Source organism: Kogia breviceps, chromosome 14, assembly GCF_026419965.1.
Source record: "Kogia breviceps isolate mKogBre1 chromosome 14, mKogBre1 haplotype 1, whole genome shotgun sequence".
Taxonomy (NCBI): domain Eukaryota; kingdom Metazoa; phylum Chordata; class Mammalia; order Artiodactyla; family Physeteridae; genus Kogia; species Kogia breviceps.
This window is the reverse complement of record NC_081323.1, coordinates 35,693,717-35,832,176: the sequence shown is the minus strand read 5'-3', so window position 1 is coordinate 35,832,176 and position 138,460 is coordinate 35,693,717. Positions and strand designations below refer to the sequence as shown.

Genomic DNA, 138,460 nt, shown 5'->3' with positions numbered 1-138,460 from the left:
AAAAGCAAAAATAAACAAATGGGACCTAATCAAACTTTAAAGCTTTTGCACAGCAAAGGAAACCATTGACAAAACAAAAAGATAAGATTCAAAGATTGAATGGGAAAAAATATTTGCAAATGATGCTACTAACAAGGAGTTAATATCCAAAACATACAAACAGCTCATATATCTCAACACAGAGAAAACAAACAACCCAATCAAAAAATGGTCAGAAGACCTAAATAAACATTTCTCCAAGGAAGACATACAGATGGCCAATAGGCCCATGAAAAGATGGTCAACACTGCTAATTATTAGAAAATACAAATCAAAATGACAATGAGGTATCACATCACGCTGGTCAGAATGGCCCTCATCAAAAAGTCTACAAATAGGGCTTCCCTGGTGGTGCAATGGTTGAGAGTCTGCCTGCTGATGTAGGGGACATGGGTTTGTGCCCCGGTCCAGGAAGATCCCACATGCCGTGGAGCAGCTAGGCCCGTGAGCCATGGCTGCTGAGCCTGCGCGTCCAGAGCCTGTGCTCCGTAACGGGAGAGGCCACAACAGTGAGAGGCCCGTGTACCGCAAAAAAAAAAAAAAGTCTACAAATAATAAATGCTGGAGAGGGTATGGAGAAAAAATAACCCTTGTACACTGTTAGTGGGAATGTAAATTGGTTCAGCCACTATGGAAAACAGTATGAAGTTTCCTTTAAAAACTAAAAACAGAGTTACCATATGATCCATCAATCCCACTCCTGGGTATATACCCAGAAAAAACGAAAACTCTAATTTGAAAAGATACATGCACCCTAGTGTTCATAACAGCACTATTTACAATTGCCAAGACCAGGAAACAACCCATGTCCATCAACAGATGATTGGCTTAAGAAGATGTGGTATATACATACAATGGAATATTAGCCATAAAAAAGAATGAACTGTTGCCATTTGCAGCAACATGGGTAGACCTAGAGAATAATATAGTGAAGTAAGTCAGACAGAGGAAGACAAATGCTGTATGATATCTCATATGTGGAATCCTAAAAATAATACAAATGAATCTATACACAAAACAGAAACTCACAGACATAGGAAACAAACTTATAGTTACCAAACGGGGATTGAGGAGGAGGTACAAATTAAGCATATAGGATTAACCAATACAAATTACTATCCATAAAATAGATAAACAACAGGATTTACTGTATAGCACAGGGAATTATATTCAATGTCTTGTAATAACCTATAATGGAATATAATAATAAAAAAATAACTGAATCACTATGCTCTACACAGGAAACTAACATAATGTTGTAAATCAACTATACCTCAATTAAAAAAAATTTTTAACACCTCTGCTTGTATGATATCCGTTAACATTCCATTGGCCAAAGCAAGTCTCATGGCCAAGCAAAAAGACGATGGATGCGTGGTATACTTTGTCTATTCAGCTGGGAGGCACTGGAAAGTCACCTGGCAAAGGCATCAATATATAAATCTTATTATAAGCCATGAAGAATTAAGAACAATGGTATAATCAACCCCAGGTCCTCCAGGAGGTTGGTAACTGGGGTTTTGACTTAAGCAGGTGGTGGGGCCATGTTGGAAACCAGCATTGGCCCTCAAGGGAAATGTTACAAATGATAATGTTTTTAGATTACAGGTTACACCAAACCTTGGATGGGACCTGAAGTTGGAGTTGGAGGGTCCAAAAAGCCTCAGTGGAAGGAAACTTTTAAGGCTTACTGGTTGTCACCTTTTTTCCCCCTATTCCCAACATCTTATTCCCTAGAATCATGCAAAATGAAAGTCTACAGATGATGGCAAAGAAGACCGAGGTCATGGATCCTAAAAGTAAAGAGACAAGAGAAGAAGAGAAAGGAAGAAGGTAGGAGAATACAGGGAGTAGAAGAGGAAATTTAAGGGAATTTTCTATCAGAAGGTAGAAAAAAGGTGAAAGCAGAGATGATCCAATCTAACATAGGATGGCCCAACATTGAGGTAGAAATTCAAGTAGAGGCATCACACAGAGAGCTTCAGTCTCTCTCCCATAAATGTCCTGAGTATCATTCCCTCCATTCCAGTCAATGCCTCATTCTAGGATAGGAAGGCCTCCAAACAAGTTTCTGAATTAAGGCTTTTGATTGAGCTCACTTCCCAGAATTTGGTCCTGGCCTCCTTTTCCAGTGTGGAGTATGAATCAGAACCATAGTTAATGATTCCAAAAACTAAAACTTAAGATGTTTCTTTTACTTGGAGAAAGAAATAAATACACTGTGCAGTTTGATTTTTCTGATGCATTTCAGAGTAATCTTCATGTTAACTCAGTGGGAAAGTAATTAGATTTCCTCTGAAAGAGAGGAGAACATTATCTTCCACACTGAAGAAAAAACAAACAAACAAACAAACAACAAACAAAAAAAAAACCCAAGATAGTAGATTTCAGGGCCAGGAGCTACTACAAATGTTCCCATTTTTTAAAAGAATTTGTTCTGACCTCACTTCTAAGGGACTCAGCATATGTGTCTTGGGCTGATTTTCCATTTGCTAATTAAAAGTTCCTTGTCAGTAGTATTTATCGTTATTATTATTGGTGCGTGAATCATCCTCTTTTTCTACCAAATCTATTTTCCATGCTCACCCATTCTAAATGTTGGCTTACAGCTCCCTCGTGGGTGCCAGAACAACCCGCTCAGATGAGCCTTCTCTGCATTTCTTTGTCAAATCCTTTTGCTGTCCAAGCTGAGACTTAAAGTCTTACTTGAACAACTGCCCGCTTTTATAATTTTCTGGATTGACATCTTTCTTACTCTCAAACCAAAACATTTTTTGCATTCTTCCAAGACCAGGTCGAGACCCTTAATTAGGCATCATAAAAGAAATAGATCTGCCTTCAGTTTGGCATCTTCCAGGGTAGAATTGTGAATTCCAAGTCTTGCAAATGCATGGATTTCCAGGGCTGTTTTGTAGACCCATACACTCTCTGTATTCATGAAATATCATGACAGTGGAAATTCTAATCAGTGCATTAATAAAGGGCCACTCCAAACCTTTTATTTATTTTTTTAATTAAAACAATTTTAAACTTTTCTTTTTGAAACAATTTCCAACTTTCAAAAGCATTGCAAGAATAGTACAAAGATGCTTGTATATCCTTCATCCAGCTTCCCCAAATGTTGAAAACTTATGTGACCATAGATCAATGATCAAAATCAGAAAATTAACATTGATTCGATACTACTAAATAATCTACATATCTTATTCAAATTTTGCTAATTGTCCCACTAATCTTTTTCTGGTCCAGGATCCAGTCCAGGATCATATCTGCATTCAGTTGCCATGTCTCCTTAGTCTGCTTCAGTTTAGAACAGTTAATCTTTCTTTCTTTCTTTTTTTATTTTCAAATAATTCATAGATTTTATTTTATTTTGGCCCAAAATATATGCACTCTGTCTCACTATGGCTTCTCCTTTGTCTTTGGATGTGGGTATCTTTTTTGGTGAGTTCCAATGTCTTCCTGTTGATGATTGTTCAGCAGTTAGTTGTGATTCCAGTGCTCTCACAAGAGGGACTGAGCACACCTCCTTCTACTCCACCATCTTGAACCATTCTCTTCAATGTTTCTTTATCTTTCAGGACTTTGACAATTTTGAAGAGCCAGTTATTTGGGCCGGTTATTTTGTAGAATGCCCCTCAAATTGGGAAATCTATTCTTAAAGTATGGCCTCTCCCCTTCATACTTCTCCAACCCAAATTCTGGAAGGATATTAGGGTTCTGCTTTTGTGAGCAAACATGTGCTAAGGGAAAAATGGTGAAACCATGCCAAAAAAATATTAATTTGTTCTACAGTTTAGGGATATCCTGAAATACAAGGCCTCATGCAATTCATCTCATAAAGCTTATATGGTTGAGTCTGAAATTCAGTCATCCTTTTCAAAGAAGCAATCAAGTAGAATTTAATTAGTTGCAAAAAACTGAAGCAGCAAACTCATACTGGTTCAAGCCATAGAGAAGATGTATTGGGTCATGTAACTGAGCAATCTGGAGGTAAGTTGAACTTCAGGCAAGGGCTGGCTGACCCAGGCCTTCTAGGGTCTTTCTACCTTAATTGTACCTCCCTCAGTGTTGGTTTCACCCCAAGGCTGTTTCTCTCTGTGGTCACAGGGTGGCTACCGATAACAACTGGGGTGACATACTCTCTTACCCACATCCAGAAGATTACTGACAGTGGTCTCTAATCCAGTCACTAAGGCTAGAGTATGGAATGCACTGATTGCCTTAAACCAATCATAGCTCACCTCTGGAGCTGAGAGTAGAATCGCTGTCACCACTTCACACATGGGTTGCTGTTAGGAGCGGAGATGGAGAAATGGAGACCATGTGTGCAGTTAACTCTGTCCACCACAAGCTGGAATCCTTACAGGCCGAAGGGCAGACTAGCATGTATATGGGGAAGGGAGATTCTGTAGGGGTGTGTTCCATTTAGATGCTCAATCAATGTTAAGATGGGCTCAGCGAGAATGTCAGAATGAAGAGTCTGGAAGAAATCAGGCATGATAACTGAGCGATGGTGGTTTTTTATCACTGCTTAGATATAACACTGTCTTTAGTAGCTATTTAGACCTATGCACCCTCAGGTGTGTTCTGCACATTGGCATATGGGTCAATGGCAGTCATCATTTGAAAAATGGGATCCTCAGGCAGACAGGTTTGAGAAACGTTATCTATATCAAACATACCTCATGCCTCCTCTCAATCTACTTGGCCCACTGTTTTAATCCAGCCATTGCTACGGCAGCCCTGCTGTGGGCAGGTTGCCGTAGCAATGGCTCAGCCACACCATGTTTTTCTTGCTTCATAGTCCTTTTCACCATGTGACATAACACAGATTATTTATGGTTTTGTTCACACCCTCTTCTCCCAGTAGATGGTAAGTCCTAGGAATATTCCCTTGTATGTAAGAATGTAAATTCCATGAAAATTTATTTGAACATAGCTGTGTGTTAGTCACTGTTCTAAATACTGAAATACCAAAGAAGGCACTAGAATTGTGAGGTCTCAGATGAAATTTGATAGGAAATAAGATACTTTATTTTTTCAAAATTGTCTGTTTTTTGCATAGATTCATTTGAATTTCTGAGCTTATCACGGTTCCTCAACTTGTAGACATATATACACTCATATTATTTTATTATTATTTATTTATTTACTAGTATTTAATTATTTTAAATTAACTTAAAATTTGTCCACAGGTAATTTACTTTCTCAGTTGAGTTACAGTGTTTATAAGGTGTCTTGTCAACCACTTCTGTGGTTTAATTTCTGGAAATAAATATTTACTATATTTAATGAATAAATATACACAGAAGAGAATGGCCAGGCTATGGTACTAATGTCGTGATTTGAATTTCTGGATCCAGCTGAACCTGAAGACTTAACCCTGAGCTTTTTAGTTACATGCATCAATATACTGTCTATTTTGCTTGTGCCAGTTTGAGATGGGTTTTCAATGAAAAAACTTGTAGTTAGGGGCTTCCCTGGTGGTGCAGTGGTTAAGAATCCACCTGCCAAAATTCAGGGGACAGGGGTTTGAGTCCTGGTCTGGGAAGATCCCACATGCCTCCGAGCAACTAAGCCCTTGTGCCACAACTACTGAGCCTGCACTCTAGAGCTCGCGAGCCACAACTAGTGAATCCCGTGCTCCTAGAGCCCGTGCTCCGTAACGAGAAGCCACCACAATGAGAAGCCCCTGCACCGCAACAAAGACTAACCCCCGCTCGCCACAACTAGAGAAAGCCCGCATGCAGCAATGAAGACCCAACGCAGCCAAAAATAAATAAATAAATTTTTTTTTTTTTTAAAAAGAACTTGTAGTTAGAGGAACACTGGTATACCACGAGACCTTGGGAAAGTCACTAAATGTTTCTAAACTTGTTTTCCAAGTAGCAAGATGGTAAAACTATAAACGCTGCCTACCTCATAGTAGCAGGTACTATTATATTCCCTCCAGCATTTCTATCCTAATATAGGTCCATCTGAATTCCAACTACCAGTATTTCAATCTCTTTGCCAGAAGTCTGCTTAGCTAGGCCAGGCTCTGCCCCATTCTATTTGCCCCCTACACCCCCATCTGCATCTCTTGAGATCTCATCCCAGATAGACTGCTGGCACTCAGATTCCTGTCTCAGAGACTGCTTCTAGGAGAGCTGAAGTGGAGAAAGTAACACCTTTCCAATGCTGGTAAACTCAAATCTCTCTGGGTGATCTACCTGTGACCAGGACATTACTGAATTTTGATTGGCTGAAGTGGTTTACACTCAAGTAAACAAGTTGTTAAGCTCTCCATTTTATTCTGTACACAATTTTGTGTACTTTTTTTTTTTTTTTTTTTTTTTTGGTGGTACGCGGGCCTCTCACTGCTGTGGCCTCTCCCGTTGCGGAGCACAGGCTCCGGACGCACAGGCCCAGCGGCCATGGCTCACGGGCCCAGCCGCTCCGCGGCATGTGGGATCTTCCCGGACCAGGGCACGAACCCGTGTCCCCTGCATCGGCAGGCAGACTCTCAACCACTGCGCCACCAGGGAAGCCCAATTTTGTGTACTTTAAAGATAACTCTCCGAAAATGTCCTCCTCAGTGGATTCTGCAGATAAAAGGATAAAGAATTTCTACACACGCCATCTTGCTTTAAAAACAGCTGAAAGTATGTGTGCATTTATAGAATCAATTACATAAACTGCATTAATGTGACTGAAGCTGGAATATATTCCCACATGACAACTGAGAGTCCTACAGAACTGTGTTGGGTGGAAAAGTATTTACTGTGGCTTAGAGAGGCTCTTGCACATGGGAGGATGAGAGATGAGACGCCTCTTAATGAGCCATTCCACAAGTCTAAAAACTGACTGCACCTAACACGACACTGTGAGTGGCAACCACAGCCCCCAAACAAAGAGGAATCGCCAGATGTTCCCAGTATGGGAAGACCGCTGGGCCCCGCTGGTCTTATCAGTGACACTTGCTCCCCCAGCTGGAGAGCATTCCTGGTGGTGTCATCTTCAAAAGCAGAGGACAGTGAACACAGTCCAAAGAAGAACCCGAAATGTGGGCAGGTGGGGTTGATGGCTTGATTAGCAGGTTCCTCTACTTAAGGAGCTGGCCCGGTGCCATCACGTCCTCTGTTTCAGGTGCTGGTGGTCCCCAGCACTCATCCTGGCAGTGACCCATCACTTGCAAAGTTGTTTCAGATGGCCACGAACTTCCCCTCAACCTTCTCACCCCTCCCCAATTCCACTACTCTTACCCAAAACCACAGCATCTAGGGTCCACCTAACCAGAGGCCATTGTCTCTGGGTTATAATTCATGGATGATTTCAGGCCTATTTGCACCTCTACCCCAATTTTCACCATTATACATAGAATCATAGAATATCAGAGTTGCAGGCCTCCTTAAAAATAAAATAATACTGTGAATGTATATATAAGTACATATATAAATACACACACACATACATACATACACACATACATACCAGATAGGTAGATAGATGATGATGATAGATAGATAGATAGATAGGCAGAAAATAAGCAAATGTGGTAAAAACTTTTAAATTTTTTACTTTACTTTTTTCCAGTGTTACTGAGATGTGACTGACATATAACTTGTATAAGTTAAGGTGTACAATGACTTGATTTGATACCCTTATTTGCTGCAAACTGATTACCACCAAAGCTTTAGCCAACACCTCCATCACATCACATAATTCCCTTTTTTGCGTATGGTGGTGGTGAAGACATTTAAGATCTACTCTCTTAGCAACTTTCAAGTATATAATACAGAAATACTAACTTTAATCACCATGCTGCACATTAGATCCCCGTAATTTATTCACCTCATAACTGGAAGTTTGTATCCTTTGACCAACATTATCCATTTCCCCAGACCCTGGTAATTACCACTCTACTCTCTGTGTCTGAGTTCACAAATGCAGTAACATTTGAACAACTGGGGAATATGGGTGAAGGGTATATGGAAGTTCTTTACACTATTCTTGCAAACTTATTCTAAAATTATGTCAAAGCTAAAAATTTTTTAAAAGAGGTAAACTAACATAAGAGCTCTACTATAAGTATGGTCCCAGTAGATAGTATTTTTTAATTATTAAAAACCTAATTTTTAAGGGCAGGTCACCCAAAATCTGTTTTAAAAGCTTTCTTTCCCTTTACTTTTCATTTTTATTGGCATGTAATTCATTCAACATAAAAATAACCATTGTAAAGTGAATAATTCAGTGGCATTTTGTACTTTGACAATGTTGTACAAGCACCACCTCTATCTAGCTCAGAACACTTTATCACCCCAAGAGGAAATCCAGTGACTATTAAGTAGTTACTCTCCATCTCTTCCTTCCCCCAGCCTCTGGCCATCTTGTGTTCTGCCTCTATAAATTTGCCTATTCTGGATATTTCATATATTTCATAAACGAAATCATTCAATGTGTGTCCTTTTATGTCTGGCTTATTTCATTTATTTATTTATTAATAAATTTATTTATTTATTTACTTTTGACTGCATTGGGTCTTCATTGCTGTGCACAGGCTTTCTCTAGCTGTGGCAAGCTGGGGCTACTCTTCGTTGTGGTGCATGGGCTTCTCATTGCCGTGACTCCTCTTGTTGTGGAGCACAGGCTCTAGGTGCACGGGCTTAGTAGTTGCGGCACGTGGGCTCAGTAGTTGTGGCTCGCGGGCTCTAGAGTGCAGGCTCAGTAGTTGTGGCACACGGGCTTAGTTGCTCCGCGGCATGTGGGATCTTCCCGGACCAGGGCTCAAACCCGTGTCCCCTGCATTGACTGGCAGATTCTTAACCACTGCGCCACCAGGGAAGTTCTGGCTTATTTCATTTAGCATGATGGTTTTGAGTTTCATCCATGCTGTGGCATGTATCAGTACTTCATTTTTTATGGCTAAATAATATTCCATTGTATAGATATATGACAATTTTTTTATCCATTCATCTGTTGAGAAATCTTTGGGCTCTTTCCACCTTTTGGCAATTGAATAGTGCTGTTATGAACATGGGTGTATATGTATTAGAACACCTAAATTCTTGATGTTTGTTAATGTTTATTGATAGACATTAAAATATAATTGCATGCCTGAAGCATACCTAAACTTAGACTTCTCGGATACATGAGTAGATTCTCTTTTGTGCTTGAGCTGGATTGGGTTGGGTTTCTGTCGACTTAAAAGAATCCTGACTGCTACAAACTTTAAAATATCTTTCAAAATGTGGTCTTTTGGATCTATGGGGGGAAAACATCTGTTCATTAAGAATACCTTTTTGAAACAAAGCCAAGTGAAATTTTCTGAAGCTCAAAGCTCTCCTGTCCCCAAGAAACTTGAAATAAATAAGAATCTGAAATATTTCTGAACTAGAAGAATGAACTCAGCTAAGCAGAGAACTGTGTCTGCCACCGCAACTGGATAATCATAACACAGAGGCTTGAATCAGAAGCTTTTTGCATGTGTCAGAATTAAAGAAATTCATGGCGCTTTGTTTGTGAAAGACTTAAAACTTTTAAAACTAAATCTTTCCTAAATCAGTGGGTAATCATTTTTAGCAGTTCATCTGAACAGAAGTCCCCAAACACAAATGCTGCTCTTTATCTCTTCTCTCAGCATTTGCTTCCTGCCATCCATCTTTCAGCTCTTGTGGCCATAGGAATTTCAGATTTTCTTTTCAAAAGGCTTCTAGGAATTGCTTTTGGTTTACCTGATGAAATCTTTACCGCATACACTTCTTCAAAAGAACATTGTTTCATCTGATTTCTGTTGAAAAACCAAGTAATTGGAGAATTTATCTTCTGACAGCCTATCTTCCACTTAAAAAGAGATTTCATCATCTTCAATTCATTTTAATCTTGGGGTTCTTGACTCACCTGGTTTTTTAGTATACACATTTGGTGTGAGCTCTGTCCAGGTTCCCTCCGTGTAACTGACATGGCGGATCAAACGGAGTTTGTTATCTCCTTCTGCCTCTTAAATCTATTTACTCTCTTGTTCTTCCCTCGGGGCTGCTATGGATTGAGCCACTCAAATACCTGACTCCCACCTCGGCAGAAGATATTCTAATTCCATCTGGCTTGTTTACTTGAACTGAGGTGAATTTAGGAACCATCAGTCATTTGGGGGAACGATGTTTGGCTATATGGTTGGTGAACATGGTCTAAAGAATAAAAGGAGAGGAGAGGACAAAAAAGAGGGGGAGAAGCAGGGCAAGAGGAGGTGAGGGAGAGGGAGTTAAAGAGAGAAAGAGAAAGAAAGGGAGGGGAGAGAGAGAGATTTTCTTGGTTTATATGACTGAATAGACAGAGACATATTTCAGGTAAGGCTTGATAAAGTGGATCAGTGGTATCCCCAAGGACCTGGCTTTTTTGCATCTCTTCTCTATGGCAAGATCAAGACTGTCACCACAAGCCCTCAGAACTATATGCTTTCTTTCATCCAAAAGGAAAGAGATCCAGAATTCCCACTAAATTCCCCTGAGTCTTGCTGACTGGACAGACATAGGTCACATGCCCATCTCTGCATCAGTCACTGTGGCAAGTGGGATGGGGAAGAGGATGGACTATGTTGATTGGATGAGTCTACGTCATGGTCATGTGTCCCACCCCTAGAGATTGAGCTGAGGTCAGTGTCCCCAGACTCACACAGATCCCTAAGTAGAAACCTGGCACTATAGGCAATTTGGCAAGAGGGAAGTGTGAAAGGAACCAATTAATGTTCATCATGTTCGTCTTCCGGTTTGACCAGACACCTCTACATCTTTATAATTCCTCCTTTTTAATATATAACCGTTGGCTTCTGCTACTTATAGCCAAAAAACGTTAACTAAGGCATTCTCTTGGAATGAGGAATGAGAGGAAAACAGTGGCCTAAGTTTCAGGGAGAGGTTGAACACAGAGGGGTTGTATCACATGGACACTTAGCTTATACAAGAGGACAGTAACAGAGTTTGTATGGCTCTGCCCACCAATCCACTCTCTACTGGAGATGCCAGAGTGAAAACTCTTCCCTCAGCCTCCCGAGGTGTGAACCTCTCACCAAACATAATATGATTCTAGTATGCATTTCATTAAGATGGTCCTACGCCAGCCACTGCTGTAACCCGTACTCAACAAAAGGAACAGAATGGCTAGAGAAAGAACTGACAGAGCAGCACTTATTGGGTATGTCAGTCTCCAATGTGGAATGTTTCTGGAGGATTTTCAAAGGTAACTTTCCTTAAGGACTTTCAAGGAACATTTTTCTAAAAACGCTTTCAAGAGAAATTTTGCCGTTTTATTAAATAGAACTCTAACATACCCAGACAGATAACTATCACCCATGAGAAGCTAATGAAGCTGACCTGTGGGAGGGATAGGATATCACTGTGTCTATGAACATGACAGTTTGATGATGGTTTGGCTCACCTTGAGCAGTTATTAAAATGGGTCTCAGTACCTTGCCCATGGTTAGACCTTAATGAATATTGTGAAATAATATGGCTGATTTAGGCAAAACGGTCGTGCCTAGTGATGTAGCTTGGTGAGATAATCTGGACCCAGCATGCCTGAATGCTGTTTTGGGGCATTTCACAGTGGTTTGGTACAAAGAGAGAGGTGTCCTAACTTCTAATCCCACTTCTGCCACGAACAATTTGTGTGATCTGGGGAAACTTACATAAGTTCTCTGAGTCTCAGGTTTCCCCCATGGTGAAATGGGAAGAAAAATGCTTACTCCACTTGTTTTTCAGAGTTATTAAAAAATCAGTGGCCTGTGCTCTCTTGGGCGGCTGCTTGATGTCTTTTAGGGAAGAATGAATACTATACAGAAGGAAAAATATTCAGACAGAAAAAATGTCAGTGCCTCCAGAGATGTTCAGTGAACAGCTTATCCTGCCCAATGCACCCTTGGATGTTGAAATACAACCCAACGGTAAGCACAGAGTCTCCGGAACCCCACAGCAACCCTAATGAAGATGATATTTCTAGTTCTGTGTTGCCAACTCCCAGCTTATGATCTTTGACCCAAAAAGCTCAGGAAAAGTATAAATTATGAAAAATAGTTTCTGCTCTCCAGAGCAAAGTCTAATGCTAAAGCAAACAATGAAAGAGACTTTGAGAGCCAAACATCCAGCTCTAAATTTTCCAAGCCAAAAAAGTAAATATAATGGGACCTACTGATGGTGAATTTGGATGTTATTATGTACAGTGAAATGAAGTGAGGCTTAGGTTGTTCCAGGCTGAGCTCAGTTCTGAGATTCCTGAATCTCTTCTCCTGGTGAAGTTTCACAATTTAAAAATTAAAAAGTTGTATCTTTTCTGCATCAGCCTAAATCCTATCCTCAGGTAGCTTCTCTCAAGAGTCCGGCAAGGCTTGTGAAGCTAACCACCTGTCCTCTGTCCATTATTGGGGCTGCTTTCATCACTTTCCATTGCTCTGAGGGATGTAACTAAAAACATGTATCTCTAGGGACCCAGCATATCCCCTACCAAGCAGAAACCATTGTGCATGTCCACCATAGAGACACCAAGAGTGTTTATAGCAGTACTATTTGTAATAGCCCTAAAGTGGAAACAGGTAGGTATTTAAATTAATTTTTCAGCTTTATTCACTGTTATTTTCACATCTGAAAAACTATAGGAAATTAGATTCATTGTACAGAATCCAAGGAAAGTGACTGAGAATTCTGTTAAAGGCAAAGTTTTATCTGTTCCTAGAATGACTTACACAATTTTTTTGTGTGTGTGTGAAAATGGGGTGTTTTCAATAAACCCACATGTCATGGGTAAAATTATCAACAAAGTTGTTAAGAACTGACACCACTTGACTGTCTCAGAAAACGAGTAGGAAGGAAGAGAAATCTCCCCAAGCTAACTCAAGTAAAGATGGAGTTATGGGGACTTAACTGGTGGCGCAATGGTTAAGACTCTGTGCTCCCAATGCAGGGGGTCTGGGTTCGATCTCTGGTCAGGGAACTAGATCTCACATGCCTGCCACAACTAAGAGTTTGTATGCCACAACTAAGGAGCCAGAGAGCCGCAACTAAGGAGCCGCCTGCTGCAACTAAGACCCAGTGCAACCAAATAAATAAATATATATATATATTTAAAAAGAGATGGAGCTATGTAAGGATGCCAGGGAACCTTGAGGGTCTCAACCACAGGAAAGACAACTTGGCAGCCACTTTGTCCACAGAGTTTCGTGGTGGCTCATGGCTGTAGCTTTCTGCCTATTCTGTTCCATCTCATTTCTCTTTGATGCCCGACTCTCCAATTGCAGGATGTTGCCAATCAACCCAAACAGTGGCTTTGGGCTGAGTGTATGATGACCCTCCACCCTGGCTGATTGACTTTATTCCTCTCTCCCCAGAGATGCTTTTTTAGACATAATAAATATTAACTTACTTGGTAGACACTCAATAAAAGTAAATTCTCATGAATCACTTGGTAGACATTTCATAAATACTAATTTTCTTTTCCCCTTCAGGGAATGAACACCATTTGAGTAGAAAAGAATGTTTGTTTGATAGTGAAGCAATAGTCTTTTCCCTGCCCTCCACGTATATAAGGTAGAGAAAATACTTCCAGTTGGGTAAGGCACTCTTCTGGAAAGACCTCAGAAATTATCAGACCGATTTGGCAAATCCACAAGATTGAACCAGGTCACTACTGTTTCTTAAATCAACACACTCTGTGGCTGTAAAAATGTGTTTATTTTCATATCCCCAAAGTTGCAATTTATGATTTTATTATATAGTAAAAGAAAGAATAATAAAAACCATACAACCCTGCACCTGGGTGAGGGCTTTGGATGCCTTTTGTGTTAACTCTGCTATGAATAGAAGTCTAACTCTTGTTTGGGAATGAGTTGAAGTGACACATAACCTAAATGCTCAACTCTCTTGTGATGAGAGATGGGTTACTATGGAAGCATGAAATAGGATCAGGTCAATGACCTTTAGCACACATTCCAGAGGTGACATATATGACAGTTTCCACTGGTCCTCAGACTAGCTCTACAGGATAAATAGCTGTAGGATATTCTGTGTTCATCCACACCACCTCATCCCCACTCCATCCATTCTTCACCCTTCCCTGCCCTATTCTGTGCCTGGCGATCTGGCCTTTGCTGACTGGAGCTCTTTGTAGCTGCTTCTGGTTGGGTTTTGCCAATGGAAGCCAGTGGTAGTACTGCCCTTAAGACCCCGAGAATAGTGGCGAATCTCAGACCTAGGGGCCTGATACTTTATAGAGCAACACAGGTCATAGACACAAGCCAAAAACAAACAAACAAAAAAATTAAAAGACACATGGGAACCTCTGTTTCTTGGGAGAGAGCACTACCATCAGTGCAGACAATGCTTGAAGTGCAGGAGAATTTGATGGCAGAGCCCTTAGATTAAAGAAAAAAAAAAACACATTAATTAACTTGCTAAACTCTTCTCCTCCTAGAAATGCAATAGGTTTTTGAATAATGAAGTATTGTTTTCTGGTAGTGCTCAGTATGTATTTTCTTGCTTCTCTTTGGGTGTTCCAATTCTTGCTCTGTATATGTAGGATGGTATTTACAACATTTTCACCTGGTGGCCAAGTAATATTTCATGTTGTGTATATACAGCCTAGATGTCACCTGAGTGAGGAATGATACTGATTCTTTACATTTGGCAACTGGATGAACGTCAAATGTTAAAACTGTGACTAGCCTTGTGTTATAAAAATATTTTTAAAGGTTCTATTAAACTTAAATATGTTAAATATGAATTTGACCTTTATACGATTTTTCTTTAATTTTGAAATTAATAATTCATTCAGTTTTTGAAATGTAACACATTTTGAAGGTTCTAGAACAAAACGTTTTTGAAGCAAAATATGAAAAAATAATTTAAAATTTTTACTTTTTACATTTATTTTGCAAGTTTTATGAAAATTTTTTGAAATGTTAAGTACAATTGTATCTTAGCTTTAATCCTTTAATCTTTACTATCAACAAAATATAAATTATGTGAAATCTAGATAATAAAACATAGTGAGTTTGCTGAAATTAAGATAGAAATTAATTTTTTGGAATATATATAGGGAATACTTTATAAATTGATTATATCTTTGTTTTATTACTCATCCAAACCTTGCTGACCATAACACAAGACCAATCATATGAAATCATAATTAAATTGTCTTTAATACTTTGTTGACTTTCAGTTATATGAAAATAACAGTTTTACACGTGTTTTTCATTTTGTGGTTATAAAGGTATATTTGCTGTTTGGGGGCAATCTGTAAACTATTTTGTCAAGAGCCAGATAGTGAATGTTTTAGGCATTGTCGGCCAGACAGTTCCTGTTGCAGCTCTTACTGAGTGCAGTGTAAAAGCAGCCATAGATAACACATGAATGAGCAGACAGAGCTGTATTCCAAGAACGCTTACAAAAGAAGGCAGTGGGCTGGATTTGGCCTGCAGGCTGTAACGTGCTGACCCCTGAGTTAGAGGAAGCAGGCTGTGTTAGACTCTGAAATGGAAATTTGCGTGCAGGAAGTTTACTGGGGGGAACTCGGGGGACAGCTGCAGGGGAGATAGGATTGGGCAGAAAGAGAAGTTGAACTGGATGCGGTCACAAATGACACCTCAGCTGGCCCGACAGGGAGCTCAGTATCAGGGCTGGCCCTTTAGTCTTGTCCCAACTCGAGGCAAAGGGGCCTGGTGTTTATACCTTGACATGCCCTGGGTGGGGAGGGTGTGGTGTGATTTTGGACAGGGCAGCCCCTTTCAGCAGAGGGCAGTGCCGGGAGAGGGGCTCAGTTGTGAGCTGCCAGAACCTCATCTTCCCAGAACGAGTGCCTCCATCTTAAGTAGCCATGTGATGGTTAATTTTCTGTGTCCACTTGGCTGGGTCACGGTTTCCAGATACTTGGTCAACCACTGTTCTGGATGTTTCTGTGAAGGTGTTTTCTTTGAGTAAAGCACATGACCCCCCATAATGTAGGGCCTCATCCAAGCAGTGGAAGGTCTGAATAGAACAAAAGGCTGACTCCCCTGAGCACGTGGGTAATTCTGCCAGCAGACGGCCTTCAGGCTTGAATCACAACCTCGCCTCTTCCCTGAGCTCCAGCCTGATGACCTGCCCTGCAGACTGTGGGCTTGCAAACCTCCAGAGTCATATGAACTAATTCCCTAAAATATATTTCTCTATTATATATGCACATCTTATTGGATCTGGAGAACCCTAGCTAATACACGAAATATCAATGGTGCACTAGGATCAATTTAATATGGATCTTTACTATGGATATTTACTATGACTATCAAAGTCGGAGGGCAGAACACACATAGTGTGTAATCTGGCTTTGTAACTTTTAAATATTCAGATGTATGGCATGTGGGCCCCATGGCACTCTCCCCAGCCCAGTGGTGTGCTGGAGCAGCTCACATGGATCTGTAACCAACTGTAGGCATCTCTTTCCAATTCCATGTTCTCTGACATCAGGTTGGTAGCTTGAAATCATCATAGTGGATGTATTTACAGCAGGTAAATCAGCGAACACTACAAATCAGGGCTTTTTTTCCTGGATAGCTGATTGTTGAACATTAACCTGTCTGTAACGGCCTGGGTTCCACAAATGTTAGGAGCAGGCTTGTCTCCACACCAGCAGTTCACCAGGGACAAGTCCCTGCTGTGTGGCTTCCTCTGTCCTGAGCTCCTGTAACTCCGTTTCCTCCCCACAACCCTCCAGAAAATGGAAGGTCACAGCTCCCCACTGTTGCTTTGCCCTGAGTGCTTTCCTGCCCCTTGATTGTTCCCTGGTGAGGCCTCCTCATCTGAACCATCTGAGATGAATAGTTTCCTGCTGGGCCTTGGTGACACAAAAGATGCCTGGCAAATCTGCCTCTGACTCTATGCTCACCTATGGAGAACAGTATGGAGGTTCCTTAAAAAACTAAAAATAGAACTACCATACGACCCAGCAATCCCACTACTGGGCATATATCCTGAGAAAACCATAATTCAAAAAGAGTCATGTACCAAAATGTTCATTGCAGCTCTATTTACAATAGCCAGGACATGGAAGCAAACTAACTGTCCATCAACAGATGAATGGATAAAGAAGATGTGGCACATATATACAATGGAATATTACTCAGCCTTAAAAAGAAACAAAATTGAGTTATTTGTAGTGAGGTGGATGGACCTAGAGTCTGTCATACAGAGTGAAGTAAGTAAGAAAGAGAAAAACAAATAACGTATGCTAACACATATATATGGAATCTAAGAAAAAAAATGTCATGAAGAGCCTAGGGGTAGGACGGGAATAAAACACACACCTACTAGAGCATGGACTTGAGGATACGGGGAGGGGGAAGGGTAAGCTGTGATGAAGAGAGAGAGTGGCATGGACATATATACACTACCAAACGTAGGGTGTATAGCTAGTGGGAAGCAGCCGCATGGCACAGGGAGATCAGCCAGGTGGTTTGTGACCACCTAGAGGGGTGGGATAGGGAGGGTGGGAGGGAGGGAGATGCAAGAGGGAAGAGATATGGGAACATATGTATATGTTAACTGATTCACTTTGTTGTAAAGCAGAAACTAACACATCATTGTAAAGCAATTATACTCCAATAAAGATGTTAAAAAAATTAAAAAATAAAAAATAATTTGTCATCCACAATTTATAATCTTCTCTTGGCCAGATATTAAAGCTGACAGCTCTCAATCTCTATAGAAATTGAAGACAGAGAAACAATGGACACAGCTTTTGTCCAGTAGCATCCATCTCTTTACTGGTCTTTAATGACACTAATAAAAACTTGCAAAATTGAATGATCTGCAAAAAAAAAAAAAGAAAGAAAGAAAGGATGAAAGAAAGAAAGAGGGAGGAAAGAAGGAAGAAAGAAAGGAAGGGACTCTTAGGTTGGTTTGCTCAGCCTCTCTGCCTTCTCTTGCTAGAAATAGATCCAACCTTCACCCACCTGTCCTTGGCCCCAGTGAGTGAGAGGTAGGGTCCAAGAGAGTGGGATAGATGGATTCACCTGACCCAAGCTGGACCAATCACATTTTCTGTTCCAGAAAATTGCTCCTTGAGTAGGGTTGCCAAGATGTAAGACAGTTGTTTCTTTTCTTTTTTTTGTGGTACACGGGCCTCTCACTGTTGTGGCCTCTCCCTTTGCGGAGCGCAGGCTCCGGATGCACAGGCTCAGTGGCCATGGCTCACGGGCCCAGCCACTCCGCGGTATGTGGGATCTTCTCAGACTGGGGCACGAACCCGTGTCTCCTGCATCGGCAGGCGGATTCTCAACCACTGTGCCACCAGGGAAGCCCAGGACAGTTGTTTCTGAGACAACTAGCAGCAGCATCCTTGGCAGAATTTTCTCAAGCCACTGCTGACTGAGATTCCTAGAGGCACCTGGGTCCTATCATTTGGAAAGTTTAGCTCTTCCTTTGAATCCACAAGCTATGCATTATTCTGCCAATAAATCTCTTTGCTTGCTTGTAACCCAGGAACCCTAACTGAACCAGAAATGACCTCTGGCTTTGCCCAAAGATGAAATGGAGGGAATCAGCATCATCTGAAGTTAGAAGGCCAGGAGAGTTTCTTTCCAGGCAGTCAAAGAGGAAAGGCAAGATCTCAGAACAGACAATCGCAATAAGTGAAAAGACCTTTCCAGCCCTGGCAATCTGTCTTTCTAGTTCACAAATCTCACCAGCCAAATTATCGATACCAAGAAACTAGGGAGAGCTACTTCTGATACACTTCCAAAATATTTATTTCTACAGTGGTAGAGCCCTTGGCCATTATTTAGTCCATATTACTAGCTTCTAGATCTAAAATGTAAGTTGCTTCTTCTTCTTCTTTTTTTTTTTAAATTTGGCCGAGCTACACGTCTTCCAGGATCTTAGGTCCCCGACCCTGGCAGTGAGAGCGCCAAGTCCTAACCACTGGACCGCCAGGGAATTCCCATAAAGTTCTTTTTTTCTTATCTTGTACCATCCAACAATTACTAAGTTAAGATCTTAAATGAGTTTGACCAGCAGTTTCACATTTGGATTCATATAAAATTACCTCCAGAGGCACCGGTTTTGACCAATGGCAAAATCATGCTCCCAATCAAGGGCAACTCCAAGAAAAGATTTACCCATTGTATGTCAAAATGGAATGAGCTGGGGTGGGGGAGGGGGGAGGAGGGTTTATTTTCTGGAATGTGACAGTAATAATAAGATGAATAACAGCTAAGACTTCCTGAACAATCACTGTGTGTCAGGCAATATTCAAGTGGCTTTTTGAACATTATTTCATTTAATCCTTAAAAGCAAGGTACTGTGAGTAACACTATATTGAAGGTGAAAAATAAGGCCCAAAGAGGTTAAATTGCTGGCCTTAAATCACTTGTTAGTAGTAAGTGGCAGAGCTGGCATTCGAAACCAGATTTCCTGACTCTAAATTCTACACCCTTAACCACCACACTGGTTCCTACACACTCATCTCAGTGGGCACCCCCCTTATCTGTCATGGATCCTAAAGCTAACTGCTGGTCTGGTCAGAGTCCTATTTTTCCAAACCTTTGGATATTGTACTGCAATGATGCAGCACTGAGAGCACATCCCAACATCCGCCCACCACAGTGTAACGTAGCCCCTCATTCCAAGTCATAAGCAAGGTTGTCCCAACAGGAAGGATATAATCTGATGTGACAGCAGTAGATAACAAGTAGGCCAGTAAAAGAAAAATGAATTAATATAAACAATAATAAATAAATAACTTTTAACATTAATCAAGTTCTCAGGGCAGGGAAGGATAAACTGGGAGATTGGGATTGACACACACTACTATATATAAAATAGATAACTAATAATGATCTTGTATACATAGGGAACTCTACTCAATATTCTGTAATGGCCTATATGGGAAAAGAATCAAAAAAAGAGTTGCTATATGTATATGGATAACAGATTCACTTAGCTGTATACCTGAAACCAACACAACATTGTAAATCAACTATTTTCCAATAAAAATTAAAAATAAATTAAATAGGTGATGCCCCCCCCAAAACAAAAAACATTAATCAAGTTCTCATGGGAGGGAGAGGCCTTCCTTGTAGATACATATAAAAGACCTGGAGGAGGAAGGGTACTGAGTCCCAAAGGGTCGAGGTTGGGGCAATGAGGCATCTCCATCCAACAGGATGGGTGAGGTCATGCTGCAAAACAAATAACTCCCAGCTGAGCGGTTTAAAATAAGGTTTCTTTTTTACATGAACCACATGGGTTGGCTGTTGATCTCGTTCTTAGAATGACCCTGGGAAGGGTGAAGATAAGGTAGTGGATTCTATATTGGTTCTCTCTTCTGCTTACGTTTCACTAACCAAAACAAGTCTTATGGCCACATATAACTTCAAAAGGCACAGGAAATTTCATTGCCATGTGCCCCAAAGATGGAGGGCCAGAAATAGGGTGACCAGGACCACTATTTTAGTGGCCTGTGGACGATAAAGACTTGGTTTTGAGGATGGTACAAAAGTACCCACTACTTTTACTTCATTTCCCATCCCTCTGAAAGTGAAGAGAATATATATAAATGCTAGAAACTGCCTGAAAATTTTCTGCAGTTAAGTCACAGGAAGGAAGCACTTCAGAAGGTATTTAGATCTTTCCACCTTGTAAAGACATTTTTTGTGTGTGTAGTTTTTAATGGCCATACCTGATTATATCAGATAATTTTAAATGTATTTTAGTAGTGATGAAACATGGCAAGTGAAGATTTTGATTTCCTGAAAAGTTTCCTTTAAAAGCCAAGAGCAGGAAAATCCCTGCTGTGCAGGGGTGTCTGGCCCTCCTAGGGAGGTGAAAAGGAAGCCCTTAAAGAAAACTTAAGTGGGGATGTGGTAGCAGAGGAAAGTGCAACCCATGGTCACCTAAGTGCTATGAATTAATGAAGAAACATTGGTGACTTTCTCATTTTTGTAATACTCAAAAACAATCCAAGGCTTCCCTGGTGGCGCAGTGGTTGAGAATCCGCCTACCGATGCAGGGGACATGGGTTTGTGCCCCGGTTTCTGGGAGGATCCCACATGCCGCGGAGCGGCTGGGCCCGTGAGCCATGGCCGCTGGGCCTGTGTGTCCAGACCCTGTGCTCCACAACGGGAGAGGTCACAACAGTGAGAGGCCCACGTACCACAAAAACAAACAAACAAACAAACAAATCCAAATAAATAAAAAATAAATTTAAAAATATATATATATTGGACACAAAAAATAAAATAAAATAAAACTATCTACTGTCAAGGCTAGTTCTTGTCCAGGGCAGAGAATCTGATAAAACATCATGGTATCCAATGTTCATAGCACTATTTACAGTAGCCAAGACATGGAAGCAAACTAAATGTCCACTGATAGAGGAATGGATAAAGAAGCTGTGGTACATATACATAATGGAATATTACTCAGCCATAAAAAAGAATGAAATAATGCCATTTTCAGCAACATGGATGGACCTAGAGATTACCATACTAAGTGAAGAAGCCAGACAGAGAAAGACAAATTCATATCATATGATATCACTTATAAGTGGAATCTAAAAAAATGATACAAATGAACTTATTTACAAAATAGAAGTAGCTCACAGACATAGAAAACAAACTTATGGTTACCAAAGAGTTGGGGGAGAGGGATAAATTAGGAATTTGGGATTAAAAGATACACGTTACTGTATACAAAATAGATAGCCAACATGGACCTACTGTGTAGCACAGGAAACTATACGCAATATCCTGTAGTAACCTATAATGGAAGAGAAGGTAAAAATAAGAATATATATATATATATATTCATATATATGATTCAGTTATATATATATATATATATCACTTTGCTGTATACCTGAAACTAACACAACATTGCAAATCAACTATATTTCAGTAAAAATAAACAAACAAAAAGTTATGGTGAAACACTGCAGTCATTGGAATGGGATTCTCACCAGGAGAGCAGCAGTTGTTACACTGCGTCTACAGCCTGGAGTTCCACATTGGATACTTCAAGCTAGTCTTGGATTCTTGTTGTATTTCACATATCCAGTCCTCACCCCTCCCCACTTCCCTGAAGAGAAAAGGGACAGAGAACTAACAGTGTTCATTAACAGTGTTAATTAAGAAATACTGATGGGTTACCAAAAAATCCAACAGTACAAAACTAGTGACCCAGGTATCGCTGGTGCAGCAGACATCCACTGGAGCAATTCCCCAATTTCTGTTTTAGAAACTGGATCTTGTTGACCATAGCTGATAGGTGAGCGGGGAACACAAGCTGGGAACACAATCACATTGTCTCTCTGGAAATTTAGAACTTAGAGTTTTGTTTTTTTTTTTTTTAGAACTCAGACTTTTAAAAAAATAATTTAAAAATTTCATTACTGAAACGATCTCAAACTTACAGAAAATTTGCAAGACAATACAAAGATATTTGTTGGTCCCTCAATCATGTGAGAGCAAGCTCCCAACATGATGCCTCATCACCAAGACATTCTCTTAAATAACCAAAATTCAGCCATCAAAAGTAGGAAATTAACATTGATACATCACTACCAATTAATCCTTAGGCCATTTAAGTTCTGCCATTGTCCCAATAATGTCCTTTATAGTAAAAGGGTCCAGTTTAGAATTATTATGACATTTCTCTTTATTAGAGATGGGACTATTTAAAGAAATTTTAAAGTGATGTATAGTAAAACAAAGCCATATACAAAGGTATCCAGGTAAAGTAAGTCTCCCCTTTCCCCCAGAGGCAATCCCTGTTACCAGCATTTTGTGAAACTTCTTAAAGTCTAAGTTCCTTTTTTAACTCCTGGAAAAATAAGATCAGACGTAGAAGTTCCTCCTTTAAAAATGCTGAATATCTGTTTAGAACTTTATTGCTTTCCATCAAGAAAAGGTTAAAGAAAAAAAGATTCCACGTGAATACATTTTCCCAGATTTTTAACACAAAATCACTGTTCACTTACAGAGGATAAAACTTCTTCTATTGCCAATAGATTTAATCTTTTCCTCTCTATTTATAGACATTAAGGATCCTTTGTAGTTTAGCTATTTCAAATGCTTGGAACATCTTTTACATTATCATGTAACTCATAATAGTATAAAACATTTTTTTAAATTGTTTTGGTTGGTATATAATATTCACAAGTAAATTTACTAAGCTATTCTTAATACTGCACTCTATATAATCATGTAGACACTTAATTTATCTTTATTTTAATAGTATCACAATAAAAAATTCCAAATTCATTCCTGAATCTTGAACACAAGGCAAAACTTTCTTCTTTTAATAACATAAAAAATGGACCTGTAACTTAAAATGTGGAAACTTTGGTGGAGGTGACCTTGGAGAGAGCAGTGGGCAATGGCGTGAAGCGAGATCTTAGTTCCCTGCTCAGGAATTGACCCTGGGTAGCCTGGATGAAAACCAGGAATCCTAGCAGCCAGTCCACCAGGAGCTAGAGGCTAGAAGCAAAATTCCCCTGGGCCTTGCCCCCATTGAAAAATATATTTCTCAAGGAGGTCAAAACTGTAAAAACAGGCACAAAGTTTATTATTACAGACACAGCACAAGTGGGTGAGCACACAGAGAAACTGTTAAGACAGAAACAAGGCAGAGATGCACACCAGAGAGAAAGATGTGGGCGTCCTCCCTAATGAGGAGCACAGCAAAGAGACGGTTAAGTCATTTATACAGAGCGGTTCTTCCGGGTTTACTTTTAACCAATTATCTGGTTTCTTTTTCCACACCTGACCTGCCCTAGGACCCTCCCCACCATGCGTGCACAACTTTTTTCCAAGACGGATTCCAGCCCAGAGGCCTATGGGGGGCCGTGGCATCGCCTATTCTGGGGTGGTGCCCCTCCTTTTTGACCACAAGGGGCCTTTCTGCGCATGTGCAGTGTCTCCCTTGCCCCAGGGGTGGGAAATCTATGACCTCCTGATCTTTACTCCAATGGGGTTTAGGCCCTCTCTGTCCCTGCCAGGACTGTTATCTTAAAGTGTCCTCAGGAGACAACAGGAGGCTGATTGTAAATGCCTAACCTGCAGCCCACCTAGCTCCTGTCTCAGGAAATGCAAACGGGAGGCTAGTTTTAAGTGTCCGGCCTGAAGCCCACCTTTTTCCTGCCCCCAAGAAATGTAAACAGGAAGCCAGTTGTAAATGCTTCACCTGGAGCCCATCTATCTCCTGCCTCAGGGTCATCTTATCCCAGTTGCCCAGTGGGCTAAGGAGAGAGGCCTGTTGGTACCATTGTGAGTAAAACAAGGTGAACAGAAGAAAACAGAGGCACGAAGGAGAGTTTCTGATGACATTCTCTAGTTCCTGCTCTCAGTCTCTTCCTGAGAACTGATTGCTTTCCACCTTTGGATTCAGTGCTATGAGATCCCACAGGGCCCTTGGAATGAAAAATCCGCCTTCACATTAAAAAAAATTTTTGCTTACATTAGTTTGAATTGTTTTATGTTTCTTGCAACAATCCTAAGGCAATGGATGGGAGAATTTAGGTTCAGTTGAATCCAAAGAAATCTGAAGAAACACAACAATTCCTAGGTGGTTTCTGATACCGCTGGAGCTCTCCAGAAGAACCCTAAAATTGTCCTAGAACAAATATTTATAATAGATCCAAATGGAAGAACATACGTAAATCAAATCATTGTTTTCAGAGCTTCTCTTTTGACAAATAATGAGCTGCTGTCAGATTAAACTTTTTCTATCTTTTAGAGTTGTTCCATTTCTAACTTAAAAGGTCTTTCTTTCCTAACTAATTCTTGGTTTAGTTTAATGATTTTTCCAAAAAGATTTTTAAAATTTAGTGTAATTTTTTGGCTATTTCTTACCTTATTCATCAGATGAACTTTTTGAAATATGATGGATTATATTATTTCTTACTGGTCTAAAAGAAAAGACACTTCTCCTTAATTTCAGATATTAGTAAAAAGGGTTAAAAACTCGACTGGCTATTCAATACAAGAGCATGTGTAGTATGAAAGATAATGACTCAATTTTTAAAAATTCATGGAAACAGCTCATAACCCCAAAGCTGGCATTTCTCACAACTTTCCTCAACATAATATAATCTGTTAGTCTATTTGCTTTGGCACTGTCTACAGCATGGAGTTCTCATCTCCACATTTTGGCAATTTTGGGGTAATGCAGAATCCATACTTCAGGCTGAGCACAGACTTTCATTCACACTTTTTCATTTTTCCATGTGTCTGATTCTGGTTACTCTTGGCAACTCCTTTTTCATAAACTTTTCAAGGAAGTGATAATGTGAACCCAGAGATGCTGAATATAGAGTTTGTAACTCTAATGTCAATGGGGCTTGTGGAACAAAGAGTCCCAGTTGCCTTCTAAGGGGTTTGTCTCACTTCTCTTGACTCATGTCCATATCCAGAAATCTGGGAAACTTATATGATGAAGCACCCTATTCTGGCACTTTCAAGCTGCAAGCACCCTGACTATAATGTAAATATCAAGAGTTTCGTTAAGAATATGGAGAAATGATCTGCAAAGTAGGGCAAAATAGTCCATAAAGACTATAACCCAACACCATTGTATTCGTCTTTGTGTTAGGATATAGGTAGAACAGCAAGTAACAGAGACCTGAGAAAATAGTGGCTTAAACAAGGTAGTATTTTATTTTTCTTTCACATAGATGTCTCAAAAAAAAGTCTATGGATTATATGGTGGCTGTACTCTACAAAGTCTTCAGGGATTCTGGCTCCTTCCAGCTTACCATCCTTTATGTACTCGTATACATAATGGATTTATTATTACTACATAATTTTTATTATTATGACTACATTATTTCTACATAATGAACTTAACATTATTTCTACATAATGGACTTTTGTCCTCCGGGTCCAAGATGGCTGCTGGAACTTAAGCCATTACATCTGCATTCCAGGCAGTCGGGTGAAAGAAGGGAAGAAGGTAAGAGGCAAAATTTGCTAGTCTGATGACTTCAAAGGAAGGTCCCTAGAAGCTGTAATTTGCTTCCACACCAGGCTGCAAGGGAGGATGGGTAAAATTGTCTTATTCTGGAAAGCCCTATGTTCAAGTAAAGGATTCTATTACTATGGAAGATGGAAAGAACAGATATTGGGAAACAACCACTGGTTTCATCCATAGTCATTTAAAGTCGCTCGAGGAGCATGTATAACCTTTCTCCTGGTGTGACCTTCTTAATGATCCTGTCTACTATGGTCCAGCTGCTGGTGGAGAGTTTTCTCTGATTTGGGCTGTTACTTATACTCTTATGATTGCAAAGACTACAGACTCATTTAGGAGATCTCAATGAATGGAGCACTTACTGTAATTGTAATATATATATATATTTTAATGTGTGGGGGAGATTTTCATTAAGTGGCCTGTGCAGCAGGTCTCATCTTCCAAAGATGGCTGCAACAATATTTCTGGACATGCAGACTTTTCCAGGACTTTGCCATTCTCCATTGAGGTGGAGTTTATATCCCCTCACCTGGGAAAACCTTTTTGACTGCCTTAACTAATTTAGTATGGATGCGAGGAGTGACACTATGTGACATCTGAGTCTAGATTATAGAACGTGATAGAATCTCCATCTCACTCACCTTGGAACTCAGCTTCCCAGTCAACAGCTGGCACTGACTTGCAGGTCACATGAAGGAGGCATTTTGGAAGCAAATCCTCCAGTTCTCAGCTAATGCCATGTATGAGCCTTCCCCACTGAGCCCTATGCAAAGTGAATAGTTTTGAAAAACTAAATGATTGTGGTTGTTGCAAGCTGCAAAGTTTGGGGGTGGTTTGTTATAAAGTAATAGGTAACCAGAATGGTCAGGACTCAAGGGAACCTGCATGATCTGGAAGAGTGAGACAGCTGGGCCTCATGAGCATGGGAATATAGATTTAGGAATAGGAGGATTGGGAATTCCCTGGGGGTCCAGTGGTTAGGAGGACTCCGTGCTTTTGCTTTTCACTACTAGGCGAGGGTTCAATCCCTGGTCGGGGAACTAAGGTCCCACAAGGCACGTGGTGCGGCCAAAAAAAAAAAAAAAAAAGGAGTAGAAAGATCATTCAGGACCCAATATGGTTCAGGTGAGTAGATTCCCTTTGCACAATATCTTTGGGTGTCAGCATCCAATCAGGAGACAGAAACAATTTCAACAGGGTCTTCTCTGGTGGCCCTGTGGTTAATCCGCCTTCCAACGCAGGGAACTAGGGATCAGTTCTTAGTCAGGGAACTAAGATCCCACATGCCGCGGGGCAACTAAGCCCTCACACCACAACTAGAGAGCCCACGTGCTGCAACTGCTGAGCACGCGTGCTCTGCAGCCTGAGTGACACAAGTAGAGAGAAGCCTTCAAACTGCAACGAAGAGCCTGCACGCCACAACGAAAGACCCCATAGGCCACAACTAAGACCCAATGTAACCAAATAAATAAATAAATATTTTTTAAAGAGAAACAATTTGAACAAAGAAAGTTTAAATAATTAATCATTGAAACAGGGCATTAGAGTAACAGGATTGACAAATAAGGGGGTAACTCAGGGAAAAAGAGAACTCTAAAGAACACAGGAATCACAAATGTAGGTTACAGCCACTATTCTTATGGCTGAGGCACAGCACTCAAATAAAGAGCAAATGTGGAAGAGCCCCTTCCTCCCTTGGGATTGAGGTCTACACCTCGCGTGAGAGAGAGCAGCTGTGGCCAACTGGATGCCACACTAATGGGATATGCTAGGAATCTGGCTGCTGGAGAGCTGGGGGAAGACTTCTGCAGGAATTGGAAATGGAAAAGTGATAGAGAACAATGAAGGAAATCAAAAGCTTGTTGTTCAACAGATCAAAAGCTCAATGATACTGATAAACCTCTGTCCAGATTAGCCAAAAATAAATAGCAAAGGCACACATCACCAATATTAGGAATGAAAAAGGGGATATCACCACAGACTCTTCAGACATTAAAAAAAAAGAGCATCTTTCATCAGCATCTTGTAATTTTCAGCATACCAGCTCTGTACATGTTTTGGTAAGTTTTTACCCGAGTATATTATTTTCTTTGGAACAATTGTGTTTTTAATTTCAGTTTCCACGTGTTCATAGTTAGTCTATAGAGGTGTGATTGATTTTTATGTGCTGACATTGTATCCTATGATCTTGCTGAACTCCCTTATTTAGTTTGAGGATTTTTTTGGTTTTGTTTTTGTAGATTCCTTGGGATTCTCTATGTAGACAATCATGTCATCAGCAAATAGGGTCAGTTTTTTTTTTAAAATAAGTTTATTTACTTATTTTAAATTTTTGGATGCGTTGGTTCTTCGTTGCTGTGCACGGGCTTTCTCTAGTTGCAGTGAGCAAGGGCTACTTTTCATTGCAGTGCATGGGCTTCTTATTGTGGTGGCTTCTTTTGTTGCAGAGCAGGAGCTCTAGGTGCACGGGCTTCAGTAGTTGTGGCATGCAGTCTCAGTAGTTGTGGTGCACGGGCTTAGTGGCTCTGCGGCATGTGGGATCTTCCCGGGCCAGGGATGGAACCCATGTCCCATGCATTGGCAGGTGGATTCTTAAACACTGCGTCACCAGGAAAGCCCCCATCAGTTTTATTTCTTCCTTTTCAATCTGTATGCTTTTTATTTTTATTGCTTTATTGCAGTGGTTAGAACTTCCAGAGTAGTGAGCATGGACATTGTTTTAAGGGTAACTGGGATTTGTATTAATCAGATATGGTAAGATACGAAGACATGGAAATAACTGTTGTGATGGAAGAAGTTTTTTATACTCACATTCCCTAGCATGCCACGGAAGGGGGTCACACAGGGAAACACTGGGCTTGGTGAGGAGGCAGAGAACAGGGGAAAATGTGGGCAAGGGGCTTTATTGTGGCTTCTTTGGGAAGGGATGGGTGAGGCAGGGTAAGAAGGTTTAGGATTGGCTAGCTTGAATTTCAGTGGGCTCTAGGGTAGGGCACGAGGATAGTGGCCCACTGTGTGAAAGCCCAATAAGGGAGGTGGCTGAAGGTACCAGCTCTGGATTTGTTGCTTTGCATTCAAAAGGCATGCTTGTGTGCAAGTTATTTACTAACTCTGGGAATTGGCCAGTCCTGGGAGGGGCAGTCTCTGTAGGAACAGCAAGGACCCACCCAGTAGTCAGAGGATCAGAATACAGAAAATAAGACACAATTAAAAGACAGCCTTGCCTTGTTCTCAATCTTAGGCAAACATTCGGTCTAAGTATGCTAATTGTAGGGTTTTTGTCATGCTCTTTATCAAGTTAAGTAGTTTCCCTCTATTCCAAAGTTGTTTTTATCATGAATGGATATTAGATTTTGTCAAGTACTTTTTCTCATCAATTGATATGATCATATACTTTTTCTTCTTTAGCCTGTTAATACAGTGGATTACGTTGGTTGATTGTGGATGAACCAGTTTTGCATACCTGGAATTAAACCCCCTTGGCCATGGTATATATTTCTTTCTACACGTTGTCAGATTCAATTTGTTAATATTTTGTTGAGGTTTTTTATACTTAAGTTTGTGAAACATTAATTCTCCAGAAGCAATCTCATTTCTATATATTAACAATAAATAACAGTCTGTAGGTTTTCTTCACTTGTACTGTCTTCATCCGGTTTTGGTATCAAGAATACCAACAACAAACAATCCAAATAAATGTGACCTTAAGAGTCACCCAAACTACCCTCACATTGTTTGTTGAATTTTGACAGTGGCCATTTTTTTGCAGTATGCGGGCCTCTCACTGTTGTGGCCTCTCCCGTTGCAGAGCACAGGCTCCGGACATGCAGGCTCAGCGGCCATGGCTCACGGGCCCAGCTGCTCTGCAGCATGTGGGATCTTCCCGGACCGGGGCACGAACCTGTGTCCCCTGCCTTGGCAGGCGGACTTCCAACCACTGCGCCACCAGGGAAGCCCCTAGTGGCCATTTTTTTTATCCTGAGTTTTACTACCAGCAATTATTATATTTATTGAGAACCTAACGTTCTTGGTGTATTGTTTATTTAATGCAGTACCTGATAATGCAATTCTCATTTTTTTTCCTACTTAAAAAATATCAATTCTTTGAGAAAAGGAGCCAGGGCTGTGCAAAGCTTATATGCTCAATTTATTTGTTATAATCAATCATGTGCCTGACTAGTAAAATGAGATTTACAATTAAATACAGTGACTTAACAACAAAGGGCTCAAAAACAAAAATCCAAACCAAACCAAACCAATTAAACCAGAAGAGTAAGTTTCACAGGAATCTTAAAATCAAACTGAGTAATCCCCACACTGTGATTGAAGTTTAAAGTTTTTTTCCTTGCATAAAAATGAAATATGAATAATTATACAATTATAGACTACATTCAAAAATATATTAAGATTTATGATCTTCTAGTGATGAGTACATAAATACTGCTTTATTTGGCTGAATTACCTAACAATGTTATTAGCATTTTATGATAAGAACACGCAAGAGGGAACAGATATGGGAACATATGTATATGTATAACTGATTAACTTTGTTATAAAGCAGAAACTAACACACCATTTATACTCCAATAAAGATGTTAAAAAAAAAACCCACCATTCCCCACACAATACTCTGCATTTTTCTGTTATTATGAGCAATTTTAGATATCCTCCTTTTTCCTTCCCCTTTCAGAGACTGTTTATGTGCCCTTATTATCTTGATATCATTGAGTCTTACATCCTTTTATTCTTGAAAACATACTACGTTGGCAGGCTTGAAATTTTGTACCAATAATGTCAAGTTTACTATTAACCACAAACCTGGCCAAACTCCTACTGTCTTTCAGAAGCTACCATATTTATCATTCATTCCAAGTGACTATTTTGGTTTTTATTTTCATTTATTTATACAGCACACCTAATTCTTCTAAGTGGTCAGTTAATAGTTTACAAAACCTAGACCAGATGAAATCCAGGAGTATTAAGGCTTTGAAGGTGTGTTTTAATTTAATTTTTAAAAGAATTAAGATTCCTTAAACTCTATAGCAGCATACCCATCCTTCCAAGCATTCCAAAACTCTGAAGGGCAGACAGAAGAATTTTGTTACTACAAACATAAAAATCATTGCAGAGCTCACGAACATTTCAAATAATTATGAACAATGCAAACCTGGAATTGCCTTTCCATGGAGTTGTCCTCTTAAAGAGTCAGTTTTTCAGATATTTTTCCAGAGAGTAGTTTACTGGAGGTGAATAAAATAAAATAATTCAGTGCTATACAAAATAATAAAAAATTTAATTTACAAATTAATAAACTATAATAAACATGACCGAACAACAAAGAAAGTTATTGGTTTCTATTCATTATGGCTAGAAATATAAATTATTTAAACAAGTATCTAAATCTGCCTCCTGCTTCCAGATAAATTAATGTATTGTATATACATATTTTCAAGTTGTTCCTAACTCTTATTCAGACTTAAAACTTGGGCACTCTTCTATTTTTTACATAGAATTGTAAACAGTCTTTTAAAAAAGCTAGCAGAGTAATAAATATAAAAATTTTATACATCCTATAATCTGGATTTATTACGATTAATCTGTGGAAATACCCAGTAAAAATCTATCAATCATACACAATTAGGTCTAACTGTTATATACGGAAAATAAATTTTACAACAGCCAGTTTTTATTCATTTTCCTGAAAGGTATAGCACTGTTCCCAATAAGTATTCCTTCCATCCCTCTGTATACTTTATACATTCTCAATCCAAAAAGAAACAACATACACCTATTTGACTTTTTGCTTTTTTCTTGCTTGAAACTGCTCTGTTTTGTTTTTTACAGATTTAATCAACATTGACAAGGCAGGATCAATGGATCTCTTGTGTGATTCCTTCTGAATTTCACTCTCTTTTTTCTTTATTGCCTGAGTAAGTTCTTGTTCTTTTTGTTCTCTCTGACGGGCTTTCTCCTCAAGGATTTTTTCCATAGCTTTTGTTTTCTTGAAATTAGGATCTGAAGGATCTAAATTGAACAAGTGGGAAGTATACACTGCCTGAAACCGTGCATCCTTAACATTGACCTGCAAATCCAAAAGGAAAACATAAATAAATAAAATTAGTAAACCAAAAGGCCCAGAAATGGGACCAAATTTCAAAAGTTAGTGAGTTGATTATATAAAATACAAACGTGGGCATTTTCCATTGATTCATTAGAAAACTGTTCTCCCACAGATCTTCAATGGAGTTTTAAGGTTTATTCCTGAACCACAATGTGCAGGGCACACTGTTTTTAATCACACAATGACAATATCCTTGAAAGGGAACTAACGTAGTCTATGTATACAATGGCCTGGAACGACACCAGCCACTTAGACCGAGCGTCTGGAGGAGGGGAGGAGTGACCACTGGAGTAGGCAGGCTCCTCCACACTTACAGTGTGAAACCTCTTTCTGGCTGGGATAATTAAGCCAGCAATGGTATCTCCTGCTGGAGTTTTATGCAGTCATTGCATTCTGAGTACATTAAACTTTTTTTCAACCTTCGTGCTAAAATAAGCAGCTACTGAGGGTGATTCATAAAGCAAAGGATTTAAAGATTAAAATGGGAAAGATGGCACCCCTGAGACCAAGATCCGGTCAGATACAAGCCCCTAATATATCCTTTATCTTTCTACAAAAACACTGTGGTCCTACATGTTAAGAGTATATCCTTAACTCCAGCCAGGTCTTCAAGTATTGCCAGGCACAGAAAGGGAGCACGACTCACTGCCACCCATCATTCCCATGGGAAAAATGAGTCCACCCAGAGATGGACTGTAGAGTTACTTAGTTATAGTAAGGACAACAGACGTGATACCACTACCACCACCACCACGACACTCATGAAAAATGTTTTTATTCATGATGATTAGTGTGTGGAGACAGTTCTCATAATAGAAGATCTGACTACAAATCATTATTTGTTTTTAACTTTTCATAAGAAAATCAATTCCCCAAAAAGTTCAGTGGAACAGCACCACACATGGAGCTGACTTAACAGAAACCGGAGCTACACAGTGGTTTCAAAGTCCCTCTCCACGCTACTTAGAAGTTATCTGTACACCCCTCTCAATTCTCTAAACAACTTCAAAATCTCTCCCATCTTCTTCTGGGTCTATTCTTCCATGCTAATGGATGGAAGTCATCAAATAGTTCCTGACAGCTGTTGTAGGTTTTCTGTAGAGGGTTCAAACTCATGCATGGGGACTATGTGGCCATTAGAAATATGTACTTAGGAAAAAGAGGGAAAAGAGGGAGCGATGGAAACAAGAAACATAGCAATTAAAAAAGCACAGCCGGGCTTCCCTGGTGGCGCAGTGGTTGAGAATCCGCCTGCCGATGCAGGGAACACGGGTTCGTGCCCCGGTCCGGGAAGATCCCACATGCCGCGGAGCGGCTGGGCCCGTGAGCCATGGCCGCTGAGCCTGCGCGTCCGGAGCCTGTGCTTCGCAACGGGAGAGGCCACAACAGTGAGAGGCCCGCATATCACAAAAAAAAAAAAAAAAAAAAAAAAAGCACAGCCTACTGCACTGGCCCTTGCACACAGAGTGTGACACGATGTGATGTGAACCTGCTATTTCTCAGTCAGGCTTAATGATGCAGAACTTTCTCAGTGTGAGCATCACAGTGCATGTGATTCTAACACTAAAAGCTACATATTTTGGTGCAACATGGCTACCAAAATAGAAGCCAACTACATCACCTGGTGCTCAACCAAAGAAACACCCCAGGGATGAACTGGCTGTGTTGGACTGAAAGATGGTAGCTTTGGCTCCACTATGGGCCCTTCCTAAGATGCTCAATTTTTATCTCCAGAGCTGACTTTAGATTTAACACCAGCTTTAAAAAGATAATGACTTTTGTCCCTGGTTACCTCAAAGTCATCCTCCAATAATTCCTTCTTCTTCATAAGCTGTTTTTTCTTCTTTTTGCTCAGATTCTGGTGCTCCACAATCTTGTTGTAATTGAAGTGTTTCTTGCTCTCTTCCTCCTCATCCATCACGAGCAAAGCCATTTCAGCCTGTGGAGAGAAAAAAGAGTTCAAATATACAACAGTGCTTTTCTTTCCCTAAACAGGAGTATAGGGCACAGATATCCCCCCAGGAAAGGAGAACCAAGCCACCAATGCTCTGGGATAACACCTGTCATCTGTACACTGATTGTGGATTACCAGAACTCAAAACAAAACCCAGAGATCTCCGTACAGTAATAGGTGTAATTTTTAGAAGCAACATCACTGACAGCAGGAAGCTTTATCTAAAAACCAAACCATATTTCACCTAGTGTAACTGGTTAGTAGGCTGTAGAAATAAGAGTCCTCAAGTCCCCCAAATAAAAATTTCTCATTTTCAGTTTGTTCTTTTTAAGCAGACACTAAATCCAGCAAACATGTAGTATTTTGTGATACAAACTAGACTTTCCGAACGTGCCTTAGGAACAAGGAATTCTTTTTCTTTTTCTTTTTTTTGGCCTTTACTTTTTCAATGTTGACACATTTCTATGAAGGCAGGATCTTAATATTTGTTTCTGTAATCTAATATAATGCTTGTTTCCACTAAATAGGTATTTTCTACTGACCATGGGATTAAATGTAAACCTTCAAGAATCAAGTAAACAACCATGTACACTAGAGAAAATACAGAGTGTGCTATGAGATTCCTGTTAATCTTCCTCCATTACCACTTTAGACTGCTTTAATTATGTCTCCCTTCCACCACTGGTACCTGCAGTTGGCTTTATTTTTAGAGCCATTTTCTACAAAAGAAAGGTTTTCTTTTGCTCCTTAACTCTGTGAACATGACTGCATATGCAGTAAAACATGCGTTAAAATGCAGAGTTTAGGTGACCAGTCAGGCTCCCTCCTAGACAGTGCTATGAACATCAGTCTTGTGAACATTGTTGACTCCAATTCCTGTCTCAGCAAAAATACATATTACTCTGTGCCATGGATCTTTGGAGGCACTGAAGCATAAAGTTCACTACACTTCCAAGAAAGACAAATTTTGTACACTAAATTTATGTTATTTTCAAATAATAAAAAGAGAGAAATGAGCATTGAACAAGCCATGAAGCAAACCCTGTATTACAGATCAGATTGAATTAAAACTTATGGCATTATTATTTTAAGGTTTTAATAGTACTATTTTTTTTTTGTCTCAGTCACAGTAAGGGTTTTTAATAGTAAGATATTTTCCTCTTAATCACAAAGGGACATGCCTTGGGTTTGAGGTAAATTTTAACTTTGTACTAGCTGGATACTAGTTGGAGAAATTTGGTAAAAAGATGACATTTAAAAATATGCTGCTGAAATTCTTATTTATAAATTCATAACTAAAATCCGTTATTTTTTTTAATTAGGGATACTGGAAACATATGGATAACTTCACTTGAACTGTACATATCAATTATCCACTAAGCATGTAACCATGACCATGTTCTACCTTTTGTCTTTCCAGTTCAGCTTGTTCCTCTGGAGATGTGCCATCATTTGCAAATTTTGTTGATTTCTTCTTTTCTTTTATACCTGGCACAACAAACCAACATAGAAGCGTTAAAAATTATAAGACTATCAAAGCAACAATCTGTTTATACTATTTTATTTTAAAAATTTTGTTTATAACAAAAATGCAAGGTATCTATCAATAAATATATAGAAACTAAAGAAAGTAAAAAAATATTACTGAGATGACTATGGGTATGAATGGAATAATAATAGTCTGGATGGGATAAGTGAATATTACAAAGAAGGAATTTTTTCTGAAAGTAATGTATAATTACATATACATCAGCTAAAAAAGAGAAAAAAGAGTTCAAATATACAACAGTGCTTTTCTTTCCCTAAACAGGAGTATAGGGCACAGATATCCCCCCAGGAAAGGAGAACCGAGCCACCAATGCTCTGGGATAACACTTGTCATCTGTACACTGATTGTGGATTACCAGAACTCAAAACGAAACCCAGAGATCTCCGTACAGTAATAGGTGTAATTTTTAGAAGCAACATCACTGACAGCAGGAAGCTTTATCTAAAAACCAAACCATATTTCACCTAGTGTAACTGGTTAGTAGGCTGTAGAAATAAGAGTCCTCAAGTCCCCCAAATAAAAATTTCTCATTTTCAGTTTGTTCATTTTAAGCAGACACTAAATCCAGCAAACATGTAGTATTTTGTGATACAAACTAGACTTGCTTTGTAAGATCATTTCAACAGATATAGAATAAGTACTTGATAAAATTCAACATCCACTCATGACAAAGTATAAATTTAATAAAATTCTATTCAAGGAAATCTTAAGAAAGATTAACAAGATAGATTTGATATACATGTAATACAGTGTGCTGAACTGTACTACAAAGTGAAAACAAAAACACTGTACTACATAATGAGAAAAATAGAACAGTTGGCTGAGTATGTAATAAAATGTAGCATCATACATCACTGGAAAAAGAAAGATCATTCAATAACTGGTGCTAGGCAATTTGTTTTATTCTGCAAAAAAAATTTGAGCTATAGACGCATCGCATAATGTACAGGAAAATAAAATGCGGATGTATTAAAGAGTTAAACATTAGAAAAAAAACCCTATGAGAAAATACAGGGGAACAGCTACCGAGGGGGAAGATGGCAGAAGAGTAAGACTCGGAGAGCACCTTCCTCCCCACAGATACATCAGAAATACATCTACACATGGAACAACTCCTGCAGAACACCCACTGAACACTGGCAGAAGACCTCAGACCTCCCAAAAGGCAAGAAACTCCCCATGTACCTGGGTAGGGCAAAAGAAAAAATAAACAGAGACAAAAGAATAGGGATATGACCTGCAGCAGTGGGCGGGAGCTGTGAAGGAGGAAAGGTTTCCACACACTAGGAAGCCCTTTGCGGGTAGAGACTGCGGGTGGTGGAGGAGGGAAGCTTTGGAGCCACGGAGGAGAGCACAGCAACAGGGGTGCAGAGGGCAAAGCGGAGAGATTCCCGCAGAGGATCGGTGCCGACCAGCACTCACCAGCCCAAGAGGCTTGTCTGCTCACCCACCGGGATGGGCAGGGGCTGGGAGCTGAGGCTCAGGCTTTGGTCGGATAGCAGGGAGAGGACTGGCGGCACGAACACAGCCTGAAGGGGCTAGAGCACCACAGCTAGCCATAGCCGGGAGGGAGTCTGGGAAAAAGTCTGGACCTGCCGAAGAGGCAAGAGACTTTTTTGTCCCTCTTTGCTTCCTGGTGCGTGAGGAGAGGGGATTAAGAGCGCTGCTTAAAGGAGCTCCACAGATGGGTGCGAGCCACAGCTAACAACATGGACCCCAGAGACGGGCATGAGACGCTAAGGCTGCTGCTGCCGCCACAGGCCACCAAGAACCCTGTGTGTGAGCACAGGTCACTATCCACACCTCCCCTCCCGGGAGCCTGTGCAGCCTGCCATGGCCAGGGTCCCATGATCCAGGGACAACTCAGGCTGGTGCAATGTCATGCTAGCCTCTGCTGCCGCAAGCTCACCCTGCATTCCGTGCCCTTCCCTACCCCCAGCCTGAGTGAGCCAGAGCCCCCGAATCAGCTGCTCCTTTAACCCCGTCCTGTCTGAGCGAAGAACAGATGCCCTAAGGCGACCTACAAGCAGAGACGGGGCCAAATCCAAAGCTGAACCCCAGGGAGCTGTGCAAACAAAGAAGAGGAAGGGAAATTTCTCCCAGCAGCCTTAGGAGCAGCAGATTAAATCTCCACAATCAACTTGATGTACCCTGTATCGGTGGAATACCTGAATAGACAATGAATCACCCCAAATTGAGGAGGTGGACTTTGAGAACAAGATATATTATTTTTTCCCCCTTTCTACTTCTTGTCAGTGTGTATGTGTATGCTTCTGTGTGAGATTCTGTCTGTATAGCTTTGCTTTCACCATTTGTCCTAGGGTTCTGTCAGTCCATTTTCTTTTTTTAATTAAAAAAATTTTTTTCTTAATAATTATTTTTTATTTTAATAACTTTATTTTATTTTATCTTACTTTGCTTTATTTTACTTTATCCTCTTTCTTTCTACTTTTTCTCCCTTTTATTCTGAGCTGTGTGGATGAAAGGCTCTTGGTGCTCCAGCCAGGAGTCAGTGCTGTGCCTCTGAGGTGGGAGAGCCAACTTCAGGACACTGGTCCACAAGAGACCTCCCAGCTCCACATAATATCAAATGACGAAAATCTCCCAAAGATCTCCATCTCAACACCAAGACCCAGCTTCACCCAATGACTAACAAGCTACAGTGCTGGACACCATATGCCAAACAACTAGCAAGATAGGAACACAACCCCACTCATTAGCAGAGAGGCTGCCTAAAATCATAATAAGGCCACAGACAACCCAAAACACACCACCAGATGTGGACCTGCCCACCAGAAAGACAAGATCCAGCCTCACCCACCAGAACAAAGGCACTAGTCCCCTCTACCAGGAAGCCTACGCAACCCACTGAACCAACTTTGGCCACTGGGGAGAGACACCAAAAATAACAGGAACTATGAACCTGTAGCCTGCAAAAAGACCCCAAACACAGTAAGATAAGCAAAATGAGAAGACAGAAAAACACACAGCAGATGAAGGAGCAAGATAAAAACCCACCAGACCTAACAAATGAAGAGGAAATAAGCAGTCTACATGAAAAAGAATTCAGAATAATGATAATAAAGATGATCCAAAATCTTGGAAATAGAATAGAGAAAATGCAAGAAGCATTTAACAAGGACCTAGAAGAACTAAAGAGGAAATAAGCAACAATGAACAACACAATAAATGAAAGTAAAAATACACTAGAAGGGATCAATAGCAGAATAACTGAGGCAGAAAAACGGATAAGTGACCTGGAAGATAAAAAAACTGGAAATAACTACTGCAGAGCAGAATAAAGAAAAAAGAATGAAAAGAACTGAGGACAGTCTCAGAGACCTCTGGGACAACATTAAACGCATCAACATTCAAATTATACGGGTCCCAGAAGAAGAAGAGAAAAAGAAAGGGACTGACAAAATATTTGAAGAGATTATAGTTGAAAAGTTCCTAATATGGGAAAGGAAATAGTTTATCAAGTCCAGGAAGCACAGAGAGTACCATACAGGATAAATCCAAGGAGAAACATGCCAAGACACATATTAATCAAACTGTCAAAAACTAAATACAAAGAAAACATACTAAAAGCAGCAAGGGAAAAACAACAAATAACACACAAGGGAATCCCCATGAGGTTAACAGCTGATCTTTCAGCAGAAACTCTGCAAGCCAGAAGGGAGTGGCAGAACATATTTAAATAGATGAAGGAGAAAAACCTACAACCAAGATTACTCTACCCAGCAAGGATCTCATTCAGATTTGATGGAGAAATTAAAACCTTTACAGACAAGCAAAAGCTGAGAGAGTTCAGCACCACCAAACCAGCTTTACAACAAATGCTAAAGGAACTTCTCTAGGCAAGAAACACGAGAGAAGGCAAAGACCTACAATAACAAACCCAAAACAATTAAGAAAATGGGAATAAGAACAGACATATCAATAATTACCTTAAATGTAAATGGATTAAATGCTCCCACCAAAAGACACAGACTGGCTGAATGGATACAAAAACAAGACCCATATATATGCTGTCTACAACAGACCCACTTCAGACCTAGGGACACATACAGACTGAAAGTGAGGGGATGGAAAAAGATATTCCATGCAAATGGAAATCAAACGAAAGCTGGAGTAGCAATTCTCATACTGGACAAAATAGATTTTAGGGCTTCTCTGGTGGCGCAGTGGTTGAGAATCCGCCTGCCGATGCAGGGGTCACGGGTTCGTGCCCCGGTCCGGGAAGATCCCACATGCTGCAGAGCGGCTGGGCCCATGAGCCATGGCCGCTGAGCCTGCGCGTCCGGAGCCTGTGCTCCGCAACGGGAGAGGCCACAACAGTGAGAGGCCTGTGTACCACACACACACACAAAAAAATCTTCCAACAAACAAAAGCCCAGGACCAGATGGCTTCACAGGCGAATTCTATCAAACATTTAGAGAAGAGCTAACACTTATCCTTCTCAAACTCTTCCAAAATATAGCAGAGGGAGGAACACTTCCAAACTCATTCTACGAGGCCACCATCACCCTGATACCGAAACCAAAGAAAGATGTCACAAAGAAAGAAAACTACAGGCCAATATCACTGATGAACATAGATGCAAAAATCCTCAACAAAATAGTAGCAAACAGAATCCAACAGCACATTAAAAGGATCATACACCATGATCAAGTGGGGTTTATTCCAGGAATGCAAGGATTCTTCAATATATGCATATCAATCAACGTGATACACCATATCAACAAACTGAAGGAGAAAAACCATATGATCATCTGAATAGATGCAGAGAAAGCTTTCGACAAAATTCAACACCCATTTATGATAAAAAACCCTCCAGAAAGTAGGCATAGAGAGAACTTTCCTCAAAATAATAAAGGCCGTATATGACAAACCCACAGCCAACTTCGTCCTCAATGGTGAAAAACTGAAACCATTTCCACTAAGATCAGGAACAAGACAAGGTTGCCCACTCTCACCACTCTTATTCAACCTAGTTTTGGAAGTTTTAGCCACAGCAATCAGAGAAGAAAAATAAATAAAAGGAATCCAAATTGGAAAAGAAGAAGTAAAGCTGTCACCGTTGGCAGATGACATACTATACATAGAGAATCCCAAAGATGCTACCAGAAAACTACTAGAGCTAATCAATGAATGTGGTAAAGTAGCAGGATACAAAATTAATGCACATAAATCTCTGGCATTCCTATACCCTAATAATGAAAAATCTGAAAATGAAATTAAGAAAACACTCTCATTTACCACTGCAACAAAAATCATAAAATATCTAGGAATAAACCTACCTAAGGAGACAAAAGACCTGTATGCAGAAAATTATAAGACACTGATGAAAGAAATTAAAGATGATACAAATAGGGGCTTCCCTGGTGGCGCAGTGGTTGGGAGTCCACCTACCGGTGGAGAGAGATACCATGTTCTTGGATTGGAAGAATCAACATTGTGAAAATTTCTATACTACCCAAAGCAACCTACAGATTCAATGCAATCCCTATCAAACTACCACTGGCATTTTTCACAGAACTAGAACAAAAAATTTCATAATTTGTATGGAAACACAAAAGACCCCGAATAGCCAAAGCAATCTTGAGAATGAAAAATGGAGCTGGAGGAATCAGGCTCCCTGACTTCAGACTATACTACAAAGCTTCAGTAATCAAGACAGTATGGTACTTGCACAAAAACAGAAATATAGATCAATGGAACAGGACAGAAAGCCCAGAGATAAACCCACACACATATGGTCACCTTATAAAGGTGATAAAGGAGGCAAGAATATACAGTGGAGAAAAGACAGCCTCTTCAATAAGTGGTGCTGGGAAAACTAGACAGGTACATGTAAAAGTATGAAATTAGAACACTCCCAAACACCATACACAAAAATAAACTCAAAATGGATTAAAGACCTAAATGTAAGGCCAGACACTGTAAAACTCTTAGAGGAAACCATAGGCAGAACACTCTATGACAGAAATCACAGCAAGATCCTTTTTGACCCACCTCCTAGAGAAATGGAAATAAAAACAAAAATAAACAAATGGGACCTAATGAAACTTCAAAGCTTTTGCACACCAAAGGAAACCATAAACAAGACCAAAAGACAACCCTCAGAATGGGAGAAAACAGTTGCAAATGAAGCAGCTGACAAAGGATTAATCTCCAAAATTTACAAGCAGCTCATGCAGCTCAATAACAAAATAACAAACCAGTCAATCCAAAAATGGGCAGAAGACCTAAATAGATATTTCTCCAAAGAAGATATACAGATTGCCAACAAACACATGAAAGAATGCTCAACATCATTAATCATTAGAGAAATGCAAATCAAAACTACAATGAGGTATCATTTCACACCGGTCAGAATGGCCATCATCAAAAAATAGGAACAATATGGGCTTCCCCAGTGGTGCAGTGGTTGAGAGTCTGCCTGCCGATGCAGGGGATGTGGGTTCGTGCCCTGGAGTGGCTGGGCCCATAAGCCACGGCGGCTGAGCATGCGCGTCCGGAGCCTGTGCTCCGCAATGAGAGAGGCCACAGCAGTGAGAGGCCCGTGTACCGCAAAAAAAAAAAAAAAAAAAAAAAAAGAAAAAGAAACAATAAATGCTGGAGAGGGTGTGGAGAAAAGGGAACACTCTTGCACTGCTGGTGGGAATGTAAATTGATACAGCCACTATGGAGAACAGTATGGAGGTTCTTTAAAAAACTACAAATAGAACTACCATACTACTCAGTAATCCCACTACTGAGCATATACCCTGGAAAACCATAATTCAAAAAGAGTCATGTACCAAAATGTTCATTGCAGCTCCATTTATAATCCAGGAGATGAAAGCAACCCAAGTGTCCATCATCGGATGAATGGCTGAAGAAGATGTGGCAAATATATACAATGGAATGTTACTCAGCCATAAAAAGAAACGAAATTGAGTTATTTGAAGTGCTGTGGATGCACCTAGAGTCTGTTGTACAGAATGAAGTAAGTCAGAAAGAGAAAAACAAATACTGTATGCTAACACATATATATGGAATCTAAAAAAAAAAAAAAAAAAAGGTCATGAAGAACCTAGGGATAAGACGGGAATAAAGACACAGACCTACTAGAGAATGAACTTGAGGATATGGAAAGGGGGAAGGGTAAGTTGTGACAAAGTGAGGAGTGGCATGGACATATATACACTACCAAACGTAAAATAGATAGCTAGGGGGAAGCAGCCACATAGCACAGGGAGATCAGCTCGGTGCTTTGTGACCACCTAGAGGGGTGGGATAGGGAGGATGGGAGGGAGGGAGATGCACAAGGGAAGAGATATGGGAACATATGTATATGTATAACTGATTCACTTTGTTATAAAGCAGAAACTAACACACCATTGTAAAGTAATTATACTCCAATAAAGATGATAAAAAAATGCTTAAAAAACAGAAATCACAAAGGGAAAAAAAAACACAGGTAATTTTAATATATAAACTCTTAAAACTCATCAGCAAAATTAAAAATTCATCTGTTTAATGACAATTTAACAATAACTACCTGTAAGTAAAAGTTTAACAAAACCCTTTCTCTTTCTCTAAAGACAAATTTGATCTTTGTTTAACTTTCTAGTTCTATTATTATTAAACAAAATTACTCATGGTAAAACTGGCTCCTGATTAGAAAACTGACTATATTTTCAGGGACTCAGGGACTTCTGGAGACCACAAGGTGTTAGATGAGGAGATGCTCTCATCCTGAACGAGAGGCAGTAACACAGGGCAGTTAAGGGCACTTGACTCCGGAGCAGCTGGCCTAGGTTTAAATTCTCGCTCAAATACATTCTAGCTGTAGCAGTTTGTGCTTGTGTCCTTATCTGTAAAGTGGGGATTATAATACTTGCACTTACCTCCTAGGGTTATTGTGAGGACTAAATACACTACAAAATGTTAAGAGCTTGGTTAATGTCTGGCACATGGTGCTATAAACTGCTTGCTATCATTGCTATAATAGCCTGACTACACATATATAAGATATCTTGGGTTCCTTGGTGATCACGCAGATGCTTTGATTTTTCTTCCTTTTTTGTGTCTGTTGGGAGGGGTTCAGGGAGAATTGGTGTCAAAGTAAGAAGAACTACTCTGAAGAGTAAGAAGGTTCAGAATCCACAAAGACATGTTCTGTTACTCTAGAATGTTATTATACAATCTCAACCTTCTCTGAGCTGCTGGACACTGTCTTATTTGGATAAGTTGAGTTCTGTCCTTCCAAATGCAGAGAAACCAATGGTCTCTAAAGTATTAACAATTAATGCTTCTACAGCACTTACTAGGCACCAGAAAGTACTGCTGTTTATTCCATTTTATACAGGAACTGCTTTAGTCCTCACAACAATGCTATGAGGTAGATTCTGTTATTTATTACAATCTTCACCCTGTGGGTGAGGAAACTGAAACACAGAGAGGTTGAGCAATTTGTCTCAGGTGAGTAAGTAAAGGAACCACGATTCAAACCCGAGCACTCCAGCTCAGGCTCTCTGTTAATCACCCACACTTCACCCCTTTGCTATCAAATGTCATTCTCCCTGGAAGAGCCGTTTCCATTTAAGATGCATTTTGTTGTAAAATAATAAAGTAAAATTCACAGAACATATAATGATGGCTGAACAACCTCAGCTAATGGGGGATAACAGGAAGTAGAGAGAAGCTTTAGAAGTTGCTCCACGTGCACTAGCCCTGCTGCACTAAGGCAGCTCTGCCCAGCTGAGAGAACTCACCTGCACATAAGTGTGGCCTCGTTCAGCCCTCACTGCTACCAAGGCGTCTGTCTGCACTTTTAAGAAGAAGTATCATTGTATGTAGCCCTTCTCCTAAGTGAGATAGTGCTCCTATCTCAAATGTTTTTCAGGGCATGATGTATCTGCTTTAAGATTATAACCTTTTCTCTGTTTTAAGTATGTGCACGTATTTATACATATAAATATCATCAAGGTTCCACTTTCTTAGGGTCTGACTCCCACACCCTAAGTTTACCTCTGCTCTCTTAAGGCAAGAGCTCCTTTTGAAGTGAATGGACAAGTGACATATGCAGAAGATCATTCTATGGCTGGGGAAAAAAATTAGGCTGTATATGATTAATACATAAAGGAGATAAAGATCTTCACATACAGCTGTGGGAAATAATTTCAAAGAGCCCACAATGAACTGTTCCGGATTTTATAACAACCTGGTGAAAAGCCATAAAAATAAACTTGAAAGGAAGACTGCAACAAGAGAGGGAAAAAAATCTCCAAGATGGTTGGGGCTAAAAATGATATCCAATTTTAGTGTGATGAAAATTTCTTTGCTCATGAGGAATTTACTGTGAGCTACATTGAACTGTTTAGTCAGAAGATAAATAATGTGTAGAGACCCTTTCTGCACTGTTAACAAGATCATATTAGGTGGGCATATCTTTATTTTTTTAAAAAGCATTAAAAAAAAGGCATTTTCCCTTTGGAAAGCTTTCAGACTTAATTTAGTGAAGAGTACTAGGGAAATGAAAGTCCCTGTTCTGAAATGTTATCTTTATTTTTCAGTGAATCTTTTGGCCGGTAGGAGTCCACGTCTCCTGGGACTGTGGAAAAGAGGACATATAGATGACTCTAATAAGCTGAATATTAACAGAGACTTGAAATCGGGTGTTAGGGTTTTAGAGTTAAAAAAAAAAAATCTAAACAAGCCTTACTGAGGCCACTATCCCTTTAAGCAAAAAAATTTAACAGAATACATCCATGGAAAAAGATGTGTTTTGCAAACAATTGATCTGTAAAAGGAATATCTGTAAAAGAAATTCCATTTTCCATTACTTGTAATGTCAGAGAATTGTTCCCACAAAAAAGTTCTTCCAGAGTGTTCAGCTGAGAGCTTCTTGTGAGAGAGCAGTTAAGAGAATTCACTGGAGGGCAGACTGCTCTCCGTACTGACCAGAAAGGAGTGGTAAGCCCCCTAGCAATTTACTCTTTAGCAGCAAGTTCCTGCACCCAAGATCACTTGTCCATCATCAGATAATAGAGTCCGTTAATCTTCCTCTGGACTGAGGCATTCTGGCTTTGCTTGGAAAGCCGGCAAATCCTTGTGTCCAGCTCTTATACATATGGATCCTGGCTCTGGCTTTGGTCTTTACAACGCACTTGTAGAGTTACAAAAAGTAAAAGGGAGCCATTAGGATTCAGGTTCTACCATCTACAACTGGCCCTTGTGCAATTCAACCACGTTTTCAGTTCACTCCTCTATAAAGTGGGCTAAAGTTTGAATTAGAGGACAGAATGCATATAAGAGCATTTGTAAACTGTAAAACTACATATGAGCAGTATACTGTAAGCACCCAGCATACTGGCTGAATGAATCAAATACGTGTGCCTTATTATTAGATTTTCATGGTGGTTTATCAAATATCTAAAGTTGTCAAGACAAAGGATACATTCTAATAAGGTATATTTAACATGTGATGTACTTTATTTCACTCCTACTTCTTCAAAAACAAAATCTTGTCAAACAGCTTATGCAATTATTTATTTATTTATTTTTGTGGTATGCGGGCCTCTCACTGCTGTGGCAGTTGTGCTCCCCTTGCGGAGCACAGGCTCCGGACGCACAGGCTCAGTGGCCACGGCTCACGAGCCCAGCTGCTCCGCGGCACGTGGGATCTTCCCGGACCGGGGCACGAACCCGCGTCCCCTGCATCGGCAGGCGGACTCTCAACCACTGCGCCACCAGAGAAGCCCAGTTTATGCAATTAGATAGCACTAAGCAAATTTTTCCAATACTTCATTTCTACAAGAAAAAATAACTTTTAACTCATTCTAGAAATACATTTTCAAAACTCTCATCTAATATTGAGTTTGCAGTTTAAAAAAAATAGAAAAATTATAGAAAATTTACAGTGTAGGGGTAAAAAATAAAAGGAAAAATTAGAAAAGATTTCTAGTACTCATATTGGCTCCTAACCCAAGCCAAACACCAGGTCTGGCATTAGTAAGTGAACTCAATTTCTCCATATTTTGAAGAGTGTGTAAGTTTAGCTCTGGGATTGCCTAGGGCAAAGGTGTCCTGGCTTAAAATGTCTCTGTCTTGCTCAACCGTGCAGCTGAACTATACACCCTTCCAAACACTAATGCTTTTTCTCCTATTTCATGGCGGTTCCTTCGGTTTCATAAACTTTCCCTCTACCTTCCAGGTAGTACCTTCTCCAGGAGGACAGAGTACCTTACGCAGCCTCCTGACCTCAGAGCCCAAACCTGCACCTCCCTCTCTTACCAATGCTCTCTACCCCTCGTTCCATGGTTTGAAATACTACTTAGAGGCTACCGATTCCTAAGTCGGAATCTAGGAGTTATGCTAAATACCTTCCTTATCCAAATAAAAAGATCAGCAAGTCTACCTCCAAAATATACCTAGAATCCCATTTGCTTTTCTCCTTCCAATTCCATTACTGTCGTGCTGTCTAGACCAACCATCACCTCTAGACCTCTACAAAAGCCTGGTCTCTCAGCTCTCACCAATGCCTTTCTTCAATCTGTTCTCTTTGCAGGACCCAGGGTAGTATGTTAAGATGCATACCACAACATGTCACATCTTTGCTTTAAGACCCTTCACTGGCTTCCCACTGTCAGTAGAGTAAAATCCAAATTTGTCGCCGTGACACAAGGCCCTGCAGGGTCAATCCTGTGTCCCAGCCTGGCCTTATACCAAACTGCCCCTCTGACCATGCTCCAGCCACACTGGTATCTTTCAATTTCTCTGACACCAGTTCTTTCTCACCTCATAGCTGTTCTACCCATTTTCCCCTCATTTGCAATGCTCTTCCTCCAGCTCTCTCTGCCTGACTCCTTCTCATTCTGCAGGTCTCAGCTCAAACGTCACCATCTCAGAGAAGCCTGCTTTGCCCACCCTATATAAAGAAAGCTACTCTCCTTCTTCCTCCCAGTTATATGCTCTATATTACCCTATTTATTAGTTCCTTTAAAACACTGATCATATTCGCATAATACTCTTATTTGTTTACCTGTTTAGCATGTCTTCCCTAAAACTATAACCTACTTAAAGGATGTAACTTAGCTTGTATTATTAGTGCTGTATCTCTAGCCTAGCAGAGTGCTCAGCACCTGGTAGGCACTCAAAAATATTTATTGATAGAATGGATAAACATGTCGAGATACCATTTTTTAGTCCTAACTTTATCTAAAAAAAAAAAAATTCACTTTTTTCTTTTTCCTTAAAAGAAAACAACTTAAGCCCAGATATAAATAATTATTCCTAGGAAGTATGCTGAAATCAAAAGTATATCGAAAGCAAGCAAACGTAATCTGCATTTTCCCTTGGAACTTTGGATACTAACTTTAGGGAAAACTATTCACAATTTAAATGTGCTGATTCCAAGAAACAAGCTACCCAAGCCACCAATCTATTTAACTTACTCTTTGAATCCTACCCCAAGTTCTGCAGTTTGACCAGATTTCACATGCCAAATGAAGCACTTTGGAATGAGAACAAGGAAACTATAATGCTTCACATTTCTCTGTTATAAACTTGGTTTCCTGAAATCGGAGGATAAGGCTAAAATCCATCATCTTCTAGAAATGACTGCTCAGGTATGATAAAAAGCAGAATATGCTAAGTTTCCATTTCCCTTTCCAATTCCTAAGAATCTCACATCCTATAATAGGCTTTATTCATCTTGATCTCCTTTTCATCAATAGAATGTCAGTGATAAAAGGCTATAACAACCAGGAAATAATTTTGAGCAATTTTGACTTTCCTGTTGAGAACTATTCTGGCCCACTAGTCACAAGGGACAAGAAGCAGGGAAACGTTATAAAATCCTTCTCTTTACAATGCCAGCTTGGAGTTGCTCCAGGACCAAGCCTTTGGGGTTCATGTGTGTGGTATGCAGAGCAGGGGAAGGCAAAATGCATGAGAACAAATGGAAAATGCTTAACAGTGGTCCTGCACTGACTTGTCCAAGTATGGCCTGAACCTTACCACACACGTTTATACACACACACACAATTTATACATACCAAAAAGGTAAGAATGAAAGCATTCAGGAAAGAATGACTGGTGAATGCGCAATGGAAACAAAGCTCACTGGATATAGGAAATCAGGTACCTGATAGTTTAGGGATTCAAGGAAAAAGGGGAGGAAGCCGGCTTTCAGCTACAATGAAGCTAATAATGAAGCAGAATAAATGAAAAGGGGATAAAATGAAACATAGATGCTTTTGTCTATTTGAGCCAAAAAGCTTTCATACTATGCATGAAACCCTGTTTCACACATGTAAATCATGTAAAAATTTAAAAAAATTATACACATATCCACAAATATATAAACAAATTTATTCCATGCTTTCAATTCTTCAGAGCCTGTGCAAAGAGAGACGTAGAATGGATGTGTTATAAAAAAGCAGTGAAAGCACGCAAAAATATGACCTCCTTTTTTTCCTCATCCTTTTATAGTCAATCTGTCTATAAGGATATTTCCCAGAAAGGCATCTCCAGTAAACTTAAATTAATCATATTATCCAAAGCTTCCTATAATGAAATTATTTCTTGTATGTACAGGGGGCATGCTGACCCCTCCTAATCTGATCAATGGTTACATCCCACAAGACAAACTTGCTTATAAGCCACTAGGGAGGCCATACAAATTCTAGGAATTTTATTTTTTTATTTTAATTTTTTTTAGTGAAACAAAGTGTTTATCAGAAGGAAAAAGAGTATGTGTGAATAGGCACACACAGGCGGACTTTAGATTCCAAGTGAAAACTACAAATATGGGCTGGCTCACCTATTTTTTTAGCTTCTTCGGCAAAGTATGGGTCGTTCATATCAACATCAGAGGGAACTTCATCTTCACTGGCCTCTTCAGCAAGAGCCTTAAAGTTGAATATAAAAATACATACAGTTTATTATAAGGACCAAAATATGTAAGCGTGAAGAAAAACCATACTTCTTTTAAAACAAGCAGTTCAATCTAAAATTAGTTTTTTAAATGGATCAGTTTATAAAATAACTCCTGAGTAACTCTTTTGTTTGTTCAACAAATACTTATGGAATACTTAATAAATGCAGGAACTATGTAGGGCTTTTGAGAGAAATGAAAGTTATCAGATACATGGTTTTTACCTTCAAAAATTTTACAATCTATTAAAAGAAGTTATAGACACATAAACAGACATACCTAGTAATAGTAATTCAAGATAGGAAGTACCAGAAGAGACAAAAATAAAATATAGACATTCAAGGAGAAGAATACTTTTAGATGGGTGATCAGTGAAGAGAGGTGGCCTGCCTCATCTCTCACCAAATTGAGAAATGGCAGTGATTATCAATAGCTTGAAGTACTGCATTGTGGGTTATCTTTTAAATCATTAAAGCAATTCATCTGCTGGTTATTTCAAGAAAATGATAATGAACTTCCTGTTCTCATCACCCAATTTCAACAATTACCTTGTTTTATCTATAATCCACTCATGAAAACTTTTGTGCTATTTTTAAGCACATCTGTTGGTTACATTTTCCCTAATCAAATCTGAACAGTTTACTAAATTAGTATATTTAAATTTTAAAAATCAAGTCTATAAAATACACAGAACATATGCAAACTGAGATCAGACTAACCAGATTGAGTTTATCCCCAGGAATCTAAAATATGAGTCATTTCAACAAAAACATTTAGAACGTACATTGCTAAACATCATCCTACATGCTGAAGACGACGCACTAAGCTCTAAAGAATATTCATTTTGATATTACTATCCTTTTAAGAACAAGGGCTTCTAAGAATTTTTTCACCAAACTATTATAATCGATTCATCAGTAATGTTTCTAACAAAGATTATGAAATACTTATATAGCTAACCACATACTTATTCACATTTTTTAAACTGTTTTTTAGATCTAAATTACAGTATATCAACTATGGCATATAAACATGTATTCATTTCTTTAGTAATAATTTCTCAATATCAAATTGAAGTCACGAAGAGGAAAAGGGGAAAAAGTATTTTTAACTTTAATTCTTGAAACTCTTCTATATGTGAAGAACCTGGGGAGATGGAAGAGATCTGCTGGAATCACCAAGTCCAGTACAGAGCTGAGTCTAGAACAAACTGGGCACTCAACCAATGTATTTTTAACATTATTGATAAAATGAGTCCAGTCTAAGCCCAATGAAGGGAAAGCGTTAAAGCAGAAGATAATCTCAAAGCACCAAATGAAAATCAAAGACAATAGCTGCTAAAGATCTCAGAAAAGAGTGACTACTTTATTGACCCCATAAAGACCCATTTGTAAATCTTCCAATAAACTGATGGCTTAATAACTTGTGGAATTATTCCATTTAAAAGATATTTTACTGGGCTTCCCTGGTGGCGCAGTGGTTGAGAATCTGCCTGCCAATGCAGGGGACACAGGTCCGAGCCCTGGTCTGGGAAGATCCCACATGCCGCGGGGCAGCTGGGCCCATGAGCCACAATTACTGAGCCTGTGTGTCCGGAGCCTGTGCTCCACAACAAGAGAGGCCACAACAGTGAGAGGCCTGCGCACCACGATGAAGAGCGGCCCCCACTTGCCACAACTAGAGAAAGCCCTCGCACAGAAACGAAGACCCAACACAGCATAAATAAATAAATAAATAAATAAATAAATGTTAAAAAAAAAAAAAAAAAGATATTTTACTGCCTGAGAGAGGCAGCATATCAATGGGGGCAGGGCTCTTACCTCATTTCCTCATTTTACTATTCATTTCCAAAAAAACTGAGTATAACAGGAGTTCAAAAATCACTCCATTGCATCATTCAATTTTGTAGCCCTCTTTCAATATTGCAGCTCTTGTACCAAAAGCACAAGCTTACATCATACAGAGAGAAACAACACAATACAGCAGCAAGAGCACTGGAGCAAGAGATCTGGATTCTGGTCTCAGCTTGGCCATTAACAAGCTGTGTATCCTCAGACGAATCACTTAAATTTTCTACAACTGTAAAATGTCAGGGTTGGACTAAAACTAATCATTTAAGATTCCTAAAAGTCGTAAAATTCTGTGATTAGTCATACCATCTTAAGACAATAAATGCACTGCTAGAATGCTGCATTTCATTGACAAGATAGAGTACTCTTATTGGCGAAAACTCTAAGTGGTCTCTGCTATTACTAAGTACTCTAACTCTGGAAAGATGTTATCCCTGAATGATAGGAGTCAAATCAGATTTTTCACAGACAACATATTAGCACAGAGAAAATATCCTTGATAAAGGGATCTAATGACAATATGATGTTAAAATATCTATACAATAAAATAATATTGAAAAGTGAAAAACTCAGCTTGAGAAATGGAAATACAAAGAAAAAATTTCATTCATGTTGAAAATTTCTCTATGTATACATCCTCAAGTAAAAATGTCTGTATGTACCTCTCTTCCTCAAAAACCAGAATAGAATCAAACTGTCTTACATCTAGAAATCAACTAAACTATGCATTTTATTTAGGTAGCGCATAAATGTAAAATATTAGAGCAAGGCAGTTTAGGTTAAATGATACAGGCTTCGTGTATCATTATGCAGCCTTGCAGAAAACACTTCACCCACTGCAGTCAGTGGTCACATTATGAGATACTGGATGCCAAGCACCTGGTACCTTCTGATACTTAGTGGTTGCTCAATAATTTTTCGGTCATGATTATCACTGATACCTTTTGTTTCTTTTTCAGTCTTTTTTTCTCTTTCTTCTTCTCTAAAAATTGTTCCCATGGGGTCAGTTTATCCTTTCCTTCCAATTTGTTTTTGACCATCTCTTCTGCACTTTCTTTAAGGCCTAAGAGAAAACACAGATAGGTTAGTTTAAAATGTTATAGCTTCATTCACTTAAAAATGTAATTTACCAAAAAAGGTAATTTACATATATTTACTAGAGTAACAAAATAAAATGCAACTCTACAATGTTTCACTTAAAAATGTAATTTACCAAAAAAGGTAATTTACATATATTTACTAGAGTAACAAAATAAAATGCAACTCTACAATGTCACAGAGTAATGTAGTATCAATCTATATCAAAGCTATTTCCCAATAACAAATGACAATAAACCTAACCAAACCGAAATAAACCAACTCAGCAAATAAATATATGGTCAAGCCACTAAAGAAAACTCCTTTATTTAAGCTCAAAATTCATTTCTCTGTACTTAATTGAATTGCTTGAGACACTAAGAAAAATTCTGGAACAAAATCTTCTCAGGATATGACTACTAATTAATCTTGGGTAACAAAAGGTAAGTGGTCTTTAACATAATTATTTCTACTTGCTTCTTTGCCCAAGTAAAAGACTGTATTCCCTGGAAACTACAAGTGACTAACAAAAATTGATTAGTAAGGCAATCCCTGTTGAAATGCCCCAGGAAGAAAGAATTCCTGTAATTTCTCCTCAAGAACTCACTCTGTGAATCCACATATTTAAGATCAAAAGGAGTATCAAGTTCAGATTCCACCTTGTACGTTTAAGTTCAAGATGTTATTCACTCTTGTAGTTATCTCTCAAGGTCCTTGTTCATTATAGTCTGCAGTTCCTGATTCATGTGTCTAGGTGGCTTATGAAATAACTAGAGTGGGGTGAGAAGAACGAAAAGGCCCCAAGGCTAATCTATCAGTTCATGAAGACCTCATTACTGTCAAAGTAAAGGAAATGTGACCACTGTGTTATCCCCTTTGATAATACAGATGTTCGTTTTACTTTGTAGTGTTTTGGGGAGGTCACGGTTGGGTTTGGGGAGAGGGAGTTTTAACATTTAGAGGACACAAAATCCATTTAAAAATTAGTGGAATGAATCTAGAGACAAGATCAATCCAGATTATCTTTCCAGATACATTCTAAATTCTAAGAAAGTGAAAACCATCCTAAGGATATAATAATTCCCCTTTCCCCCGATAAGTATACCGATACTGAGAACGTTCAGCAACTTGCTTAAGAACACACAACTAGGAAGCCATACAGCTACAATTTTAACTCCTAATTGTCCTCTATACTATCACCAGATACATCTGAAATGCTGGTTTGATCTAAAATAAAGAAACGTATAGCCCACGAATAAAATGTGAAGCTTTGGGCATCAGGTTCCTTATCTGCAAAATGAGGTTGGTCTGGATCAGAAGCATGCAACTCCCTCCTCCCGCATACATCTTTTTTCTCCTAAAAGAAAATATTTGGTAGAAGTTCAAATACACGAAACAACTAAAAGTGGTGCTTTGGGTCCTGAGCCCCAAAGAATAGCAGAAACAGCTGGAACAGATGATCTCTAAGGTCCCCTCTTTGGCTCTTAAGCCAAGACTTAATCTCTAAATTTCTGTAAGTTTGTAAAGTATTAAGGTATATGCATACTCAAGGTTATGTAGATTTGTTTTCATGACATACTGCTGGTATGCCTGATTTACGTGATACTCTCTGATTTACGGGATACTCTCTGATTTACGGGATGCCAAATCAGAAACACAACTCTCAATTAAAAAATGTTTCTTATAAGAAAAACACAATCACTTTACTAAACAGTTTTCAGGAGAAATGTGAACTGTATAAAACATGTCCAGATCTCTGACTGAATCAACAGATACATAGCACCTTAGGAAATGTAAACTTGGATCCTCATTTTGGAGAAAGGAGCAAATCCTGACAAAACAAGTTGAGTTCGAACAGCAAAATAAAACAGTTTATATATTATGCCTGTGGGTCAGCACACAGTCCAGTCTCAAATTCTAAATGCACACTATTGTGTTATTAAATATGATGTTTAAATAATAATCCTTAAGGTATTCTAATTTCCTCATACATTAAGAAAGATTTTATCACTCCAAAATACTAAATTAAGTAATATATTTAGAGTGTTTTTCCCCCCCGCCAAAATGTATTCTCTAGTTAATTTTCTTTTTTTTTTTTTCTTTTGCCATACGCGGGCCTCTCACTGTTGTGGCCTCTCCTGTTGCAGAGCACAGGCTCCGGACGCACAGGCTCAGAGGCCATGGTTCATGGGCCCAGCTGCTCTGTGTCATGTGGGATCTTCCCAGACCGGAGCACGAACCGTGTCCCCTGCCTTGGCAGGCAGACTCTCAACCACTGCGCCACCAGGGAAGCCCTCTGGTTAATGTTAATCCTTGAAACTTAAACTCTACTTCTATCTTGGCATGATGCTAAGAAAGGTGTTATTTCTTTTAGGTGACTAGAACATTGGTTTAATGTGTCTCAATCTCTGAAATATTCCACATGTGACTGAGTCTTGACATTTTTGGGGAACATGGATACCTCTGAATTTGATAAAAATTATGGAATCTCTGGGACTTCCCTGGTGGTCCAGTGGTTAAGACTCCACGCTCCCAATGCAGGGGGCCATGGTTTGATCCCTGGTCAGGGAACTAGATCCCGCATGCCACAACTAAGACCTGGTGCAGCCAAATAAATAAATAAATATTTTTTAAAAAACTAATAAAATGTTAAAAAAAAAACTATGGAATCTCTCCAACACTGTACTGGAAAAACTTGCATACAATGTTCAAAAGTTTATAGATCCTCAATGCTCATTTCTATGTAAGGATCCAAATGGCCTCAGGCAAACAGCATTACCAGGGCAACAGAGGTCTAGGGGAACATGGGAGTCCATCTCCCACTATTTCAAAACTTATCATTGACATTTGTAGGTTCTACACCAGGATTTCTCATTTCAGTACAACTGTCATTTTGGACCAGATAAATCTTTGTTGTGAAGGACTGTGCATTACAGGATGTTAAGCAATATATCTGGCCTATCCACACTCGCTACCAGTAGCCCCCAGTTATAAAAATAAAAAAATCTCTCCAGAATTGCCAAATGTCCTCTAAGGAGCAAAATCACCCCTAGTTGAGAACCACTGTCCTAGACAATGATTAGAAGTCATTTCTTTCCTTCCCTTTTTCCTCCCCTCCCCCCTTCCCTTCCCTTCCTTCATTTTTTTGTGAAGGAAGGTGCAATGTTTATTGCAGGCACCAAACAAGGAGTCCAGGGCAGCTAATGCTCAAAAAGCCTGAACTCCCCAATGGGTTTCAGCAATGCATTTTTATTATTTTCTTAAATTTATTTATTTTTTTGCGGTACGCAGGCCTCTCACTGTTGTGGCCTCTCCCGTTGCGGAGACAGGCTCCGGACGCGCAGGCTCAGCGGCCATGGCTCACAGGCCTAGCCGCTCTACGGCATGTGGGATCTTCCCGGACCGGGGCACGAACCCATGTCCTCTGCATCGGCAGGTGGACTCTCAACCAGGGAAGCCCATCAGCAAAGCATTTTTAAAGGCAAGGTGAGCGAGAGGCATCCCAGGGTATGTGATCAGCTCGTGTACAATTCTCTGATTGGTTGATGGTGAGTTAACAGGGTACTGTCACAGGAATTAACATTATCAATCCTTAGGCACCAGTGTAGGTCTGGGGGCTATGTGCTCATGGTTATCAAATAGTTAATTTCTTCCATTTGGTGGGGGTTTTAGCATCTGTAAAACAACTCAGGAAATGTGCATTATATACTGTTATCTGCGTACTTCAGAGAGGAGCTAAAGCAGAGGACATGGGGGAGGGGTCTGTCTTGGGAAGGCCCCATAGGGTCATGCTCAGTTACAGTAGGAAAAAGATACTGAGTCAAACTTCAGTCACCATTAGTTCAAGATACCACAGGTTGTTTCTGAGGGAACCAAAAGGTGATATAGATTCTGTTTCAAGACAGGTGACTGGAAACAATTCTCCCTTTCTTGTTCTTTAAGCATTAGAAGTCATTTCTGAAGAGAAGGGCTATTTCATTATTTGTATCACATAAATTAAGTACTATTTTTGTTTGGTACTTGATTATAATAATGTCTTTTTTTAGTTTAGAAGTTTCACTGAGTATGCCTTTTCTTCCAACTAGAACAAAGGAAGCTGAAGTCACCTTCTTTTGTATTGCATAATATTTAGCATAGTGCCAGACACACAGTAAGTACTTAATAAGCACTTATTTGATCTGTCTTGAAGGAGGAATTCTTATTTCAAGCCAATTGTTTGATCTTTCATGTTTGGAACATAGTCTCTCCAACAGAAAATGAATCAAAACTTCAGGATCTAAATAAATGGGCTTTATCCCAAAGTGGTTCATCCATTTTTTTTTAAAGGACCTATAGCTCTAAATAATTCATGAAATGTCATTCCTGGGAAATATTTTTCTGGTATTTAGTTTGTTTACTACAATAAAGAAATAGTATCTTCAGTAAAATAGTCTGTAATTTTTTGCCTGGCTCTCACTTAATACACCAAAATAGTAGAATGACAAACACATTGCAATGAATTAACACACCACCATGATAACTTAAAAATGCTTTGTTCTTGCTGTCATCATGAGGTCATTTAAATCTCCTACTCGGATCACAGCTGTTTATGTTCTAAATTCTTAAAAATATGCCCATTCCAGAAGCTTCCTGGCATATGCACAAGAACATTCTTCAGACAGTTTTAGCTTCATTTGAGAGCAGCCACTACGTGACTGAAAAACAACTTTATTATAAATGTCTAGTTTTGCGCATTTGTTTTTTAAAAATTTAAGCATATAGTCAAGGACTGCCAAATAGTTAAAAATAACATCAATAACCTTACAAATAAGGGGTGAAAAACTCCTTTAAAAAACAATCATGAACACAGATGACTCAATTATAACAATAATAATTTAAGCGCAATTCATTCAGACTTATTTTGGCAGTTTGCATACACACAAAAATTCTTTAAATATCCTTTCAAAATCCACTAAAGTGAGAATATACATTTCTTCTGAACTTGCTCATTTGAAATTTTGAAAAGTTTTCAAGGGGAAGGACATGAATAACTTCAAATAACTCAACTAGGTACTATGGCTGGTTTTGTTTATAAAAACAAAATACATGTTTTAAGATTTCTGATATAGGCTAAAACTGGCACTTTTTTATGTATGTGAGAACTTAGGATCCATTGAGAATACTTACGAACACTTATGGCTCAGTCTTTATTTATGTATGTTGTATGTTTAAATGAGACCATGTTAACACTCAGTCCCAAAAGTACCCTTTAAAATGTAATTAACTACCATCACCAACTGAACTCCCAACTAGGAATTCACTCTGGGTGTAACCATGCCCTGAGGAACACTGACATCAAAGGCACCCTTTCAAACTAGTCAGTTTTCCCCAATGGTGTGGGGAGAGGGAAGGTGACATTTACTTATCCTTAAAGCATATCAGAGAGCAAAACTATCAATCTTTGTAATGAGAAAGATGAAGATTTGAAGTATTTCGAACTTGGTTCAAGATTTGTTTAGAACATCGTTCAGACTTTGGTTCATAATTCGAACTTCTGTAAATCCCTCTCTCCTAAACTTACAGTACCATATTCTTTTATTCTGCACTACTTATCACAGTTGCAATTTTATATTTGTGCAATTATTTTTTTAAACTATTATTAATGGTTATTGCCCTTACTAGGTTGCAGACTCCATGACAGAAGAGGCCACGGCTTGCTTTTCTTCCCCCCACAAAGCACATGCTGAATAAATGTCTGCTGAATGAATGGAAGTACAATTGAAAGGATACATGAGTTAAATTTGTTCCCAACGTTACAGACAGGGAGCAACAGTTCATGAAATTAAAAAGTAAAATAACAACTAGCCTTGGGAATAATAGTAAATAGCAAAATTCAGAGCCAACAAATGCTCCTTGTATGCACTTAATATTGTTAGAATACTGTTATATCTACTATATGGAAACAACACAGACAGCTATAATAAACATAATAAGGATAAAAGGGTAGTACAGGTAAGCTACTTAGACTTGGGAATGGTTTCTCATATAGCATTTAATTCTCTTTCTCCTAAAACAGTCAATGAGGTATTCATAGAAGACACTCCCAAAGTATGTATTAAATGAAGAAACGTTAATGCTTTTTGTTGTTGTTCTTTGTCTAAAAGCTGTTTCAGTGGGTAGCAACTGTTTTGTATTTGCCTTGAATTTGAGCTTATTATTCTCTAACCTCTTCTGAATCTCCTTTTACTCTCCTGTAGAATGACGTCTTCCATTTGCAAGTATATTCATCTTACTGTGAATCAACCTGTCCCTGCTTCTTAGAATCACATGTTCTTAAAAAGCTGACTTCAAATACAAGACATTTGGGCTTCATTAGGGAGCTATTGTTTCCTGTATTTGCCTGTACTTTATTTGTATGTTTTCTTTGCCTTTCAAGTAGTTTGTGATCACAATGTACGTAATAGCAAGCTGTCCTTAATACTACAGTAAAAATTCTGGCCAAGTCTGATGAAACTATTCTGCTCTTTAATTTGCGGCAAAGAAGACTGAAGAACTACTTGTTCTATTGTTATTTTTTATACATAATGTTTATAGACAAGGAAGAAAACAAATGAAAACTTTAATGAATGGGTAAGACGTAAGGAAACGAAGGCAATTTTTTTGAATTTAGTCAAAATAAGAAAGCTCAAACAGAAATGTTACCCTAGCTCAGAAGTAGGGAGTTTTTGTTGGGGACATGAACTAATCTGCTCTGGTCTAGCATGGCTCTTGGGTTTTAATGGGCTGTTAGCCAAGGAGGCAGGAGGCAGGAGGCAAAGTTTGGAGCCCGATCATGATGGCAGGTCCCAGAGACCACCACCATGAAGCCAGGATCCTTTAGTAGATGCTGCTCCTCCTCCAACAATTTAGAAGGGATACATGCCTGTTTGGGCTTTGGCCATGGGCAGAACAAGGGAAGTAAAAACACATTTCCCCCCCAGAGAATTTATAACCACAAGCCCACAAATCCATGGGTTTGTGGCTAGAATTCACACTATTTGTGTGGCCCCAAACACCCTAATCCAAAAATTTGGTTTCAATAGGTCCAGGATTGGAAGTGCCCTTAGGTACCTGGCAAGTACTCTCTAAAAGAAGTATTTTTTTTGACTCAGGCCTCTGAGAATTCCCATAGGTAAAGAAAGGTCCAAGAACAATTAAATCACAATCAAAATTCAATATGAACCAGAGTAAGCTGAAACCAAATAAGTAAGACCTATAAAGACTATAGATTTTGGAATTAACAGCAACAGAATATAAAATCAGCACATTTAAAAAAACAAAAGAAATTAAAAGATTATCAAAAGCATGAGACAGATTTGGGGAAGAAAAAAAAGTTCCCGAAATGAAAAACATAACTGAAATTATAAAGTTAACCAAGTTACACAGCAGAGGTAAAGAAAAGATTAATGAAATGAAAGACAGAACTGAAGAAATTACCCAGCATACTGCACAGATTCAAAGGTATGGAAACTATGAGTTAGATACAGAATGAGAAGGTACCACACATATCAAATGGGATTCCCAGAAGGAGAAAATAGAGAAGATGAGGAAAAGGTAATATTTTAAGAGAAAATGGCTGAGAAGTTCTCAGAATTTTAAAATGATGATCTTCAGGATTCTGGGTATCCAATTAATTCTAAACAAGAATAAAGGTACCAAGCAAAAAATTAACTACACATATCATAGTGAAACTCTAGAACACTGAAGTATTTTCAAAGCCAGGGATAAAAGACAGCACTGTGGAATAAGGCCAACCCCTTCCTGACAGGGTTCAGAAGTGGGCCCCTGGGCCCTGAAATTAAGACAGTGTATTCTTTAGTTACACAGGCTTCCTTACCTGTAAACTCACATCAATGGGCTCAAGAGGAAGCCCTGAGTTCACAGTAAATTTGCCCCTCCCCAGAAAAGGATCAAGAGGTGACCAGCTCGGAGCATCCATGGCAACAGCAGATACCCTTCCCTCCCTAATCGTCAACATTCAGCCTCACCACCAAAATCTTGAACTCAGCAGGAATAATCTCTCTGTGACTTTTATCCCTTATTCATCTTAGTCACCACCAAAAGCCCCTAATCATCAGGTTCCCCCTAATCTCCCATGTTCTAATACTCAGAAGTTAACTATACATCCACTCTCTCTGTCAGTATCTCCCTCCCCCTTCAATTCTCTACCACTAAATTCCCTGGAATTCACAGTACATCATCAGTAAAAACTCAATTATTTTATCTCTGAACATTTTCTTCATCTTGCTCTAACTGAAGCCTGGCTCTCCCCTGAAGATACTGCACAAGGCGGCAGATTCAAGTGTTTGTTGGTGCTGCTGCTGGTGGTGGCAGCAGCATTTGGTTTCTTCACAGAGCGCTCACCCCAACTGGCCTAGGGAGGGGGTGGGTGTGTGGGTCATTAGTGCTCTTTATCCAGTTCTAGGAAATGTGTTACTGGTCCAGGGTTAGGCAGAGCAACTAACTGACCAATAAAACAGAGAGCCAACCAACAGATCCGCACAGTTTTGAAATATTGGTACCTGAGAGAGGTGACATGTCTGATTACTGGGGGAAAGATTATTCAATAAATGGAAAAGGATAAAAAAGATCTGCCATGTAGAAGAAGTTGAAATTGGATTCCTACCTTATATCATACCCCCCCCCCCCAAATCAACTCCTGATGAATCAAGGACTTAAAAGTCAAAAATCAGTCCCAAATGATACAAACCCATCTCCCATCAATGTTAACAAAGTTAAGAGCTTTAATGAGATATAGTTCATATACCATACAGTTCACCCATTTAAAGAATAAAATTCAGTGTTTTTTAGTACATTCACAGATACATCCAACCATCACCACAGTCAATTTTAGAACGTTTTCTTCTTCTCAAAAAGAAACCCTATCTCTTTTCCCTGCAGGACACTCTGACACCCCCCACCCCCCAACCACTAATCTATTTCTTGTCTCTATTGTCTGTTCTGCATATTTCATATAAAATATGTGGCATTTTGTGACTGGCTACTTTCACTTAGCGTAATACTTTCAAGTTTCACCCACTTTATAGCATATATCAGTACTTCATTCCCTTTTATGCACCCAGACTTTTCTGAAATACTTATAAATTAGATGAAAATATACACAACGGAAAGCAAAGGAGTGAATACTGAAATCCGGATGATGGTATTCTTAGGTATGGGGAAGCAGGAGAGATCAGATGGATAAATTTAAGTTGTTGCACAATCCTAGCTTTTATAGTGGGTTCACTTTTTACTAAAAATAAATAAATAAAAGAAAGTCATGCTGGACCAATGATGAAAGAGTGTCTTAATCCAGAGATTACAATGAATACACTTACGTGAACCAGACGTACATAAGAATAAAAGGACAAGTTTAATAAACTTGACTATACCATTTTTGTTCTTCAAAAGACACTCTGAAGAGAGTAAAAAGGAAAATCACAAACTAGGAAAAGCTATGTGCAAAATACATGGCTGATAAAAGACAAGCCCAAAATACAGGAAGAACTCCAAACAGAGGAAGAACTCCTATGAAACACTAAAACACAGACAAAGAACACTACATAAAAAATGGTCAAAAGACATGAACAGGTATTTCACAGATAAGAAAGCAGGAAAAATATTCTTTTCATTAGTAATTAGGCAAATGCCTGAGCAATCCTTTAAAAACGTAAGTTAGGGGCTTCCCTGGTGGCGCAGTGGTTAAGAATCTGCCTGCCAATGCAGGGGACACGGGTTCGAGCCCTGGTCCGGGAAGATCCCACATGCCACGGAGCAACTAAGCCCGTGTGCCACAACTACTGAGCCTGTGCTCTAGAGCCCGCAAGCCACAACTACTGAAGCCTGAGCGCCTAGAGCCCGTGCTCCACAACAAGAGAAGCCACCGCAATGAGAAGCCCGCGCACCGCAATGAAGAGTAGCCCCCGTTCGCTGCAACTAGAGAAAGCCCGTGTGCAGCAACAAAGACCCAATGCAGTCAAAAATAAAATAAATAAAATAAAAATAAATTTAGAAACGTATGTTAGGTCATATCACTTCCATTTCCCATTGCATTTCAAGTAAAAGTTAAAAGTCCATCCAGAGGTCTACAAAACCCTTTGTGACTTGGCCACCTCTCTGCCCTCACCTTCTATTACTGTCCACTCCCTGGCTCATTCTGCCTCATTATTCCTGAACAAATCAGAAATGCTTTCCCCTCAGGGATTTTTGCATTTATTGCTTCCTCTGCCTGAAATGTTCTTTCCCAGGATAACATACAGGGTGTAATGTCTTTCCCATTAGCTCTTTGTACAAACGTCATTTTCTCAATGAAGCCTTCCCTTACTGTCCTTTTTAAATGGCTACCCACTCCCACCCATGAACTTCCTGTTCCCCATCCAGGTTTTATCCTTTTGTTTCTATAGCCCTTAATCATCATCTGATTATTTTACCTATTTGTTTACCAATTCCCTGCACCCCCTCTCCCCCAATGTACACACACTAAAATGTAGGACCCCACAAAGGCCTGGATCTTTGTCTGTTTTGTTCAGACAAGAGAAGACGTTCAGAGAAAATGTTCAGAGAAGAGTCTGGCACAAAGAGCAGGAACTCAACAAATATTTGAGAGTAATACACAAATTGAAACCATAATGAGATACCATTACTTCCATACTCAATTGGCAAAAAAAAAATCACCTGACGATATAAATTAATGGTGAGGATAAAGAGCTATGGGAACTCACACTACTGGTTAGAGTAAAATGGTACAAGCACCTGGGAAAACAATTTGGCATGACCTAGTTAAGGTAATTGTGAGCATGCTGTACAACCAAGAAATTCTACACATATCCAAGAAATTCAATATATACCTAGGTGACAACTCCAAGAATATTCACAAAGACATTGTTTATAATAGCAAAACACCATAATAACTGGCAATAGAACAGATATACTATGATATATCTATAATGGAATTCTATGTAACAGTGAAAATCAACGGACGTCTTCACATATGGATTATAAACAACTCTCAAAAATAGAATGTTAACCGCAAAAAGCAACTGACAGAAGAATACACAGAGGACGCTTTTATAAACTTCAAAATTAACAAAACTAAATATAGGTTGTTTAGGGATACATGCATAGGTGGTAAAACTATTGTATAGAAAAGGGGGATGATTAATATGGAATGCAGTTTCATAGTTTCTTCTGATAGAGAAAGGAAGAGGGTTTAACAGAGGAGTCTCACAGGTGACCACATGTGTTAGTAATGTTCTTTCTTAAGCTGGGTACACAGGTGTTCATTTTATTCTTTTCCTTTAAACTGTATACATACATACTGTTTACCTTTTGTATCTATGCTCTACTTTCCCACAATAAAGTTGTTTAAAAAAAAAATGGTAGTAAATGTTCAGTCTTTGACAACTGTGTGCTAAACTAGGTTTCACTGCCTTTTGTCATTTAATCCCCATCAGAACAGTAGGTACCTAAACTCAGAATTTCTGACACAAGCCCTCTATGCTCTTTCCATGATCACAGTAAACTACTAATGCTATCCCAAACTTCATTATAAGACGGTCCCAATCTATACACTGTTTTTTGGAAAATCCACCTGTAAATTGATGGCTTGAAACTTAAGGGTGTCTAATTGTTTTCCTCCCTGAGGGAGGTTCTGACTACAGAAGCTATTAACATAAGGGCATTCTGAGGCTGCAGTACAACCAAAATGTCATTTCTAAATTAATTACGCAAAAAAATCTTTCTTTAATAAAAATGAAAAGAAATGAAAAGCACTTCAACCTCGCTAGCATTTCAACATTTAACAACCTCTTAAGCTAGATTTTTCTTGCTGCAATCTAAGTATTTTCTTCCACATATACTGGGCTGAGTTTATATAAGTAAACTGTAATTCTGACTACAGCTAAAAAGACTTCCCAAATAACTATTAGGAAAGCAGTGTCTTCCCAACCTTTTTCCTATTATGATAGATATAAAAAATAATGCTTGCACAGCACACTGGAGTAAATGGAGGAGGCTACCAGAGAAGGAAACGAATCTGGGGGCTCTGGTTGGTCTAAAGGCTAAAGGGATCAATACCTAGGCAAATTTGTAATCCACAGGTGGTATGCTGGTTGGGGATCTCTGAAGTAGAGTACCATTTAAGGTTTACTCCTTTTCTAGTATTTGTAATTAACTCAGTTTATTTCATTGGCAGTGTCCTCCACTGCAACACTGAAAAAGTTACAGAATGAGAATTAATAGAGAATGAAAGTAACACTGAAAATTAGGACTTCAAAATATCCATGGCTTGTTTTATAAGTTAGCACTGTTTCTGTTCTTAGGGATTCTCTGTTGACAGAAATCTACTGAAGTAATCTATGATGGGTCAAGCATTCTTTGGGTCCAAAAAGATATCAGAATCTTGGAATACCAACTAACAACATGTATGCCTAGAAGCCTGCAGTGTTCAACAGCAAATACGCAAAGCCTTCCATTGGCTTTTTTTTTTTTTTTTTTCAAACCTTCAGAGCAGCTTATTAATCAGAAGACAGGATTCTTAGATTAATCAGAAGACAGGATTCTTAGACATTGTCACACATGTGATCCTGGCAGTAGACCAAACTGTTCCCACACCCTGAGAAGTCTGCTTCTGGCTCGAAATTATGAATCCAAATAAATTACTTTAAAAATATTTTTAAATCTCTCTACGCTTCCACAGAAAGCAGCAGCAATGGAAACCTAAAATGAAATATATTTTATGACAATCTAAGGTGACAATGCTTAGGAAAAGCTTGGTGAAGTCCAAGGCAGACAGATATCCCTAATTTATGCAAGCCAATTCTTAGAGAAGCATATGCCTTCAAAATGCATGTTTCAATTTACCACTGAGGCGTATCATTCCAAACACCAAGGGAACCCGCCCAAGTCAAATTATTGGCACTCATCTTTTGACATACATAGGATCAGATTTTCAAGTTTATGCCAAATAATTTTAGAGATAAAAGTTTTCCATGTCACTGAATGAGTAGATTGAGCTAAGGCTATCTCTTGATAGCTCATTTAATGAGAACTATCCCCCACCCTCAATGAAGATTATCATTAGAGGGAGGAAAGTACTTGTACACCCTCCTCCCCTAGTAGATTACATCAGGCAAACAGTGTCACTGTGTATTGAAAATAATACAGAGGCCCTCCCACACGATACCTGCAGATTCAACCTGCTTAGCTACTGGTTCAAGCCACAATATTTTTACCAGCTTTACCTTGAACCTCAAAGTTTTAAATTATCATTGCATAATGATAGTCAGTGAGCAGTTGTCTACAATGGTCTAACCAAAAGGGCACTGAGAAAGGCTGGCAAATCTTTCAGAGCGCAGGAACATGGCATATGGTCCCAAAGTGGGATTAAGTTTTATATCAAACCAAAGATCTACAGAAAGTACTTATGCCCTTTCCTTTATGTGGCTTCAAACCTTGAGCCAACTGTAGAAACTAGATTTGATTTTGTGTATTTTATCAGCATTTCTGAGGAGCCTTCATAAATTAAAAAATAAGCTCTTTAGTTAGCACCATGAATTAATAGAACTGTTTCAAGATAAATGATATGAGGCATGAAGATGTTCTACTCGTAGGAATTTATCCCTAAGAAAATTCAATATAAGGTTATTATGTCCTCCATAATAGCAAAACATTAGAAAGACCCTAAAACATAAGTTAGACACACAATGGAGTGTGATGCAGGCATTATGATTAAAAGATTATTTAGAAACATGTAAAAATAAGTATGAGAAATGAAACAAAAAAGGAGAATGTAAAATGGAAGTATAATCAACTACATGTGCCTGTAGAAGATAATGGATAAAAATGAATGTGTAATAGCTAAAACATGGAAACAACCCAAGTGTCCATCAATGGATGAATTAGATAAGCAAAATGCGGCATATATACGTATACATACACACATACATACCATGGAATATTACTCAGCCTTAAGAAGGATGCTACAACACGGATGAACCTTGAGGACACTCTGCTAACTGAAATAAGTCAGTGACAAAAAGACAAATACTGTTTGATTCCATTTATATGAGATACTTAGAGTAGCCAAAATCAGAGAGACAGAAAGTAGAATGGTGGTTGCCAGGGGCTGGGGGAGGGGCAATGAAGAGTTGTTTAATGGATATAGAGATTCAGTTTTATAAAGATGAAAATGCATATGGAGATGGATGGTCGTGATGGCTGCACAATAGTATGAATGTTCTTAATACCACTGCACTACACACTTGAACATAGTTAAGATGGTAAAGTTTATGTTATGTATATTTTATCGCAAAAAAATTGGGAAAAAAACCAAATGTGTTAAAGTAGTATAAGGTTATATGACTTTTCAATCTTAGAAAAAAAAGAACAGCAATAATGAAACTGCTGAAAGTAGTCTGAGTGAATTCTGTCAAAATAACACATGGAACATGTGTGTGAAAAATGACAGTGTGCTAGCCAGGCAGTCAGTATATAGAATGTTGACGTGGGACAACCTCAAACAGAATAGGCAAAAGCTCTACTTTAAAGACCAAAGAATTCACAACTTCAAACAAATCACCATAGCTGTGGGCTGCCGGGAAAACAATACATGAAACATACTCTCTGTTCTTGAACCGACTTTGGGCAGATTGTAAATCTAAGGCAAAGTCAAAAAAAGTACTACTGTCTGGAAATAGTAGCTACAGATGCAAACAGTACAACTGACATGACACACAGGCAGAGAGGGAAAGGACCACATTAAGAGAATCAGCTTAGATGCTGGCAACCAGAAGCACTTATTGATTTATGTATTTAATTGGGATCCTAAAACAGCAGACTAATTAACCTAAAACTTCAAAAGATATGGGAATTTTTAGCACTTTCTGAAACTACTACTATTATAAAAATATCTTCAGTTTTGCTTTAGATCTTTTTTTAAAAGCTTCTTGGAAAACTTAAAAAAAAAACTTAAATCTTAATACTAACAGAAAATTATTGTTAAAATAATCCAGGAAATTCTGAGAAATTTACTGGCAACTCTATGGAGAAAATATGCTACTACTGTTTTTTGATAACCCTAGCTGCTTCTCATTTTTATTACACATTCCACAAATGATTTAATTTTTCTTTTTTTTTGGAGGGGGGCATGGTAAAAGTTTCAGCTTATTACCGTACAAGGCCCTTATAGTCAACCTGTTAACTGGATGATTTAAGGAAGGAATGGACACCTAAGTTTTAAAATTCAAGCTATGTACTAGCTGTGTACAAGTTATGATACTGCACTGCAAACTGGTTTCCTCCCCATCACCAAAACATAAAGCAAACTGCAAATTCTTCTTAGCTTATTTTAATTTTCCATTTAATGCTCTCCTCTACACTGAACTCAAAATTTTAAACATCTGGTTATTTTAAAAGTTCTGACCAAAAAAACAGTTTTGAGACTATATTTCAAATAATGGATACACTGGCAATAAACGGAAATAAGACATATAGCCAAAAGTAAATAGTGAACAGGTTTTGAGATGTCTGAAAATTAAAATGTTTGAAACCGGGCTGCCTAGCAAAATGAATGCCCAACTGATTCAAAACATTTTACTTCTAAATAAAGAATGAATAATACAATAGCCACAGATACAGGTCATTAATGTCTCTGTGTTTAAGCTTCCCATTGGGTCACTGAATAGAGAAACGAAGATGGAATAAAGATGGAGAAAAAAGGAAGTACAAAGGATAAAGAACAGATACCAGAATCAAACAGAACTACAGTTGTGAAGCGTGGAGGAAAGAGTAAGTAGAGGGAGGAGGAGCTGCGACCCCACCTCTCGCCTCCATGCTCCATGCTCCATGCTCCATGCGTGGGAGTCAAGAAAGACTCCTCTTGCAGGGTGAGACAGCAAGGAGTCCTTCCTTCTTCTCTGCCTTCCATGTCTCCTTCAAAAGACTAAGAATCCCACAGCTCTGGGTGTTTCCAACAAGATCTGCCCAGGCACTGACAGTCTCACCACTAGTACAGCTTTAAGAGGTCAGTATTCATCTCATTATATCCTTTATCTCTATTTAATTCTGTCATCACAAGAAGTCCACAACTTCCAAATCATCCCTTCTCCTAAAAATATGCTGAATATTCCCATTCTCACCCTTCCCCCAAAAGAACATTTCTACACCTTAGTCCATCATAATCAGTCATTAAGAGTTATTAACAAAATCCTCTTTATTCATTCCCTTGCTAATTTGAGTCTCACTGAAACCTGGTTCTTCTCCGAGGACACTGTTTCGCCTGCAGCTCTTCTAGGTGGTGAATTTTTCTCTCCCCCAGTCTGTTCATCTTGCTACTCACTTGCCAACTCCAGTCCACTGGCTGGTCTTCCTCCTAAAGTCCCCAACTTTTAGTAATATGTTATCAGACTACACCACCTACTCCCCTGTTACTGCAGAGATCTAATGACTATAGTCACACCCCTCACTTCTTGAACAGCTAAACTTTGGCTCACTGCCACTCTCTCCAATTCTAGCCCTGTCATAATTCTTGGTGATTCCAATATCCACACAGATGACTCTTCCAACACCCCGTGCCTCACAGTTCACTGACTGATGGACACATTAGTTTGGACATACAAAAACTTAATGCGGAAATACAAGCAATTCAAGAAGCTCGTCTACAAGAAGACGGGCCCCAACAATTAATTCAAGGACTCTTGGATCAGCTTCAATGGTTAAACCCAATGCATTGGTTTCAAAATGGACTCACAGGATTGATTACTGTGGGGTCATGTGTATTGTTGATGTTAATTGCATTACCTTGTTTATTACGCTTTATTGTTGGCTGTCTCCTCTTGCTGCTCTTCGGCAGGAGGTGTATGGGTTGAAATTCCATTATCAAGCTTTAAAAAATAAAAGAGGGGGAAATGTGGCGAGCATTGCCCTCTGAGGAAGGCGCCATTAAGACCCTCATAAGCCTCAGGGCCCGATTGTACTCTCCTTGGTATGCATCCTGGACTTTATGGTATGAACATAAAAAAAGGAGATGGCCTTTGGCCAAATCGCTCCAGGGACCTGCTCAGTTACTGGGAGTCCCTGGTTGTTCCCTAAAGCTAGGAAAAGCAACCCTGGAGGGGAAATTGGTGCCTTTGAGGGAGAAGCCGAGAAGCCAATCAACCAGCTGATGCCGATAAGGCGTGACTAAGCGGAGAAGCCAATCAACCAGCTGATGCCCATAAGGCGTGACTAAGCCGAGAAGCCAATCAACCAGCTGATGCCCATAAGGCATGACTAAGCAAATTCCCTGCTTTAGGGGTATATATATGGCTATGCTTTGTTATTAAACTTGCGTTGCAACCATCAGTTGCTTGTGCCCTTCTGATCCCATACCTTGGTGCGTTCAGTTCCCTACCCCCTCTCGTCGATTGTTGCTACACTTTGAGGACCCGCCTCGGCTGGCGGCAACTGACTATTATTCCATACTCCCTGTAATCTCAGAAACTCCCCCCATAACTAGAACTGTCATCACCCAAACTGCAAACACACTATAATCTTAATTTCAAGTATCCTACTCCTCAACCACTAGCTCCAATCCTTCCATTTTATTCTCTCTAGTACCCCAAGGCTAACAATTCTTTTGTCTCACAGGGACCTAAAGCCCATCAATCCTCTGACCTTTCCCCCATCCGTCACCCCCAATATACCCTCATTTCCCTCCTAACCCAACATAGATACTATGGCCCATCATTACAATCCCCCCCTCCCCTGCTCATCCCTACTCTCAGCTGATGACTTTACTTCCCATTTCACTAGGCAAATATAAGGAAATAGAAGAGTACCACAAGCTCCCACCACCATTTCTACTCATTACCCTCTGTGACCATATTCCTTCCCTTCTCTCCTGTTACAATGGATGAAATGTCCTTGCACATCTACCAAAGGCCAATTCCTCCACTCAAAAACATTCCAACTCCTTTGGCCTACTTTAGAATGTAGTTCTCTGCATCATTTTTTCCTGTCTGTGGATCACTCCCAGAAGTAATACAGCATGCTGTTATTTCCTCTCATATTAAAGAAAAATGTTCTCTTGATCTCACTTTCTCTTCCAGTTTCTAGAGGGAGTTCTACTAGCATAAGTTAGAATGCTAACTAATAAATGTAGAAGAAATGACAGAAACAGAAAATCAATATTTTGCAACCAACAATATAATAACTGATTCAAGCAAGGAGCTATAAATCTATAAAAATCTATAACATCACCAAGTAAAATGTTGGGGAACAGGATATTCACACACTGCACAAATTACCTATCAGTTACAAAAGAAAAAGTGGAGCTTTATGATGGAAAAATCAGTAGGACACCACCTTAACTGAGTGAGCAAAGTTAACAGCACAAAAAATGGGACAGACTGACATTATGTGCCTCCTGATGTGAAGCAATGGGAAGTATACAACATCATTCATGCAAAATTCTTGCCTAAAACTTTACAGCTGAATTGTGAGGAAACAATCAGACAAATCCAGATTGTGGGTATTCTATAAGTCAACTACTGTAGACACTTTAAAACTGACTGATCCTGGATCAGGAAAAAACACTGTAAAGAATATTACTGGAATGAGTGAGAAATTTGACTATTTTAATGATATTAAATTCCCTTAGTGTGATAATAGCATCATGCTTATGTAGAAGAATGTCTTTGTGTTTGGAAGTTACATGCCAAAGTATTTTTTTAAGGATGAAGTGTGATGATGCCTGCAACTTCCTAATCGCCAAATATTTTAGAAAAAGGAGTTGTCCCTCCTAACTGTCTCCAATTCCACTCCTCATTCTCTCCTAACCCCATTAGGCTCATCCTCCCCATTCTACCAAAACTCTTCAAATGGTCTCTACATTGCTAAATCCCATGGTCTTTCTTAGTCTGGATTTTACTGACCCATCTTCTCACTGAAATGCATTCTTCACTTGGCCACCTGGATACCCCACAACCTTGAATTTCCTCCTTTGTTTCTGGTAGCTTCTTCCCAGCTGCCTCTGGATGGTCCCTGCTCACCTCTCCTCAACCTCTAAATGCTGGAGTACTCCAAGTGATCAATTTTTGAACCTTTTTTCTTTTCTACCTACAATCACTGTTGGTGTTCTTTACTTACAGAGATCTGTACAATGAAGATTCTAAAATTTATATCTCCAGTCTTGACCTCTTCCCTGAACTTTAAACTGGATATCCAACTATCTCCTTGGCATGTCTATTTCAATATATAATAAGCATCTTACATGTGACGAAGAGAGAATTTCTGAAGTTCCCTTGAAAACCTGTCCAACCCACAATATTTATTATCTCAAGATTATTACAATAGCCTCTTGACTGATCTCCCCAATTTTCTCCTTCCCTGCCACTTTAAATCTACTCTCAAGTAGAGCAGCCAGATTAGTCCTGTTAAAAGTAAGTTAGCTTGGGCTTCCCTGGTGGCGCAGTGGTTGAGAGTCCGTCTGCCGATGCAGGGGACACGGGTTCATGCCCCAGTCTGGGAAGATCCCACGTGCCGCGGAGCGGCTGGGCCCGTGAGCCGTGGCCACTGAGCCTGCACGTCCGGAGGCTGTGCTCTGCAATGGGAGAGGCCCACATACAGCAAAAAAAAAAAAAAAAAGTCAGCTCCTCTTTTTATTGGATCTATGGGACAATGGATGCTAACTAAACTTATTGCAGTAATCATTTTATAATATATGTAAGTCAAACTATTATGCTGTACACCTTAAACGTATACAGTAACATGTCAATTATATGTCAATAAGACTGGAAAAAAACCAAGTCAGATCTTATTGCTCCTCAGCTTAAACACTCCAATGGTTTCTCATCTCACTCAGAGATATTCAAGTCCTTAAAATGGTCTGCAAGACCCTCATGATCTGGCCCCATTACCTCTCTGACATCATCTATTATTCTCTCCTTCACTCACTCACTGTGGTCACACTGTTCTCTGTGCTGCTCCTCAACACACTAGATAAGCCACAGCTTCAAGGCCACTCACTTGCTATCCCCTCTGCATGGTGCACCCCTGACCTCCACTTCCTTTAGTCTCTGCTCAAATATCTTTCTTACTAAAGACTTATCTGTCTCCCTTTAACCAGAAATATAAGGTTTATGAGGTCAAGGATTTGTATGTTTTGTTCACATGGTGTCTAGAATGGTTCTTGGCATATGCTCAATATTTGAAGGCAAGTTGAGGCACTGCAGGATGATGAGTAGAAAAAAGACCAGATATCCTTTTCACCTGTGTCTATTAACCAGGAGATAACTAAGAAAAAGAGGACTTTTATCATATCTAATCTCCTTTAAGATTATAGACAAAGAAACATGTCATTATCTGTTCATATTCTGGATGAAATTTCAAAGACTAAAATACACGGCTTGCAGTGTCTCCAACAAAAAATTATTATCACAAATTATTAGGGGAGGTTATTTAATATATGAGATAAAACTCATTATGCTTTATTTACATATATATTACAAATTCCCTAATGAGGCACATTCATGGATAAAGTCTCAATATGCTAATTACATGTGTTACTTTCTCTACTCATCAAAATGAGTCAGGCAGGATACCTTATTAGCAACACATTGAGATGGTCAATGTTACTCCACATCAAAACAATGAATTACAACATTCCTTAAATGTCTTAAAATTCAACATTTTAAATCATTTATAATCTCAATTAATAACACTGTATTATCACACCTCCATGAGGAACTAAAACATCAAGAGAAAGAGTAGTTCACTCCAGTTGTTACACCCATGTACCTGTTATCTGCCTCCCTTAAAACTTACCCTCGAAGAATTAAAGTCCTAATGTTACTATATTGTATAATCCAACGTAAAAAGATAGGAAGTTTAAACAGTCTAAACTAAAATTTCTTTCAAGCCACACCAAGTGCAGCAACTGTTAATGATTATTAAGAGTACTTATTTTTCTGCAGAGTTTAATATTTTGGAAATTCAAGCCACAGAAAAACTGATGCATGATATACTATAATCTCATACTGACCCTCTGTGGTTTACTGAAGTATAACATCAAAAAAGTCCTGCGGTTCAGAGTAATTGTTACTGGGAACATACATTTCTTAAGACACAAATTCAACAAAATACACGTGTGACATGAATAGTACTCTGTAGCTTACAAAGTACTCTATAATATCTCAAATTAAGCAAGAAAGGTATTATTAGTCCCACTTTCCAAATAAGTAAACTGAGATCCTGAAAGAGTAGTTCATTTTTCTCATTTAATATGTCTAGTATGTAAAAGACCCTTTATATTTACATACACAAAGAAAACGCACGCACGCACTTGTGTGCACATCCATACCAAAGATTCACAGGGTAATAATACCCCATACGGAGCCTTCAAAAATACTATGGTTAAACACTTTAAAAAATGCATTATATAGCAAAATATCAACTTTCCTTCATTCATCTAAGAGTAAAAATCACATAGCAAATGTTGATGATAATGCCATGAAATTGGCACTTTCATCATTGTTGAAGGCATTAAAAACTGGTACAACCCTTTTGGAAAGCAATTTGGCAGTAATCTCAAGACACAAAAAGTGTCCGTGTCCTTTGCTAGTAATTCCATTTCTGGGAAGCTAGCCTATGAAAATAATTTAAAATATGGAAAAAGCTATAGATTATTTATAACATTCTAGATGTTTGGCATCTGCGATTTAAAATTTGAGGCTTGGACACTGGTACTTTTAACAGCTTGTGAGAGAACCACAGGTTGATCCATAGCATATGTAAAGCGGCTATGTGAGTGAGGAAGTCATGTTACTAACTGATGAGTGAGCCTGACTGCCAGCATTAGCTTCTCCTTGTGGTCTCTACAAGTTCTCACATGCACAGACGTTTCTAAAATGGGGTGGGTGGGGGGGAATAAGCATCTTTGTTAAAAAATTGTTTTTATAAGTAAAAGGCCCTAAAATAGCAAGCCTATTACTTGGCTGGTGATAAAAGTGAAGAGATCTAAGGAAGTACTGATATTTGTGGGTTTGGGAATGGTAACAGCCTTAGATCAAATTTCTTTTCAATGCCATGGGCCTATTGTAATGAAAGATCAGAAACATGACTAAATATTCAACAATAGAGAAATGATAAATTAAACCACAATCTACCTAATCACTCAGTGGCTGAATAAAGGTAATGGAATTACAGATGCTAATTTTTCATTTTACATTTTCAAAATATTTTATATGACATTAGTATCACATCCACAAATAGCAAAATCAAGATAAAAATGTACTGCTAAATATAAGAGGGAACAGTTGCTAATTCATCACATGAGATCAGCATTACTCTGATACCAAAAGCTAATTAAGGACATTTCAAGAAACAAAAACTGTAGACAAATATTCCTCATTAACACAGGTTCAAAAATCTTTTATGAAACATTACTAAACTGAGTCCAGGAATATAAAAAAGGTACAATGAACCATGCCTAAGTGAGGTTTATCCTAGGAAAACTGTACTGCTTAAATCTTCCTATGTATCACTTTTTGGTATTTGCACTACATAACCATACTAATAAAGACAAAGGTTAGATCTGGCCCACTCAACATAGCTCTAAAATATTTAATATAAAACTTTGCAATCAACTTTATTTTAAATCTTCTTTCTCAAATAGTCACCTGAATACCTCAATTTAAAATATGTTCATTTAAAATAACTTCATTCAATAAGCTCATTCTAAGATTAGAATTAAGCTACAATTACAACATACTTGACTAAAAGACAAAATCCAACATTTCTTGGAATCATAAATCCAAGGACCTCATATAAAAAAATTTCTTCACACATCTCTGAGTGGTATGGTTGTATTGCCTTATTGTGAGACTTACTGATAAAGGACACTCAACTCCTTAAAGCAGCCTCTGTGCTCTTCTGATGAACAATCCTAATGCTATAGAGAATTCCTCTTTACCTTACACTGAAATCTACTTTCCTTCAACTTTTATCCACTGGTAAAAGCACTGACTTCTGAGGTAGTATGTGAGATTAAGTCTTGAGATTAAGTCTCTGTTTACATACTCAGCCTCCAAGTACTTGAAAATAGCTATTAAGTCATTTTTTAGACTTTTCCTCTCCAGGCTAAATTAATTGAGTTCTCTCAACCACTGTTCATAGGGTAACAATACTAAACTTCATTTTTTCTTACCACCACTTCCTGCAAAAGCCAAACATTTAAAACAAATGGGTTATAACATAGCACCATGTTCCCATAGAAATAGGCAGAAGATATGTGTATATCCTAATAAATTTACTGCAAGAGTCAATAAATCCTCAAATATCAAAATATCCTAGTTTCCCCACCCCCCCCAAATAAAAACAACCTAAGAAAACAGATGTTTTACTCTCAGTGCAAAAACATACTAGTGTAAGAAACAGAACTGAATATAGAACAGTTAATGCAATGGTGCTATAAGTAGTATTTTTTCATCTAGAGACAAATTGAGGCTAAAAGAATTGAATCCTTGTCAAAAAATATACCTAACTTTAAAAGATATACATATATGTAAAAAGCAGTAATCTGCAAAAAAACCCCACATTATTTGCAAAGGTACATGCTGATTTGCCCAGGATTGTTAAGAAAAAATACATATGCTGGAAAACAACCCTCGTTTATCCTAGCTTTTCTTTGTTTAGCTTCGACATGATTTTAATGTTATTGCACTAGTATTGGGTTATTGAACTCTTCAAGGCAGTTATAAAAACCACTTACGATGCTATACTTCTTTGTTCAAAAATACTCAAAAATTGCACAACTGAGACAGAAAACTATGTATTACATATTTTGTGTTAGTGAAACTCCACTAATTAAAGTCTAGTAGCAGTTACTGGAGAAAAGTCCACTTATTAATAACATATTTTGAAAAAAGTTTAATGACTTTAGAATACATGGTGCCTGGATTCAAATTTCTATAACCTGAGAATACTGGAATCAAACCTAGGAAAGGGGGCTTCCCTGGTGGCGCAGTGGTTAAGAATTCGCCTACGGGTTCGAGCCCTGGTCCGGGAAGATCCCATGTGCTGCAGAGCAACTAAGCCCGTGCGCCACAACTACTGAGCCTGTGCTCTAGAGCCCGCGAGCCACAACTACTGAGGCCCATGTGCCACAACTACTGAAGCCCGTGCGCCTAGAGCCTGTGCTCTGCTACAAGAGAAGCCACCACAATGAGAAGCCTGCGCCCCACAATAAAGAGTAGCCCCTGCTCACTGCAACTAGAGAAAGCCCACATGCAACGGCGAAGACCCAATGCAGCCAAAAATTAAATAAATGAATAAATAAATGAAAAAAATAAAACCAAAAAAAACCTAGGAAAGGTCTACTTTTATAAATGGATAATTTGTAGTTAATAAATTAAAGAGACAAAGAATAAGCCGCAGGAGTAGAAAACGCTGGTGCTAAAGTGAATTAAATCATGCATGCAGATATCATGTTATCTTCCTCACTGAAACACTCCTTGAAAACGTGCTTTTTAAAGTTTATGTTTCCAAAGAGTTGATCTTCTTTTCTTTTATATCCAACATCCCAAAACGAAGGAAAACAAGTGAACATTTAGTTAGTATCTAATTCTTACCTGGAACCCACTTAATTTCCATTTCCATATCATTTTCTTTGCCTTTCTTTTCTTTTTCTTGAATAACTTGCAAGAGCTGCCTATATTTAGCAATTTGTTCTTCATCATCCTTCTGGCTTCTTTTTGTTTTCCCATCTTCTTCTACACTGACTCCATCATCACCTAACAAAAAAATCAATTTCATTTAATACACAGAAATAATTTACTTCTAACTTGTGTTTAATCTCAGTCACTGCAGCACTCTTCTAAACAACGTCAGATACTCTATAATAGCATATCAAAATCAGACTTAAATTTCTTAATACAAAATGAATTAAATGACTTAGGTCTTGTTTATAATAAATATAAGTTGCAATATAAGTTAACATGGTCACAATATTACACTTGGGAATCTCTTTTTATTAAAATTCATATTTCAAAATAATCCTGTAGTCATGTAACATCCTTGGACTTTTCACCCTACAAGCAAGATAGCAGGGATGGCACTTTTTTCCTCTTTATGTCTCCCACCATCCAACAGTGTGGCTTTAAAATGTATGGTCAATAAAAGGAGCCTGAATAGTGTTGGGATACATCTGATAAATGGATTTAGCCATTCATGCTGATGATACAGATAAAGGAAGTTGCCTGTAATCCAAAACAAAGAATAATGAGCCCTTTCCATTTGATAGTAAGCAAGCATGCTTACTCTCAGGATCTCATTAATACATTAAGAATAAAAATGAATAAATTAGAAGTTTGTGCAATTAATTTCCTCATGTGGAAAATATTCACATTTACATTTCCTAATTTCATAAAAATAATTATAATACAACAGAACAGTATAAAATTCATGGGCAAAAAATACCAAAGAAAACTAATATGTGAAAAGTTTGTTTGCTCTATATTTCCACTGTAATTCTCCAAGTCAAAAACATAAATTCAGAACCTGGGTTTTAATGCAAAACATACAGACTTACTGAATTGACTAAATGTCCCCAGTAAAGGAAAACTTAGAAGTAGCATACAGAAGACCCTCCCTTCTATGAGCTACAAACTGGTCACTAAATATGTCTGACATTATTAAGCATTCAGCTGTGAAACATCAATGTTAACAGACTGTCCTTATATTTTCAAAAAGGTGATGTGAAAAAAATTGGTTAAGTAAATGTTTTTATAGTTTTTTTCTCTAAATTAATAAAAAATAGTCCACGACATTCTTTCCATCCTATCACACTTTTACATTTTCACTCAAACAGCTGAAATTCATTTTTTTCCTGTTTGTGCTTTGTGCCACAATAATAATGTTGGATGGAATTCTGTCATGTATCCCGTAATTCAATGGATAAAACATCAGGAACACATTAACAAAATGGCAATGTATTTCTTTCTATTAAAAGCTTACTTCTGAAAATATAATTAGAAGCAAGCTCCTTCCAGGTTGAAATTTTAGTGGTAAGTCTCTGATGGCCTACTTTAAATTGATTTTTTTCCAGTACTAAAATTTTACTTTCTGAATCTCTAAAATGTGGGTTAACTCATGGAACTCTGTTTTTTCCCTATTCAAGGACAAAACTTTGTGAAAGTCTTAATAATACAGGAGTAAAAAATTAACTGTAAATGTAAGAAACCCTGGTATGATCTCTTATAAGCTACAACAGGAACATATAGTAACTCTAAGGCACTCAAATACTAATGTATCTATCAGAGGTACTAAACTACAGATTAAAGTGACTTTGCAATCAATTAAAATACTGAAGAAAAATAAAAATGCATGCTTTAAAAAAGTTAATTAGTATATTTCAAAGAAAAAGCCATTAATCCTTAAAGTTCTGGAAGTAAAAACATATGACATGAGGTAGTATGCTAAGACTTTACATACATTATCTCAATTTTTCCAACCATGAGTATGTACTATTATGATCCTCATTTCATACCTTTGGAAAGAAAGGCTTGAGGGCTAAGAAAACCTAACCTAAGTAACTTCACTATGTGGTGAAGTCAGGATTTGAAATCAACAGAGCCCAAGACCTTAACAAGGATATACTGACAAATTAATGGTTATCTTCCCATATTTGCTGCCCTAATGTATTCAATAATGTCATTTCAAAATCGAGTTAAGTTCTCCCAAACCAAACAAAGAAAACCTATTTGAAAAACCTGTATTCAATCTTCTCAAGAATACACGGAATGATCTTTTTTCCTTTACCTTAGAGCTGCTACTAAAGAAAAACTATCCAGAATTTTCAGAAAAAGTGCTAAATTACCATATAGGTATATACATAAAAGAAAATGTAGATAAATTAGTGTATCTATGGGAGTAAAAAATGTAAAGGCTATTTGAGAAAGACTCAGCTGTTCTGTATACACTAAAAATAACATGGTCACTCAACTGTTCAGAATGCCAAAGAAATTAACAAGCAACAGCCATCAAGGCCTTAAATGTGAAGGCTTTTGTGCCCATATAACTACCACTGCAAATCATATACTTTTTCAAAGACTATTAGATACCTAAGAAATTACGTGGTTTTATTAATATGAGATTTCTGAACAAAGAAACTGGAATGATTAAACATGATTCTCCATTCAATGTGTAAACAGAGTTCAAGAGTAGTACTTTGTGAAAAACTTAGATCAGTGAAGCAATATCTTCAGTAGCCTAAAATCATAGGATCTTAAGAAAGTTAAGGTTTAATGGTCCTATGATAATACTAAAGGAGCATTTTAGGATTTATTTAATTTCATATTTATAAAACTATAAATTATAAAAACAATATATATGAAAAGAAAAACCAAAAGGACAGGTATGAAAAATGTCAGGCTATAAATAAAAGTAAGAATATTCACTCCTGCTAATTTAAAATACTTTGTTTAACTTTTATGGTTCTTCATTTGCTGTCAGCACATAATTCTTAGTCATAATTGTGCATGGTTGGGAATTCATCTAATAAATGAAAATGAAAGTGTGAAGATATCTGGGAGAGAGTATCAACCAAAAACTAATAAGAAATTACAATCAAGCAACCAAATTTCCAAACAGAGCCAGATCCAATATAAGGGAAAAGGGGTTTTGGGGCCCTATTTTTAAAAAATGAGCTATTTTAAGCAAACAACATATATAATTTTAAAATACACCATTGATCGTTTTAATCGTCAAAAAAAATTTTAGATAAAGATATAGACAATCTGAGAACTTCTGCTTCCATTAATGGGAAGCTAGGTACACTTCAGACCAACCATTTTACTGAGGACATCAAGTTGGATGAAGTGTTTAAAAAAATCATTTAAAAATATTCAGAGGGATTTAAAAAAGAACTGACAAATTAGTGAAGAATTACCAAGTCAAAATCAAGGAGAAGATGGTGATCAGAGAGATGAACCCAGTGTTCAAGACCTATCTGCCCTGAGTGCATGTACTGATCTACCAATGAAACAGCTGTGAAACTAACCTACAGTTCTGGCAGACTGGCAGGCCAAGAAGACAAAAGTTAAAGAACCAACTAGTACCCCCACATTTAGTAGGGACCCAAAAGGATATACTCCAGGGCAAGTGTCAACCAGAAGTAAACTAGCTCTCACACAGACCTGCACTGCCCACTAGGTCCAGGGAACCTCAAGTCTTAAAACTTGGGGTGACGTGGTTCCAGACTGACCAGAGTAAATGAAAGTCCTCTCTGACGAGACACTCTCACCTCAAATAACAAACCGACACAAAAAGTTAACCAGGCATACAAGTGAACAGCAGTATCTTGTAAAGTAACAGAAATCAACCCCAAAAGATTTGAAATAAATACTGAAATTATCAGACATACACTACAAAAACTTGTTTCCTCTGTTTACAGAAATAAAAGGCACTGAAAATAACTGCAATGAGTAAAAAATGTTAAAAAGTGATATTGCTGATCTGAAAAATAGTCAAACTGGACTTTTACAAGTAAAAAAATATAATAATCAAAATTAACTCAATGAACAGTCCATCAGCAGATTCAACACTGCTGAAAAGAGAATTAGTGGACTGGAAGATAGGTAAGAAAAAATATTCAGAAAGCAGCACAGAAATACAACAGATAAAAAATACAGGAGAGAAATAACATGGAATTTACAGTGAAAAGATCTAACATATATTTAATTGGAGTCCCAGAAGAGAGGGCAGAAGAAATACCTGAACAGATAATGGCTGAGAATATTCCAAAACTGATTGAAAGATGCCATGCCACAAATGCAAGAAACCCAACAAACCTCAAGCACAGTAAATTTTAAAAATCTATTCTTAGTTCATATTAAAACTGCAGAAAAACAAAAAGGAAGAGAAAACTTAAACAACAATGAAGCCAGAAGCCAGCAGGATATTATCCTCAATGTGGAGACAGGAGGACTGTCCACCTAGAATTTTTTTACCAGTGAAGATATCTTCACAAATGAAGGCAAATAGGAAATTTTTAGACTAAACTAAAATTCAAGAGTTTGATACCAGTAGATACTACTGGAAATTATCAAAGATATACTTAGGGCAGAAGGAAAATGATCCCAGACAGAAGTATGAGATTTAGAAAAGAATAAGGAGCAAAACTAGTATGCAAAATGTGGGTAAATTTAAACAAAAGAGTAATATTAGCGTCCTATGGGACTTAAGAATTACAATATACAGAATAGCATGAAAGTTGTTTCAAGATTCCTTTTTTTTTTTATGAGATTCCTTGTATTCTCTAGGAGGATAAAAATATTAATTAGCATTAAACTTTAATAAGGATACAAGTCATGATTTCTAGGATAATCACTAAATGGACAGAAAGCATCTACTTTGTAAACTAATCAAGCAGAAAAATGGAATGTAAAAAATAATCCAAAAGAAGCTCTTAGTTTAAAAAATGGGGAGGGTAATAAAGCATTTTACTAGTTTAAGTGATTGCATAACTACAACAATCATGACTAGTCTAAAAGGCCAGACTTTTTTTGTGAGGTCGGGGTTTCAAAGTGTTTTTGGTTAAAGAAATTCAGGCTAAGAAAATACCTTTAAATAAAAAATTTCAATTACTATCTAAAGGTGTATATAATACTGTGTATGTGAACTTGCTTCACAGACAGTTTGAAGATTAGTTTGATATTCCCTTTTAAGCTACTGTCAAACTTATTTCCATTAGTAAGTCTAGATTAGGTATCTAAATGCTTACAAATGTAGAACACCAAAAGATGAACAGTACCTTGTAGCTCCTCTTCCGTCTCTTCTTCGTCTTCACTAGAGGAAGCTAAGTAGGCTTGAAAATCCATGTCCAAAAGCTCTTCCTTTTTAAATTTCCTGTTGAGTGTTGTAATTCTTTCATGATCTGTCTCATCCCAAGTGATCTCCACCTTTCACCAATGAATAAGAAAACAACAACAAATAAAAATGGAAATGTCAGCAACCCTAACTTGTTACAGAATATTTATCATTAACTTGTATGTTTAACAGTAAACTAAAAAAGTTAAGACGTACTAAAACAAATAATAAATAACATGCTTAATGAAAAGTTTTCTACCTGTGGAAAGGGAACCATTTCAATTAACCTGTGCCTTCATCCTCCTAACTCTTTACTATATGCAAGGTACTCTATTATTTGGAGTAAAAATTCATCAGTGTATGGACTGATTGTGGTGAAAAGAAACAAGAAAATGCACTAGTGAAAAAAGTAACATTATTATGAATGAGTCAAGACATGTTTTTCACCTGGAGTTCTAGGCATTTCAGGAGGTCTACAAACTGTCTGAAATTTGATGATAAAGCTTTCAACACAATCTCAGTGTGGTCCATTTTCCAAAAGAGATTAAGAGCCACTGATGAAAAAGGCATCTATTGGTTGGAAGTACAGTAAATCCCCACAACACAGGAATTCATCTATAACATCATTAGTCTTGTGACTGGCTCCTGTCCTCTATGTAGCCCCCATTCTCAGAGTCCAGTTACAGGTTTCTTCATCACAGGGCGGGTCCCACATCCTTGCTTTTTTTCCCCCTCAGGCAAATCTTTCCAGTTCAGGACAACAAAATGGGCACCAAGAGATCCAATCCTTAAAATAGTGGCCATTGTCAGAGAAATTCCAGCTAGTCACCATTCAGAATTATTCTTATTCTGATAATTAAGACTGAGCTGAAAACCACAAAACCACTGATGGAACTGGAACAGATGTGGATGATACAGCCAGACCATAGGAACTCCAAACTGGCTGGCTGGATAGGCTTGCCCATTTTTAGTCTTGAAAATAACATGATCCTACATTTTATGTGACTGAATCTTTTAGACTTCACTTATTGCATACTGGTGGGGTTTCCCTGTACTCAGTAACTAATTAAGGCCACACAGTACCCACAGGCTGCAGGTAACAGATACAGCAGCTCTCTTTCTGCCACTGCCCTATCCTCAGAAGTGCACAGTGGCTTGTCACAAAAAAGGCAATGAGAAGCCTATATGGCTGCTGCACAGTCCAGCTGTGGATAGAAGGTATATGGAGTAGAAGAGCAGAGAAACTAGGCAGCTAAGTAACAAACTAATTCAATAAAAATCTTTTGGCTGTTCATTATTAAGCATTAATGTGACATCTAGTAGTCCTGAATTATTCTACTTCAATTGTTTTTAGAATTTTGGATCATATCTGCAGAAAAAATGTGTTTCTAATTTAAATTTCCACTGGTTTTAACTGTGATTTGAAGTAATCTGTTACCTCCTTACCCCTACTCCCTAGGATATTAACAACTAACATATTACTTATTAAAGAATCTAGTTAAGTAACACTATGGGAAAGATAGAAAAGAATAAAGAAACATTTGCAGGTAATTGACTCAGGCTTAAAGGCATAACAAAAATTTGAAAAGAGGTTCCAACACACGTGGGAGATAAAAATGCAAATACACCTGTGTTTGATTTCTATTTGTACTTATGCTTTAAAATTTTGAATCCTTTCCATTTCTAAAGATGCTGTAAGTAAATAACTCTTTTCTTAAAGAAATGGAGTCCAGCTATATATTTTCTAAAGTTAAGAAATACCGTTGAAGTTCCCATTGCAGCAGATGTGAAATATCTTGGCTTATATGCTGTTAAATCCACTTCTGAGGCTACATCCTTGGGCTCATCATCAAAAGCAATATAATCTGGTATAAACCTAAGAAACAAAGAAAAAAATAAATTTATTTAAACATATGCTGCAGTGATAAACAACCAGAGCTTAGAGTCTCTTCTAATTAGGTATAGTGTTTACATACACACCATATAAGAGATTCTACAGAACACACATGTAGATGAAACAAACAATGTTAGAAATAACCTTGGCACAAAATTTCTGAAATTCCTAAGCTATAAATCTGTAATTCCACCAAATTTGAGTGAAGTCTGTGTAGGCAGAAACCCTGCGTTAGGAGTCAGTTAATATGAGTCAGGTGTAAACACACATGGGTCCCTCATGTTTCAAAAAGACCTAGATTCCTGATAGCTCAGTCATTGGCTTGCTATATGATATTCTGAAGATCAAATAGAATTATTAATGGGTAAGTGCTCTGAATATAAAGTATCATACATATGAGGTGTCACTGAAAATGAGGAAAAGCTTAAGGTTGATTCTTCAAGACTAAAAAAATCTTAACAATTTTATAATTTTTTTCACAAATAGTTGTTAAATGTAAATTAGCCACTGTAATTGTTTGACAATTCTTAGGCATCAGGCTAAGGAATAGGAGGAAAAAAGCAAAGAGAAATGATCCATGGTTATTATATTTAGGTTTTGTAATTTATATAGGAGATTTTATTTCCACACATGAAAAAGCACCTGCTGTATATTGCATCAAAAATGATTTTTGAGGGGAGGAATGAATAATCAAGGTTCATTAGGTCTCCATCAGCAGTCCCCAACCTTTTTGGCACCAGGGACCTGTTTCGTGGAAAACAACTTTTCCACAGACCGGGGGTGGGGATGGGGTGTTAGGCTTAGGGCAGAAATGCGAGCGATGGGGAACAGCAGATGAAGCTTCGTTTGCTCGCCTGCCACTCACCTCCTAACAGGTTGTGGACCAGTACCAGCCTGCAGCCTAGTGGTTGGGAACCCCTGCCCTAGATAATAGGATGGCAGCAAAAAATTCAATTTTCTTTTACAAAATTATATATGACAAAATAAAACAGGGAATATAAGTTTTTCCATGGTCACTGATCTTATTTTCTAGGTACTGCCAGAGCTTATTCTAATATTGCATGAAAATGTCCCAAAAAGGAAACAGAAAGAATAAAATGATTCTGAAAAGAACATGTGAACATGAATTCATGATACGCAGAGTGTGACATTCTAACAAATGTTTAGTAACTACTATTTATATATCCAAGACAAGTACCTCCTTTTGAAACTGTTATCAGAAAAGAGAAGGAAATGTCTTGTTTGATGATATGCCCTTCTTGCTATATAGTTAAGCATGCTAAACTCTTACCCTAAATTATTATTATTATTATTATTTTTTGTGGTACGTGGGCCTCTCACTGTTGTGGCCTCTCCTGCTGCGGAGCACAGGCTCCGGACGTGCAGGCTCAGCGGCCATGGCTCACAGGCCCAGCCGCTCCGCGGCATGTGGGATCTTCCCGGACCGGGGCACGAACCCGTGTCCCCTGCATTGGCAGGCAGACTCTCAACCACTGTGCCACCAGGGAAGCCCTTACCCTAAATTATTAATACAAAAAATTTTACTTGTATTTTTCTACAAGTTGGAATGCTTTTTTTAAAAAAAAAAATTTATTTAATTAACTTATTTATTTATGGCTGTGTTGGGTCTTCATTTCTGTGCGAGGGCTTTCTCTAGTTGTGGCAAGTGGGGGCCACTCCTCATTGCGGTGCGCAGGCCTCTCACTATCGCAGCCTCTCTTGTTGCAGAGCACAGGCTCCAGACACGCCGGCTCAGTAATTGTGGCTCACGGGCCTAGTTGCTCTGTGGCATGTGGGATCTTCCCAGACCAGGGCTCGAACCCGTGTCCCCTGCATTTGCATTGGCAGGCAGATTCTCAACCACTGCGCCACCAGGGAAGCCCCCTGGAATGCTTCTGAAGTGTGAAAGCCACAGTGATTATCAATTGATGCATTTTTTTTGCCTAAAATATTTCACTTTGAGAACAAAGCCGTTAACAAACCTGGATACAAACAAGTGATTTCTATTGAAAATGTCACAGCAGAATGGTTCACTGGGTTCAACGAACTAGGCTAATGATAAAATGGTACAGTAGTTCAGCTTCCCGGTTTCCTTAGAACAGACATTCCCAAACACCTAAGGTTTTTCAGCTCGGGTCAGTGAAGCCTGAGCACATGGTGGAAATAATGCCCAAGTCTGAAGATAAAGCCAGCAACACCATTCACTGAGCAGCATTGCACTAAAGAACTTTCTGTGATGATGGTAAAGCTCTCTATCTGTTCTGTCCAACATGTGGTCATTAAGTACTTGAAATGTGCCTAGTGTGACTAAGCAAATGAGTTTACACTTTCTAAAATTTTTAATTAAATAAGCCAGATATGACTACTGAGTACTGTATTGGATGGCACAGATCAAGATACTAGTTTATTACAAGCAAACTCCTTTGCCTCCACCTCAATGCTTTTTAAAAAGTTACTTCACCCTGGTTCCTAGTTCTAAGAGAGTTGCAAAGAAATATCGCTACATAAAACCCATCATCCTAAAAACATATCTGACATATCTGAAAGGACATAAATGTGAGGTGACTCATACCTAATATTTTAGCATTTTCTCATTCCAGTTTTCTTTCTTAAGGTGATGCTCTACAAGAGAGTTCACCAAAAGCAAAAAATCCTCTTAGAATGTGAAAGGACAGAGAGCACTACCAGTTCTAATATTTCAAATCTTATAATCATGTTGTGCTACAAGATTAAATTGGTACAACACACACTAGATTACCTTAGATCTATGAACGAGCAACTACTTTCGAATTCCAGGCCATCACAATCCTCATAAATTTTAGCAGCTGTTTCAAGAGAATCACAGTCCACTACTGCATAATAGTACTTCAGTCGTTTGAATTGATAATCTCTCAGTTTTTCTCTACAGGTCCTAAAAGGGGAAAAACTCATTAGGCTTACTTAAACAGGAACACAAATACTCTCTCCCTTTAAAAAATAAATGTAACTGTTCCAAGAAAAATATATTACAAACTGGTTTTTATTCCAATCCAACCTTCCTTTATGATTTTGCCTTCATGAACATTAAATACTTAAGCCCAATTTATTATTTTGACAAGGTACAGACCAGGGATTTTGACTGGAATTTGATATCTAGAAAAGGAAGGCAAGAACTACATGTGCTTACCTGTGATTTTAACTCTTAGAATAGCTATTTTTTTGTTTGTTTTGCTATCACATACAGCTTTCTCAAGTAAAACCACTCGAGAGGATCACTATATTATAAAATGTTCTAGGAAAGCATTAGCTTTTATTATAAAGAAATAACTGATCTTGTAAAACTTTATTGAGGTGTTGTCAAGTCTACATGGTGTAAATTCAACCTACTTAACTACAGCATATTCTTTGAAGGTCTTCATCTGCTCTCTTTTGCCAACAATTTTTATTAAGTGCACATATAGCTCCACCTAGTGGATTAAATACTACCTTAAACTTTTTTCTATATTACATTACAATGATTAAGAACTTTTTCTACTATTCTTGTATTTTTCTATTTAATCCTTAAATAAGAGAAATTACATAATTTGAAGGCAAATAGTTTCAATGCCATTTACATAAAAAGCAACAACTCAGAAAAAAGCAAAACTTACTGATTCAGGGCAATGAGGCTGAGACCTCTAAATCAGTTTAATCATGACATGTTTTTAAAACTGCAATAATAATTTTCATGAATATAGAAATACACCCAAAAAATGTTACTGGAATAGGGTGCCACTTCTGACAGACTTTAACCTGCTTTGCAACCTGTTTTAACCATGAATGGCACAAGTGTAAACTTTAGTCCCAACTATTAAAGTGACCAGAATTCTGAACTAGTGACACAAACTCATGAGGTTTAGTTTTATTTTCTAGAGTGTTTTAATACCAGTCCTTTTCAGGGGCATCTTCAGGAATGCTTAATAACTCTACTGGTCCTTGAACTTGCTCTTCCTTCATCCTCTCCTTTCCAAATTCTGAAGGATATATCTAAACACAAAAAAATAAGATTAATGTAATTTATATTTCCTTTTTCTTATAATATACAGACCTGTCAAGGTCAGGAACTCTAAACAACTGGACTCAATGAAAACAGCAAGAATGCTTCACTTCCAGACCCACTATAGGAAGCTAAAGCATCCTGAGGAATAATCTTAAAAATTGTCATTTTGGCTGAGGATTAACAGATGTGGGCTTGGGAACAAAAACAGAATATCTCCTCCATACATTCTGGGCTCTCAGGGAAAAATTAAGAAAAGTGAAACAAGATTCTAAGTTCAAGGAATGATACATAAACACATACACACACACACGTGTGAAAAATGATTGGATTAAATAATTTAAATGATATATTAAAATGATTAAAGAAATATATGAAACAATGAAGAAAAATAATTTTGTAATACCTAACTTATCCCTAAAATCATATCGTTTATCCAATGCTTTCTTTTATTATTATTTTTTTTTGTGGTACACGGGCCTCTCACTGTTGTGGCCTCTCCCGTTGCAGAGCACAGGCTCCGGACATGCAGGCTCAGCGGCCATGGCTCACGGGCCTAGATGCTCCGCGGCATGTGGGATCTTCCCGGACCGGGGCACAAACCCGTGTCCCCTGCATCGGCAGGCGTACTCTCAACCACTGCGCCACCAGGGAAGCCCCAATGCTTTCTTTTAAAGAAATTCTTTAAATAAAAAAGAACTGATGACAATCTTATCACACAGGTTAGATACAGTCTTGGTATAAGAAGGAGTCACACTCGTCTAGATTTGGTATTTTTCTATCTTGGCTACTTTTGAGATTCAAGAAATATAATTGTATTAATCTGCATTGTTTTGATACAACTGGGCTTAATATTCATCTATTAACTAATGTACACTTTTTTGAGTTGTTTGAAATATCTAATTTATCCACTAGGGGATTCAAGTTTCTCTTACTAATGTAAGTTGCGTAAAACAGGTTTCAACGCACAAGTTTTTAGTATATATGCTTACATCTGTTGATTCTTTGTATTTTTTTTCCTCTTTATAAGTCCAGAGATTTCTACTACCCATCTCCTAAAACACAAGATTTAACAAAAATACCATTCTATTTTATTCTGCCTGTAGTTTTAAAATATTTTTCTTTAGTTCATCTGGGTATCATTTGGGGCTATTATGAGGACCTGCACTAAGTTCACCACACAAGGACTTGCCCATTTGTTCCAATACTCAAGAAGTTTATTTTGATCTAAATTATCATACAAACTCTTCTATCTACCTATTCCATCAAGTTGTCCCTGTACTTTTACCCAAAGCTATTAAATTCTGTAGCATTATAAAATGTTGAGATATTGTAACTGGTAGGGTGAATCCTTTTATACTGGTATGATTTCTCAAAAACTTGTGAGTCATTCTCACTTGTTTATTATTTTAGATGATTAATGGTAACCTTTTTTTAAACTTTCATATGAACTGAGATTTTGATTGAAACTATACTAAAACTGCAGAGCTGACATCTTAAATATTTAAACTGAACAACAGTAATTTAGAGCTGTTTCAGGCACTGTACTAAATACTTAGCACGATCTCCTTTTCATTTAATCCTTACCACTACCTTAAGAAATATATCTACTTAGAGGAGAAAACACATTTGAGAAATTAATCAATAAAATGCACAAGATCATACAGCATGTATCAGAATCAAGATTTGAATATAGGTCTATCATACTACAAAGCCTAGAGTCTTAATATCTATGCGGGCTCTCTAGAAATATGGTATCTCAAAATTTAAGTTTTTCAAGTATTATTTGTTAAGTGTAACAGCTTACTTCATATAGGTCATATTGTTTAAGGTAATTTCTAAGGCTTTTATATGTTTCTGCTGCTAATTTTTCTTCTTGTTAATGCTAGTAATGAACCATTTTCTAAAAATATTTATCTTATACCTTGTCCCTTTACTGAGCTTTATTATAACAGCTTTTCAGTTGACTTCTTTGTTTTTTTTTAAATTAAACACAATCATATAACCGAGCAAGAATTTTACCTCTTCCTTTCTTACTTTCATACCTATTATATCAGTTTTGTGCCTTAACTGTATTGGACAACTTCCAGATTATTTTCCTTAGAAGGAAAACTATGACTTAAAAAAAAAGAGATTTAACTTAGAATGCTTAGAAATATTTACTTCAAAATAAAATCAATTCTCACCTTTACAGAAAATATAACACCTCCTTTAGGTTTAAATGAATTGAACAAAGCCAGCAAATCTTTTGCCTTCAATCTATCCCAGTCCATGTTGCAAACTGCTAATCGATGCGTAATCTAAGATATGAGAAAAATTAAATACGACATAATCTATATCATTCCAATGCTTGCAAAATTAACATAGTAAAAATATAATGCCTTCTTTTCCCCCAATCCTGAAATCATTAATATAGTATTTAAGTGGTTTCAATATGTAAAAGAAAACTTCAGATGAGTCACATAAAACTGTCAACAGAAAAGCACTTTCTCTTACTTGGTTCTTAGTTCTTGAATCAGAACATGATGACGAGCTGACTCTTTAACCACCAAGTTTGTTAAGCTATTCTGCCACCCATAAGTAGGAAAGTTGAGTATATTAATCTACATCATTTCTAATAGGTACAGTAGGAATTGAAATATAAACTCCTAGTTAAAACAAGAATTTTCTAAAAATTTCATGTGACTTTTAATTATTTATATATAAGTTCACTCCTATCTGCTTGGACAGACATGTACTTTATATAGGTATATTCTGTATCAAGAAGTTTTAATCAGAATCATCATCAAGAGTATTATTTACCAATAAGCTTTTCCTTGTTAACTTAATGACATCAATCCTACCATCTATAACAGCTACTTGTACTATACTCGACAAATAATCTTATTTATTCAAAAGGTCACCTCATCAGCCCGAGGAGCATCTTTATCTAATTCTCTCCAAGCATGCTCAAAACCAGATTCCTCTGGAAGTAAATACGCCATATCTTCTTCATCTTCGGAACTAGTTTCTATGTTTCCTTTGCCCCTCGCAAGATCGGGGCCACTGTCACTTTCATCGTCATCCTCACTATCCTCATCTTCATCTTCCTCCTCATCATTTTCATTCCCTCCATCATCATTGTCATCATCATCATCATGAAGATCAGCAGCAACAGCTCTACAAATGCCTGTAATTTCATCTTCAGATTCTTCATCACCTCCTATTTCACTAGCACTTTCTGAATCTTCCTTCAGAGCTTCTTTGTCAAACATTTTACCACTTGCTGAGTTTTCATGACCATCACTGTCTCTTGCCATTATGAATGGAACCACTGCAAAAAGGTCAAAGGTGGGAGAAATTAAGAAAACATAAACACTGAATTAAATTAAATCCAAGTTATTTTGACCTCAAATCCAGTGAAAATATAATTTCTATGAAACAGACTAAAGGAAAATATAAATTCAGCAAAATTCATGCCTAACCAAGTTATTTAATAGAAATCTTAATATATACCCAGATCACACAAGTAGATTCATATACTCATTCAATATTTATGGAGTGTCTGCTCTGTGCTAGGTACTCAATATACTACCATTGGCAAAAGAGAAGCAATCAATGCCCTCAATAAGCTTCCAGTCAGGTGAAGAGGATAGATGGACAGTTACTGATCAAATAAAATCAATCAAATCAATGCACATAAAAAAATGAAATTACAACTAGGATAAGTGCCAAGAAGAAATGTTACAAGATGCTATGAGAGCACAAAATAGGAGTCCCTAAGGAAGTGATAAACGAGTTGCTACTAGAAGGATGAAGAGGAATTAAGTAGTCAGGGTTAGACTAATAGATGAAGGAAATGTTCCAAATAGCAAGAAAAGCATAGGTAAAGATCCACTAATACAAAAAAGCTGACGAGTATGTCTGGATTACAGATAGCCAGAAGTCTTCTTGTACAGAAGTCAAGTAGAAAATGAAACTGAAGAGTTAGGTAGGTGCCATGTAGCTTTGGACTTTTATCATAAAAACGTATGAGAAGCCACTGCTATTTTCAGGAGGGACATCATCAGATTTGCATATTGAGATCACCTCAGCAACGGTGTAGAAAACTTGATTAGAGGGAGTTAAGAGTGGATGTGAAAAAGAATTAAAAGGTTAATACAGTATACCTGGCGAGAAATGAAGGTAGCACTAAGTTGGTGGCAGTAGAGATTTAGAGTAGTGAGTCACTCTTGACTTTCAGAGTCAGGAGGTAAGACCAACAGTAATCAGTGACAGGGGCTTGATATGGGGAATCTGGGCAGTATCAAAGATGAGTCCTAGCTTCTTGGCTTGCAGAAGGAGCTAGCTAGTTAGATGGACAGACAGAAAAAGAGGTAATGATGGAAGAGAACAAGTTTGTTTGGTGGAGGTATATCATGAATTTGGTTTTGGATATGTTGAACTGGAAGTGCCTTTGAGCCATCGAAGAGGAGACATAGAGAAGGCCGTTGGCTGTATGAGTCTACAGCTCAGAGAAGTCTGAGCTGGAAATAAAATTTTTGACTGATTCTTGTATATAATAACAAAAGTTGTGATGTGGATAAGATCACTTATGAAGAGAGCAAAATAATTTTTCTGCTACATCTTAAAAGTTTGCAACTGACTTATGGTTAGCAATATATGAGTGAAAGACTGGTTTCACTTTAAACTGGGTTTTTTTGGCCCTCATTATACACAGAAAGGACTGATTTCCTATTTCTAAAACAATCATATGCTTCTATCTATTCTGTGCATATCTGTGTGAGTACAGATACATCTTATTCATCTTTAAGTTGGAGCTTATGTTTCTGATTCACAGGTTCTAAGTGGATAGAGCCTATAAGTGGTCCCATAATCTTATAATAGTCATTCACTGACCAAATATTGAGTACTATGTACAAAGAACTGAGCTGGGGGGACCAAAAAGGGAGATGATTTATAACATGATCCCATGCTCTTCATGAGCTCATAAACAAAAGAAATCATTTACTGATTTATGAAATTATGTTCTAAAGCACCACAGAGAGAAACACCTAAATTTGCCAGCAGAGAGGTATTTATAATAAGGAAGGCTTCGAAAAGATGCCCGACCTGAGACCAAATGAAAAGGAGTTTTGTTAGGAGGAAAGTAGGAACTGAGCTTTATTTTAGTACCACAAGAGGGGGGAGTAATAAAAGATAACTAACTAGTAGATGTGAAAAAGCCAAAAAAAGGCATTATCATAAGTTCTATAAATGGGATCAGAAAAACACCACCATGATAGTGAAAGAAAGTTACTATTAGATACGCATTAGAATTCACTTTTAAGCAACCTGCTTAAAATAACACCTTGGGAACATAGTTCTATCTAGTATTGCAATATTTCTCAAACATCAGTTATTACTATACAATTTTCATGATTTTTGCCTGTCACTGATATTTTTCATGAAGCTGAAATTTTTAAATTAAAAATATTAGCTTGTTCTAAACAATATCCCTGAAGCCACAAACATGATATGGTGGTTATCACGTTTGGGGTTGTATAATAAATTGATACATGGGAGACTTAAAGAGATCTAGTATTTTAATATTTTTGACAATATCAAGTACATTCAGAATATTTATTCATTCACTAAACATTTGCTCAGAGCCTACCGTGTACAAAGCCTTATTCTAAATAATGAGGGAATAAAAAATAAGTAACTGCCTCTATTCCTAGATGGTACTGCTCTAGTAGTGACTATAAACACTACTATTATTCACCTACTTTAAAATAATGCTTTATCATTTTCCCTGATTATAAAAGTAATGAATGCTCACTGTAAAAAATTAAGAAAATATGGCTTAGCAAAGAAAATAAAGATGACTAGTAATTTTTCATTCAGAGATAACTGAGTGGTTATTTTGGTACATAACTCGCTAAATTTGTCTTCTATGATATGCCCACTAATTTAAATAGCTAGTCATACCATTTATTCTATTTTGTAACCTATTTTTTTTTTTTGGCCAGACTACGTGGCTTTCGGGATCTTAGTTCCCTGACCAGGGATGAAACCCGGGCCCTCAGCAGTGAAAGTGTAGTCTTAACCATGGGACCACCAGGGAATTCCCATGTAACCTATTTCTAAAACTTCGTATGTCGTGAACATATTTGGATATATCATAACTTATTTAATCAATCCCCTAATGATTTGTTACCATTTAAAAAATTTTAAAAACAATGCTATAATGCACAATTCTTTAAACACAGATCCAATTGTTTACTTAAAATAAATTCTTAGGAGTGCAAGTGCTGGGCATCAACATTTTAAAATGATATGTAATATTAAACTGCAACTCCTTACACCATCTTTACCTCATAGCACTTAAAAAGCCCCTTGTACACAGTACTTGCTGGAATGATAAGTAATGAATGAATAAAGAAAAAAAGATGGTGCTGGTGGAGTCACTTGATCTCTACTTACAGGTAATGCTTTTTCTAGACTGTGGAACCAATGTAAATTACAGCAAACAACATGGTGGGGTAGAAAGAGTCAAAGACCTGAGTTACTGGCCCAGTTCTGTGTATCCTCACATAGATCACTTGTTCTCTAATGAATATATCCTAATTTCTCATGGTTACTGAGAAAATTAAATTTAAAAAGATATGTCAAAAGATTCTATAAAATCAACCCCAGGGATTAAATGGATATGTTATATTAATCTAATGCCCTAAATCTAGTGAAATTTGAAGGATGCTAGACTAACTTCGCTCACAAACTCAGCATCAAGCCAACCCTGCTGCTGTTCCCAGCCTGATCTTATTCTCCACTTTCAGTAACCAGACTTGCATCCCTTGTCCCTATACCTCAGTTTGCTGTGTGGTTCCACTACAAATCTCACCCCTGACCCCTAGTCCCTGCTATTTAGAATTCTGTCCAATGCCTGATACTTCCTACCTTCCCAGTGTGATTATGGCCTGTCAAGTCCCCTCCCCCTCTCTGCCTCTTCCTGATGCCTACCTTCCTTGGGTCCTGTAATCACAGCCAGCCTTTGTCTGGCTTATCTGAACATCACCAATTTTCAGTTACAACATCAACCATTAGCAATACCAACACTCAAAATCTGCTGCTGCCAGAGGTGACACAACTTTTTAATAAGCTTAGAAAACTTGTAAACATGAACTAGAGTCAGATTTTTCTTACTTAGCTTCAAACAACCATTTCTAGCTTTATTATTCGCTCACCCCTTCAGACACCTTATTATCTAATCAAATGGGAATACTGATCTCTTCTGAGCAAGCCCAACCGTATCTCTGCTCAAAAAGTTATTTCCGTGTAGAATACTCTGGATCCCAAATTTAATTCTTCCAAACCCCAACCAAAATAGCACTTCACCTATGAATTTTACTGATTACCATATCTTGAGTGACCTCCTCCTCCGAATTCTCAGAGCCTTGTTCTTCTACGGCACTTTAAATTACTCTATTTTGTATTATGGTTCTGATTAATTTCTTCTGCTTTAGATCTGCACTGTCCAATATGGTAGCCAGCAGCCACATGTGGCAATTGAGCACCTGAAAGAAGGCTCATCCAACTTGATATTAGTATGAAAACAGAATATAAAATATCCCATTACATTTTTTAAGTTGATTACATATTTAAATAATTTTTGATATATTAGGTTAAATAAAATATATTAATAAAATTAATTTCACCTGTTTCTTCTTACTTTTTAAAGTGTCCACTAGAAAATTCAAATTTATATATTTCTATTGGACATTACTGCTGTAGACCAGTGCCACTGCAGAGTTTAGCTGGTTGTTATTTGCAAAAGGTGATCTGTAAGGGGTCAAGAAGGGCTGAAATCAAGGCCAAACTCCAATCACCAAGCCATACACCCTGCAGGAGTGCTGTGTCTGTTCAGGGGAAAAGAACCTGTGCCTCCCTCAAAGGTGCTGTCCTCACCAAACTGCGAGCTCTGGAAGTGCTGTGTGTCCAGAAGGGCACATCTTTTTCTAATTTACACAAGCGTCATATACACTAACAGTAGCCCTGAGATGGGGGAATCATGTCTTACTCAATGTTCTATCTACCACATATTCGTTACTAAAAGTAGTTGAATGAATGAAGGAAGGAATGAGCACCCAACTCTACTTATCTTCTTCAGACACACCTCTTTTTATCCTGTGATGAGACCATGTAACATTTTATCTGGTTGGAGAACCTAGCTGTCACTAGTGCCCACCACAAATCAAAATCACTGTTTAGCCTCAAGACCTAAATTTTTATGTTTCTCTTCTAGCCATTATAGCATCAAATCAAAAATTCATTATCATATGGTATTTTTTCTTTCATAACTTTATACTTCCAAACACGCATTTGACCACTTTTATGATACTATGAAAATACTTATTACATATATTTCCTTTTTTAAAAGACCAGTATAAAAATAAGTAATGTAATACCAAAGAATCTTTAGTTTTTTCCAACCAACCTGATTGCATTTCTCTTCCTGTCTCAGAATACTTGACTTTGGGAAACTGTGCAATTTCAGAGGTGCCCGAGTCTACTGTTCTTAATTTTCCTTTGGGAAACAAGTCTGTATTATGTTGAACAATGGTTTTTTTCCCTTTTGTACTTTTTTGTATAAATTCTTTGCTATTGTTCTTGGGACTTATTGACTCTATCTTCTTAGATTTGCACGAGGTTTTCATTTTCTGAATTATCTCGGAGTTATCTAAATCATTCTTATTTCCAGAATCCTTTTGATTAATTTTCTTGGTTTCTTTCTTTTCCTCCTCAACAAGATTTTTTGATTCTTTTTCGTTTTTAGTCTGGGGTTTTTTCTTCTTCATTTTCTTTTGGCTCAATGCTTTATTATCTTCATCAGAGAGATCTGAATCAGAATCTGAAAGGTCGTAAAAACGCTTCAAGTCCTCTGTAGTGCTATGGTTGATGGGGCGTCCTCTTTTATCCACAGCATAATTCAATTTGAACTTTTTGTCATGAAACATTGCTCGAAATCTCTTGTCAATTTTGATTTTTCGATCCTTTACTGGCATTTCCCAAAATCTCGGGTCCTTTGCAACACACCTAAACCGCTGGTCACTCATTATTTCTTGTTTGGATGCCATTTTAAAATGTCTGACTGGGCAAATACTTGAAGAAACCAAACACTAAAAAATAAAACAATAATGAAAAGTTACTAATAGAATTAAATAAGATACTTTGGGAAAATATTAATTCACAATACTGTACTCTAAGGTAAATGTAAGCAAAATAAAAGTAAAAGGTCTAATTTCCTTTCCCAAACTCATTTTGAGTCACATGCAGAAAATAAAAAACTATCAGAATATCTTCTTTTGAGTACAGATCATATGGAGAAATAAATTTAAGGCAAAACCAAGCAGAATTCCAGGTCTTTATGGAGGGGGGCAAATGATTACTAGCCAACAGCCCTCACTTAGACACCCTATATTTCTACTTGTACTTGTATGTATTACAAGTAAAAAACTAATGTAATTTAAAAATTCCGAAGTCTCAGTTGGTCTTATTTGTTTCTTCACGTTCTGGTCCCATTCTCTCCGTTAATCCTTACTTCATTCTACCCGGAACAGCATTTACTTCTACGTGGCTAGTCTCGAACTTTAAACGGACCAAAATCAACTCAGGTTTAGCTCAAAGTTGCCCCTTTATATACTACCACCCACCCTTCATGAATCTGGTGAAATCTCACTCTAGTTAATAAATACATGGTAGTAGTGATTTGTTTCAAAAGCAAGGCTTGACTATGATGCACTTATACAATTAAACATTTAACCCTCTGAACAGCCTTATGGGGTAGGCTAGGTGCCATTTCATTCAACTATTAGAGCTAATGTGTATAAGTGTTTAGAACAAAAGCACTTGATACACTCCAGATATTCGGAGAGGGGAAGGCGACCTGACCTCATTCCGACGCCCGCCCTCACCTCTGTAGCCCACCCTCCCCTTCTACCCACCCTCTAACGCGGGGAACACCAGGGTGACCCCGGAACTAGGATCTCCTTCCCAACTCCCAAACCTCAGAGAGCCGCTTTGGGAAAGAGGTCCCTCAACAGGACGCGGAGGAAGTCGGAAAGGCAAGGAGGAAGAGCGCGGCCCTCACGAATCCGATGGAGACCCTGTCAGAGACTGATTCTGGCCCCTCAACAAGCCCTTTTTCTGGAACCTAACCCCACTCACCGCCTCCGAGACCGCTCCGAGCCTCACGTAGGCCCCCCACTCCCACAATCCTCAGCGTGACGCGCAGCCGTAATGGCACGCGAACTGGGCCAAACTTCTTCCGCTTTCCCTCGGCGAAGCTCTCCAGTCCTCGCTGAAGCCGCGGCGCATGCGCACGATAAATGCGCCCGCAAGCGGCGTCGCCGCTGGAGATGCTGCGGCTGACCCGGTTCCTGCCCTGTTGGCGGCGACCTCCGGCGGCGGGGGTCCCCGCGAAGAACGTCGGCTTCAGGAAGGTGGCCTCCGGCGTCTCTTCCCTGGGCAGCGCCTCGCCCAGATCCCTAAACATATTCGATCGGGATTTGAAGAGGAAACAGAAGAACTGGGCGGCCCGGCAGCCTGAGCGGATAAAGTTTGACTACCTGAAGGAGGAGGTGAGTCAGCGGCACGGCGGGGAGAGCGGCGCCGAGCCTTGGCTTCGGGTCCGGGAGCTCCGGCCAGGCCCCTGCCGCCCCCACCTCGCTGTGTGACCTTGAGCAGCCGACCTGCCCGTCTGGGCCTCTACTGTAGTCTCCCTGCGGCCGGGCGCCGGTGTTTGTAAGTTGCTCTTCATTCATTCATAACCTCGGCAGATGGTGCCTGTATTACAGGTGTGACCAGGACAAAGTAAGACCGCTGCTCTCAGGACATTACATTCTTGTGGGAGGCGAGACAGTGAACAAAAAAAATGTAATTTCAGCTAAAGAAGTAAGGCCAGGTAACAAAGTGAAGTAGTAAGGTGACTGCGCTGGTCAGGGAAGGCCGCTCAGGCAGACGACGTGATGAGGAATTAGCCAGGCTGGGATCTGGGGAGAAAAGCCTTGTAGGCAAAGGGAAAGACAAACCCAGAGCCCCTGAGGCCGAAAGGACCTTGTTGAGGCTTCCAGGAACCTCCATTGGGAGGTCAGGGAGGGCCCAGTTTACGAGGGCCTTAATGGGTAAGGACTTCGGATTTTCTTCTCCATCTCAGCTGTCCATTTGATATGGTAATTTCTGGCCGCATGTAGCTATTGAGCACTTGAATGTCCCTTTGAGATGGGCAGTAAATGTAAAATACACGGGATTTAAGTGACAATGTGAACAAAGGATGTAAAATATTTCCTTAATATCTTTTTACATTGATTACATGTTGAAGTTCTATGTTTGATATATTGGGTTAAAGAAAATGTTAAAATTAATTTCTTTACCCTTTTTAAAATGGCTATTAGAAAATTTTAAGTTGCTCATGTCGCTCTGATTGTTTTTCTATTGGCCAACATGGCTCTAGAGGAATGTTAGACTGTCAAATGCTTTTAAGCAATGGAGTGATGGGCTCTGGTTCGTGTTTTAGGAAGACTCATTAAGATAAATTAAGATCTCTGATTTGTCTGTGCTGGTTTGAGAGACCTCTTCGTCTCTGCCTAGGTGGACTAGGGACTTGAGCAGGTTTCTGCTTTCTGGACAGGCAGCACAGAGCTCAGGCCTCGTGTTTCTTCCGGGATGGACTAAAATTGAAATCAAGTGTAATGAGTTCTTTCAAGCCAATGCAGCCAACATTTACTGCCCCTACTTTGGGCAGAGCTCTGTGCAAGTCCTGGCCTGATCAGATGAGTGACTCTGTCCTCAGGGTTCATGGTGACATGTACTTAGAAGATGTGAGTTTCCAACCACTCTTCTCCAAGAAAGGCACCTGGATTACAACTTGACTGAGCCCTCACCAGTGTTTAGGACTAGAATAAATGAGATAAAGTATATGAGAGTTTTTTTAAAATAATAGACAAAAGGTATTCATATTAAGAATGATGTACAAAGTGGAGTCCTCTGGGAAAAGACTTCTGCTGTCCCTCCTCCCTTACCCCTCCTTCCCCCCCAAAGCAAATACACGTATGTTCTGAACTTTCAAGTCCTAGTAGAAACTCTGGGATGTTTATAAGGGAATGAGTGGAATATTAGGCTCCCACATCTTTATTCCTGCCAGACGAAGCTAGCCCAGCAAAAAGGAGGTGCCTACCTTCTGACCTCTTTTAAATCAGGGTGGGATTGAAGAGGTTTCTTCAGATTTGGCTGACTTCTAATTTGCAGATGTTGCTCAGAAAAGTTGTTTACTCATTTAGGAGTTCCACAAAATTTGTTAGTAGTTATCAAATAATAGAGTTTTTATTAAGTGATCACTTATACATTGATCTGTAATAATCCCCAGCTAACTAATTTTTCACTTTCACATACCTCATGCTAATATTTATAGGCAATAATATGCTAGTTATGTTCCTGCTGATTTTTTTTTTAATTGGGGTATCCTGTTGCTTTTTGGCCATGCATTCTTATATCATATGGAATATAAAGTCATATATATATATGTATATAGTATTTAGTCTTTTGTCCTTAAATTGACTTCTGAAGTAATTAACTCAGTGTGTTTCCTTTAATTTATGATGTTCCTATTCAGAATTTGAAAAGTTGCTGAGGTCAAATTGAAAAAGGGATAAAGGGAACTTAACATGTTGAAACATAAGTAACCTATGGATTGTTGAATACTGGAAAGAGTGTTACTTCTCCCTTAAACCTACTCATCTTAACTTCATTGCCTCTTATAATCTGTCAGGTTGGAAGTCGGATTGCAGACCGTGTATATGACATAGCCAGGTAAGTGATGATTGTCATAATAAAATACAATCAACTTTTCTTTTAAATTATTTTTAAATAAACTAATTAATTTATTTTTGGCTGCGTTGGGTCTTTGTTGCTGCGCGCGGTCTTTCTCTAGTTGCGGAGAGTGGGGGCTACTCTTTGTTGTGGTGCACGGGCTTCTCATTGCAGTGGCTTCTTTTGTGGCAGAGCACGGGCTCTAGGCACGCAGGCTTCAGTTGTTGTGGCACGCAGGCTCAGTAGTTGTGGGGCACGGGCTTAGTAGTTGTGGGGCATGGGCTTAGTTGCTCCGTGGCATGTGGGATCTTCCCAGACCAGGGCTCGAACCCGTGTCCCCTGCATTGGCAGGAGGATTCTTAACCACTGCACCACCAGGGAAGCCCCAATCAACTTTTGAATGAAGGCTTGAGAAATTAAATTCTGAGAACTTGATAATCTGGAATGGCAGCATCTAGATGAATTTATTACCAGGATTAGTGATTTTAATCACTCTTAGATTTCTCCTTTTTTTATGTCTGAGAGAGCGAGTATTCTTTTCTCATTTTTGTCTTAAAAAAGAATGAATGGAAGCACAACTCAGCTTCTCTCCAAGACTGAATGGCTATTCCACTTGATTTGGTCAAAAGTGAGTAATGGAAAGATTGCTCCAAAAATGGATATAATTTACATGTGGATTTTAAGATTTACTAAACCTAACTTTTCTTTTTTTTTTTTTTTTCTTTTTTGCGGTACGCGGGCCTCTCACTGTTGTGGCCTCTCCCGTTGCGGAGCACAGGCTCCGGACGCTCAGGCTCAGCGGCCATGGCTCACGGGCCCAGCCGCTCCGCGGCATGTGGCATCTTCCCGGACCGGGACATGAACCCGTGTCCCCTGCATCGGCAGGCGGACTCTCAACCACTGCGCCACCAGGGAAGCCCTAAACCTAACTTTAAAAGTTTAAAATTATAACAGAACCTTTTACCATCTAACTGAAGGAGAGAGTCTACCTAGATTTGTTCCCCCATCAAGTTATATGAGACTTTGGCCATTTTATCTTAGGTATTATTAATAGCAATAAGGGTTTTATGACAATTATATAGAGGCAGATTTGAGAAAAGAACACCTTCATCAAATATTATTAAAACCTTGATGGATTCATTGCTCTATATTAGGCATAACAAAAGCTTTACAGGTTTTAGTTTACAGCCAGGTAGTAGGAACCACAGTTAAATAATGGTTTTGCTATAGAATGCTCTGTGATGTTAGCAAATCACTTTTTGTGCTCTTTTGTGTAAAAGACACATTAAATTAGACCATATGGGATGAATTTATTACATTTGTCTATTCAAAAAAGGGGAATTTTGTAAGATCACAAACTCTTGAAATCATATTTTGGATATATCCTGGCTACTTAAAAGAGTCTTGGGGTGAATCAGTTTCATAAAGTTTAAAAAAAAAAAACTTCATTGTTGCAAAAATCACCCTCGTTTCATCTGTTTCATTGGTTTCGTTATTTTAAAAATCTGAAAAATAGCTAATTCTCTATACTGTAGTTATTCATTTGCCTGGATTTTAGGTCATTTGCGATTTAATAAATGAAACATTAAATTTTCCAAGTCAGATTGGATTTTACAATCTTTTTATGTCATGGTACTAAGCAAAACACAGGTCTGTGGAGAAAACTGTGATTTTGGCTAAAAGCATGTCTTAAAATAACAGTAACTCTTTGGAATTAAATTATTAAAAATAACAGTCTAAAATGTCTTACACTAATGTTCTATTATTAGAATAGCTTGTATTGTCAACACTGATCTTATGGGTTTTTTTAAACTAATCCAACAGATTATTAAATGTCTTATTTGTGCTATCTGAAGCTTACTTAGTACTGTTAAAGTCGGTGATGATAATAAGTCCTAACTATTGTTGAACATTTGTACTGTGCTGAATATTTTACATGCACTGTTAAATAAAATTCTCAAACCAACCCTGAGGAAGGTAGTAACTTTTCCATTTTATAGATGGGGAAACTGAGATCCAGCAAGATTAAATCACTTGTCTGTGGTCATAGAGGCAGTAAATTGCAGGCCCAGAATTCTATCTCGTGTCTTTGTGATTGCAAAGGCTATATGCTTCCCCAGGCCACACTGCCTATGTTCACAATCAAGATAGAGGGCATTAGGTAAATAAATGGATCTCTCACCAGTGGTTCTCCAGCTGTGTACTGGTGTTCTATTGACATAGGTTTTTAACAGATATTGAAAAGGAACTCTTGCTTCCAATAGGAAAAATGTTATTAGTGGATAAAATTTTTAAAATTTTTGTCACAAATTTTTCTTAAACCTAAGACCCACAATTGGATGTGTAAACTGATTTAGTATGACATATATTTGGAGGAGACAGCATTGCATTGGGGATAATAGTTCTGGTTCAGGATTCAAACTGACTGAATTCAAGTTCTGACTGCTGCTTATTAGTTGAGTGACCTTGGATTGACTTACTTAACTCTGCATACTTAGCACACTGCTTTGAACCTGGTAAGATTTAAGTAAAAGTTAGCTATTATTTAGTTGATATTTTTAGTTTATCATGTTATCCTTCATGGTACTTCACATGATGATTTCTAAGTCATCAAAAATTTGAGAAGTAGGGATAGTAGTAAGTTCCTTACAGGTATGCCAAATATTTTCATGTTCATTTACATTAACTTCTTTTCATTCTTTATCTGGGTATATTATCAAATTAAAATACCCCCTACTAAATCAGTTCTTCACATCCACATCATGGAGCAACCTTATGGAAAGCTATTGATTGTGAGGTCCTGTGAGTGGCTAGGCCAGACAGACTTGCCGTGTCTGGTGTGTTCTCTGATGGATGCACCTTGTGAGGCAAGGCAGCAAAGGCAGATGATATAACTTTTTTGAAAGCTGTGTTCACTAAAACGTTTTTACTTAAGAAAATTAGTTTTTAATAATTATTTATGGACTGTATTATTATAGACAAATATGACTTCTGTGTCTGTTTTTCAGAGATTTCCCCCTTGCTTTGGATGTCGGTTGTGGAAGAGGTTACATAGCACAGCATTTGAATAAGGTATATTTACTTGATGACTTAATTTACTTTGAGAAATAAAATTGGCTAATTTTAAGGAAAGACTTTCCTAATCAATTTGTATCATATTTAGATTTTGATTATATCAGAATTGCTCATTTCTTTGCTTTTTTTAAAGTGATGGAACCAGTGGTTGTTTTGTGTCTAAGTAGTTTTTTCTTAAATTGTTTTTTCTTTTCTTTGAATCCATTTTATACGGTGTTCCTACTGATAGTTTCTTTAAGTCTATGTAAGATACATTATACTTTATTACCATTTTGTTCAAATATTTTTAATAATTCACAATAAAAATCACATTGACATTCATTTGGAAGTTTTATCTATGAAAAATATTCATTTCATCAGTTGGTTAGAAATCTTGTGTGTGATGAAATATAAGTAGCCTTTATTAATGCTTATCATTTTATTTTTCAATTTGTAATTCAGACCAAAAAACATTTATTAATTGTTTTAGCCTCTGTATGTAGCACACTGTGCTGGACAGAGATTAAAGTGGGATTTCTATATCAAATCTACTTAGAAATAAAGTACACTTGAGCCAAGGCAGGAGGAGGGGTGTGTATGAGCCTCTCCAAATACTGTTTTTGATAATAGTAAATGCCATGGAAATGGTACAGTCATTAAACTGCAACAGGAGTCAAGGGAAAGGAAAATCAGTAGGGTTTCATTTGATCAAAGGCTTCTGAAAGGGCACAGAATCTGACCTGGGATTTGAAAGAATCTGGATTGGTGTTTCATAGGCATTGGAAGTAATGGCATAGCAGGAGGGAAGGTGGAGGTAGAAAGCTGTAGTGTGTGATACAGTGATGTTTAAGAAAGATTAATTTGGGGATGGTATGCAGGAGGGATCTTCTGTGGTACAAGAGTGGGGACTAGCTCTCAGCATATTATGCCATAGAAAAGTTAACATATAGCTGTAACCCAGTGGAGTAAATTAAGGATGCTGATTATTCATACCTGTGTTCTCCATTTTATTAAATATTGTTAAATATATTATATGTAGGGTTGACTGCATATATTTAATTCTATGTAACTTAATATGTGTTATTAAAAGTATTTGTGTACCATACTAATTACATGCAGAAAAATACCCTTACAAAGCTGAAAATTAATCTATAATTATCACTTTTTCCTTTAGTAATTTCAACCGTTGTTTTGTTTGATTTGTTACTGGGTTTTTTTGTTTTTGTATTATCTGATCAACTTTATTCCATTTCAGGAAACTGTTGGAAAGTTTTTCCAAACAGACATTGCAGAAAATGCTTTGGTAGGTAGCTTTTTAATACTATTGGTTTCTGATCTCGTGGTTTGGTTTTTAGTTCTTTACTTCTTTATTTTTATTTCCTTCAAAATGAAATTCGCTGTTTTTTTCCTGATTATAAATGTAACACACATAAAGGAAAGTAAAACAGTACAGGAAGTATAATGGAGGAAGGAAAAATCACCCTTAGTCCCACCACTCAGAGGCAACCACTGGTGACATTTTGGTCTCCACCTTGTAGGCATATAATATCTCCCCAACACTGTTTTATACAAACATTATTATGCTAACATGCCATATTTTTCATAGAATACCATTCTTTTATATCAATGATTGGTGTATATATATATATATATATATATATATATATATATGTATGTATATACACACACACACACACACACACACACCTATTTATACAGCTATATAGTATTCCAGCATATGAATATTCCACGATTTATTTAGCTAAATTTCTATTGAAAGACAGTTGTATTTCTAGTATCTCAGTAACCAACACTGTGATGAACATCCTTATATAAAGCAATTTTGATTTATTTTCTCCCAGGGAATAAATTCTTAATAGTGGAATGTATGGATTCATTGATGTTCAGCTTTAAATTTTTAATATACATCTCCATACTGCCCTTAGAAAGACTGAAGAACAGAATTAAACAAAAGCGCTCTTTTCTCCTTCTCTTTGGCAACACTGGGCCATTTATTGTCTTTGTCAATGTAATAGGCAGAAAGTAGAATTTCATTGTTTTTATTTACATTTCTTTGATTACTAGAGTAGCCAAATAGCTCTTGATGTCTTTTGGCTATTGGTTTTTTTCAATTTGTGAATTTTGTAAGTAATTTTTATGATGTGCCTGTACCTTAGTCCTTTATCTACTTTAACCTTGGCATGTTCTTATTCTAGGTGGTTTGTAAGAACTTGCTTTTTAGAGATACTAGTTTTTCTTCATATATTTAAAAAATTTTTTCCCAAATATATTGTTTACATTGTTTATTGCTTTTTAGAAGTTTTTGATTAGTTTATCATCAAGTATATCAGTTTTACAATTTCTGGGTTTTTGTTTGTTTGTTTGTTTTTGTGGTATGCGGGCCTCTCACTGTTGTGGCCTCTACCGTTGTGGAGCACAGGCTCCGGATGCACAGGCTCAGTGGCCATGGCTCACGGGCCCAGCCGCTCCGTGGCATGTGGAATCTTCCCGGACCGGGGCACGAACCTGCGTCCCCTGCATCGGCAGGCGGATTCTCAACTACTGCACCACCAAGGAAGTCCAGTTTCTGGTTTTTGAGTCACATTTACTTAGGCATTTTCATCTAAGAGTATAAAAGTGTTCACCCATATTTTCATCTAGCAGTTTTCTGGCTTCAATTATTCCACTGAAACTTTTAATTTTTTTAATTTTTATTTTTTGGAAGGACGAGAAACTACCAAGTAAATATAACATTGACTTAAGTGTAACAAGCAATGATTGTGTTAATAATTAAGATGTTATATAAATGTGTTTTTGAACTTCTGTTTTTTAACTTTTAGAAAAATGCCTTAGAAATGGAAATTCCTACTGTCAGTGTTTTAGCTGATGAAGAATTTCTTCCCTTCAGAGAAAATACATTTGATCTGGTGGTTAGCAGTTTAAGGTTGGTAATCCATTTGTGCGTTTAAAAAATATGTTAAAAATAGATTATTTATGCTCTAAAGTTTTAATATTATAAGGTAAATAAAATAGATAACAGAGTAAATATCTTAATAACTTATTTTAAGTCACAAACCAGTTTTCTCTGGTAAAGAATTATGGATGATATGCTCCCTAGTGGAGATAAGTGATATAGTACCTCAACTTTTTTTCCTCCCCAACTTTCCTTAATTTGCTAAAGTTTATCTGTGTTAGAAGGGTTTTCCTCGCTGACGTAACCTTGTTACATGTTGATGGGGCAAGAGTTTGAAAGAGTATACTGGCTTCAATTTCCTTTTTTTTTTTTTGTGGTACGCAGGCCTCTCACTGTTGTGGCCTCTCCCGTTGCGGGGCACAGGCTCCGGACGCGCAGGCTCAGTGACCATGGCTCACGGGCCCAGCCGCTCCGCGGCATGTGGGATCTTCCCGGACCGGGGCACGAACCCGTGTCCCCTGCATCGGCAGGTGGATTCTCAACCACTGCACCACCAGGGAAGCCCTCGTATTTCCTTTAACTTTAATTCTTCTACACAGAAACGTAGTCCTCAAGGTTACTTTTTCCCTTTGTGCTTCCTACCATGTCCCTCCACATTTATTACAAAAACATATATTATAAATGTTTGTTGAATAGATTATAATGTACAAGGCACTGAGCTCGATGCTTTGGGGAATTGAAAAATTAATTCAGACAGGAATCCTGTCCTCAAAGACCTCAGCATCTAATAGAGAAAATAAAATATTCTGTGTGGTGCCTTATTTCTCCTTATTAATATAGCCAGATTTGTTTTTCAAAGATTCAACATGCTCAATTCAGCCCTTTTAATGGCTGTTTTTAGGGTGACCTATCATTATGGTTGGCCCAAGACTTTACCAGTGTTAGCACTGAAAGGCCTGTGTCTCAGGAAACCCCTCAGTTCCAGGCAAACTGGGAGAGTTGGTCACCCTTGCTGTTTTCTTTAGTTAGTTTGTAATTCTCTGCTTTTTGAGGTGTGCTGAACAAACTTAGAAAAGTATTCAGTTTCTATTGTGAAATAGAAAACATTACAGAGCCTTGGTCTAAGGGAAAGAGCCCTGGGCAGAGGCAGAACCTGAGTTTTAACTTTAGCTCGTGTGCTTGCTATTTGCAAGTAACTACTGTAATTCTGTCACTTTCAGTTTCCCCATAAGTGTGATAGAGTTTATAATATGACCTTAATTTTTAATGTATCAAATAATTGTTAGAAAGCATTATGAAAGATAAGTGTGAGCTTAACATAGTATGGTTTGAAATGGGTCTTTGGTGCTGTCCTGGAATTCAGCTAAGAGGATGCCAGCTCTACCAGGAAAGTGTGACCATACTCTACAGAGACTGAGTCTTGTGGTTATACGACACCACACTCTGGGAGAGGGTCAAATAGAGTCCAAAGACAATGCAAGACATTTCTAAAATTAAGTTTTAAGTATATAGAACTTAGAGTTTATTTATTCTTTTTTATAGTCTTAAAAAATATGGGATATTATTTATCAGAAAACTCATTGAGTTATTTTTGATGAGTAATACTGTTTGCCTTGGGAAAATTATAGGTCTGATGAAGTGGCTTCCCCCCCTCACCCTACAAAAGTAGGACTTAGAATTCTATATGTATCTAGCTTAATTGTTTGATTTAATTGGTGAACTTCCTTGAATATGTCATCAGGTCCTTATTTTTACTACTTCAAATAATTTCTCAGAATAGCACTGTTTAAATGAGATGCCAGATAGGGATGATTTTTACTTTATTTTTTTCCCCAGCTTTATTGAGATATTATTTATATATAACATATGTAAGTTTAAGGTGTACCATATGATGATCAAATACATATATATATTGCAAAATGATTACCACAATAAGGTTAGTTAACAATTTTCATCCCTTCACATAATTGCAGTTTTTTGTGTGTGTATGTGGTGATAACATTTAAGATCTACTCTCTTAAAAACCTTCAATTATATAATACAATGTTGTTAATTATAGTCACCATGCTGTGTATTAGATCCCCGAATCTTGTTTATCTTAAAGCTGGGAGTTTGTATCCTTTGATGAACATTTCCCTGTTTCCCTCTGCCCCTGGCAGCCACCATTCTACTCTGTTTCTATGTGTTTGGCTTTTTTAGATTCTGCATATACGTGAGAACATACAGTATTTTTCTTCCTTTGTCTTGCTTATTTCACTTAGCATAATGCCCTCAAGGTCCATCCATGTTGACCCAAAAGGCAGGATTTCCTTCTTTTTTATGGGTGAATAATATTCCTCTGTGTGTGTGTGTGTGTGTGTGTCTGTGTGTGTCTGTGTGTGTGTGTGTGTGTCTGTGTACACACCACATGGTTTTTTATACATTCATCTCTTAATGGACACTTGGATTGTTTCCGTACCTTGGCTACTGTGAATAATACTGCTGTGAACATGGGAATACAGTTATCTCTTCAAGATAATGACTTTACTTCCTTCAGATAAATATCTAGATGTGGGATTGCTGAATCATATGGTAGTTTAATTTTTAATTTTTTGAGGAACTTTCATAGTGTTTTCCATAGCAGCTGTTCCAGTTTATGTTCCCACCGACAATGCACAAGGGCTCTCTTTTCTCCACATCCTCACCAGCCTTTGTCATCTCTTTTTGTTAATGGACATCCTGATAGGTATAAGGTAACATCTCATTGTGGTTTTGATTTGCATTTCCCTAATTATTAGTGTTGTTGAGCATCTTTTCATATACGTGTTGGTCATCTGTATGTATCCTTTAGAAAAGATAACTTTTACTTTATTCATTGAAGACTATTTGGAGAGATAATCATATCAGGAAAGTGATATACTGTCACATTTTCTCCTGCAACAGAAGGAAGGTAATTCCCTAGGAATATTTTTTATTTTAAAACTTGTATGAAAACAATCAGTGAATTTTGATATGCAATTTCAAAGCTCAAAATTTACACCTTTTTTGTGGCTTATCATTATACTAGTGCTGCTTGTACTAATTAATTATACACATTAAGCTAAAACAAATGTGTGTTTTATATTTTAGTTTGCACTGGGTGAATGACCTTCCTAGAGCACTTGAACAGGTAAAAATCTTAGTGTTGATTCTAATAGCCTGTGTTATTTTGTTTATTGTTAGCAACTTATAGATGTTTCTGTTTTTACACAGAAACTTATAAATGTTTTCCATTTTATATTTTTGACAATTGGAAATGGAAGGAAATAAAAAATTGATTATCTTCTGTCGGCCAGATACACTTGGTGCCCTTTGGCATATTAAGAAGTACATTAGTGACTCCCTGTTCCCTGAGAATTAAGAAATCTAATTATGGAGATGTTACTAAAGTTTTCATAAATATTTAAGACTTGTACAAAATAGTACTGATATCATAAGACATTTTCTGTGTGGCTTTCTTTTCTTCCTGAATTGCCTATAAATTTTTCGTGGGTGAGAACCTATTTGTTCCTACAGTGTTTGTATCTCCCCCATGCCTGATACTTAGGCAATGCTAGTAAATGCTTCTTGGTTGAGATTGATCAACAAACAGGTGAAGGGTGGGTAAAAAGCCTAGTGTTCAGAGGAGGGAAGGAGATCACTGTGGCTTGGAGTGGCCTAGGAAAGCTTTAAGAGGAAGGAATTTCTTGAACAGGGCCTCAAAGGGTAGGTCAGATTTGGAGTGGGAATACACTCCAGGAAGGCAGAATCCCGGGATAGAGGGGAGGTGTAAGAGACTCAGGAGCCTGAAAGGTCAAAGAGGAAGCCTGTTGGAGAATTTGTATAGAGCCAGGTATAGATGAGGAATTTTGGGACCAGACTTAGGCAGACTCAGGTGACAGATTAAGGAATTAGGAGTTTTTTCTTAAGGCAATTCAGAGCCACTGGAGAATTTTGAGGAGGAAAGTGACATGATTAAAAAGCTGGTAGGCAGGATAATAACTACCATATCTTAAGCATATACTGTTTGCCAATCACTGTGCTCTGTTTTATATATGTGTTAAATAACTCTGCAGGATAGCTTCATTTTGCTGATTAGAAAACTGATGCTGGAAGTTGGTTACATGGAAGAGAGACTGTTTCAGTGGCCCAGGCATGAGATACACTAAACTTATGTGGCAGTGGTAGGAGTTAAAAAGAAGAGAAAGGTATTTAGGACTCTGCAAAGTAAGAATCAACAGTTTGGTGGCTGGTTAGAGCTGAAGATCAAAAAGAGTCAGGAGTCAAAGCTTGCCTTAAAGTTTTGAGTCTGGATGCCTGGAGAATAATTAGTAAAAGTAGGGGAAAGATGGTAGTGATTAGGTAAAGGGAATAGAAAATGGTAATTAACAGAAATATGGCATTTGGAAAAGGGAGTTGGTTTGAGAAAAAGTGTTGTGTGTGTGTTGGATGTACTGGGGAATGGGAGGGAGTAAGTTTACCAAGAGACAGATGTTCATGGCACACAGGCAACTAAGGACAAATTTAGAGTTCTGGGAAGTTCAAGGTAGAGATTGGAAAGTGATCCTTGTGAAATCCATGGGAACTGATAAGCCCTCTGTGGTAGAGAGAAGCTGAAGAGAGCTGAGGACTAAATTCTAGGTATGTTATATTAGAGTTTGGTGGCAAGAGAAAGAAGGGGCAGAAGAAAAAAACCAAAAGATTTTACAGTCGGTTTGCTTATATACTGTTTTGTAATTGCTTCATAATGTATTAAATATAAATCCAAGATGCATACTTGAATTAAAAGAGCCTACTGTGATTTGGGTTCTGATGTGCTTCAGAATCCACCCTGTCCTGTAATGTTCCTCATTGTTGAGAATAGTCAGAGTCAAAGCTAGTTAAAGATTGTAGTTCTAAGAGTCATTGAGTAAACATTTATGATACTGGAATTCATTCTGGCTGCTATTTTGCTCAAGTTATCAATTAAAACTGGTTTTTGTTTTAAAGCTGAAAAATAAGTTGGTTACTTCTTAGTTCTGTATGCTACTGGATTAATATGTTAATATTTTTAACTAAAATGTTACTAGATTAATGTTGTGAATCATAATGGTTTCTCTGTAAATCAGCTTTTTCTGCATAATAAGCCACCTCAACTTTTTGTTTTAAAAATAATTAGCTCACAATTTTGTGAATTACGGATTTGAGCTGGACTTAGGAAATTCTGGGTCTGGCTTGGCTCACCTGGTGTCTGATCTGCCAGTGGATTGTCTTGGAGCTGTCAATGGCTTCAGCTGGGACGCCTGGCTGATCTCTTCTCCTCTTCCTCTCATCTTTCACCAGGCCAGCTTAGGCTTGTTCACAACGTGGTGGCCAGACAGGGCTCCTAGAGAGCAGGTGGAAGCAGCAAGGCCATTGAGACCTCGGTCTGACACTGACACACTGTCAACTTGCTCTGCATTCTTTTGGCCAAGTGCAAGTCACAAGGCTAGCCCAGATTCCAGGAGGGGGAAGTAGGCTCCATCCCTTAATGGGGGTTGTTGTTGAGCAGCGTTTCAAAGGGCACAGATACAGGGAGGATGGTGATTTTTGTACTCTACCACACTTTAAATTTTTTTTCTTTCAATATTTTACTGATTATAAGAGTCAGTTTTGTCTATTATAAAAAATCGAAAACATATAAAATATTTTATAGATACTATCAGTAAATGTCTATCTTTACAACAATATTATACTGCAGTGCCTTTCTGACAGTTGGTTGTCTGTTATTTATTAAATTATCTGGTTATTAATTTGACAAAATAAGAATGGTAATCATAAAATATTGATCTAGATACCATATATTTTTAACATTTTTATATGTAAACATTTTAACATTTTTATATGTAAAATGTTGAATAGTTTCGTTGTTTATATTTATTACAGATTCGTTATGTTTTAAAACCAGATGGAGTGCTTATTGGTGCAGTGTTTGGAGGTGACACTCTCTATGAACTCCGGTGTTCATTACAGTTAGCGGAAACAGAAAGGGAAGGAGGATTTTCTCCACATGTCTCTCCTTTCACTACTGTCAATGACCTCGGACATCTGCTTGGGAGAGCTGGCTTTAATACGCTTACTGTGGTAACTATCAAAAGAATTGAGTAACCCATTAATTACACAGTTCAGAAATAATCACTGTCTCTTTTTATCTTGATTGACACAAGGTAGGAATGCAAAATTTTTATTATCCATTACCTGAATAAGTAACTCAAACAAAGAATGTACCTCAGTTAAGGAGGCTTTTTTTTTTTTTTTTTTTGTGGTAGGTGGGCCTCTCACTATTGTGGCCTCTCCCGTTGCTGAGCCTGTAGGTTCCGGATGCACAGGCTCAGCGGCCATGGCTCACGGGCCTAGCCGCTCCGCGGCATGTGGGATCCTCCCAGACCAGGGCACGAACCCGTGTCCCCTGCATCGACAGGCCGACGCTCAACCACTGTGCCACCAGGGAAGCCCAAGGAGGCTATTTTCTAAGACATCCTACTCCATCACAATCTTCAAACCCAGAGTTAGGTGTAACATGAGAGTTAGAGCATCCCAGAGGAGGAGGGAAGGGGGTGTATGGGAGCATTCACAGCATTGCCTCTACCACCAGCCCTCAAGTGAAGTGGTGCCGTGTGAGGCAGAAATGAGAGAGCGTGCATTCACGAGGCCCAGGGTTAGATCCAGGTAGAGAAGGGAGGACAGGGGGCTGTACACCATCAGGGCTGGAGAGATCTGGGAAGAGGTCCCGAGACCATTAGTGATGAGGAAACAAGGAGTCACCATGGTGCAGTGATGGTGCAGGGTGCTGGTGTCTGACAGTATAATTTGGATCCTTACCTTGCCCCTTTACTAGCTAGGGGAATTTGGGGGATTTACTTCACCTCTCTGAGCATTCATTTTTTTAAAAAAATGCAAATGTTACTCACCACAGGTGGCCGTTAGGATTAAATAATTTAAAGGATGTAAAGTACCTGGACCTTCACAATAAATGCTCAATAAGTACTAGTTCCTGCCTTCCTCTCTCCTCCTCCCTCTACTCCTAACACTTTCCAGGCCAAGGCTTCCCGCAGGGACGCATGCGGACAGTGATTCCCCCTTCAAACCTCCTTCAGCAACGAAGTCATTCTAAAAGATGTCATTACTGCCTTCCAGAGAATGGAGTTGCCATGATTTTCCAAACCCCTCAGGCCTAAAAACATCTCTAAACCTGATTAGAAGAAATAGGAATTTTTTTAATGAAGAAAGCTTCTCATTGCATAATTAGAGACTATAAACTTAAAGTAACTTTTTAAGGAGATGTAGTGTTAGTATATTTCATAAAATCAACCTACCGAAAATGGCTTGTCATATCCTTCCGTGCTTTGATAGAAAGCAAGGGGCGTAGACCAGCAGGACCTCTGATGTTGGGAAGGGGTTTCCCTTCCAGGGAAGGGAAGAGACAGAGACTGGGAACTGACGACAACCCTCACGGAGTGATGTTGAAGAACTCGTGCCCAGTCAGACAGGTTAGTCAGCAGTATTAAGGGACTCAAAAGTCATTGCGCATTAGGAAAAAGATGAGACTTCTACTGAGTCATCGAAAGAAAGTTAAATTTTGTTAACCGCTTGCAGTTTTCTATGGTTGTAAAGTGAGTTGTGTGTTCTAGAAAGATTTCTACTAAAAATGTTTAACCTGACGTTATAACATTTCAAAGCCTACATTTCTGTTAATTGGGAATTCAAATAATTCAGAATACCTTCCATATACTTCTCCAAAATTGGGCAGAATGACTCAAACATTAATATAATGCAAAAATATTGCTGTATAATCTTCTCTATAGTTTATAAAATTAGTTGCTAATTTAATATATAAAGTCTATAGAAATTTGTTCCTTGAGACATATACATTGCCTCTAAAGTGCTGTATTAACATTGCATCCTAATTCATTTTCTAAAACTCCCATGCAAGAAAGCTTTTATATAATCAATTACACAGGTTTATGTTTCATACAGCATTAGATATTACTTTTATACTGCAATGGATTTTTATTTTTAAAGTGAAATCAAGTTAAATTAATATCATGTAATTATATTTACATTTATATGACCCTCTTAGTGAATTATTTTTAGAGTTAGTTGGCATTCTAAATGAAGCCCATTTCCTTTTAGAATAGTTTCCAGGCTAATATATTAGAAGAAAACTGCAAATATGGTCCCGCATCTTAATTTGAATAAGACCTTTGACAAGGCTAATCTGGTACTCTTTTTTTTTCGGTACGTGGGCCTCTCACTGTTGTGGCCTCTCCCATTGCGGAGCACAGGCTCCGGACGTGCAGGCTCAGCGGCCATGGCTCACGGGCCCAGCCGCTCCGCCACATGTGGGATCTTCCTGGACTGGGGCATGAGCCCGTGTCCCCTGCATCGGCAGGCGGACTCTCAACCACTGTGCCACCAGGGAAGCCCTCTTTTGATTGAGAAGGAGATGGTGCTTTTAGTTGCTTTCGTTGAATTGTTTTCAAAGGATATTGTTTAATGGTTAGGCATTAGCCTGGAAGGAATTTTATTTTTAATCTTAGAATCTCTTTTTAAAACTAATTTCTCCATGTGGAAAAATATATAGAAGGGACTATCCAGAGATGGTCTTATTGAAAAGTACACATACAACCTGATCCATGCATATGCTTTTATTAAAAAATGAAAAAAAGCACAAACAAACCATGTATAGAGAGAGTAAGGGAGTGGGTCCAAAATGAACAGAAGTCTCCTCCTGCCTTCTGACACCCCATTCCTTTCCACAAGGATGACTTTGGTTAACTGTCTTGTATATCCTTTCAGAACACTTTTTCCTCATAGACTGGAGTATAGTTGTATCACTTAAATGTACATATGCAACAATATATACCCTTTTGCTTTTTTCTATATGCACTCTTTTTTTTCCCCCAGTCAATAACATATCTTGGAGATCCTCCCCTACAAACATACATCTACCACATTCTTTTTTGACAGCTGTATAGTATTTCATTTAATAGATATACTTTATTTAACCTGCTCTCTGTTAATGGACATTTAAATTGTTTCCAGTTTGTTGTTTGTTTTTTTTATACTCTTTCAAAAAATGCTGCAATGAATTTTCTTTTACATAATCTGTCAGATCAATTTCTAGCAATGGCATTGCCTAGTCAAAGAATCTATGCATTTCAAATTTTGACAGATAGAGTAAAATTACCCTCCATAAGGTAGCATTAATTGACATGCCTCATCAACAGTGTGTGTTAATCTGCCACTTATACTTTTGTATCTCTAATGTTAAAAAAGATAGTAATTGGTCATTTTGTTTTGCATTTCTTTAGGAATTAGAATGGATGTTTTTGATAAGTGTTCCTTAGGGTTTTATATTTTATTCTGTGCAACATTAAAGTCCAAAATTGGGAGGTGTAGTTAACATACTAAATAAAGCTACAGAATACAGAAAGATCTAGATACTTCAAAAGTGGTTAGTGCTGGGCTTCCCTGGTGGCGCAGTGGTTGAGAGTCCGCCTGCCGATGCAGGGGACGCGGGTTCGTGCCCCGGTCTGGGAAGATCCCACGTGCCGCAGAGCGGCTGGGCCCGTGAGCCATGGCCACTGAGCCTGTGCGTCCGGAGCCTGTGCTCTGCAACGGGAGAGGCCACAACAGTGAGAGGCCCGTGTAGCACAAAAAAAAATAATAATAAAATAAAAGTGGTTAGTGCCAATAAGATGAAGTTTGAGATACATGCATTTTGATAGCAAACTTGAAAAAACGTGTCCTGTATTCAGGGCTAGTTTCCAATGTAGGCAAACTCCTACATCTGAGTGGTTAACGCAGAGTTTTTATCACATTACAGCCATGCTGGTTGGGCAGCTCCTCTCCATCCTGTAGTTGTGCTATCTCGGCCTTGTATCCTTTAAGGTCACTGCAGCAGAGACAGCCTGGAAAAGGCTCGCTAGCTCTTTATTATTTTGTCTCCACTTCACTTTTCTCTTGCCAGGAGAAATGTCTGGGGTTGTGAAGTGTCAAGGAGTACCTGGATGTTTGGGGAGCATCAGTGGTCTCTGCCACTGTACCAACAGTGAACTCCTGTATCAAACTTCAAAAAGAGTGGGGTGTCATTGCTCAGCAGTTCACTTGAGAAATAAACTGTGTTTGTGCCAGCCATGTGCCCTTTCCTAAACTAGTCCGTGTAGTATTGCTGCATCACGGGGAGTAGAATGAAAGCATCTTGGGAGATGACCCTTTTTGGCTTGGTTCTGGGTGTCACATTTTGAGAGAGAGTGAGATTGATATTGACTATGTAGAGAAAAATGAAGTCAGCACATGTAAGGATCTATAAATTTTGTCTAGAAGCCTAACCCCTCCCCCTAAAAAAATTATAGTGTCCTGGAAGAGTTTTCAAAGACTTGAAGAAAAGGGTAATTGTTTGCAGAGTACAGAGTAGACTTTATTCTCTGTTAAACCCAAGGAGGGAATTAGAACCAGTTGATGGAGTTATAGAAAGATTACCGTTAGAATGGCAAGCATTTATTCTGCAATTTAAAATCTTTGTAAATCAAGTGTAAGCCAGATGACATCTGTGAAGAATACTGTAAAGAAGATTCCTGCTTACCATGAGAGATTGGTCTGGGCAATCTCTACAACCTCTTTTCTAATCTGGATTTTTGGTAATGAATGCCAAAGGATTTGTCTTTCTTTTTGAATAGGACACTGATGAAATTCAAGTTAACTATCCTGGAATGTTTGAATTGATGGAAGATTTACAAGGTAAGACACTTTCAAGAATTTTTAGACTCCATATGAGAGTTGAGGGCTGGTTATGGCAAGCACTGGGGCCAAGCACTAGAGATACGCTGGATGAGGAGAAAGCCGACTGTCTTCATGGAGTTTATACTGTAAAATGGGTGAGGCCAACATGAGGCAGCTGCCACAAAGATAAGTTAAACTAGGATTGTGGTAAGTGCTGTGAAGTAGAGGAACTTAAGAGCTGTGACTGCCTGTGAAAGGCTGGCAGGACTTTCTTTTCTTTTTTTTAACATCTTTATTGGTGTATAATTGCTTTACAGTGGTGTGTTAGTTTCTGCTGTATAACAAAGTGAATAAGCTATACATATACATATATCCCCATATCTCCTCCCTCTTGCATCTCCCTCCCACCCTCCCTCTCCCACCCCTCTAGGTGGTCACAAAGCACCGAGCTGATCTCCCTGTGCTATGCAGCTGCTTCCCAGCAGCCATCCATTCTACATTTGGTAGTGTATATATGTCCATGACACTCTCTCATCTCATCCCAGCCCACCCCTCCCCTTTCCCGTGTCCTCAAGTCCACTCTCTACATCCATCTTTATTCCTGTCCTGGCAGGACTTTCTTTTTTTGTTGGGTTTTTTTTTTTGTATTTTTGTTCTTTTGGTGGTACGCGGGCCTCTCACTGCTGTGGCCTCTCCCGCTGTGGAGCGCAGGCTCAGCGGCCATGGCTCACGGGCCCAGCCACTCTGCGGCATGCGGGATCCTCCCAGACCGGGGCACAAACCCACATCCCCTGCATCAGCAGGTGGACCCTCAACCACTGCGCCACCAGGGAATCCCCTGGCAGGACTTTCTTGAAGGAGCATGTGTGGGTGGTAGAACACCTCAGTGACTTTCTCCAGCAACACTTGGCAGCTCAGATCCAGGCACAGATAGAAAGAAAGCAGGTAGTTGGGTTAGTTTAGGATTGGGGGTTGCCGGGGGGTTAGGTGGGATAGGTCCTGGTGTGGGAGAGTCAACAGAGTCCTGTCTGAGGAAGTGATGGTTGTGCCCTAAAAAATGAAGCAGGGTCACTAGGTAAAGCAGGGAGGAAGTGAGTCCCAGGCACGGAGAACAGCATGTGCAAAGGCCCTGTTTCAAGAAAGAACATGTTTTGCACAGCAAAGGATACCATAAACAAGACCAAAAGACAACCCTCAGAATGGGAGAAAATATTTGCAAATGAAGCAACTGACAAAGGATTAATTTCCAAAATTTATAAGCAACTCATGCAGCTCAATAACAAAAAAACAAACAACCCAATCCAAAAATGGGCAGAAGAACTAAATAGACATTTCTCCAAAGAAGATATACAGATTGCTAACAAACACATGAAAGAATGCTCAACCTCATTAATCATTAGAGAAATGCAAATCAAAACTACAATGAGATATCATCTCACACCGGTCAGATTGGCCATCATCAAAAACTCTAGAAACAATAAATGCTGGAGAGGGTGTGGAGAAAAGGGAACCCTCTTGCACTGCTGGTGGGAATGTAAATTGATACAGCCGCTATGGAGAACAGTATGGAGGTTCCTTAAGAAACTACAAATAGAACTACCATACGACCCAGCAATCCCACTACTGGGCATATACCCTGAGAAAACCATAATTCAGAAAGACTCATGTACCAAAATGTTCATTGCAGCTCTATTTACAATAGCCAGGACATGGAAGCAACCTAAGTGTCCATCAACAGATGAATGGATAAAGAAGATGTGGCACATATATACAATGGAATATTACTCAGCCATAAAAAGAAATGAAACTGAGTTATTTATAATGAGGTGGATGGACCTGGAGTCTGTCATACAGAGTGAAGTAAGTCAGAAGGAGAAAAACAAATACCGTATGCTAACACATATATATGGACTCTAAGGGAAAAAAATGTCATGAAGAGGTTAGTGGTAGGACGGGAATAAAACACAGACTCACTCGAGCATGGACTTGAGGATATGGGGAGGGGGAGGGGTGGGCTGTGACGAAGTGGGGGAGTGGCAGGGACATATATACACTATCAAATGTAAATTAGATAGCTGGTGGGAAGCTGCTGCATAGCACAGGGAGATCACCTCTGTGCTGTGTGACCGCCTGGGGGGGTGGGATAGGGAGGGTGGGAGAGAGGGTGATGCAAGAGGGAGGAGATGTGGGAGCATGTGTGTATGTATAACTGATTTAGTTTGTTGTAGAGGGAAAACTAACACACTATTGTAAAATAATTATACTCCAATAAAGATGTTAAAAAAAAAAAAAAAAAAAAAAAAAAAGAAAGAACATGGCAAGAACTGAAAGAGGGCATTTTGGCCAGAATACAGGGAGTAAAAAGAAAAGTTGACTGATTAAATTGGTAGATAAATGGGGGACTTGTAACCTTTGGTAAGATTGTTTGTCTTTATCTTTAAAGGCCCCTTGAGGTATTTTAATGGGGGGAGGGGTCATGATGTCAGATTTGTATTTTTTTTTTTAACGGATTGGCAGATAAACTAGTAGGGAACTTAACAGCTGGAAAGCTTACTGAGAAATGATGGTGGTTTGGACTAAGGTGGTGGCAGTGGAGATGGAGAGAAGTGAATGGATTCTGGAGATGTTTATGAGATAATTGTGACAGTTCTTGCTGATGGATTACACGTGGGCCGATGAAGGAGAGAGACATTTCAAACATAGCACTGAGTTTCTGGCTCTCCTAGCCAGATAGATGGTGCCCTTCATTGATAGAGAAACAGTAGAAGATGACCAAGTATGGGCAGGGACAGCTCTTGAGTTCACACTTGGGCATGTTGGGTTGGAAACGCTTTTGAAATAGCTGAAACAAGACGTCAGGTAGGCAGTTGAGTGTGTGGCTGTGTAGCTCAGAGGAGGCAACTGGCCCAGGTAAACATTGTGAGTCATTTGTGAATAGGTGGTGTTGGAAGCAGTAGAGAGGTCATGGCCTGGGAGAAGCTTTGAGGAGCAGCAAGGACACAAACCCAACCCCCCAACCCTGAAAGAGGCGAGGCTGCCGACTGAGGGGGAGGCTGGAGAGGTGGTTTGCTCAAAGGAGAGCCTCAACTTACGTCAGTGAGAATTTATGAAGTCTGATTTTTTTATCACGCAAATGGCATAGACAGTTTTGATGAATGGGGGAAGCTGAAGGCATCAGAAATGTGTTCTCTGAAACCCAAACTCTGCTTACCTGGGGGAGCCTTAATCTGGATCCTGAAAAATTGTAAGATGATTTAAAGCAAGTGAATTATAAAAATACATACCTCATGTTTGTTTACAGATTTAATAGTTTTTCATAAGCACTGTTGCACTTGCTTCTCTAATAACCCTCTGGTAACTACTTTACCCCTGTCCTACAAGTCAGAAATATTAAGCCCAAAGAGAAAACTTGCCTGTTAGTGGTAGAACTGAGTGCTAAACTCTTGCCTTCTTGACCCCTGTTCTGGCACTCTCTTGACTGACTCTCCTGCTTCTTGTAGCTGCCCATTTGTAACAAAGTCCATTTTACCTATCAGTCAGCCTCCTCTGAGTACGGTGCTTCTGTCAGCTTTATAAGGGGTAAGATATACAGTCAAAAACTTACTCTTGTAGTCACACTTTTTTTTTTAAATTGGAGTATTTACAATGTTGTGTTAGTTTCAGGTATACAGCAAAATGAATCAGTTATACATATATCCACTCTTTTTTTAGATTCTTTTCCCAAATAGGCCATTACAGAGTATTGAGTAGAGTTCCCTGTGGTATACAGTAGGTCCTTATTATTTAATATATAGTAGTTTGTATATGTCAACCACAATCTCCCAATTTATCCTTCCCCCACCCTTACCCCATGGTAACCATCAGTTTGTTTTCTACATCTGTAACTCTTATTTCTGTTTTGTAGGTAAGTTCATTTGTACCCTTTTTTTTAGATTCCACATATAAGCAATATTATATGATATTTGTCTTTCTCTGTCTTACTTTACTCAGTATGACAATCTCTAGGGCCATCCATGTTGCTGCAAATGGCATTATTTCATTCTTTTTTATGACTGAGTAGTATTCCATTGTGTATATATACCGCATCGTCTTTATCCATTCCTCTGTTGATGCACATTTAGGTTGCTTCCATGTCCTGGCTATTGGAAATAGTGCAGCAGTGAACACTGGGGTGCATTTTATCTTTTCGAATTATGGTTTTCTCCACATATATGCCCAGGAGTGGGATTGCTGGATCATATGGTAGTTCTATTTTTAGTTTTTTAAGGAACCTCCATACTGCTCTCCATAGTGGTTGTACCAACTTAACATTTCCCACCAACAGTGTAGGAGGGTTCCCTTTTCTCCGCACCCTCTCCAGCATTTATTGTTTGTAGATTTTTTGATGATGGCCATTCTGACCAGTGTGAGGTGATACCTCATTGTAGTTTTTATTTGCATTTGTCTAATAATTAGTGATGTTAAACATATTTTCATGTGCCTTTTAAAAAAAAATAAATTTATTTATTTTGGCTGCATTGGTTTTTTAAAAAACATTTTTATTGAAGTATAATTGCTTTACAATGGTGTGTTAGTTTCTGCTTTATAACAAAGTGAATCAGTTATACGTATACAAATACCCCCATATCTAGGTTCTTTGTGACTTTTTTTTTTTTAGATTCCACATACATGAGTTAGCATATGGTATTTAACCATCTGTATGTCTTCTTTGGGGAAATGTCTTGGTTGCATTGGGTCTTTGTTGCTGTGTGCGGGCTTTCTCTAGTTGTGGTGAGTGGGGGCTACTGTTCGTTGCATTGTGCAGGCTTCTCATTGCCGTGGTTTCTCTTGTTGTGGAGCACAGGCTTTAGGCGCATGGGCTTCAGTAGTTGTGGCACACAGGCTCAGTAGTTGTGGTGCCCAGGCTTAGTTGCTCCGTGGCATGTGGGATTTTCCTGGATGAGGGCTCGAACCCGTGTCACCTGCACTGGCAGGCGGATTCTCAACCACTGCACCAGCAGGGAAGCCCTTCTGCCCATTTTTTGATTATGGTGTTTGTTTTTTCTGATATTGAGCTGCATGAGCAGTTTATATATTTTGGAGATTAATCCCTTGTCAGCTGCTTCGTTTCCAAATATTTTCTCCCATTCTGAGGGTTGTCTTTTCATTTTGTATATGGTTTCCTTCACTGTGCAAAAGATTTTAAGTCACTCTTCACTCATTCTAATTTAATCAGGGATTGGTAGCCTTAACATGCATGCCCAAGCTGACGGGGGACCAATAATAAATCACACAGCCCCTCCTGAGCTGCACTTGGCTCCTCCTAATGTAATCACGGAGACCTTCACCCGAAGGCTTGAGAAGTGATGATAGGCTGATGATTTATCATTCAGACTCTACTGACAAAAATATTTTTCAAATACATCATTTAGTTTTGTTCTGCTATGTAAGAAATGCTGTGCTTATGATTCATTTCAAAAAAGAAAAGAGAACAAGACTAGAAATTAGACCTATCAGTTGGAAAAAGTTACTGCCCACTGATTTATAAATATAGAACTTATTCTTTTCTAGGTGCAATTCTGTGAGGTTTTCTAATATCCTAATTTTACAGATGAGCAAATTGCAACATCGAGAAGTTGAGTGTCTTGTCCATGGTCACACGTAATCTGGAATTAAGTGATTAAATCCTATACTGCATACTTGATCCTTGTGTATTTTTTTTCCACTGAAATTAGCATAGATGTTCAATAAAATGCACTAATCTTAACTGTACAGCTGCTCGTATTTTTAAGTACTATATAAACCACTGACTGGAACATTTCCAGCCCCTAGAATGTTGCCTCATGCCCCTTTCCAGTTGATAACTCCCCTTCCCTTAAGGTTTTAATCGGTCATGTATTTTAAGGAACTGTTGTCTAATATTTACCTTTAAGAGGCTTTGCCAGTGCTTCTCTTATTTTTACTGTAAAGCCTTTTACACAAACCATGTGCTTTAGTCTTTAATGTATCTTATTCTTTTTTCTTTTTTAACATCTTTATTGGAGTATAGTTGCTTTACACTGGTGTGTTAGTTTCTGCTTTATAACAAAGTGAATCAGCTATACATATATGTATATCCCCATATCTCCTCCCTCTTACGTCTCCCTCCCACCCTCCCTATCCCACCCCTCTAGGTGGTCACAAAGCACCAAGCTGATCTCCCTGTGCTATGCGGCTGCTTCCCACTAGCTATCTATTTTACATTTGGTAGTGTATATATGTCCATGCCACTCTCTCACCTTGCCCCAGCTTACCCTTCCCCCTCCCCATATCCTCAAGTCCATTCTCTAGTAGGTCTGCATCATTATTCCCATCTGGCCCCTAGGTTCTTACGATGATTTTCTTTCTTTCTTTCTTTTTTTTTTAGATTCCATATATATGTGTTAGCATAAGGTATTTATTTTTCTCTTTCTGAATTACTTCACTCTGTATGACAGTCTCTAGGTCCATCCACCTCACTATAAATAAATCAGTTTTCTTCCATTTTTTGGCCGAGTAGTATTCCATTGTATATATGTGCCACATCTTCTTTATCCATTCATCTGTTGATGGACACTTCAGTTGCTTCCATGCCCTGGCTATTGTAAATAGAGCCGCAATGAACATTGTGGTACATGACTCTTTTTGAATTATGGTTTTCTCAGGGTATATGCCCAGTAGTGGGATTGCTGGGTCATATGGTAGTTCTATTTTTAGTTCTTTAAGGAACCTCCATACTGTTCTCCATAGTGGCTCTATCAATTTACATTCCCACCAACAGTGCAAGAGGGTTCCCTTTTCTCCATACCCGCTCCAGCATTTATTGTTTTTAGATTTTTTGATGATGGCCATTCTGACTGGTGTGAGATATCTCATTGTAGTTTTGATTTGCATTTCTCTAATGATAATGGTGTTGAGCATTCTTTCATGTGTTTTTGGCAATCAGTATATCTTCTTTGCAGAAATGTCTATTTAGGCCTTCTGCCCATTTTTGGTTTGGGTTGTTTATTTTTTTGATATTGAGCTGCATTAGTTGCTTGTAGGTTTTAGAGATTAATTCTTCGTCAGTTGCTTCATTTGCAAATATTTTCTCCCATTCTGAGGGTTGTCTTTTGGTCTTGTTTATGGTTTCCTTTGCTGTGCAAAAGCTTTTAAGTTTCATTAGGTCCCATTTGTTTATTTATTTTTTAATTTCCATTTCTCTAGGAGGTGGGTCAAAAAGAATCTTGCTGTGATTTATGTCATAGAGTGTTCTGCCTATGTTTTCATCTAAGAGTCTGATAGTGTCTGTCCTTACATTTAGGTCCTTAATCCATTTTGAGTTAATTTTTGTGTATAGTGTTAGGGAGTGTTCTAATTTAATTCTTTTACATGTAGCTGTCCAGTTTTCCCAGCATCACTTATTGAACAGGCTGTCTTTTCTCCATTGTATATTCTTGCCTCCTTTATCAAAAATAAGGTGACCATATGTGCATGGGTTTATCTCTGGGCTTTCTATCCTGTACCATTGATCTATATTTCTGTTTTTGTGCCAATACCATACCATCTTGATTACTGTAGCTTTGTAGTATAGTCTGAAATCCAGGAGCCTGATTCCTCCAGCTCCGTTTTTCTTTCTCAAGATTGCTTTGGCTCTTCGGGGTCTTTTGTGTTTCCATACAAATTGTGAAATTTTTTGTTCTAGTTTTATGAAAAATGCCATTGGTATTTTGATAGGGATTGCATTGATTCTGTAGATTGCTTTGGGTAGTAGAGTCATTTTCACAATGTTGATGCTTCCAATCCAATAACATGGTATATCTCATTTATTCTGCTACTGATTCCTTCTATAGAATTTTTAATTTCATTTATTGTGTTGTTCATCATTGTTTGTTTGCTCTTTAGTTCTTCTAGTTCCTTGTTAAACGTTTCTTGTATTTTTTCCATTCCATTTCCAAGATTTTGAATCCTCTTTACTATCATTGCTCTGAATTCTTTTTCAGGTAGATTGCCTATTTCCTCTTCATTTGTTTGGTCTGATGGGTTTTTACTTTCCTCCTTCATCTGCTGTGTATTTCTCTGTCTTCTCACTTTGCTTAACTTACTGTGTTTGGGGTCTCCTTTTCACAGGCTTCGTAGTTCCCATTGTTTTTGTGTCTGCCCCAAGTGGCTAAGGTTGGTTCAGTGGGTTGTGTAGGCTTCCTGGTGGAGGGGACTGGTGCCTGTGTTCTGGTGGATGAGGCTGGATTTTGTCTTTCTGGTGGGCAGGACTGTGTCCAGTGGTGTGTTTTAGGGTGCCTGTGACCTTTTTATGATTTTAAGCAGCCTCTCTGCTGATGGATGGTGTTGTGTTCCTGTCTTGCTAGTTGTTTGGCATAGGGTGTCCACCCTGTAGTTTGCTGGTCATTGAGTGGAGCTGGGTCTTAGCATTGAGATGGAGATCTCTGGGAGAGCTTTTGCCATTTGATATTATGTGGAGCCAGGAGGTCTCTGGTGGACCAATGTCCTGAACTCAGCTCTCCCACCTCAGAGGCATAGGCCTGACACCTGGCCGTAGCACCAAGTCCCTGTCAGCCACATGGCTGCTAGTATTGGAGGGTTTCCTGCAGAGGTGGGGGGTGGCTGTGGCTCACTGCGGGGACAAGGGCACTGACAGCAGAAGTTCTGGAAAGTACTCCTTGGCATGAGCCCTCCCAGAGTTTCAATGTCTCTTACTCTGAAGAGGATTAGGATGAATTTATCTAAAGATAACTTGTAAAAGTGATATTTAACAGTTGATATAAATGTTAACTGGTTGATTTTATATTCATTCACTTACCATTTATTGAGCATCTACCATGTGCCAACCACTGAGCCAGTGCTGGAAATAACATTTCCTGATCTTCTTATGCTCCAGTGGAGAAAGAGACACACAGACATAGGCAGACATATACTTTTAACTGTAAAGTGAGATAATTCTTTTTAAAAGTGCAGAGAGAAACACACAGAAAAATCCCTAAATCTGCTCAGGGAATCAAGGATGCTTTTGCAGAAGAAGCAGCACATAAGCTAAAATTAGTTTGCTAGAAGAATGAAGGGGTGGGTGCACCTTTGGGGGGTTGGGGCCTTGCATTCCAGGCCAAGGAAAAGGCCTGTATAGAATCATGGAGACTCAAGAGGTTACACTCAGCATTCACTTTCCTAATTGAGAAACTGTACAGTAATTCAGTATTGCTTGAATATGTAGAATGGGAAAATGTCGGGAAATGATGCAGGATAGTCCATTCGAGGCTTATCTAGACTTTATCAGGTCAGCCTTGCAGTCTCTTGGGAGAATATTGTGCAGAGGAGGGACAATCAGATTGGTGTGTGAGCAAGCTCACCCTCCAGCATCGTTTGTGAGGCATGTTCATGAGGAAGGTAAGACTAGCTAGCATGGTTAACCTCTCTTGTTTTGCATGAGGAGACTGGGCACAGACAGAAGTAACTTGCCCAAGGTGATGTGTTTAGTAAGCGGTAGAGCAAGGATTTAAGCCCAGTGTAGCAGCCTGACTCATCCTGAAATGTTAGCCAGTCTGCACTGAAAAGGTCAGAGGCAGCTGACGTAGAAAGAAGAGTGGTCGAGGGGTGAATGCAGGAGGGGAGGAGCTTGGCAGACTTCCAGGGGTGCTGCTCTGCAGACTGGAAATTGGTGTTACCTTCTAGTTGTTTTTTGGCATTTTACATTGTGTTATACTTTTTTCTTGATGGTTGTGGTGTTTCTCATTTAAGCTGCTATTATTATTAATTCACAGAAGAAAGTCCAGAATGTTGACCTAATTTTACAGATACAAAACAAGTTTGTGTATCAGCCGATGAATGCGTGAAAAGTTTTGGAGGCTTTCACAGTAGTTTTAAGGTAAGTTCAGTTGTTATTTTTTTAGGCAGTACTCAGTATTGTTCCTAGTAAACCGTAATAAATTAGACTATTTTTAATAAGCAGTTGAACTTAACCTTAAAAACACTGTGAGAGTCTTTAACAGCTACCTGCTTCCCAGATTTTTCTGTTTATCCCAAAGCCCAGAGCTGGTCTGAAGTTCCAGATGTGTTTCCCAGGTGATCTCCAGTAAAGGTCCTCCATGATGCATTATGAAGTTTTATCATTCCATTTTGAAGATGATAAAACTGAGTTTAATAGATAAAACTGAGTTTAATAGATTCATTATGAAGTTTTATCATTCCATTTTGAAGATGATAAAACTGAGTTTAATAGAGGTTAAGTGACTTTGCCTCAGGTTATGTAAGGGCCAGAACTTGGATTATGATCCCAAAGTCTAGACTCTGGGTGCTACATCACACTGCTTGCCCAAGGAGAAGGGAGGTTCTCATGTGAGGGAAGGGTGGACTTCCCTAGCAGCAGAGTTACTATGCTATACAGTAGTGCTCTGTAGTTTCTGTACTATGCTCAGAAAGAGCATTGTGCCTAATTATCTTAATTAGTATATCCTAATACCAGTTATTTAGAAGGCTTTTTTTTTTTTTTTTTTTGCGGTACACGGGCCTCTCACTGTTGTGGCCTCTCCCGTCGCAGAGCACAGGCTCCGGACGCGCAGGCTCAGCGGCCATGGCTCACGGGCCCAGCCGCTCCGCGGCATGTGGGATCTTCCTGGACCGGAGCACGAACCCGCGTCCCCTGCATCGGCAGGCAGACTCTCAACCACTGCGCCACCAGGGAAGCCCCTAGAAGGCATTTTAGAATTTCTAGTGCATTAACTATTTCCATTAAAAAAATTAGGCCTATTTTCCACTGGTGTTGCCTCTGTCTAATGTGTAAGTCATGCCAATGGGGAGTTAAGCAGTAATGAAAGCGCCACAGCCATCATCAGCAATAAACCCTTCCAGTACAAGTTCCAGTTGACCTTTGGTCTCTTGATTCAGTTGATACTCATGATGTGGGAGAATGTTTTTAAATTGGATTATGTAATGGGTCTAAAATGTTAGCATTGGAAGCCTGTAGAGATCATTTAGCCTGGCCAACTTGAGGACCCAGAGAGATGGAACTAAGGTCATGTAGCTACTTCATGACCACAAGAATAAGATTCACCCTCTTCTTCATGGTGATTCATCTACTAGTTTGTATGTCTTTTGTTCTTCATTAATTAGGGCTCTTATACTCACATGATATGGGACATTGCTTTTAGTTTCAGAGCTTCATTATTTTAGGGAATAATAGGAACCTTTTGGGATTGGAGAGAAGATTAACTTATTCCAGCTAATTTGTTGATTGTTTTTAATAAGCCCATTGAAAAATTGGGAGATTATTATTTTTAAACTACTAAAGGATACCAACATTGGGAAGTTTATTGGTATCTTTATTGAAAAACAAAACTAAGAAACCTATTTTTGATCATGTAACATATAGAGAATAAATGTAAAGGATTTTTACTTTTGAAATTCTTTTTATTTTGCAAACTAGTTTAAAATGTGGTCTTTCAAAGTAATTTCGTTTGACTCTATGCATTAAAAAATGTTAAATATATAACATTAATTTTTAGTGAACAATAGACTGACATAATCCTAGCTTTTAGCTGTCAATTTGAAGGAAAGAAATCTAAAAATAAATGTTAAAACATTAAGAAAAGTGCCCCTGAAGAGAATGTACAAAATTGTTTCCTAATCTGGGATCAGTAAAATGTTGTAAAATCTGAAAACACATTGTAGTTTTGGTACTACCTAATGAGTCTTCAAGCCCTCTTCCAAGTTTCACATTCATACTTACATTTACGGCTTACTTGGAAGGAGTGTCCTGTTGTACCAATGTCCTGTCCTGTCCTCAAAGAGCAGCTCAAAGGGGCATAAAAATATGGCATCATTAGAGAGGCCCTTGCCAAAGCCTGATGACTCACCTGGAGGGCCAGTCGCCTTGCTTTTGCCCAGCTGGCCTACCACAGCCCATTGCTGCCAAGGAAAGCCTACTTCCAGGGTTTGCCTTCTGAAATTCGACTTGTCTTAATACCCAGAAGCTTCAAGTAGTTTTGCTTTAGAGTACCTAGCTATTATCTGAGAGCAAAATGAGATTATTTAGGTTATCTTATGTGACTATTAGAGAAGGGGGACGATGGGTGTACCATTGGATGAGATAAGATAAAATCTGTGATGTTGAGCTGCTCAGGGTGTTTGCTGTATTATCTCAAACTGCCTGTATCTTAGGGATGGGTGAGAGTAACTGTGCTTGGAATAGAAAAGCCCTCCTGCACCGAGACACGATGCTGGCAGCTGCAGCAGTGTACAGAGGTAAGGGAGCTGACGTTCTTCCCAGCCAGGCCACACTGACCAACTTGTGCCCTGTCATCTTTATCCCCTAAAATTACGTTTTCCTTTCCTGTTAGGGCACCATCAGATTTCTTGTCCTTCCTTTCAAAACGCAGATCCTGTGGCTACGTATCCTTTTTCCCAGCAGCCCTTACTATTTCCTTACTGTCAGCTTCTCGGTGTGGAGGATTTTTCACAAGAGGCATTCTCAGAATCCCATGAGTATTCTAACATTCATTTCGCTTTGGAAGACATGACTTTCATTGAGCAGATTTATTTTTCCTACTTGCATTTTTTTCAGACTCTAACCATGATTTGTCTTTATAGAAATGTACGGAAATGAGGATGGTTCTGTACCTGCCACCTATCAGATCTATTACATGATAGGATGGAAATATCATGATTCACAGGTAATATTACTAAGAGATCAATTTTTTTCTTAGTGGGTTCATGTTTCCATTTACTTATTGTTTATTTACTTAGGGTGTTTTTTTTTTTTTTTTAATATAAGACAGCTGTAAGGGGGTTAATTAGGGCTATTATATTTATCAGTTTCTAATATCTTTAATCTTTATCATTATTTTCAGGCGAGACCAGCTAAAAGAGGTTCGGCAACTGTGTCATTTGGAGAGCTAGGAAAAATAAATGATCTTATGTCACAGGGGAAAAAATCACAATAAATATTTTATTCAATGTTAACATAGTCCAGACTTTTCATCAGTGATGGGTAACTTTCATGTCTAAAATTATTGCATTTTGAAACTAGAAGCAATATATAAGCTATTTACTGTCAGACTTTTCTAATAATTAGAATAGCCTAATACTCATCTATATTTAGTAACAATTTCAGTTTTACATGTTTTCGTATGGATACTGTTATCTAGTAATTTGAGTGCCTTATTTGCAAAGTCAGCCAAAAAGCAAGAAGATATTTCTATGAAAAATCCACAAATATAGTAACATACCTAAATTCCTGACTTGTGGGAAAAACATCACCCACGCTGACATTTTGTACCTTTTTCTCCTTCTGATCTTATGTTATGTCTGTGAGAGGACGTTAGCCGTGGAGATGAGGAGAGTGACAAGTTGGTAGATTCTTTCGTGTTCTGGCTCATTTAGGATAAAAATGTAGTCTTTTATAACAAGAATTCTAAGATACTTAAGCCAGAATTATTTGTGATACTGTCTTCTTTGCCATGTTCCTCTTTGAAGAGGAACAGAGAATTATGAACCTCTCTAGAGCTCTTAAGTAGTTTTGTACTTTGGAAGAGTGTTTACCTTTACTGAATCCTTCCTCACCTTTTTTTTTTTTTTTAAACCATTAGAATTATAATCTTATTTCTTTCTCACCTCTATGATCTGGGTGAGACCCCTATCATTTTATATACTACCTTAGTTAAGAGGAGAACATTTTAAAGAATTACAGAGGCAAAATTACATGTAAAGTATCTGCACAGTGATGAAAAGTGCTGTTTGCTTGATTTTCCTTTGTTGTTTGAGGTCTTTGGCAATATTATTCTCATCCAGGTCCACTGTCCCATTGTGATGATCAAAATGATTTGGAAGCAGTCAAGCTCAGACAGTGTAGAATAGGTGGAAGAAGGTGGTGATAAGACAGCCAGGAGGAAGCTGGGAAGCACCCAAGTGTGAGTACGAGTGTGTTCACCAGTCAGTGCCGAGCCATTTGCTGTCCTTTTCATTTAATGGGCATGGCCCTGCCTCCTCCTCAGCCCTAGGGGAGTTACTGTAGGATTTGCTTCTCTCTGTGTCTCTCCCACCTGCCTTCCCTCCCCTCTGCCACACAAGCCCCGAGCTCTCCCTGAGTCCAGGGCTATGCCTTACATGGTAGATATTCAGCTCCACTTTGAATCAAATTAAATTATGTGGAAAATGTACCCTTTCATAGGCTAAGTTACAGTTAAAAACCAGAATTTTGTAGGAGAAAAAGAAATTACTGTTCTTGCTCTCTTCAATTAGGACATTCATTGATATCAGAAATTGGGATACTCTTTGCGGCTTTTTTGTTTTTTGTTTTTAATACAAAGGAAAAGAATACCTAGGCAGCAGAATTTGGGGAAGGTTTTTTTTTTAGCTTAATTTTCCAACTTGAAAGGAAAACAAAAAACTCCTACATATTAAAGAGTAAACTGATACCTGAGGAAAGGACATATTCCACGGTGTCTGTGTTTCCTAAATGACCCGCATTTATAGGTATTGATATTTGTTTTTGAAGAATGCATGCAGGATTGATAAGTGGTTATTGCTGAGGACAGGGACTGAGGAACCAGATGTATCTGCACCTGTCCCAGTGTCTGAACGTCTGTCGGGGGTGCAGGAGATGGGCAGAAGCTAGGAGGGAGGCTTGCTGTACTTTGACTTTTTAATGTTTCTGTAAAATTTGAAGTTTCTTACCAAGGATATTAACTTTCATTTATTTCATGCCAACAGAGAATATGTGGATGGTGGGGTGGAGCTGGGGAGGAATCTACCTTGAGCAATCTCAAAAACTACTGAGTGACAGTAGTAAAATTATTTATTTTAACGTGAGTGACAGTAGTAAAATTTATTTTAATGTGAGTGACAGTAGTAAAATTATTTTTTTTAGTTAATATCTGCTTGAAGTATCTATTAAGCTTTAATTGTTTGGAACCTTCAGGAAATTTATTTTTCTGAATAGCTGTGTTTTCCAAATGATTAGGGACTCATCCTTTTAAGCCACAAAATTTTTTAAAATGTCTTATAGCTTTTTCTTTATAACTTGACGGTTACTATCACAACTTGTACTGCATTGCTTGTTCCTACACTGACTTGCCCCAAGAATGATGTGGTTTGTCTCTTTTCCTGCATTTTTCTTACTTGCTGTCAATCTCAATGGCCTTACAGAAATGAAGTTTCTTGAGTCAGTTCTTCTTGCCCTTTGTGATGTGTAAGATTAGAACTCAGATTGGAAGGTTTCTAGGACGGGGTTTAAGGTAGGAAAGAGGGAGGAAGTTCTGCGAGAAGGACTCTTTTGGAGTAAAATGCATGGGTTTCATTGGTTCCCTTAACAAATCCCCATCGAGACCCATGTGCCGGGCTTCCCGACTCTTCTCTGTGCTCTTAGTTGTCAGTCTAACATGGCTTCAGGCGGTGGACCTGGGACATCTCTTGGCTGCTGTGATACTTTTTGGATTATTTCCTGGTTCTTAGCAGTATTCCAGGTTGTTGGCCTAGAGAATTACAGAGGTGGCAGTATTCATGAAAACTTACATTTTTTTTTTTTTTTTTTTTTTGCGGTACGCGGGCCTCTCACTGTTGTGGCCTCTCCCGTTGCGGAGCACAGGCTCCGGACGCGCAGGCTCAGCGGCCATGGCTCACGGGCCCAGCCGCTCTGCGGCACGTGGGATCTTCCCAGACCGGGGCACGAACCCGTGTCCCCTGCATCGGCAGGCGGATTCTCAACCACTGAACCACCAGGGAAGCCCGAAAACTTACATTTTTAAAACAAATAATTTCTTTAGGATTTGTTGAGATGGAAGCTACCCATAGACACCAAGTTTGTGATATGAATGTAAAAAGTTACAGCTGCAGAAAGGTGTACTTCCTGAAGGAGCTATGAAGCAAGTTTTGTTTTTCAAACCCTTTTAGTACCATTTTTATCCACTAGGTGGAAACAATTACAGTATGGCCTATATTGAAGATACAGTTTTTATAACTCAGTATATATCCCTTAAGTAAGGATGAAATAAAAGTATTTAACCATGGATTGGCATCTGTGTAGGAAAGAAATAAACATTAAAAGACATTTGGGGAAAAGAAGAATACTTGGCATAGTGATTATTTTATTCCTTCATAAATTATTATTTTAGCCTCTCTTGCCTAAGAAGAAAGTTTTGAGGGTTTTTTTTAAAGGGGGACTCGAGGTGGGGCGGTTGTTATTGCTGCTGTTAATAATGTGAAGTTTATCTTCAGGAAACTAATAAGCGGACCAGCCCTTCCAGAAATTGGGGTACATTAATTCTCTGCCTGGATACTTGACAGGTATTTATCTCGCTGGTTTAAAAAAATAAATTTGAAGAAAAGGGAAGGTACTGTTGTTAACAAATAGGGAAATAATGCTTTGGCGTCTGTGGTGGTTTTAAAATCTATCCACAGATTCTTTGATACTCTTTCCTCCAAGAGGTGGAGCTTCATTCCCCTTCCTGTGAGTCTAGGCTGAATTCAGTGAATCATTTCCAACAAACAGAATATGGAAATGATGGTGTGTCCCTTCTGAGGAGATAGTAAGAGGCCCGCTTCCTGCTCACCTGTGTCTGAGATCACAACCTCGGGGAGAGCCAGTGCCATTCGTGGAGGGCATCGAGCAGCGCTCGGGAGAGGACGGCGCAGACCTGCCAGTGAGGGAGCCAACCGGGGGAGATCCTCCAACCTCATTGTGACTTTCAGATGACACCTTGATGGCAGTCTCATGACAGACCCTGAGCCAGAGCCACCCAGCTAAGCCACTCCACGTTCCTGACCCACAGAAACTGAGATAATAAATGTCTGTTGTTTAAGCCACTGTGTTTGGAGTAATTTGTTAACACAGCCTTAGATAACTAATATGCTCACTTTGGGAAAAGTTAGGTGCCCAGGGTATGCCAAGTTGTTCCTTGAAGTACAGAACATATTCTGCTTACTTGAAATTGTATAAAGTTAGCATAAACTACCATATTACCTTTGTTCTCGGGGAAAACTGGGCCCGAGATAACGCTTACCTTGAGGTTTGAGTCCATGGTATCTCGAAGTAGAACTAACCTCCCAAGGTACATTTAGTAGGCTTCAAATTTCATTTCCTAGGAATACATATTAGGATCAATTTTCTAGAAACCTGGTGGGGCGAGTCCATAATGAAACCAGGGAACGTGAGAAGGAAGGCTCTGACCTTGAGAGTTCAGTGAGGTAACAGCGGCTGTGGTTTTCTCAGTCAGTCCCTCCTGCCTCAGCTGTTGAGTTGCTGACAGCTTGCTTGTTATCAGGATGGACTGTTGATGCTGTGTGCTTGTTACAGGCTCTCAGGTGAGCACAATGCTGTGGAAATGGTTAAGGGTTTTTAAAAGCCAGAGCCGATCCTGTCTTGGTCCTGCTGGCCATAGCCAAAACCAGGCAAAGATAAACTGCCTGCACTTTCAAGTCCGGGTGTATTCTGGCCTGTTTCCAGACTCCTTGTACAAGAGTCTCGTGCGTGTGCTCAGGACACCCAGTGCTAGCTGTGTCACAGCCAGCCCTGCAAAAGAGTCAGGAGCAGCTCCAGGTCACAGTGTTAGGAGCCTGGGCTGAGACTGGGAGTAGGAGATGGTGAGGAGGAGAAGTCCAAAGGAGGACTTGCCAGCCCTTGCCCAAGAACCCAGAAGTAGAGAGAAGGGCAGGGACTGGGAGTCGGGGGGATCTGGGTTCAGTCCTGGCCCTACTGGTTCCTGACACGAGGGCCAGCACCATCTCTCTGACCTCAGGATTGTCATCTGTAAAATTGCAGGTTTGGTACTCAATCTCAAAAGAGGCCACAGGCCTGCCTTCCAAGAAAGTTCCTGAGGGGCTTTTTCAAACGAAATGTTTTTCCACCCTCCTCCCATTGGTTGAGAGTCAAGGCCATCTGGAGCCCCTGTCACTGAGGGGAGCATGAGACATCCCTCCACGTTATGGTGGGAAATGGCTGTGAACCATCGAGCAGGATGATTTCAGAAGCACTCAGCTCAACCCAAGGATCTGGGTCCCAAGACAGAAGTAGCCAGGACTGCCCTCCCATCCTTGCATTTTCTCAGTCTCCATGTTGACATTTGGGGACTTCTTTTCCCTTCAGTGTTAACTTTAGATTTCATCTGAAGCCAGCTAAGCTTCTCAACAAAAGCAGCTTCACTTACCCTGTACCAAGGTGCCGCGGGCTGGCAAAGCCCTCCTTTTAAAACAATGTGTATTATGCTCCTGCCAGGCAGTGTGCTGAGCCTTTGATAAGCATTCTCCATTCTCATTTCATCAGCGCAGCTCCCCGTCGAGTAGATACTAGTTCTACTGTCCCCATCTTTCAGATGAAGAAACAAGTTCACAGAGGTTGTGACTTCTCCGAGGTCACATACATGGCAGAGCCAATATGTGACTTCAGTCTTGTATGGGACAAAGCACTTAATTTTATCTCGCTGCCTTCTTTTGGAGGCCAGAGCCTTCTGTGTGAGAGACCACTCTTTTTTCTCCATGTCTCCACTCCCCCCATTAACATACATCCCAACCAGCATATTGGAACCAGGCAGGTGACCCCATCCTCTAACACATGCTCAGCCCTGTGCTGGGATCTGTCCCTGTGGAGCCACCTGCCCTTCGAACTCTTCCAGGTCCCTTTCCACTCTCAGCTCAGTCAGTTATCCAGCTCAGCTTAATCTTGCCTTCTTGTCCCAGGCCATCCTGAACTTTTGTGAGTTCCATCTCCGTTAGCACTTTATACGATGCTTTCTGTCCACAAGTTCTGCCTTTCAGCTAAGTGTTCAACCCCTGGAGCATGCCACTGCTATAACCAGGTTCTGTCAGCCGCAGAGATGGCCCAGACGGACTCGCTGCCAGGCAGACAACGGGGATCCCCGTGAGCACATCAAGCAGCGGGACGCTGGAAAGGCAGGCAGTGGGCACCGGACACATTCAGCTTCAAATTCCAGGGGCCAGCCGCTTGGTCGGGATTCCAGGCTAAGCTCTTATCCCGGTGGAATCTGGGTATCATGCACAGCAGGTGGACACGGATAGCAGGGGGCAGGTGGACTGGAAACAGGGAAGGAAACAGAGAAGGGCTTCTTCCTAGAGGATAAGATTAGAACCGTGATGTGAGGTCACATCAAGGCCTACATCAGAGATGGCTGGGCCTCATATTGTGGGATGATAGGTCTCCAGTCCAGGCAAGACGTCCAGCTGTCATTAGATACCAGGGTGGCCTGGTAGTGTGATCAGCATGACTTCTGAAATCAGACCTGCCTGTTGAATCCCCTTTCTACCACTAACCAGCTTACCTTGTGTAAGTCACTCAACTGCTGACATGCACCATTCCTAGACGCATTAGTACATTGCCCGGCAGACCGTAAATGCCCTTTCCAAAGGCTTGGAAAGCCAAGCTCGTAAGATGACTTACATGTCTGGTGCAGTAGCCCTCAGATTACAGAGTGCTGTTAATAGGTGCTACAAAAGAAGCTAGCGGTTAGAGCAGGAGGAGAGGAAGAGTTTCCGGAGGTAAATATGGTTGGAAAAGCTGGGTCAAACAAAATTAAATGGCTATATCCTGTAAGACTTCATCCAGAATCTTTAATGCGCTCATGTTGTGACTCTCCCAGAGGAGTCTATATTTTATGGCATCTTCTAGACAGACTTAATGACCCAATAACCCTTTTATCAAGGAGCACCCTGAAAGACTTTGAACATGTTTTGGGAAACATTAGCCTAGCACAATGCCTGGCATTGTGAAGGCTTGTTAAATAATTCGAATAGTTGCAGGAAAACTTAACATTCAGTTATCTTGCAAAAGTTGTTTATGAACTTTCTCAAGGCAATCCAGTGCAGTGGTTAAAAGCAGGGACTCTGGACCTGGTCCTCCTGGCTGTGTGGCCTTGGACAAGTTACTTGACCCCAGCTTCCTTTTCTGGAAAAGGGGCAAGATGATACAGTATCCTCCTGGGAAGGTAGTTGTAAAGCTCTAATGAGTTAATAATACATTCGGTTAGAACAGTGCCTGGCACATTATAAGCATGATGTTAGCCATTATTTTCCTAGACAGAATGAATTTTACAGACGCTTTCAAGAACAAATTATTGACTGCTGTTGTGATGCTAGCTTACCATTTGTCCTACATAAAATCCCTCTTGCTCACACAAGAAGATTGATTAATAAACAGATGCCACTTTAAGTCACTATCCCATTTTAAAGAAGAATAAGTCATAGGACCTCAGACAGCTGTTTTGCCTCTATGGCAAAATCCAAATCTCAAATATAAGAGATTTGCTCTAATATTCTATTAGGTGAAGATTGAATATTCTTTTTTTCCAGAGGCAGTTTATCTTTACCTAGAAGTTATTTTCCGATTAATAAAACACAAATTAGGATAACTCATTTCACACAAGCACACACCACAAAAAATGTTTCCATATCAAAACACAGGTACCAATGCTGGATGAAATTAACTAGGTGGCAGGAAAAAAAAGAACAAAAGCTAAGAATTGAAATAATCTCACAGCCTAAAAAGTAATTCTATTCTTGCCACACATGGAAAGAATTTAAGGCGTTTTTCTGTTATACATGTTAATGTTATACCTGAGAGGCTAGATTGGAATTATAAAACTTTTGAGGTGTAAGACATCAGAGAAAACTTTCTTATTTTGCAGTTGAGGAATCTGAGTCCCACAGAGAGGCTGATATGCCTGAGGTCATTAGCTGGTTC

General features: G+C 38.7%; 2 protein-coding genes across 8 annotated transcripts; one reads left to right on the top strand and one right to left on the bottom strand.

Moving 5' to 3' along the window:
* Positions 1-26,647: 26,647 nt before the first annotated feature.
* ESF1 (ESF1 nucleolar pre-rRNA processing protein homolog) lies at positions 26,648-98,506 on the bottom strand. Of its 4 annotated transcripts, XR_010836671.1 has the most exons (16): positions 98,442-98,506; positions 96,712-97,393; positions 91,160-91,569; positions 90,443-90,556; positions 88,146-88,246; positions 87,000-87,152; positions 84,109-84,223; positions 82,292-82,439; positions 77,112-77,273; positions 52,353-52,474; positions 49,448-49,535; positions 35,487-35,569; positions 33,920-34,066; positions 31,793-32,088; positions 31,174-31,246; positions 26,648-26,769 (listed from the first exon to the last, which is right to left on the bottom strand). XR_010836671.1 is itself a non-coding variant. In XM_059038985.2 (15 exons), the coding sequence occupies exons 2-14, from the start codon at positions 97,349-97,351 to the stop codon at positions 31,795-31,797; spliced, it is 2,577 nt and encodes an 858-aa protein (XP_058894968.1). In that variant the 5' UTR covers positions 97,352-97,393; positions 98,442-98,506; the 3' UTR covers positions 30,132-31,246; positions 31,793-31,794. The 4 variants fall into 4 exon arrangements, 3 of the variants coding, with proteins under 3 accessions (XP_058894968.1, XP_066870300.1, XP_058894967.1); XM_059038985.2 differs by lacking the exon at positions 26,648-26,769 and having other exon boundaries at positions 30,132-31,246; XM_067014199.1 differs by lacking the exon at positions 26,648-26,769 and having other exon boundaries at positions 30,132-31,246; positions 98,281-98,454.
* Positions 98,498-130,734, top strand: NDUFAF5 (NADH:ubiquinone oxidoreductase complex assembly factor 5). 4 transcript variants are annotated; one of them, XR_010836672.1, is made up of 12 exons: positions 98,574-98,854; positions 101,041-101,081; positions 104,090-104,153; positions 105,391-105,438; positions 106,976-107,079; positions 110,158-110,197; positions 112,951-113,148; positions 117,747-117,807; positions 127,539-127,642; positions 129,934-130,017; positions 130,363-130,445; positions 130,623-130,734. XR_010836672.1 is itself a non-coding variant. In XM_067014200.1 (12 exons), the coding sequence occupies exons 1-11, from the start codon at positions 98,603-98,605 to the stop codon at positions 130,417-130,419; spliced, it is 1,020 nt and encodes a 339-aa protein (XP_066870301.1). In that variant the 5' UTR covers positions 98,580-98,602; the 3' UTR covers positions 130,420-130,445; positions 130,623-130,734. The 4 variants fall into 4 exon arrangements, 3 of the variants coding, with proteins under 3 accessions (XP_058894985.1, XP_066870301.1, XP_066870302.1); XM_067014200.1 differs by having other exon boundaries at positions 98,580-98,854; positions 127,572-127,642; XM_059039002.2 differs by lacking the exon at positions 127,539-127,642 and having other exon boundaries at positions 98,498-98,854.
* Positions 130,735-138,460: the final 7,726 nt, after the last annotated feature.

What these genes read in the sequence shown, in the direction of transcription:
- NDUFAF5 (XM_059039002.2), top strand. Translation starts at nt 98,603, where the DNA reads ATGCGCCCGCAAGCGGCGTCGCCGCTGGAGATGCTGCGGCTGACCCGG. An exon ending in TAGCACAGCATTTGAATAAG is followed by an intron (nt 104,154 to 105,390) that starts GTATATTTACTT and finishes ATTCCATTTCAG; the next exon opens with GAAACTGTTGGAAAGTTTTT. An exon ending in TTCCTAGAGCACTTGAACAG is followed by an intron (nt 110,198 to 112,950) that starts GTAAAAATCTTA and finishes TATTTATTACAG; the next exon opens with ATTCGTTATGTTTTAAAACC.
- ESF1 (XM_059038985.2), bottom strand. Translation starts at nt 97,351, where the DNA reads ATGGCATCCAAACAAGAAATAATGAGTGACCAGCGGTTTAGGTGTGTT. An exon ending in ATGCTCCTCGGGCTGATGAG is followed by an intron (nt 90,557 to 91,159) that starts GTGACCTTTTGA and finishes CTCATATCTTAG; the next exon opens with ATTACGCATCGATTAGCAGT. An exon ending in CTGAACTGGAAAGACAAAAG is followed by an intron (nt 34,067 to 35,486) that starts GTAGAACATGGT and finishes TTCTCTCCACAG; the next exon opens with GCTGAAATGGCTTTGCTCGT.